At 41.1% G+C, this 112,917-nt stretch overlaps 5 protein-coding genes across 11 annotated transcripts; 3 read left to right on the forward strand and 2 right to left on the reverse strand.

Moving 5' to 3' along the window:
* Positions 1 to 4,847: 4,847 nt before the first annotated feature.
* On the forward strand, positions 4,848 to 22,558 carry SPTY2D1 (SPT2 chromatin protein domain containing 1). Its single transcript, XM_057369254.1, has 6 exons — positions 4,848 to 4,994; positions 13,592 to 13,706; positions 15,149 to 16,744; positions 17,376 to 17,532; positions 17,646 to 17,723; positions 18,955 to 22,558. The coding sequence occupies exons 1-6, from the start codon at positions 4,935 to 4,937 to the stop codon at positions 19,049 to 19,051; spliced, it is 2,103 nt and encodes a 700-aa protein (XP_057225237.1). The 5' UTR covers positions 4,848 to 4,934; the 3' UTR covers positions 19,052 to 22,558.
* Positions 22,559 to 27,104: 4,546 nt separating this feature from the next.
* Positions 27,105 to 39,005, forward strand: UEVLD (UEV and lactate/malate dehyrogenase domains). 3 transcript variants are annotated; one of them, XM_057369257.1, is made up of 12 exons: positions 27,106 to 27,188; positions 28,813 to 28,897; positions 29,535 to 29,597; positions 29,770 to 29,933; positions 30,810 to 30,945; positions 31,394 to 31,515; positions 32,127 to 32,232; positions 33,846 to 34,016; positions 34,765 to 34,938; positions 35,225 to 35,309; positions 35,928 to 36,051; positions 37,313 to 39,005. In XM_057369257.1, the coding sequence occupies exons 1-12, from the start codon at positions 27,147 to 27,149 to the stop codon at positions 37,475 to 37,477; spliced, it is 1,437 nt and encodes a 478-aa protein (XP_057225240.1). In that variant the 5' UTR covers positions 27,106 to 27,146; the 3' UTR covers positions 37,478 to 39,005. The 3 variants fall into 3 exon arrangements, with proteins under 3 accessions (XP_057225241.1, XP_057225242.1, XP_057225240.1); XM_057369258.1 differs by lacking the exons at positions 35,225 to 35,309; positions 35,928 to 36,051; positions 37,313 to 39,005 and adding exons at positions 34,152 to 34,236; positions 34,355 to 34,504 and having other exon boundaries at positions 27,105 to 27,188; positions 34,765 to 34,827; XM_057369259.1 differs by lacking the exons at positions 34,765 to 34,938; positions 35,225 to 35,309; positions 35,928 to 36,051; positions 37,313 to 39,005 and adding an exon at positions 34,355 to 34,468 and having other exon boundaries at positions 27,105 to 27,188.
* A 491-nt stretch (positions 39,006 to 39,496) lies between these two features.
* Positions 39,497 to 59,669, forward strand: TSG101 (tumor susceptibility 101). 2 transcript variants are annotated; one of them, XM_057369261.1, is made up of 10 exons: positions 39,497 to 39,627; positions 43,007 to 43,091; positions 44,926 to 44,991; positions 45,591 to 45,754; positions 47,182 to 47,308; positions 49,997 to 50,063; positions 51,685 to 51,779; positions 56,569 to 56,771; positions 57,731 to 57,970; positions 58,559 to 59,669. In XM_057369261.1, the coding sequence occupies exons 1-10, from the start codon at positions 39,586 to 39,588 to the stop codon at positions 58,646 to 58,648; spliced, it is 1,179 nt and encodes a 392-aa protein (XP_057225244.1). In that variant the 5' UTR covers positions 39,497 to 39,585; the 3' UTR covers positions 58,649 to 59,669. The 2 variants fall into 2 exon arrangements, with proteins under 2 accessions (XP_057225244.1, XP_057225245.1); XM_057369262.1 differs by having other exon boundaries at positions 39,498 to 39,627; positions 51,688 to 51,779.
* A 299-nt stretch (positions 59,670 to 59,968) lies between these two features.
* LOC130575396 (L-lactate dehydrogenase A chain) lies at positions 59,969 to 66,313 on the reverse strand. Of its 3 annotated transcripts, none has more exons than XM_057369263.1 (8): positions 66,230 to 66,313; positions 64,566 to 64,697; positions 63,670 to 63,787; positions 62,766 to 62,939; positions 61,789 to 61,962; positions 60,863 to 60,980; positions 60,310 to 60,433; positions 59,969 to 60,135 (listed from the first exon to the last, which is right to left on the reverse strand). In XM_057369263.1, exons 2-8 carry the CDS (start codon positions 64,686 to 64,688, stop codon positions 59,971 to 59,973), a joined length of 996 nt encoding a protein of 331 aa, XP_057225246.1. In that variant the 5' UTR covers positions 64,689 to 64,697; positions 66,230 to 66,313; the 3' UTR covers positions 59,969 to 59,970. The 3 variants fall into 3 exon arrangements, with proteins under 3 accessions (XP_057225246.1, XP_057225247.1, XP_057225248.1); XM_057369264.1 differs by having other exon boundaries at positions 64,566 to 64,694; positions 66,230 to 66,307; XM_057369265.1 differs by having other exon boundaries at positions 66,243 to 66,264.
* Positions 66,314 to 89,085: 22,772 nt separating this feature from the next.
* Positions 89,086 to 112,186, reverse strand: GTF2H1 (general transcription factor IIH subunit 1). 2 transcript variants are annotated; one of them, XM_057369266.1, is made up of 15 exons: positions 111,863 to 112,186; positions 108,926 to 109,094; positions 106,942 to 107,134; positions 104,387 to 104,549; positions 102,595 to 102,688; positions 101,788 to 101,937; positions 100,810 to 100,889; positions 99,342 to 99,472; positions 98,222 to 98,309; positions 96,826 to 96,914; positions 95,812 to 95,929; positions 94,912 to 95,002; positions 93,378 to 93,493; positions 92,375 to 92,467; positions 89,088 to 91,800 (listed from the first exon to the last, which is right to left on the reverse strand). In XM_057369266.1, the coding sequence occupies exons 2-15, from the start codon at positions 109,077 to 109,079 to the stop codon at positions 91,714 to 91,716; spliced, it is 1,647 nt and encodes a 548-aa protein (XP_057225249.1). In that variant the 5' UTR covers positions 109,080 to 109,094; positions 111,863 to 112,186; the 3' UTR covers positions 89,088 to 91,713. The 2 variants fall into 2 exon arrangements, with proteins under 2 accessions (XP_057225250.1, XP_057225249.1); XM_057369267.1 differs by lacking the exon at positions 111,863 to 112,186 and having other exon boundaries at positions 89,086 to 91,800.
* Positions 112,187 to 112,917: the final 731 nt, after the last annotated feature.

Here is a 112,917-nt window from a genome sequence, read left to right on the forward strand (position 1 = left end):
AGGAAGCTGTACCTGTTTTGTGACTTGCTGAGTCATTAAACAATGAGGTGCTGGAGCTAAACCTCTCCCTCCACTGACACACTTAAGTACCTACAAAAGAAATTAGTGTCACAGAGATTACTTTGCCTAGAATAAATTATGTCAAGCAGGCTCATTCCCAGCTCTTGGTTTTAGAAAAGCTCCTAACACTGTCTCACATGGCCATCCATCTCACAAGCAAGTCCAGAAAAGCACAAATGAATGAGTACAGAACCRGCTGTAAACTGGACTGGAATATTTAACAGGAATATGTTGTTAACTTGGTTGGACACAGCAAGCAGAATTCTTGTAGCAGGAGTATCACCAATCTGATATTTTCATTAAATAATGCAGATGGCAGAACAGACAACTTTCCTCCCRGCCAGTGAGGCTGGGAGGGACAGGAAATGTTAGAGGATAGGGCTAGAAYCTCAACACACCAGGCAAGTTTCATTATGGGGAAAGGAAGTAATTCAAAGGACTTGCTTTCACTCTGTGCAGAATTACCATCACCACAAATGCAGGTTGTAGAATTTCTGGTCTGATAGCATCACTGTATAAACTGCCTTGGTGGTTAGCATGGRTCCCAACCAAACAGGAATCAGCCATGCCACTTACTAAAAGGGCAAATAGCACTGAGAGCTACATAAAAAGGAATATTGTTTGCCAGACATATGAAGCYATTCTTCTGTCATGCTTGGGGCTAGAAAACCTTCAATTGGAGTATTGTATTCTGCTTGGGGTAGAAGAGAGAATTAGAGGTTTTATGAGGAAGCATTGGAGGAATTKGAGTGGTTTATCCCAGAGAAAGGGGAGACCTAGTAGGAGGGCCCTAAATATGTGCACTGTATGTCTAAGGGAGAGGACAATAAAGTCTCCTCACCGGCTGAAAAGGCTCAGTGGGCAACAGAGACCTGGGTTAGATGCTAGAAACAACTTTTTCAAGGTGCAAACGAAAAAAAAGTGAGAGAATAATATAGGGAATGAGAGCCTTGGTTTCTGAGTTTTGAAATGCAGATTGAACAAAGGTCTGTCAGAAGTTACCTAATGGAATTGATCCTGCTTTTTGGGTGGGAGGAAGAAGGTAATTTCCATCCCTGTTTTTCTGATATTCCTGTTTGGAGCCAAAGGCCGTAATTTAGGCATACAAGTTAGATGTCTAAATTATACATTGTCAATACCAACTAATTATCATCCCCAAGACCCTTCCTTTCCATTTCTGTTTCTTGSCATTTCTGTTTAATATATCATAAGGAAAAAAGTCTTTGTGGTTAATAATTCAAATTGGAAGTAGCTGTAAAGTAGGCTGGCACCACGCTATACAAACTTGATTTGTTCAAATTCATGTGTTCCTAAAGTCCTTCTTTAGAGCACATATGGCAGCTCTACTAATGTCTAAACAGCTGATGATATGGAGACCTGCCTGCTGGACATCAGGATGATTCAGCTTAGTTATAAAGGCCATATTGGAACACCCATTTAACTCTACTGCAGAAAGGATGATGGATGAAAAGGGGAAGGGGGAACTCACACAAATATTACTCATTCACTCATTCAGAAAATGCTAAAACTCAGGCTCTGARCAGCCTTTGATATTTGACCTCTGCAGATGGCCTGTAATTAAGACTCTAATCCTTTAAACACTTTAATACACTTCACTTCAAGTTAATAGGATTAGTCACATGCCYGAAGTGTGCATGGCTGGGGCTGAGCTATTGTTGAGCACAGCTGATTAAAAACGCGCAGACACTTTCTGGTGGAATACTGTCTCATGCTGTCTAAGTCTTTTCTAAACAATTCTAGTCCCAAGTAATATCCTAAAGTGAAGGTGTTTAACAAAAATGAAACTTAGCCAAGCTCTTACTTAAAAATGTACACACAAAAAGAATAAATCTGTCTGAACTTTTTTTKCAGCAGAATTATAGGTTTGAGAGGCAAGATGGGAGATTTGAGAGGTGTTGTATAGGTTTTCTGGAAGACGAAGGTTTAAATTCTCAGTTTTTTACACTTCTTTCAAGGCTAGGGTGATGTTAAATGTGCACAAAATCAGACAGGTCAGAGAGTTCCAGAACGAGGAAATAAGCATTTTCTATCCTGGTTTGTACTTTATAGAAACATCAGTTTGGCTTAAAAGCACAAAGTTGTTTCCTCTTTTGTTGCTGACAGAGTAGCTGGACTCGGCAGTCCTGGCAAGCCGAGTCTGGATCATCACATTGTAAACATATGCAGAGATTGTGAAGAGTGAACACACTTTGGGAAGCGATTTAAGACACAGGGAGGACAGAGGTTCAGGCACACACACACGGAGGTTCCCATTTGCTGTCGCATGTCTGCCAGGAGAAGGGGCTGGGCCATATGAAGGCACTGTGCTGACGTGTAACTGCTGTTAGATCTGGGTTTAAATGCCACGGGGGCAGCCTGGGAATCCCAGCACTGCTCAGCATCGCTTGCTGCTGCCCCATAAAATGCCCACATTTACACAGTGCTCTTATTTCTCCCACTAGAGAAACACAGATGTAAATCCCCTCTGGGGGACATGTGATGTCACCACATTGTCATTTACAGGAAAAGGTAACAACTGTGGTKAAGGGTTTCCAAAGGGTGACATGTGACAGCTGCAATGCCATTCCCTGGGCTGATTGTAACTCCTCTTTTAGATGCACGGAGAGATTTTCTCCACTCATCTTGAGGATTGCAGTCAGCAGAATGAAGGCTGCCTTTAGCCAAGTGTTCCTGCCAACTCCAACATAAACCAAATCGAGCAAGCACAAAAGTCAAGGAGCAGCAATCATCGCTCTGTCAGTGCTGTTGTCATACAGGAACCTGAGTCATACTAAAAGCCTCTCAAGGAAGGGAGCAGTGGAGATACCAGAAATTCAAGCCCAAGCAGGGAAATTCTGATGAAAGCATCACAGCAGTGATGAGGTAGCAGATAAGACTGCCAGAAAATGGCATCAGAACCTTACAGACAGTAGCGCAGAGGAAAACACAATGCCAAAAATGAGAAGAAAACTGATGAACCACTAACTGCCTGTGAAGAGAGACTGATTARGAAGTCTTAAAGTTAAGAAAGTCACAATGCAAAGAGGGCAGGAACCAGAAGTCTGAATCAGAAGTAACAAGTCAGTGAATGGAGATGAGAATAAAAAGTGGGAAAGAGAGAAGGATTAAGTTTAAGAAGGATAAATGGTCAAATCAGAAGTGTCCCAAGAAAATGCAGTGGGTGGTCAGAAGGACTGTCCACCCTGCACAGAGTGATGCCATGCAGAGATACCAGAGCAAACATTACAGGAACAACATGGATCTCCTGTAGTCCAAGAACTACAAAGGCCCTGCACATTAAGTGGCGCAGTGCCTGGCTCATATAATGTGTCCTGYTCCTTCCCTCAGCTAAGGCCTCACTGGGCGTCTTTACAGCAGGCTGCAATGTGGCTTACAGCTATGCCCAGAAGGGAATATCAGATATGACAAAAAAAATGAGGACACTGAAGAGGCAAACTGGAAAAGGCAAGAAGGAACTGGAGGAACTGAAAGTGAAGTACCAGCAATGTTAAAAGAATTTATGCTGAAGGAAGATGAAAAAAAAGGGAAAAAGCTTCCTTTCAGTGCTCAGGTTTCTATGAGAAGCAATGTGGAGCAGAGGAATTTTTGTCAGATGGATCTCAGATAACAAATCCAGGAAACGAGCTGATAACTAATGCAAGGGAAGAGTCTTCCATCAGCTGGTATTCTTGCACAATTTTCTGGGTTGTCAGATTTAGAAAAATACAGAGCATTTTGTTTGGCCTCTCTGATGGTCAGCATTGCTCCTAGGAGTCCTGTGTATCAGGCAGTATTCCTGCAGCTAGGAGCGCACTCCTGATATAACTGTGACACTCCTACAAGCCAAGCACCAACTCTGAAGCCTTGATAAGCCAAGACTGCTGAGGAAATTTAATCCATATTCCTCCTTTGTTACAGGATTTCTTCCTGGCCGATGTCCACTCCGGGCCGAGCTGGCAGCTGAGAATGCAGGAAGGATGGGGGCAGGTGTCAGGGTGCACTTGGAGCTACTGGCCATTGCCCCAAAAGGCTTTTTCCCTTCAAAACCGCACAATTCTCACTGTCCCTGAAAGATGAAGAGTTGCTATTGGAAAAAAGAAAAAAGTAGGTGTTTTTACTGTTTTATTGACACATCCCCATGCCAAAGTTGGGGGTGATAACCATAGAATTACAGAATCATATAATGGTTTGGGTTGGAAAGGACCTTAAAGATCAGCTAGTTCTGACCCTCCTGTTGTGGGCAGGGACACCTTCTACTAGACCAGCTTGTCCCAAGCCCCATCCAGCCCGCACCTGAACACTTCCAGGGAATGGGGATCCACAACTTCTCTGGGACCCTGTGCCAGCGCCTCACCACCCTCACAATACAATATTTCTTCCTGATACCTAATCTAAACCTGCTCTCGGTCAGCTCGAAGCCATCGCCCCTTGTCCCGTCACTCCATGCCGTCGCGAAGAGCCTCTGTCCAAGGTGTTTCAGGGGCTAAGCCGAGGTGGGCGGAGGGACAATCGCCGGCATGGGCGGCAGCTGTGAGCGGGGACAGCGGGCAGGGCCGGGCCGGGCAGGGCCGGGCAGGGCCGGGAGGGACGGGGGTGGGCCCGGTGGTCCCAAAAGGCCGCCCCCGGCGCAGCTCCCCGCCCCGCCATCCCGCAGGGCTCCTCAGAGCCACCTTCCCCCATTGCCCTCCCCTTCCCAGCCCCGTTTCCCGTGGCGAGGCTCCGCCACAGGGGAAGTGACGCGGGCGCCAGGCGAGGTTATATAAAGGGTAGGCGGCAGCGGGCGGAAGCGAGCGGGGCCGAGCGGGCGGCGGGCSGGGGGCGGCTGGCGGTGCGAGCGGGGCGGCTGCCGCAGCCCCCCGCGTTCCGGCCCGGCCATGGATTTCCGAAACATTCTCGTGATGGCCTCGGAGCAGCAGGGGCTGAACGCGGTGCCGGTGAGCTCGGGGGCGGCTGGGGCTGCCGGGGGCGCGGGGCCGGGGCGCGGCGGTGGTCGGGCCCGGGGACGGYCCCTCGGGACGGGAGCGCTGCCCGCCTCTGCCTCGGCCCCCGCCCGGGAAGCGTCCAAGCTCGGCYGGGCCTCTCGCCTCGCCGGCCGGGGCTGCTCGTTCCTGGGGGTTGGAGAAGGCTCTGTGTGCGGGGAGGGGGCGAGAGGGGCCTCTTCTGTCAACAGGTGCCGGCACCCCCGGGCGGGGAGCGGCAGCCGCGGCTTCCTCCGGGCGCTGGAAGTGCCGAGATCCCGGGAGCGGAGCGGTGGTGCGGGGGAAGGCAGTGACTAAAAGTCGGCGAAGTCCTTTTGTTTGCTCTGAAAACACAAGTCTGCCACGTCTCAAGTGCGGGTCGGAGACAAAGTGACARGTTTTGGGTGAATGGGCTGCCTTGTCTGAGGCCTCTGTGTGCACCGCGAAGGAATAACCTGTAACAGCGATGTGGAGAGGATTGACGGCAGGCATTTGGTATGGTGTTAATATTGTTCTGAGGGCAGTTCTTCAGCAGTTTGTGTTTTAGTTCAMGCTATCAGTAATATGGGGATTCAGTGTGAAATAATCCACTGACTTGGYTGGGTGAAGTCTGATAGTGAGAAGGGCACGTGGCCTTTTCATACATGAATATCTTGGGTTTCATTYCTCCGGGAGGACCCAAATTATAAGTCATGCGTGCTTATTTGGATAAGAAAATATTTTCTCTTGGGTAGMCACTAGCTAGGGAGACACTTTTTCTGTTTATTCTTCAACGAGTGCCAGAGTTCTGTTTCTATGATTAGCTAGCTGAAACCAAGTGTAAATGAGGGACAGTTGTTTTTAGCAAAAACTGGAAACAGCAGAAACAGAACGATACTCACTGGTTCTGACACCACCAAAATGAAGACACTGTGGAATAGAGAGTATCTCAGTGTCTCTGTATCATTAGTAAAACTTTGGTAATGTTCACTAATAGTGTGACCAGTTAATAGTACKTACCAACCATATGTTAGATGTGCAATYAATTACGTTTCATTGTGGGTTTAAAATCTTAAAATTGTCACTGGGTTATTGTGATTCCTATTTTAGATGTCTAAAGCTTTTCTTTACATTCATAATTTTCTCACASAGCTTTACTCTGTGTGAGACTTTTTTTGTCACGAATAGATTTAAGCCATGATGAAATATCTGCCGTGTTCTCCATTGCGGATGTGATGGTGGAGGGAGTGAATCCTACTTGTTGTGCAATGGATGAGGGTTTAGCTACTCTTTTTAGAAAAGGCAGCATTAGGATTTGCTAATTCCTGATTAACTCATGGAGTGAGAGTGCAGTTGAATCCATAGCTGAAACAGTTTGATTTAGCACATTAGTGGTGCAGCTTTTAACTCTAAAGTTGGCCCCAGTCTCTGAGCAAAAGCAGAGCTGCACTTGGCACTGCTTGAGGTTATTTGCAGCTGCTGGGCTTTAAAAGAGAGCCCATGGAGATTTTACAATCACTGGACATCTAAACAACTCCACTGTGTTAAAGCTAGTATGTTAAATGTGTTTATATAAGAAGAATATAATTAATTCTAAATACTTTTATTAAAAACACCATATAGACTAGTTACACGATTTACTGGTGTGTAAAATTACCAGGTTTCCAGAAATGTTATTTCCTGCATTAATGAGCATATCCCCTGAATTTTTCTCTGAGAAGTTAAAGCTTTATGGTGCGCTAAATTAAATATTCCGTGCCCTTTGTAATGAAAAACAGTGACATGAACAAGTAATGTATATACAAAGTGTATGTAAATACATATACACACTATACAGGTAGTGTATAGTTCAAAGTAGAAACTATATAAAGAGTAAGAAATAATGTGGCCTTGTATTGTAAAAGAGGGGCCTGGATAAAGCAGATATTACATCATGTCCCTGTAAAAACGAATCTGCTTGTTCATCTCCCTATGGAAATCCAGATTCAAAAGGAACATTGCTGAAATCAGCCTTTTGGTGCCCTGTTAGTTGCATCAGGTTTTGTTTCTAAATAAAACAGTACATATATGAACTACTGTCTAAGCTAACTGTTAATGATGTGTTGCTAATAATCTTCATAGCAGCTGCTGAGTAGAGCCCCAGGTTTTATCATCTGATATTCCATGGGAGTTTCACTGTTGTATCTTGTTACCCGTGTTCCTATTAGCAGTTCATTAGATTTTCAGTGTGGTCTTGCTTTGACTAGATATGATAATAGCTATGAGATTTAATGTTGATTTTAATAAGATTTAAATACTTTGTCATTCTTTCTGGGGAAATTGGTATACTCTGTTATGCCACGTGTTTCACATGACATGGTGAAGCACTTTCAGATATTTGTATTGTAGTTACACTTTAAATTAGGAAATTTTATTGCGACTTTAAAAAAAAAAGAAAACCCTGAGGACAGTCAGAACAAAACCATTTTTTTTAACCTTAATTTCTAATAAATTATTAATGACAATTGCTCCTAATTCCTTTTAACTGAGGATGATACTTTAGCGTGCAGAACTTACAGAAATGTAATGCAATTTAACCACAACGAGGTGACCCAAAACTGAAAGAGCTTGTMGTCCACGTCAGCACTTGCTGAGGTCTCACTTTAACTTAGACTGATATAAAGCAATCTTCAGTGAAGCTGAGTGTGAAGTGAAACACTAACAGAATCCCAGAGTTTGTTCGGAGGACCTTGGGTTACAGAGCCTGCCCATCGAATTCTAATCTACAAACTACTGAACATTTGCCCACAGGCAAGAGAAGCCCTGCATGAGAAATAATGGGAATGGCTGTGAAGTGCAGACTGTGCTGTAGGACCAGATTCCCATCGATTGATGTGTGTGCAKTTATAGTGTGCTTAAAACTTGCCTTAAAACAGGGCCTAAAATGCTTTGGATTACATCAGTGTCCACYGGAGGAACTTCAAGATACTAGATGTGAAATGTTGGCAGGGGTGAGGAGGGCTTTTACTCTGAACTTGATTGACCTGATAGTTAAGGTCCAGACTGTCAAGGTTTAAATGCTGACAAGTAATTTTTTTAGCTTTTTCTGTTCCTGGTCTCTCTGTTTTTGCAAAAGCAGATGAAAATGGGGACCAAAATACCACTACAGAAAGGAGAGCATAAAGAATCTGTTCAATTTTTTTTCCCTGTGTGAAGCAACTTTTAATAGAAAAAAATCTCTGTTTTTTTTTCTAGGTACTCGTTCTATGTGAGTGTTGTGGCAGCAGTTGCAAAATTGGAAGAAAATAATTTTTGCTTTTTTAGGAATAAAATGTATGAACCTGTTGAATTGGTTTGGGGATAGTAGACCAGTGTGAGCTGATAGACTGAGTATTTTGTCTTTATCTTGGTAGGGGCTGTTAGAATCTGAAGGGAATTAAACATGCTTCTTACCTACTATTTACTTTGTCACAACCAGAAATTGAAAGCAGCACTTGAGATATAATCGTGTGTATATTCTAAGACAGTCTAACTGCAGAGTCAGCTGCTGGGAGCCCAGTGGTGAGTCTGTRGCAGGAACTTTGGAAATACCAGTTCAGGGTGAACAGCAAAGGCCCCATGGCAGTGAACACAAATGGCCACTTACAATATGGAAAGCTGCCTTTTGAGGAACTGGCATTGCAAGAGGAGTGGCACAAACAGGATATGTGTGGTGRATGAACCACTCCTGGTATTCCCAGGAAGTTATGCCCTGAAGAATATTTTGGGGGAAGCAGGGACTTCCCATTGGATCAGGCTGAATGATAAGGACCAACAGAGAAAGTGTTGTAACATCACACAGGGGTCACAACTTGCTAGTGAAAAACAAGCAGATAACCGAATCCCCAGCTTGTGAGAGCCTCTACAAGTTGCTTGTAGTGGACAAAACAAATGGAATTGTCTGTACATTACATGTGCAGGCCCATAGCAATAACTGAGCTGCACAGGTGCTCTTTTTGAGAATCAGGCATGGCAGAATTGACCATTTGCATTATCTTGCATTGCCCCCTGTGTAAACGTTGACTGTGGTTAAGGGCAAGGCTACTGCTGTTACTTCTGTCCGRGACTTGTATTTGGTCAAGGCCTCTTGGGCTTACTTTGGGTGCCAAAAAGTTTACAGTTGTATTACAAATTATGTTTTACAGTCCAAGATTTAGTATTTGAATGCTGACATCAAAGCAGCAACTTTCAAGATCATGTGCCATGTTTTGAAGGAAGTCAGTGACTTCAGAGCAAATAGTCACTGTTTGCAACTCAAATAGTGCAGTGTTCTGGGAACAACTTGACCTGCTGTCTCTCCTAAAGGCTAAACATTTCTATTCCTCTGTTGATTTAACCAACTTAGCAACCTTATTAAAAGCCAGAATAGTGCAACTGCTGTTTGGATGACATAGTGACATGCCCTGTCTTATTTTGTCTGGTTTGCCTACAGTCTGGTGCATATTCATTTGTGCTGTATATAAAACACTTTATTTGTGTTTGTGGAACACGTGTATGGTTCAATGCTTTTAAAAGGACACTTCAGCAGGTTATTTTATGCTGTTAATGAAGGTGAACAGAACTCGTATCAGCAATAGTACAGAAAATGGGTATTCATTTRGGAATTGCTTTGCTATGTTTTCAGTTTTTAGTCAATATTAAGAAATACTACTGATAGGAAGACTTAAATTTAAAATTTTGCATGATTTGTCCTATTAGTGGCAGTCAGAAAAGAGCTTGTCTGTCAAGCTGCTTTACAAACCTGGTCCTGGATAGGACTGTTGGTCACAGTACAGCAAAACAAAGCCTGAAAACTGCTTCCCCATCACTTTAATTCTTTATAAGGTTTTCTGACAGAAGAGATCAATCTACATTTGTCCCTGCTGTTTAGCAGTTTTCATAGGTGCTCCTTAGGCACAAAATCATTTAGGCTGGAAAGATGCTTGAATCCTACACAGTTTTTAAAACAGAACTTTCAAAACTGAGAATACTGTTGAAATGGAATAATTAAATTAAGCTTTRCTAAATTAGGTTACCAATGGCAAAACACTACACATTTAACTTTCTAAGACAATTTATGTAGACATCTTTAYACTGTGACAAAGAACTTCAAATTGCTTCCAAGGTGCTAATTTGCTTCAATCTTGTTCTGATAGGATTTTGACTGATACTGTGTGGATTGCTTTGCCTCTTTCTGTTCCAGTTCAAATGGAGTAAGCCAGATTTCTTTGGGACACAGAGCCATGGGGCTGTATTTGAGCAAAAACTGAGAGGCAATGCTGCACCATAGTTCASGTTTCCTGAGTAGTCAAGTCTTGGAACTCTTCTGGTGCAAATGAGAAAATTGGTTCTCAGATTGTGGCAAACTTTCTTGCAGAGAGGTGAAGCTCGGTAAATGAGCTTGGCTGTAGTAGGTCTTTAATGTGATGAGGTGACATGGCAGATTTTAATATACAGTGTATGTAGACAGTGTACCTTTGTGATTCTGCTCTAGTCATTTCAGAAACTGCTCGAGGTGACTACAAGTGGCTGGTACTGTAGCTGCCCTTCTTGCAGACAGTTTTGGGGGCAGTTTGGAAATAAGCTTCCAAACCTTGCTTCTTAGTGCATGTATATTCAAGATAATTTATGGGTTTGTATGTTAGCAATTAAAGTAATCCAAGAATCTATTCATATGCTGCTGGTCAATGAATCAGAAATTAAAATACAGGCTTCCTTTGGGTGATATTGACGTTTATAGGGAGTTATGCTGCTAGCCTGCCTGGTTATTGCTTCTAAAATATTTGGATGTAGGTTTCTTTACCAGTTATTTTAATTGTTTCAGTTTCATAAGGCTTTGAGGATAGGAAGATATTTATAGAAATGCAGATTTGTGTGGCTCTTTAGTGATACCATTTTTATTTGGGTCTCTTTTTCACATCTCTTTCATTTGGCAAGAATCTTTATGTCTTGTGTGGGARATCTTCATTTTTATTTCAGAAGTAAGACAATAGATTAAAATCTAARCAAATAAAAACCCCACCCTTTCAAACCTCAGTTTTGGGTTTGGATTTCTTTTGTTCCTAAATGTATTCTGCCTTCCATCTGCTTTTGGGTTTWACTGCCTTCTACTGTATTTATCTTGGCAACTATCTCTCTCTTTCTCATTGCTTTGTTTTTTCTTCTGTATTCTGTTTTTGAGAAGACGCTCAAAAAAGTTTTTGTTTTTTTCCTATTTYAGGAACAATCTGGTACATTTGTGAAAGGCAGAGACTGAACAGGTGTAGCACCTTAGTGCAAGTGGTTGTTATAGAACCCAGTAAGAGGCGCTTGGGCACTTAACATTGGTTTAAGTAACATTTATTCGATATTAGAGGAGAAGCAAAAAGGGGGGTAGYATAGGTAACTTTACATCTGTTCACTTGCTGGAGCCCCAGGCTGAACAGCACTGAACAGACCTCTAGGCATGGCAAGCTGTGCAAATCCTGTCTATGTTGCAGATGATCAGTGCTGTAATCTTTMGAGCTTTTGTAGGATGTCCTATGAAGCTAATAGCTCCATTTATCACTTCCTCTGCCGAGGAAAAGGATGTTATATGAAAACACACAGCTTCACCTCAGGATATAATGAGATATAGAATCATAGAATAGGARCCATTAAAGTTGATCTAGTCCGACTCCCCTGCAATGAGCAGGGACATCTTTAAATAGATCAGGTCACCCAGAGTCCTGTCCAACCTGACCTTGAATATTTCCAGCGATGGGGAATTTGCAGCCTCTCTTGTCAGTCTGTGCCAGTGTTTCACCTCTCTTGTCAAACAATTTTTAGTCAGAATCTACCATCTTCTAGTTTAAAACCAATAACCCCATGTCCTATTGCTACTGGCTCTGCTAAAAAGTGTCTCCATCTTTCTTATAAGCTCTCTTTCAGTACTGAAARGCTGCAACAAGAAGCCTTCTCTTCTGGCAAATTACACCATGTGCCAGTGCTGTAATTGCCAGGTGCCAGGTGGGGGCTGTGTATTCTGTCACAGTGCTGAGGTCACACTGATCTCAGGTGATAGAGTGCAGGCCTACACCATTTCAGGTCAACTGGTATGCAGATCACTAATTCCTTGATGTACAACAGTATTGTGTTCAAGATCACTACCAGCAAGAGCTAAAATCAGTATTGTTGGKTTTACATCAACCCAGTAATTACGCTTGTGGAGTCCATTCCAACTTAGTTTTGGAGTAATTCAWTTTTTTGCATTGTTTTATTTATTTTCACAGAGTTAAGTAACCTGAAACTGAAATGACTGTCCACAAGCAAGCTGAAAATGGAGCTATAAACCTGCAGTCTGGAATTGAATTAACTCTGGCGTCTTGGGCTGTAGTTTGCCTTTGGTTCCTCTTGGTCAAAGACTAAGGCTGACCTGAAATACTTTTATTCCATTATTAATGTAGCCATTGCATTCTTTATTAGTCTAATGCTTTTCATTTTTTTTTCTCCCTGTCTTCTGGTATCCAGTTCATTCTTTCCAAAAGCTGAGTRAGCCCCTGTTGTGGATTAGTGGACTGTACCTCACCCAAAAGACAAGCACCAATGTATTTTATTGAGATAAAATAATGATTTAACAGTTTAGTGGAATTTAACATAGTTTAACGGTGGTTTGAGAAAGTTCAGTAAGTTTAATGCAAGGTTCAGTAAGTTAATTAATGAAAGAAACGTAAAAGAAGGTTGAGTTCAAATTCACAATCACCACCCTCACAATCACCACCCTCACAATACAAAATTTCTTCCTGATACTTAATCTTCTCAGAGACTGGCAATGCAAAGAGCACAGTCCTGTGCACTTGAGTCACAAGGTTCTGACTGGACTCATTGCTTTCTAAACTCCATTTGGAGCCTAGGAGTGGCTGGACCCATTCTTAGTCTCAGGCTTGGTTAATGGTTTCTGTCTAATGCAATTATCCATATAGTGTTTGTAATTATATGAAGTGGGTGGATTAGTACCGTTTCATGACACTAATGCAACATCCTCTGTCACCTGCTGAGGATCTGTTATTAGCAAGGGATCTTTCTACCCTGGGTAAGGAATGATCTCTTTGTTTCAGGTAAGGAATTTCTAACCCTGAGACGCGTCTCTTCTGAAGGGGGTCACCTGGCATGCAGTTAAGCTGCAGCTCAGGCAGAGCTCAAATCAGGCCCATCCTGATGGCAATATTTATAGGGTGATCTAGTTGGCTGCTGGCCAGTGGTATAGACAAGATAAATGTCCTTATCTTAGTGCTGATACCTTGTTCTGGACTTTGGTTATCTTACTCTTCTGATGGTTATGAAACCACCTTTCAAAATACTTTTCAAGACACHTCTACCTTTACCACCTTGGAGCTGGGACTTTCTAGCTTGCAAGTTAATCCCAAGGACTTGGGGCTGACTGCTCATTTGTCAGCCTGAAAGTACATCTGTGAGTCAAGTGTATCCAGCACARCCCTCAGCTTCAGTGGGAATTCATTGTTTGCTCTGTACCACCTCTCTGCTTAAGTCAAGTACAGCACTGTTATGCAACTCCTCAGTTTTAAAGGCTGATTTTTATATTTCTTAACCCTTCTGACATATTTCTTTGTTCTTTGCAGAAAAGATACAGTTTGGCCGTTGGTCCTCCAAAAAAAGTTCCCAAGGTCAAGGGTGTAGAGTCTGCAGCAGTGCAAGCATTTCTCAGACGGCAAGAAGAAGAAAAGAGAAAAAAAGGTAAAAGTACGAAATCTCTCCTATGRGAGATTTCCATTGATTCTTTGATATTTGTCACCTTATTCAAAGTTCTTGCAAATACAGCTGCACATCCATTTCTGGAATTTATGCACAGAACTGATGCTGAGGGAAAGCCAGAACTAAGTAAGGATTGAGGGTGTTTATTGCTTTCTAAAGAGTTAARCATTAATGAGCTACACTAGCATTTATGATTACAAATTAAGAARTGATTATGGTGAAGAGCAAAAAACTATCTGAACTTTCATTAGCTTAACTTTAAAAAGCTTCCTCTGTGTGAAAAATGGAAAGAGTTGCTGTTGTTGTGACTTAATTACCAGTGTTGTCACTTAATTACATCAATACAGTCTGAATTTTAAAGTCTCAGACACAGTTTTTTACTCTATTGTATTTCCTTTAAGTAATCTATAGAATAAACTAATAYTGCATTTGTTCTGGTGTTAATGTTTTGTTAAAGATGATCAAATCTGATGGACTKGATGGCCCAGGTTATTCCTCCTCTCCTGGGTCAGTCATGAGTGTGTTTCTTATCCCTGTTGCCAGCTCCAGCCAGGAGCAAGACTAAGAATGAATTCCATATGGGGCATGCTGRCACATTCTGTGCTGTCACAGTCCTTGATGAGGAATGGTACTTTTATAGGCACCCCAAGTATTAGTAGCCAAATCCATTTTCTAGGATTTTTTACTTTTTTCTGAATCTTTCTGGTATTTAGCACTCACTCCTTGGTCTGTCCAGTATTTGGCATTTAGATGTCTCATTCAGCAGCTGTTTCAGCCTGACTCTTGTCAGCAGGTCACAGACACAAGATAGAGAGCATACTTAYGCTGAAAACTGCTAACCCAGAGCAGTAAGAATACAAGGCAGACTGTGGAGATAGGGCACAGGGCTCTATCAGGGCATGTGTAATGACCAGCTGCTTGCTTATCTCTGTTTGGCTGCTTCTGTGTCTCCCGTAATATCCCTCTACACACACTATTTTCCAGTTTTTATCCCCCAATACKCTTATTCCCTCCCCTTCCTCAACTCCCCTTAAACATTTGATAATAGGTTCTGTATAGTGTCAAGATTCTCTTGCTCAGTCTTGGAATTCCCACCACTACCCAGAGATTCCATAACTTCTGTACCTTCTTATGCAGTGCTTCCTCATAGTTCTTRTAGCATCCTGGAAAGCTGCTTCCCTCAGAAAGCCTTAGTGGGCTTGGTTAAAGCAGTATTTGACTTAATTGCGTGTCTTTTTTGGAGTAGCTGGTACAGATGGGTTAGCCTGCCTTGTTGGCAGACTTGTGGTTGCTTTCTCWTCTCATTTTGGATAGCTGTTAGCCAGATATCATTTAAGTTACTGTCTTAAAGTGGTTTGTTAGTTTGGAAAATAGTGAAGTAAAAAGTAGTGCTCTTGCATAACTTTCTCCTGTTTTTCTTGCAGCACTGGAGGAAAGAAGGAAGAAAGAGCAGCTCTTGGCAAGGCGTATTGAACTGAAACATGACAGAAAGGCAAGAGCTATGGCCTCACGAACAAAGGATAATTTTTATGGCTATAATGGCATTCCTGTTGAAGAGAAGCCTAAAAAGAAAAGGACTTGTGAGAATGTTGCTCAGGCCCCAGAGGCTGAGGATGCAACAGAATATGAAACTGAGCAACTTGAATACAGTCAAACGGAATCTGAGCACGAGCAAGAAGAATATGAGGACAAGCCATCCAAAGCTGCAGKGAAACCAAAGGCACCTCCCAAAAGTGCACCAGCACCTCTGAACTTTGCAGAGCTGTTGAGGCTTGCTGAAAAGAAACAGTATGAACCTGTAGAAATAAAACCAGTGAAAAAGGTAGAAGAGAGGCCCAGAACAGCAGAAGAATTGAGAGAGAGGGAATTTTTGGGACGCAAAAACAAAAAAGTAGAAATACATAAGAAAAGTGAGAAGGAAATTAAGCCTACAGGGATATCTAGTTCTTCAAAAAATATATCTTCACAAAAAGCATCTGTAAATGCAAAAGTTAATAAAAGCTCAGTAGACAAACATTCCACATCTAAAAACAGTCTTTTGCTTTCTATGGGTGGTATTGATAAGAAATCCAAAGCACCAGCATTGACTGAAAAACACCCACGGTCTTCATCTTCTTCCAGACTTGATCAAATGGAAAAAAACTCACAAAATGGCTCCTTAAAAAGCTCCACTGGTAGCAGTCATAGTAAATTACCWGTCAATGGTATTAGAAAGTCTGGCTCAAGCTCTCAAGTGCCACCCTCAAAACCCACAGCCAATGGGGCTCAGAGGCTGCCATCTGCTAAAGAATCCAGCCTGAAAAAGTCTGCTCATGCAAAACCAGGAAAAGCTGCAGCCCTTCAGCATGGAATCAACTCCAATGCAAAACGATCAGGCAGCAGCTTAGGAAAAGGAGGACCTGGACACCCCGGGGGTGGTTCAAGTGCAGGACCGGGACGATCAAGCAGCAGTTCTGGTGTGGGACCTGGAAGGCCGGGAGCTGTTGTAAGCTCAGGACCTGGGCGCCTGGGCAGCAGCTCAGCCACAGGACCTGGGAGGCCCGGCAGCAGCTCAAGCACAGGACCTGGGCGACCAGGGGGTGGCTCAGGCGTGGGACCGGGAAGGCCAACGGGCAGCTCAAGCACAGAACCTGGGCGACCGGGCAGCAGCTCAGGCATGGGACTTAAGAGACCAGGTGGCAGCTTGGGCACCGGCCCAGGAAGGCCAGGCAGCAGCACAAACATAGGACCAGGGCAACCAGGCCGCAGCTTGGCAGCAGGACCAGGAAGGCCAGGAATCAGTCCAAGCACAGGAGCCAAGCGACCAGGCAGCAGCTTGGGCACTGGACCAGGAAGGCTGGGCATCAGCACAAGCGCAGGACCTGGGCGACCAGGCAGCGGCCCGGGCACAGCCATAAAACCCAAGTGTACTGTCGTGTCAGAAACCATTTCTTCTAAAAACCTTGTCACGAGACCTAGCAATGGACAGATGAATGGAATGAGACCTTTTCCAGGGCATAGACCTGCGCTTCGTCCGCAAGGTATATATTTATAGAACAAAGAATTTTTCATTGTTGTGGTTTAACTTCATTTTACGTATACTTGRAATTTTTTTAATACAGGTGGCATGAAGTATCAAATGAAAGAAAACTAAGCAGCCTGTGATGGATATTGGTATATGAATGCTGTTAGAAGGAAAAGAATTGAAGGATTCTCTTCCAGMATTGCTTAATAGTTGGTCTATAAAACTTTGTAGTGTCTTAAAAGTGTCCAGATGCTTGGAGTGCTACATGAAAAATCAGTCACAGGTTTTACATTTCTGTGTTTTGGCAAATATGTCTTATCAGTGACAAGCAGTTCTAASAATGTGTTTCTGATTGGGAGCAAGCAGTGTGGAGTATAGGGAATAAGTGCCTAAAAAACCCTGAACAAGGAACAGATGCGTTGGGTGGTTTCCTCAGGATGACACTGCTGATACTGATACGTAATCTCCTCTAGCACAACTTAAAGGAACTGTTTCCTCTTGCTGAATTTGAGAAATGCTGAGGCACAAGTTTTCCACCTTGAAGCCCAGAAAATGGCTATGCCCAAGGTATAGCAAGGAAAAGTACTGTTAAATTCATGTTATGTTCATGYTACTAGTTAATGAATTTATTCACTCTTGTTATTCAGGTCTTGGAAGACCACCTATTGGTTACAAGAGGCACATAGAAGATGATGATGATGATGAATATGACTCTGAAATGGATGACTTCATTGAAGATGAAGGGGAACCCCAAGAAGAAATATCAAAACATATTCGGGAAATATTTGGCTATGACCGGAAAAGGTAAGGAGAGTGACCCTTTTAAGATACCATAGAACAAGCAATTCTTCCTAAGAAGGGATTTGAATTCATTAGCTGTTGTTTTAATGTGCTAAAAATTGATATTTAATTTTCAGGTACAAAGATGAAAGTGATTATGCCTTACGTTACATGGAGAGCAGCTGGAGAGAGCAACAGAAAGAAGAAGCTAGGAGGTATGGATCTTAACTTGGGTARAAATTGGGAAGTTTGTTGCTGAAGTCATAGGGCTAAGCTAGCAAATATCCACTCTGCTTTTCATAGCAGAGGTAAATAAACCTAACAATTTTTTATGAGAAAGCTTAAGTAAAGATGAAACTCATACAGCCAGTGGTGGATGCACTAAATAAGTCAGGTATGTTCTTATCTGTCACAACTCTTGCTTGTTAAGAGCCAATAAAAAACAAAAMTAATTAATTTCCAAAAATCTTTTTMAAAATACATATTTCATTTGAAATTCCAGATCCTKTAATTTGTCCCAAACATTACAATATTCTGCTAGTTTGAGGTCTGGAAATTTTATTTGTTTTTATCTATACATGTGTGTGTCTGTATTTCTAAGTATAAAAAGTATGCTGGCAAGCTTTTGTAGTCACTGATTTAAAATATGAAGATGATCTTTYCATATTGGTTTTGGCCTTTGGGCCTGCACAATTCTTGTGTCATAAACTGATTTTCTTTTTGTTTTTTAATAAGTGGTGGGACAAGCTTTGTGAAAGCTCTAAGGGTTTTTTATAGAATGTGAAAATATTGGAATTCATGGAGTTAACAAATTCTTTTGGTCTCCTGAATTCTATCTGGTTATTCATGAGGTGCCTTGAACATTAGAAACTTGCATCTTTGAAGTTATAGTCAATGTCCTTACTCCTCCTTGCTTCTGAGGAATAGCTGCAGCCCATGGAAAGCTATGGTGTGTTAAGTGAAGTTAAGGGAAATAACTGGAATTTTAAAGAGATATTGCTGTTAACTGCACTCTCTGTTGACATCTTAGAGCAAGGTTTTGCAGAGTTGAATTTCTGACTCGCTTTTAACGTAGTCAACATAAAGGAAATGGAGATAAGAAACCTGAGTTAAATTCAATTTTACCTTCTCAATGGATATACTTCAGTAGCTGCTCTTTGGGAGAAAAAAAGACTTTATGTATTTATTACATTTTTTTTATACAATCTTTATTTTTTAATAGAAATTTTAAATATCTTTTTCCTTTGAAATATTTTATTCTAATCTTATGATTTAAAAAAATCTCAATTTTTTAAAAGCTGTATTCATCCTGTAATTAAAGATTATCTGATATGAAGTTATTCTACAAATCAGCTGTAGTACTCCTAGCATTGAGTTTCGGGGGAATAGAAGTAAAACCTCAAGTGTCCTGAATAGCAGTGTAAAGGATTTAATCTTGTTTGGCAGCTTGAGACTTGGTGTTCAGGAAGACTTGGAAGAGCTGAGACGGGAAGAAGAAGAACTGAAACGCAAGAGACAGTCAAAGAAGCTGAGGACACGTTAACTGACTTACGGTGTTGACTTTGTTCATGTTTCTGCTCCCCTCTGCCTCCATACATCTCTTTATTCTTCTTCAGTTTCCATTTGCTTGTTAGAGGGCAAAAGAATATTTAAAGGGATTAAAGTACTGAAAAGCAAGGCTTTAGTTTGACCTAAATAAGATATTTATTTTTAATACTTGCCAGGGTTGTTTTCTATGAAGAAATTAATGCACTAATGCATATTAAATGGAGTAAAATTAATAGGTGTTTCCATTGATTAAACCAGTTCAAGATGCCAGCAGAAATACTGACTAGCTATGCACTGACTTGGAACTGTGTGGGCCACGCACCAGTAAACCAATTTTGCATTCGCTTGAAAGAAAGGAATAGCATTCTTGTTCTCTGATATTTCTTGAGACCTAGAAAGATTGCTCTATATCCTGCCCTGTCTCCCAGCATGAGCCTCAAAGTGTTAAAGTGTGATCTTCTGTACAGCAGCAGCTTGGGTGTAAATTCAGCCACAGCCCACAGGTGTTTAAGGCAATAAAGTGCTGCATATCTTTTGATTTGAGGATGCATAAAAATAATTTGAACCTCTTTATTKCTAAACAGAAAAGTGCATGTCATTTGCAAACTCTGCAGTTATGGATATGGCCAAAAGATTATGTTGGCTTTTGCTGTGTCTGGAATTCCAGTGCCAGTCTAATTCAGTATGAGAAACACACACCCTGAAAACAGGAATTTCTAGTGCTTGTATGTAACATGTGCTTTTGGGCTCAAGCATATGCTTGGGAATTCTTTTTCTGCCCTGTAAATCCTCAGATTTAACAGCTTCTGCTGCTTTTACAAATTGTGTTTTTTCTTGCATTAAACATCTGATGCGTTAAATCATTTAAAATGTGAAGCAGTCTTTATCTAATTAGTTTTGGTGTTCAGAAAGAACATCAGAATTAAGTTTTATTAGAATACATTTACAACTTTTTAGTATTAACCTCATGTTAACTAGTTAATACTTGTGATTGATTTCAGCAAGTCAAAAACCAAAAAAAAATGTACAGCATGGGAGTTAGTTCAGTTACTTACCTTAATGCCCATATTTGCACATTATTTCTAACTATGCACTTAAAGACTGTTTGTTTTAGTAACTGAATTTGTTTACAATCAGCACAGGGTTCATGTGAGTCTACAGGAGTCACACAGAGTCTGAAGCTCAAATCTGGTGTTGGATCAACTTGGRTTTCCCCAAGTTGCCTTTCAAAGCTCACCAGTGTCACTGCTCAGCTTTGCCTCATGCTCCAGAACTCCATTGGCAGCATCTGCCTTCAGCTATTTCAGACCATTATGATTTAATGCTAGAAATACTTCTAAAAGTACAAAAAGGCTTTTGGGTGTTGGTYGGGGGCAAAGAAAGGAAAAATTGCCTTGTGGAAAAACAAAAGAGTTTCGTTCCTGTTSGGGCTATTCCTAACAGTGCTGCTTCTAGGAAGCAGTTCAGATAGCAACCTGTAAGGAGCAGTCTTGGAAGCTACTCAAGTTTAAACATCTGATTCTTAATGTAAGAAAAAMCAGATTTACCTTTTTTAAGACATTTTCTGTCAATAGCTTAACATTTCATTGCTTCAGCAAAACACTGATGTAAGTTACTGGTATAGATTCTATGAACAACTCAGTATCAGCTAGCATGGAGCCCAGATGAAGATACCATTGTTGATCCTCTGTAGTTTTAACTTTCTCTATTGACTAACAAAAACTGTTTTGTAGTGTATGCACTTGAGACCTTGCAAGATTGTGTAACCTCACTGTCTAGAGGTGTGYTGTATTCTCTGCTGCATTGGGACCACCTAAAATTTCCTATTGGAGATTTTCTGGTTTCTAGAATTAACCATTCAGGACAGTGAACTTTGGGACCATGATCAARTTCTGGATTTTTACTTTTTAATTCATTTTAGCTGGAGAAAGACTCGAGGTCCATCAATCCAGAGAGCTACATCATCTGTGAGCAACTTCCTACCTGGTTGGGGGGAAAAAAGTTTCTTATGAACTAAGAACAATATATTAGAGGATGATTCARTTGGGAAAGAAGCCTGCCGTTCAGACATATAGGTTATATAAAACCTGACTATTTCACCACTTTCTGATTATTTAACCATGCRAGATCAGTTAAACTTCTTAATCTGTGAAGCACTTTGTCATTTAGATGGTGACTGGAATGTAGTCTGCTAGCCTCCCTAAGACACTGTATAACTTCCTTCACACAGTGATCATTGCTTAAATTTTGTCTGTTTCATATGAAAAAAATATTCGAGGACACATTTGTAATTTTACAGTCAAAAAGTACTTTCTCATAATTGTCATGGGATGCTGATAGGTTTCCTATTTTGTACAAACGTTTGGCTTGTAATGTGTTTGCATATTTGTTGCATATTTGTATGTCAGCTAGGAAGGAACTAAACGTGTTTTTTAATTCCTGACCTTGTATCTAAAAAACTGTTTGCCAGATTAATAGTATTTGTCTAATGACAGTATTTCAGTACTTGTCCAAAGTGCATCTGAATTTGAGGTGATGAAAAACTGGAAGAATGCTTACATTGGTTTATCGGGATCAGATGTTCAGCTGATGATTTAATTGTATTTAAGGAAATTCTGGTTTGGTTTTTAGATTTTTAATTCACTGTTTGACAATGTGCCTTTTTTACTAAATTGTGTCAAAAATAATGAATGTAGGAGTATAAAAAGGTTGGTTTCTGCTATCTCAGATTCTATATCCTTAAACTTGAGAGTGTGAAATGACGTAATTTTCATAAAACCCTTCCAGGTCTGGCTTTGATTGCACAATTAAGGTAGCTACTTCTTTACGGCTAATGCTAAATCAAATGAAGGGCACTTTCTATTGATGACTACTTTTTGAAAATGTCTTGTATTTACACTTGAGCTGTATTTCACTTTACAGCATTGTCTTTTGGAGGCCAGGGTTTTGCATATCACAGGAAGCCTTAGTGTGCAACTCTGTGCTGTGCTTTAAAATAAAAATCTTTCAAGACGTATATGAGATCTCTATGGAAATCTGAATTTATTTTTGTGTAAAGCCCAAAATATTGTCCAGGAAAACTAATTTTCTATTTTTTTTCTTTTTGCATTTTGTAACATAATCTAGTAGCTGATGCATATTTCTAGATATAGCATATTTCTGGAGACCAAAACATGTCAGAAAGAAAATAAATATATGGAGAGACTGGTGTTTAAATTGTGATGAATGTACTTCTATTTATTTTGGTGAGTGGGTGTGATGCAATATTAAAGTGTTAGTGTGTAAACAAGGGTGCTTCTAGTTTTAGCCAATGATTCTTTTTCTTCGGGGATATCGTGTGCACAGTGTCTTTTTACACAATGTGACAAATCAGGTTAAAAAACTCCATAGCTTAACTGCTCTCTGGTGCTGTCAAGGAAGTGTACACTTTTGCACACAYCAAATGCATATAAGTTTTGCAGAGTATGTGTACAATAAATTACAGGCATTAAACATTTTACTGCTATTTCTCATTGGTTTACTTATGGAAAATTTATCAGAATTGCTTTCTGCTGTTTCCTCTGAGCTCTCACATACAGCAATTTCAGTCTGAGTGTTCTCCAAGAATGGTTCTCATGTGGCCAGCAAAAAGGTATGAAAAATTAATGGAGTCACTTAAGACTTCAGAAAAGATCTGAAAGTTCCCAGTGTCTCCTGCAGTTTAGGCTGTGACATTACATGTATATGTATGTATGTATACACACATGCATATGTATATATGATTATGTACCCAAGTGTGCCCATTGCCTTTAATCTTTTGCATTTGAAGTGTTCACAAGCAGCATTCTTCTTGGGTTCCCTTACTCCCATGCAAGGAGTCTAARCCACCGTGATGGCTGTCTCCTCTGAAAGGGTTTTGTGCTTTGATGGTGGAAGTAACTGCAGTGACTGTTCTGATCAGCTGCTGCTGTGACCTACTTCCAAATGGATGAATGGATACACATCACTGGGCCYGCCTGCTGTTATGTGGAACAGCAACACTTGCACACTTGTGCTTAAAAAGGGATTTTTAAATAATATTGCAAATCTGCATTTATTGTGTCTTCTGAGTACCTTGTTTTGAAGGCATGAAATCTTACTTTCTTTGGAAACATGTTTTATGGAATTCTCTTGAGATTTTTAATACATCTTAGTAATTGTAATCATCAATATCAGCCATTATTTCAAGGCAAAGATATTCTATTCAGGTGGAGGGTGGTTCTACATTGAGTCATTACCTTAATCCAGCCAGTAAAGCTACTTTTGGAAGTAACAAAATTATTTATTCAGATTGGGGAAAAAATTAATTACATGGTTTCCTTGTTAGAAGACAGCTTTTTTTCTCAACATTCCTTGCTTGAGAACAGTTAAGTTTGTACTGTGTGTCAGAGAGTTGATGGCAATCAACAATTGAAAAACTTCAGAGCTTCAGTCATTTTTTTTTTTTTTTTTGGTTGAAGGAATTGGCTTGACTCTGATTTGAAAAATGCTTGAGTGTAGAGTTCCAGGTTTTGTAGTGCATGGGAGTAACTGAACACATACCTGTGCACCCTAAGTCCAAAGGGCTGTTTGAGTGCCTTACATATGCTTCTCCATGTATTAAACCTCCTTTGTGSATTTCTTCAGGAGAGGTAAGTAGCTTCCTTGAATGCAGCAAGAACACATGATGTTTGTTGTGGGTCTGTCCTTAGCTCCCTGTCATTCTCCCTGTCACCTTCTTCCATTTCTTGTGTTTTACGAACGCCTGGTGATCCTTCAACRTGTCTGGTATGTCACGAGATCTGACCAAACAAAGAAATGTTATATATGTAGAGCAGAGCACCTGTGGTTTGACCTGCTACTCTCCAGCTGATGGAGAACACTGATTATTTTTGGACAGGAGGGGCATTATTGTGAGTCAGTCCACTTTATCTGGTTCTTTATTTCTACTGAATGTGCAGGGAGTGTTTGAGACYTCTGCAGTGGTGTCAAACATGACTGTAAATGATGTGTAGACAGGCACCTGGTCACACAAGGTGAATCTTCAGAGCTCAGTGCTGCTACTGCCGCCCTCTTCTGCTACTCCTGCTACTCCCCGGCCAAAAGGSTGAGCCAGCAAACCCTTAATTAGTCTGGTTTTTGTTTGCCAGTTGTGTAAAAAGGAAATGTGGCAATGGCATGTAGGGTGCATGATGTGGCCCAGGGCTGTGGGGTGCCCTGTTTACAAGCAGTGACACAGATGCTGAAACTGGCAGGAAAATGGGCCTATTTTGTGGAAGTCTCTTCACTGTCTGCAGTTGGCAGTGAGGTTTGATGCACCTCATAGCTGCTGGCTTAAATCCAGCCTTGGTTGGTGCTTTAAAAGTGATTGTTAAGACATATAAAATGGTCCCAGTATAGGTCATGCATATGGGTGACTTGATGGTTGCTCAGAACTGAGGGGAAACACTGAGATGGATAGATGGTTATAAGATGGATAGATGGATAATGCTTTCGGTCATTATATTTCCGGAGCTGAAGGCAGTTTGGGTTTTGTTAGGATGTTTGCTCCTGGCATGGGTGTTGCAGTTGGTCTGCATTTATTCCCAATCTTTGGTAGCTAGGATATCAGTAGAGTATATTTTAGAAATGCAAATTTTTCCCATAGCATTTAATATTTACAAGTTGAACTTGTCATTTCCATTCCATTACTCTTTCACTTAATTTAGATAAGTCAGTATTGCATGATTTTCTCCACTTAAGAATGCTTCCTGGATTGTASTTTCATGCTACTGGGAACCCTTTCCCTTGGCTTTACTCTAAGCTAGCATCCCTACAGATACAGGATGTTCACAGGCAAGCAGAATATTGAGACTGGTATTTAGAGTGCAAAAGTTTGAGGCAATAGAAATGATGCCTTCTCTTGTGTAGAGCTGAATAAAATTCCAAAGCTTTATGCTGTAAGACAAGATCTGTATCATCCCAAGACTACAATTTTGCTTTGCCTCTGCCTTAGCACCTGAGAAATTGCAGTCTATTTTCTGTTTCAATTATCAACTTTTCTCCCAACTCTCAAAGAAAACATCTTTGCAAAATGCTGGTTTTTATTATATAAGGTGAGCTCTTATACAGTGAGGAATTATAATAACATAAGAGCTGGATGTATTGCTTAATAAATCTTAGTTTTGGAAAATTTCTGTAGCTAGTTGGGTAAGAATACCTGCAAAATTCTRTGGCTTCATTTGGAAGTGTGTTCCCAGTGATGGGTCAGAGGAGCTACTAGAGGATATGAGGAGTAGCAAGACTGCTAGGAAGATACTTCTTTACCTAAGATAAGCTGGCAATACAATCTGTTAATGTAATACCGAGTTATTCATTGCAAATGATGTTTAGAGAGCATTTTGAGTCAAAGGGCACAGACCCAGCTCTCAATTTAAGTTAGYTTGAACAATGAGTACTATGAAATTTAGATCTGTAGTTTGGGTGCAGTTTAACTCAAAGGTGATCTCTAAGCCTTGAACAGAAACAGTATGACCTGACAGTGTGTCACTGCCACAGGAACATCGTCATTGTCCTGGTTCCTATGATTGTTTTGGTTATATATGAACACAGATTTTAAAAGCATTTCCAAACATCAAACTTACTAATGACTGTAAATATCTCAGACTTTCCCAGTTGCTTTTACCATGAAATAATAAAAAATTTAGATGCTTGAGATTAAAAATTTAAAAAGAATGTTTTATTCTCAAACATTAGTCTCTGCTRGGACCTTTGTGAAAACATTATTTTCAGATTATCTCTTAAAAGGTTTAGATAAATGTTCATGCTGCTTATTCTGTAACAGTACTATGCTTGCTTGGCAAATGATGTATAGCTCTTGCTGTAATCTGCATTGTCAATTCCTGAAAGACTGATCTTGTGCTACTTTCCAAACTGAACATTGAAGCTGTAACATCATTACATCACACACGACAATTTCAGCATAGAAGCAAAATCAGCATCGTTAAACAATATGTGTGATGGAGAAGACTGGTGCAGGTTGTTCTAATTGTTTTCTGCCATGGCTTTATCAACCTGTGCTCSTGGTTCTTGTCTGCTTCAGGCCTCATATTGGTGAGGGAGAAAAAATTGTATGAGCTTTCTCAAGATCTTACTCCTTGTGAAAGCATGCTACCATCACGCTTGGTCTATTCTGTTCTGATCTGTCAGTTTTCTGATCAGTAATGGAGATAGAACTGGCATTTGTCACCATTTATCTTGCTGAACCTACTGTGTTTTCCAGTGAATTGGCCATCAGACTTGCATGGCCCACTTTCCAAAAGGCAGTTTTCTGGTATCTCTGCTGTGTGGTAGGGAGGCTTAAAAAAATAAGAGATTAATGTAGAGAAAGAAATTCATGTCAGATTTGTATTTATATTCTTGCAAAGCTGCAAATCAGTATTGATACTGCCAACCCAGAGGGAAGAAATCCCCACCTCAATATAATAACTATGTGTGGTCACAAGGACGGTGAAGGCTCTGCAGGGAAGATGTAGAAGTGGATGAGATCACTTGCTTGTTCAGTCTGGAGGAGACTGAGACATTTCACTGTAGTTACAACTTCCTCTCGAGGGGAAGCAGAGGGGYAGACACTGATCTCTTTCTGTGGTGAACAGTGACTGGACTCGAGAAAATGGCCTGAARGTGTTTCAGGGGCGGTTTAGGTCGGGTATCACGACAAGGTTTTTCACCCAGAGGGTGGCTGTGCACTGGGACAGCTCCCCAGGGCAGTGGTCGCAGCACCAGCCTGACAAGAGTTTAAGAAATACTTGGACAGTGCCCTAAGGCGCATGAGGTGACTCGGCATGTCCCGTGCAGGGCYAGGAGCAGCACTCGATGGTCCTGGTGGGTCSCCTCCAACTCAGCTTATTCTGTGATTCTATGACCAACATCTTAATTTACTGCATCCTTCACGCCTGTTACTTCCCGGATTCCCTTGACTAGGGGCCATCGGTTGCTCCCTCTCCCTTAGACCGATCCTCCTTTCCCGCTGAGCCGGCCCGGGACCCGCCCCGTCCCCCTGAGGGGCGGTGCTGCTCCGCGCGGGGGCCGCCGGGAACGCGCCTCGCGCCGCCATGGCGCTCGCGGAGGAGACGCTGCGGAGGCAGCTGGGCAAGGTGTGAGGGGAGCGGAGCGGGGGACGGAGCGGGGTGTGAGGGGAGCGGAGCGAGCGGGGGACGGGGAGCGGAGCGGGGGACGGGGAGCGGAGCGGGGGACGGAGCGGGGCGGGGTTCGAGGCGCGGGTCCCGGACGGAGCGGGAAGAGCATCGGGGTCCCGATGGAGTTCCGGTGGTGTCCCGTCGGTGTCCCGTCGCATCCCGGCGTCTGCGCTCTCCTACTGCAGCCGAGTTTTAAGTTGTACCCCACATGAGTAGTTAATCCCCGTGGTTCACCCTGTGCCTCACGACTGAAAGCTTTCTCTTCACCCATGGGAAATGGATAACTTTTCTGGTTTTGGTGGCGTTCTCGGCCTCCACGCTTTAGGAGCACAGGCGTGTTGKTGTAGCATCCCTCTGAGCGTTTTAATTTCCATGGGAGAAACTGACGTGGGCGTATTTAGGTTTTGGGCATGCCGAATAATTTCGGGTGCGAAATGAGGAAGGTTTGTGTCTGAATTACTTCATAAATCTTGTGATCTTTAGAAGAGGACAAACTTTGATAGGAATGCCTCGATTTGCATTACGAACAGGAGGCCAGCTGGGGAAAGATGACTTTKGTTTCATAACCAGGTGTATTAACGCTTCCAAAAAATGTCGTAAGTCTAAGTTGTGTAGACTTTCTTAATTAGGAACATGGAATTCTTTTAATTTTTTTTCTTTTGCTGCATGACTTTGCAGAATCCTGTGATGGGGAGAAGCTGACTAAAAGGTGTTTCTTGTCAGCAGCTCTGTGATTTCCWATACAAAGTGGAAAATAACTGTGCCAAGCCCATAGCTGCAGCATTGCTGCYGGGCACTGCCAGACTGAGGAGAAGTTCGATTTTAGCTACTACTTTGTTATAATTATTCCAGGGCTGTGAGCCACTCTCTGCCGTGCCACGGTTTTGTTTGCTTAGGCTAGGGTGCCAAAAAAAAAATATCAGGTTTCCTAAGGAGAAGCAGAGGCTCTAATCTAGGAAGTGGGACATAGTTTTCATAACTTTGGGATGTGGGAGGATGCAAATCTCTTGGAAATKCATGTATCAGACTGGCTGAGGACAGTCTTAGTGAAGCTGCAGTGATTCATTTTTTCAGCTCTCAAAGACAGCTTAAAAATGGAAAATAAATTCCCAGAGGCTAATTACTTAYACATTTAATATGTTTGTGGAAAGTGAAATTTTAGGAAACTCTTCTAAAATCTGTGCAGGTGGATCTGAGTTTTTCTGTATCAGGAAGAAAATAAACTCCTTTTTTTAAGAGGTCCATATTTTTATATTTTTAATTACTGTGTACAGAGGAGACTAAATTTTACTAAACTTATGCTCACACAGCTATTAAGGGGAAGAAGTTATAAATAAGGAGTGATGTTCAGAACTTGACATCTTTWATGTAGCAACAGCAGACGTGCAATAGCTTTAAAACTTTTTTGTAATAAATTCTTCTTGATAATTTATTTCACATCAAAACTGTTTATAATACTACAGGCAATTATTACCTTCTCTTCTTGTGTTTCTGCCTTCTATAGTGTCTTGTTCCCTATTTCTTGTAATGAATGAAGCCCTTTAAGTGAAACTTTTGCTCATTTTTTTCTCCCTCTTCTCAGTATAAATTCAGAGACCTGACCATAGAAGAGCTGAAGAATGTTAGCAAGGCCTACCCAAACTTCACCTTCTCTATGAACACATACAGTAAGAAGTGATACAGTTACTCTGAACAAACTGTGGGGATTTTTACTTGCCATAAACATAGACTGTATATAATAGAATGTGAATATATTTCAGTTGTGTTCCTGTCTTTATTTTGCACCAAACTAAAGTCAAATTTCTCATTCACATAGGTTACTGTTCCTGAATGCTCTTCTAAGACTGCATACATATAAAAACCTTCGCAACTCATTTATTTCATCTTACTTCAACTTCTCAGTAATCATAGAAAATTGATGCTTTACATTCTTTATATGTCAAATCATTTTTCCCATATTTCAGTATTGTAATGAAAGTATTTTGATGCCTTCAGCTTGTAGAGTATGACTTTCAGAATCCATCAGCCTAACTGGAAATTCCTACATCAGCATTACCCAGGGCAAGAGGTTTTCAAATTAATGATATGCTTAGTTGTACCAATGCAATTTTTGTTAAAATTTCATTAARGAAATATTTAAAAGAGGAGGGGGGACCTTAGTAACATTTTACTCTTGGTCTTTCAGAAGCAGTGTATTTGATTTCTAAAGAAAAGTCACTKTTGTATATTGATAGTTGTGGGTGGGATTGCCATGCCAGGTTTGAAAGGATTTATTACTTTTTAAAACTAAGTTTTTAATTTCAGCCTTCAAGGATGGATCCCAGAAGGACCTCCTGAATTTTAGTGGTACTGTTCCAGTGAAATATGGTAAGATAAATCATATGTAATTTTCTTGGCAGTTATGAATCTAAACATAAAATGTGTTGATGCTGCCTCTTAACAATTCACTGTGCAGCGTCTTCAAAGGGAGCTAGAAAGGATTTTGCATAAATTGGTAGAAGCCATTTCTACTCAATGGCTTTTCTTTTGTGTTGAACAGGTAATTCCTATAACATCCCTATTCGTCTGTGGATCCTGGATTCTCATCCCTTTGCTCCCCCCATTTGCTTCCTGAAGCCRACTGCAAACATGGGCATTTCAGTGGGGAAACACGTTGATGCACGCGGCAGGATTTATTTGCCCTACCTGCAGAACTGGTGTCATGTAAGAGGTGGAGTGGCTGACAGGGGAGGGAAGTGTTTGGGAATAATGCATGGTATCATATGAAGCTTTCAGGCAGTCTGAGGCTTGTAAAGGAAGTTGGAAGTGATATTAAGGAAAATTATTTTAAGCTGAAGGAAAAAAGGACTGATTCTTTAGAAAGCAATGTAAGCCTCATTATACTTAGTTGCTGTGAATAGTAATAACACTGGAGCAGTTGAGTATCCCTCAGGAAAGCTCAGTGGAAGTTTTCTACCTTTTGGGTATGTCTCTTTTGGCAGAACACAAACAGCACAGAGATTCAAAAATCTCTGTTGTTGCTAAATGGTTTTATGCACTGTTTAAAGTTACTCATTTAAATATGATGGCCAGGTCAGTAAAAATTATTTAACGAATGCCAGCTTTTTAAAATGAATGGACTGTATTACATGATTGATACAGAAATTCCTGTGGGAACTTCTGCTGACTTCATAATGTGTTTTGCCTGGAGGAGGATTGAATTGCTGGAACTCTGGACAGTTGAGCTCATCTAAGACTGAACTATCTTTTCTTTAGCTAGGATTTGTCCCCATTATAGTACTGGGGATTGTGACTATATCAAAGCTTCCATACGTTCATGGATACCTTCAAAATTAGTAGCACTAGTAATTTGAATTTTAGAATTCCTTTTTTGTTAAATTCCTTTTAAGCCATACTCCTTTTTGGAAAGTAGCTTCTCAAATAATGATGCTTTTCTTTCCCTTAAATGTTTGTGTAAATGTTAAGAGTGCCAGTATTTATAATTTGATTAAACTTTGTATCGCTGTGGCAGTTCACAGCTGATATCACTATATGAAATAGCTATTCAGCTGTTTTGTCTTCTCTATTGTTGTATTTCAGCCTAAATCAACTCTAATTGGATTAATCAAGGAAATGATTGCAAAGTTTGAGGAAGAGCTCCCTTTGTACKCACTGTCATCTTCTGATGCAGCCAGGCAAGCAGAACTTCTCTCCTATATTGCAAAGATTACTGAAGGTAGGGATGACTTCATGGGCTTGTTTCTAATGTTCTTATAAAATATATTCACTTATTGTCATTACTTGATGTCACAAARAAGATTACACAGTTTATATTATACAAATTTTATGACCAGGGAATGTATTCACACCTGTACCAGCAGCAAAGGGAGTGGTGGTATTAGTGGTATTATTTGTGTGGTATTAGTGTCCAGCTTCTTGCTGTTTCCATGCTCATCTATTTCTACTTAGGGAAAAAAAAACCATTCCAATCTAGAAAGGAGTTATTTGTGTTTTACACCTTGCAAGTTTGTGATGAATTTTCTGTGGTCAGGCTTGRCTGCTGTTTTGAAGTTCATGTAACTTGATTTAACTCTGGCACAACCATGATCCTTTATGAAGCAGTAATGCTTGTACTGATACACTGTGGATCAGCACCTAATTTTGTGGTTTTCTTTTAATTGTAGGAGAGACGGATGTGAAGACAAAGAGTAAAATTGGAGGCAAAAATGGAGAATGTTTTAACAAAATTACTGTTGTTGGAGCTGGAGATCTTGGCATTGCATGTGTAYTAGCAGTTGCAGCAAAGGTACATAATTACTAAAAATAGCAACAGACCTGATTAAAAGAGAGGATTCCAATCTAGTTCTTAATATCTGCTACTAAAGAATACCTCATTAGTTTTACTAACTGTCTCTGCTGAGGTCGTTTGTCTCCTCAGTTAACTTATGGATATGCAGAAGTGTTAGTTTTCTGCCCTGGTTTATCAGTCAGCTTTTTTAATTCAAAGGGTTGGATACTGAATTCACTTACTTTGAAAATCCTCAAAGGATTCTGAGTGGTAGGCTCTTGTAGTTGGGATTTCCTAGTTCCCTGGACAAGGATAGTCTGTAGGTGGTTTGTGCTTTATTGCWGCCATATGTTAGACATAACAGTAATGTCAGCGTTTTTAACTTCCCAGAGATAGTTTCATGAGTTTTTTATTTGTTTTGTAATGCGTTCTCGTTTAATGAGACTTCCTAAAATGAGTTCTTCTGATTTGGTTGTAATTTTGATCAGTAATTTTGTTTGGTTTTTATACAGTACAGCATACAATGAAATGTGTTTCTTCATTTCAAAGAATTTTGGGTTTTATTCCTCACTTCCAGGAGAACAAGTTTTGTTTTGGTTTATTGATGATCTGTATTTTTATTCRTACAGGATGTTGCAGACAAGGTGGTTCTTTTGGATCTTTCTGAAGGTGCAGCTAAAGGAGGGACAATGGACTTGGAGATTTTTGCTGTGCCAAATGTGGAGATCAGCAAAGGTGTGAGATGTTTTTTCTGGAACAGGAATTAGTGCTGTACTGGATGTGCTTGTGCTCATTTTAATGAGAGCAGGGCACCTGGGGAGATACAGAGGCACRTAGGCTGTATTTTTTTATGTCTGTACTTGCAGGTAAGAGGCTAATAATGCTCAAATTGGACTGACACAGAAATACAGAGAAGCCAAGCTAGTACTTCAGTGTCATGGGGAAGGAGGGGAGAAAATATATGCGTAGGAGCTAGAGAAGGCTGTGAAAGCAGTGTTCAAAAGGCTGACAAAGGTGTGTTTCAAAGTGCCGTTCTCCTAAATTGGTGTTCTTTAAACATGCCCAGGGCCAGCAGTTAGTCCTTAGTCACTGTCACTGCATATTCAAGCAATGTGTTTGTCATCATTTTGTCCTCAKTCAGCTGTGAGCCTACAATTCACCAGAGTCAATGCCGTGTCTCTGTAATTAGTGATGATGGCTACAGTCTTTGGTCTTTGATGGTTGCAGAGGTTGAGGCCATGAAGCTCAGAAGTTTTTCCATAGGGGAAGCTGGAACTGAATTGAGCAACATTCTTCCTTGCTTATGTGTCATGTTTCTATGTTCCTTGCATTCTTTGCAAGATAAAATGAGGGGTTTTCTTGTGCTTCTCTTTTAATTTATCTTATTTTGTGTACAGAGACTTATTCTGGCATTTTTGTTGCTTTTTCTGCACCTGGCGTTGCCTGCTGTACATTMTCTGATCTTCATCTTGCAGGTTTTACTGCTACCACAGTTTTTTTTCCTGAACCCTGGTTGTGCAACTGTACCACAGATGTGTTTGTGCCTGAGTGGTTGCCCATTGTATGTTTACATTTAGCTGTGGTACAAGAAGCCTGGGTGTTGTTTCTGGCTGTGCTTTTGGTAGTGTTACAATACTGCAAAATGCTGTCCCCTGTTAATTTTAGTATGTTTATATCTAGGTTTGGGGCAAGCTGGTATTAATTATATCCTATTTMATATGCTTTCAATGTGTCAGTGCAACAACAAATCACCTTGTGTYTGTGTCCAGGCTGATCACCTGTTTGGCACTCAGATACTCAAAGATGCGTGCACAAATTCCTGCAAACAAGCGTGGTTGTGTGTTTCTTTGGGTTAATAAATAGACTTTGTATTTTATTTGAGTTCATAAGTTTGGCATGCTTTTGGTATGCTTTTCACAGATAAAGAAGTAAAAGTCTTTGCCCCTTCTTTAACAGTTAGAATTAAAGTTAAGGTGCCTTTTCATGGTTTTTTTTTCCTTTTTTTGCCAAGAAAACTTGGAAAAGTTTGTCTGTCAAAGCTGTCTGTCAAAGCTCTCTGGATGTTTTCTGGTCTCTGCTCTGTAAACTTGGACAAATTGCAGTCTGCCTTTTGTGTTTGGCACATATAAAACAGGAACATAGTTCTGTGGGAGAGCTGTGTTTTATAGGTGCTGTGGAAGTGCCCCAAATTCCACACTGAGGGATATAAGGGTGGGGAGCATGAGGCACAGAATCCCTAATTAAGTTGGATGTTACAGTTCAGTCTTTAGAACAGCTCTTGGTTTTGCATCCAAAACTCAATAGAATGACATAAATTTCAAAACCATGGTTTTTTTTAATATTTTCAGATTTTTCTGCATCAGCTGATTCCAAAGTTGTGGTGCTTACAGTTAATTCTCTGGGTAATGCTCAGACTTACCTTGAAGTCATACAAAACAATGTGGATTTGTTCAGAGGAATTATTCCAGCAATATCACACTACAGTCAGAATGCTGTTCTCCTTGTTGCTTCTCATCCTGGTATGTTAGTACTTTGATAATGTTCTGTCCCTCACCTGGCTTTTACTTTGGCCTGTTTCAAAAATATGTTAACTGCTGAATTACACCCAGTTAGTCAAAAATTCTTGCTGCTCTGAAAGATGTTTTCCTTTTCAGCTTTGAGCAGGACACTGTCTTTGAGGGTTTTTTCTTTACTGTTACCAAGACAAAAGAAAATAGTATACTTTGTTTTGTGTAACAGGTATGTATTTCTGTATGTTTCTGTATGTAGTTTCAGTCTCATTGTATCTATATGATTAGCATCCATTGGCTGTTGTCATGTCAGTTGTGAGTTTAATGTGCACATTTCTCCTGTGCAGGATCCATGTATGTTATGTGTCAYGATCACACTCACATGTGCAAAGTATAGTGCTGATAATAGATATTGCAGCTGGATTTTGGTGGATTTTAAATCTTCAGTGACACTGTGAACTAAGATAAAGCAAAATCACTACTTTAGAGGGAAAGAAGTAAGTGTAAGCCTCTATCCTGTAAAGCATAGAAGACAGCCCTTCTCATTCTCTTACCATTATTATTCTTATTTTTTCACTTCTTCCCTACCTGACTCAAAGTTTTAGGTTGAAATAAACCATCAATATGTACTTACATGCTTATGCCTTCTCTAAACTAAAGAAGTCCAGACTTTTTCACAATGATGATTCATAATTTGCAGTTTTGTTGAATTTTGAGTGGTCCTTCATTGGCAATATGTTTTTTCTTTCACATTTAGTTGAAGTAATGACATTTGTGTCATGGAAGCTGAGCTCATTTCCCAAAAGCAGAGTAATTGGAGTAGGTGCCAACCTCGATTCAGAGAGACTTCAGTACATCCTGACAAACCTTTTGAAAGCAGAGGTGCTGGCAAAAGATGCCTGGGTTATTGGTGAACAAGGGGAAGAGAAAGGTAAAGTGGTGCTTTATTACGATGATTAGCATATAATGTCCTGGTAGTGCTTAAGTAATTGAATAATGAAAGAGTAATTGAGAAAAGTAATGGAAGTAATGAGAAAAGTAGTAAGAAGAGTGGTAAATTTTCACAATAATAGTTTTAAGTAACATAGTTTTGGGCTACCAAAGTCTGTAGACCTGGAGCKGTAGCAAAAGTATTTGACATTTGTCAGAGGAAGCAAAAAAACAAAATAAACCACAAATGCTTGCTTTTATATTTTTTTTGGGTTGTTTCAATCCAGTACCATCATGGACCAGCTATAATGTCGTTGCAAATCAAACAGAAGCAATGGCTGCTCATAACTCAAGGGAAAAGGTGGCTAACAGGTAACACCATTACARTATTTTTCTTTTCCTTCATTTTTAGGCACTTGATGTTTACACATTCTTCAGCTCTTTATGAAGTGGGGGAAGCTTGCTCTAAAATGTTCATACGTTTGGTTTGTAGGAAATTGCAGGTCAAGTTGTCATTCACTTTTTATGAATGTGCATATGGCCATTGTTTWTCAGAAATTGTTACTAATGTTGTGCATGTGTGATGTAAGGAAAAGACACCACAATATACACTAGAATATCAGAGCTGTTTRATGGTATATTTAAAACAAACACTAGACAAGCCTTCTGGCATGGTTGTGTTGGAAGCATTTGCTTCAAAGCAAAGCACCAGTTTGGATGAATTTAACTGATTTAATTATCAGTTACAGCTCTTGACAGAAAAAAGAATTATTACTAGTGTAGATAAAAGGTATTGTAAGGAAGTTCATCTAAGCAATTCTTTATTYCATTCTGGTGTTTTCCAAAACAGAAAATCGTATTTTTATAGTACACTACCTGATATGGTACATTTAAACCTGTCTTTCGGATTTTACATATAAACCAAAATAAGAATAATTAAACTCTAACGTTTAAAATCACGTTTGTCTCCTTTTCTTGGTTTACATGTAGAGCCATGGAAGTTTTAAAGGGAAAAGGTCAGAGATCTTGGTCTGTGGGGCTCTCTGTTGCTGATTTGACTGACAGCATTCTGAAAGATAAAAGAAAGATTCATTCTGTATCCACTTTGGCAAAGGTAAATGTGTTATTAATACCTTTTGGTTGGCACTGTAATTATATTATTTATACTGGATATGACCATTAACTTAAGCAGCACAGACATCTCAGCAGCTTTCAATTCCAGTCCAAAAAGGAGCAAAAATCACTTACTGTTTTCATCTGAAAGCAATGAGTTATTCTCCCAAAAAATGCAAGTCCAGAGAGAAAGTGCATTCAAGGTGCCTGCCCAGCTCCCCTGCAATAGCTGGATGGGGCAACTGAAATATGAGTTGTAGTTCCTGAGTGCTCGGTATTGAATGTAGATTTTTTTTTTTTTAGGGGTCAAAAGAAGTCCAAATCTTTTCTGAAAGTATAAAATGCATTTTCTGCCAGTATTTTATTTGATCAGGTTTGAAACAGCTGCTTTTTCGCTCCTTAGTGCTTTACTTAAGAGAAGATTATGAAGCAATAGTAAACTTAAAATTGTAGACTGAACCTTGTTTAAAGCTTCTTAAGAGGCTTCACTAAAGCATTAGATCATTCCATATGATGAGAAAACCCACACAGAAACATTTATTTGTCACTTCCATTTAGAGCCTTCAGAAGTACAATTTGCATGTCCCTGTGCGGGGAAGTTGAACTGGCTGCTTATTTTACTGAGTACAAGCATAAACCTAATTAAATAATTATGTTCCAAGTGAAGTTTTTAATAATTCCTGAGCTAAATGTAGATACAGAGGAGTGACAACTCTCTTAAACTGGGGAGTAGCTACAGAATGGAAAATTTCCCAGACAAATCCCAAAAATAAACACAATCTACAATATAAACTCRAATTACAGGAATATAGGTTTGATGRATTCTTTCACAAAATCGATATGGGAACAATATTTGAAAAATGTTCCCCAGGCTGCATGAATTAATTTAGTTTGTTCAGTCCTAAAAGAACTCGTGATACTTTACTATCAAGTGTCCCTGCTTGCTCTAGTTAAGAAGTTGTGTTTAGTAGTATAAAGTTGGTCTGCATTATAGAGATCTGATACATCTMTCTTGAAAAACTTCCTGAAGTATGACATGGTTCACAAATTTTTATCTGCACAGTAGTATTTTAAAGTTTCTGTACAGTAACCCATTGCACAGTATCTAAAATAACTGATCAAGAATTTGATCTATCCAAACATGCCAGATGTTGGAATATCCTTGCCTAATTAAAATAATCAAGTTATTTTGTGTAGTTCCATGCTTCAGACAGCWTAAATGAGTAACTGTATGTGACAGTGTTCTTTGTGTGTTGTTCCAGGGATGTTGCAAAGTGAACAGTGAAGTATTCTTAAGTCTTCCATGTATTCTTGGAAGCAGTGGAGTGATTGAAATGGTCGGACTGGAGGAAGACCCACTGGTGCAAGAGAAACTGCAAAGCAGCGCAGGCTCAATTCATGACCTTCAGCAGCAGCTGAAACTGTGATGAAGCACAAGGGAAGCCTTGTGTCTGCTCTTGGAGATTTGCAAGGCAGAAGAGGTTGCTTCGTATATATGAATTTCTGTGGAAAACAGGAAGCTTTGTTACTTTCCAAAAGTGCTTTTTCCATTTAAGTTTAAATAATTTAATACTGCACAATACAGTATTTTTGTTTCTTTGGAAAGTGCACTTTTGGTAGCCAAACTGAGGAGGGTARCATGCAAGAATGTTTGACCTAGATTCTTGATTGTGGCTGCCAATTATAGGCTGATTCTTGGGTTATCCTTAGCTCTTTGCAACTCTTTAGGAGGCAGTCCTGAAGAGGGGCTTACCCAGCTCTGCAGAAACTCCAGCATGCAGAGCCCATTTGAACCCTTTTTTGTGGCTTTTAAATGCTGCATCTGGGGCCTATTTAGGGTACAGTCACACTCCAGCTCCTCAGGCACTGGGGATGCAGTTCCATAGCTCCATCTTTCATGGCTGTAGATGCTCTTAAGGAGTCCTGCCATTTACTGTGGGGAGCATGATGTTTGCACTGTCCTTCAAAGAAGAACTATTGGGTACGGATTTCTGTTCACACTTAGTGATGTCTGAAATATTCTGGTCATAACTTGCTTGCTTTTATTTTGTAAGGACATTCAGAGCACTAAAGCATCTGCAGTTCTCTGTGTACACATGCAGCACTKGAACAGGGACTCTTCCTGGAGGAGCAGGGCTGGGCTTCAAATGAAGGACAAAATCCAGCAGTTAAACAATGCAGGAGTGTCTGTACAGTCAGACCTCAGTCCAGAGCCAGCTGAGGGCAGGGAGCTTTCCATCAGCCTCAGGAGAAGGCAACAGAACTGTAACCCTCCTCCTCATAGGCCAAGGATGTGATGAAAAAGCAGGATGTGGATTTTTAGATAAAAAACAGATGTTTTTGAGATCAAGGAGTTTTTTGGGTTCTAACCTCTTGATTCACTGCATTGGTAAAAGACTGTATTTCTTCTGATTATATCTCAGCATCACAGGCACAGGAGACGTGGGCTCTACTCCTGCTGTGTGCAGTTTAGGAATGTCATTCCCTATTTACACTTTGAGGGGGGACTAGTTAAATATTAAAGCTTTCTAAGCAGAAGCAGAATGTGTGGCCAAAGATCTGTTCCATTGTGCCTTCCAGTTGCATCTCACAAAGAGTCAGACATGCAGGGAGTTCTGAGTGTATCCCGATCTCAGAACTGGGATAAAAATAGGAAAAAACCTTCAGTAATTCAGACCTTTTTTATGGAATACCCRAATTTCCTTCACTGTGGTGGTAAGTGATGGGGCAAAACTTAGTAAAGGCTGCAGGTAACCAACTTTGCAGTTATTTATTTAAAGCTGCACTTTGGGGTTTCGGGGTTTTTTTCCCACTTTGTAAAAAACCAATATGAATTTATGGTTTTACATTGTTTTTCATGGTGTTCTCATCTGTTGAGCGTTTCTTTTCATGCAGACAGCCATACTGTTRTTTATTCGGTTTGGTGGGTTTTAAAGTAATCTTAAAACGCTGGCAGCTCTCGCAGGTGTGTTTTGTCGATTAACGCTGCCGATCTCGCGTTTGTGTGGCATTCCTTGAACAGAAACCGAAGGGCTGCAGGTCCAGGGGCGCGGTGGGAAACGGCACTTTGCTGTATCACGGGCGATGAACTCCCAGAACGGCCTTTTTAACAATAAACTGCACTGCAAAGCCATTTTCGGGGCTCCCTGGCATTCCTGATCCCCGGGGCCGCTCGGTGTCGCTCGGGGCCGCTCGGTGCCGTTCGGTGTCGCTCGGGGCCGCCCGGTGCCGTTCGGTGTCGCTCGGGGCCGCCCGGTGCCGTTCGGGACCCGCCCGGTGTCGCTCGGTGTCGCTCGGGGCTGTTCGGTGTCGCTCGGGACCGCTCGGTACCGTTCGTTGTCGCTCGGTGTCGCTCGGGGCTGTTCGGTGTCGCTCGGGGCCGCCCGGTGCCGTTCGGGCCCGCCCCGTGACGCGCGGACGCGGCGCCGCCGCCGGAAGCGGGCGTGTGGGCACTTCCTGTGTTTATGTAGGGCCGGGCGGGCGGCACCGGCGGCGGCACCGGGAGCAGCGGCAGSGGCGGGGAGCGGCGGCCGCCATGGCCGTGTCCGAGAGCCAGCTCAAGAAGATGCTCACCAAGGTACGGGCTCGGCCGGCGGCCGGGCTGGCGGCAGCGGGGCCCAGCGCCGGGAGGCTCCGGGGTCTTGGGTTGGGAAGGGAAGAACGGCGCAGCGAGCCCAAAATGGTCGTGTCAAATCGCGGGGCCGGGCTGGGACGGTGCCAGGCCCCGGCGGGGCCGCAGCCCCGTGGGGGTCACAAGGCGCTTGTGTTCCCCGGTTACAGGAGGGGGAAGGTGAGCTCCGCAGCACTGACCGGGGTGGGGTGCGTTTTGTTATCGCCCCTGTGTAAGGAGACAGGAAAATCTCTTGGAAGACAAATCATTAACCACTGAATCCTGCAGAGCCACGCGTGCAGGTGAAAACTGGGCTTTGTCCAGCAGCGTGGAATGACAATCCCTAAGGCTGACACTTAGAGGGAGTTGTGGGTCGGTGTGGGGGGGATTCTGGAATTTCTTGCAACATTTGATCATGTTTGCAGCCTTTTGAAAAATACAGCAGTTGAGAATTTGATCAAAATCAAAGGCACATTCACCTCCATGGAGTCATAAGCATATTTTTTTTTATCAACTTGAAAATGAGTGTTGAATACTTAGTGTCAGCAAATGAGATCCTGTATTTATTTGTATACACCTGTCTCTGCCAAATTAATTATTGCTATGCCGTAGAGAAAACAGAATTTGAGGTAGTCCAATGTCTTTATTCCTCCACACGTGCTCATTTTACATTCCCATCTGACTTTTTGTAGGTTCAAAGTCCAAAAGCTACTTGATACCGGATGAAAAATGAAGACCCTGTCTCATTATATTTATTTTTCAGAAATAGTTACACTTTTTGTTCTAGAGAGGGAAGTTTAATGATATATTGCATATTGAGTAGTTCAGTGCATGAGAGAGCAAAAGCCTGACCCTAGTTTGCATGAAACCAAGCACTTAAWTTAACTTAAGGTATTTACTTGCTGTCAGATCTTGAAAAGCTTCATCTTTCTGTGATCTGTTTCCTGGTATGTAAAATGAGGGGGAAGCATTTTCCATCTGAAAATGGAGGAGGAAAAATAAAAGCCTAGAAACTAAGAGTTCAAATTAATCAGGTTTAGTAAACTTTGGAGAAATCACTAGGATCTTATCTTTTCCAAACAGATTTAGACATTTCTTGGAAATGGATCTTAGTACAGAAATTAACTGCWCAGGTCATATTAATTTTGCTTGTGGCAGTAGCTGGAATCTTGCAAGTGTCTCTCTACTAAGTAACCATCACTCAGTGTGAAAACAGTTTGCAAAAATATTATTTTTCTTTGTTTATTAATAGAGATATGAAAATAATTGCTTAATGTTCAGGTTTTGGACCTAATTTTTGAAAGCTGTGTACCAGACCCCCAGTGTGCCTGCTGAACAGGCAGGCATTGTTTTAGCAGTTCATTGGCATAATTGACTTGAGATTCTTGTGCCAAAAGTGGAATTAAATCCTAACTCTTCATATTTTCTTACGGTGAGGGTGGTGAGACACTGCAACAGGTTGCCCCATCCCTGGCAGTGTTCAAGGCCAGGCTGGAGGGGGCTCTGAGCAGCCTGRTCTAGTGGGAAATTTCCTGCCTCGGGGTTGGAACRAGATGATCTTTAAGGTCCYTTCCAACCCAAACCATTCTGTGATCCTTGTGCTTTTTAAGAGCTTCTCTTAGTGGAATGCAGTTTTCTTTTTAATAGTGATTATGCCAGTCTTGAGGCTAAATCCTGCATCATAAAGTTTGTTCCTATGAAAAGGCTTCCCCATTTAAAAGTAGCTGGTGACCATCTGTCATTTGTCCAGTAGTGAGATATGCAGTGGTGTGGGTATGTACTGMCAGTCTCTGGCTGGTGTACATGAAAATTATTCCATGTTCCAGCAATGCCTGTTCCTGTTTGTGGCAGGTGTTGGGGAGGGAGAGAGGAATGTACTCACTTAACAAAGTTAATAAAGTTGTTCAAGTTGTCTCWCTGTCAAGCCCCTCCTGCACTCTCCCAATTCTGCCTCCCTTTCCAAAGGAGGCTGCAGCCCTCCCACCAAAACAGCACCCAGGAGCTGACTGACCTCCATGCTGTTGCCTCTCTGCACACATAGGAATCCCTGCTGGAGGAGTTGCTTTCTGTGGCACAGAGCAGCATTTTGCAGGCAGACTATGTGGCTGTTTTGTCCTTGGCCATTTGAGGAAGATGGGTCACAGCATCACCTGAGGTGCTGGTGCTTTCTCTAGGCTGAGGTGGCATTGTGGCAAGTGGTGTGGTGGRTTCATCTCTGCTCTGTAAATCCGAGTTGTCACACCCGGGAGGCACATCCTTGTCAATCTCTGGAGGTGACAGGAAGAAGAGTTAATTTCTAAGCTTCACAACTCATGAGTGTTTATCAGAGCCAAGGTGACCTKTAGCTGTGGCACCAGAGTTTGCTCTCGGATAATGTCTGAATTAATTTGTTCAGATGTTGTTAACATTTGCATGCTTTGGATATCGGACATTTCATTGTGCTGGGCTCTTTGTCTTCCTACCATGATTCAACGAAATGTCTTTGTCTGTGTTCCTTCAAACATTTGAAGATTGCAATTTTTTTTTGTCGTATTAGAATGAAAACATTTTTAAGGGACCATATTGCTGGCTTTTCTTTTTAATGGTAATTATCAGGAGGAATGGCCACAAGGCTAAGGAGCTGCATTGTGTGGTGAACCAACTCTCTGTTGCCCAGGAGTCTCTGCCTCCTTTTGGGGTTGTAGGTCCAAGATTGGTGAATTCTGTAATAGCATATCTGTAGTTTACAGGTCACCTGTGGTATGAATTACTCCCTCCTCCTAATAAAAGAAATGGAGTAAAACCAATATTATTACTGATAATATTGTGCCTTGATGTGTCTGCTTTCTAATTGATAAAATACATTAAAATGCCGATCAGTGATCGATAAATATGCTGTCGCTCTGAGAAGTGCTATGAAATGTATCTGTGTGATTCAGATCCTAAATAGCTGTTTATCAGGAGTGTCCAAAACATCACTCTATTTGTTTGGAGATGCCTTTTTTTTTTTTTTTTTTTTTTAAGATTCACACTTATTTATCAGATACACTTGGTAGAACATGAAAGAAAATGCAGTAGCTTTTCACAAATCACTTGATGCACGGACACTTGTTAAGACTAAAAACATCCTAACACCTTGTTAAAATTTAGTAACTTATATAGGAAGTGATAAGTAATACGGACAAATAAATTCTTATTCCAAACTAAGAGTAGAAAAGAATATCCATATATAGATATATTAGTGCTGTCTATTGAGTKCTGTCTATTGAGTAAAATAAGTGCTGTCTATTGAGTAAAATAAAAAGTTGAATTAAATTGCACTAAAAATTTAGTCTTTGAAATAATTTCTTTCTCTTTTGTTTTCCAGTATAAGTATAGAGACCTAACTATACAGGAGACAACCAGTGTTATCACTCAGTACAAGGACCTCAAACCTGTCATGGATTCATATGGTTAGTCTGTGCATGAGAAATTTTTATTGGTGAATTGTTGATGTTGTAGATGTATTTGCTAGGTTTTGTGGGGGCAAAAGGAAGATTAAAACCAGAAAATATAACTTGAGTTTCTCTTTTTTGTCTCTGACATCAATACTTCTTTAGAAACACAGACTTAGTAATATAGTAAGGTTACTTTAGAAAATAGCTATCTAATGTGTGAAGAAGTGTCACATTTTTAACATCTTAACTTTTAGTTAATCACTCATTGATGTCATCAGTTGGTGTCCTGAGATTGCTGGTATCTTACAAATTCAACTTTGCTGCCATACAGAGATGTYTTTAAAATTCTATGTAGGAAGGACTGTAAATCAGTGAACAAATGCTCTATTTAAAATAATAAATGGCAGTGGCAGTCCTTAAGAGTAGGAAGAAAACAGTGAAGTATATAGAAAATTGGCATGAAGGTTTTRTAATGTGAATCATTGATGATAATCACTGTTTATTAGCTGTTGTAAAGTCTCTAAGTTCATTTACATTTAAGTGTGTTAAATGAAGATGATACSACAGCCTACAGTGAGCCAGCATAGCTGCTGAGGTCAGCCTTCTTAARATCACCTTTTTTTAGCTGTCACCTTTGGGATTCCTCTGTGAGGTAATTTATATTACTAATACATYATCAGAGATTTTAATGTCTTCTGCTTTTTATATTGTGAATCTGGATTGAGAAATACTAAGAAGGGACATGGACAGGTAAAAGATGAATTCGTTTTGAGTTAGCTGCAAGCCAGCAGCTGTCACAGAAATAAAAATTCACACAGTGACTGGAGAAATGAAGCAGAAGTGCAGGGGCTGTAGCTGGAATAGCTGTACAAGTTTGTGTAAGAATAGTGATCTGAATTCCAGATATCCTTAAGCTGTAGCCATTTGTGTTCCCTAATGCTCTTTAAGCTGCCTGGAAGAGGCTAAGCACAGAATCACTTTCAGATAATGGGTGTTATTTGTAGCAGTGACATCAGCAACAAGAAAATAATTACATTGCTGATGAGATAGTTTTCAAGTTTATAATGAAATAAATGTCCCCGTTGAAATCCCAGCATGTTCTACCTGCCTTTGCAGAATATCAGCACCACAATAATTGTACGCAATAACCTACATTTAAATTATGTCTCAGGTAAAACTAGGAAGATAAAAGCTTCCTCAACAAAAAATGATTTATTCAAGAATAATKTATTGGAGTAAAAGTGTGAGAAAACTAAATACAGGAACTCAGTAAATGTAGGTTAGAGTTCTTGTTCAGTTTGTGACTAAGACTAAGATTTGACAGATAATCAAACACTTTTTTTCCTCTTCAGTGTGTTATTGTTTGGTTAAATTACCTTTACTGATTCTKTAATAAATGCCTGTGGACTAGAATTTTCAGGATTCTTGCTAACCTGCTTTTTTGAAGAAAGCATAAAGGAATTCTTTATAAACTTCAGATGACAGTTGTTTTTTTTTAAATCAAGTTTGAGTTCAGATTATCTTTGCAGCAATTTACATTATTTGCAGTTTGCAAGGTTCCAACATGTTTTACTTGGGCACTGAATGAGGAAACAGTTTTATTTGTGGAGAAGGTAGTTCGACAATGATTAGTCATTCATTTCTCAGAAGCGTGTTATTCATAAGGAGTTGCCTGATTGTGGACAATCATTTGCTAATCCATAAATGTGCAAGAGCTGAAACTTTCAGGCTGAGTTTATATGTGTGTAACTTGTGAAAACTTAAGCCAATAAATAGATGGGGTGTAACCTGAACAGAGATTATTGTAACCAATATGTTTGTTTTAAAAATATTGTTTGTTCCTTTTCAGTTTTTAATGATGGTTCATCTAGGGAGTTGATGAGCCTCAGTGGAACCATTCCTGTGCCTTACAGAGGTATGCATTTATAACAATTTTCATCATCCCCATTATTTTCTTGAATTCCATTAAAAACTTACTTAGATTTGTCGTGATTCAACCTCACTGCTTTGCTAATCACTCTTTTCTTGAAATCCTTTACTTGTCCCAAGTGAAATATTTAAAAGAAATTGTTCTCTATTTTTGCTGCAGGATAAAATTTCAATGCTTAGCATTGCTTCTTCAGTCTTTCACAGCTTTGTAACACCTCTTTTCTTTCAGTATTGAAAGTCTTTTCAAGCTTGTCAGTTGAATGAGGGTTACAAACCATTTATTGCTTCAGCTAACAGTAATTCAGTTTAGAGTCTTGTAATGTTGTATTGTAGAACAAATGAGATGGTGTATTAATGGTAAATGACATTTATAAATCAAACTTTAATTGTTTGGAAAAATGTTGACTTTGTGGCCATAGTGTTACCTATTCATTGAATGTTATCAGTAAATTTTGGCTTCAGCTTTTAACTTTGTACGGTTGWGTTTATTTGGTTTAGGAGATTTTTTAATACAGGAATCTGCATACAGGAGGACAGTAGAATAATTGAAATAACTTCTAAAATCTTTAAAAATATCTTTTCTAGGTAACACATACAATATCCCAATTTGCTTGTGGCTGCTGGACACCTACCCTTTCAACCCCCCGATTTGTTTTGTTAAACCCACTAGCTCTATGACAATAAAAACTGGGAAGCATGTTGATGCAAATGGAAAGATATACCTTCCCTACCTGCATGAGTGGAAATATGTAAGTATGGGGAACTTGAAATTCTCAAATTGCTCAGTTCTGCGTTCCTTGGGATAGTTGTATCATTTTTAATAAAAACAGTAGTCTWTATTAGAAGTCTTAAACCATTTTTTAAGATAAAATTAAGTGGTTTATTTTTTGGAATGTCTTGAAGTTCAGGGTGTTGGATTCTGTGTTCTGGTTATTTAATGTAATTGCATCTTTAGTTACAACTCATCTGATTAAACAGTGCAGCATAAGGTGTCCTTCTTTGGCAGGACACTGATGTGAGGATTTGTGAAATAAGGATATTTACAGAAGGGAAATTATAAATTTATTTAAAACATCTGTGACTAAAACAGACTTGTTTATGTATATACTTGGACTTCTTTATGTAGGCATTCCTGGAGCCTCAGRAATTGGTATATTTGCTTTACCAATAAAAAGAGGCATTGAGCAGTGCAGGCCTCATACGAGTTTTGGCCAAAACATGGACTTGCAAAGAAGATAAACTGTTGACAAGAGCAGAAAAATTATACAAGATGCCTAGTTCTGTAAAAAGTGATTAACAGAAATACATTTATTAAGGATGGGTGATAGTTCAGTGCTTGCATGGTAATAGTGGGAAAAAAACTGCCCAGGTCAGGATACAGGTCTTGCACAAGCAAGAAGATTCTCTAAGGTACAGGTGGTACAGAATTCTTCCTGTTGGAGAGGTTGGTAAAAATAAGTAGGTGGATTATAGAGCTAAGATAGAGCTAAGTAAACTTGGAATTGGGATATTTAATGGTGCTGCATTCATGGTGCTTGTTCTTATTTTGGCAAAATGAAATTCCTATATTAAGTAGTTATAAACAGAAAACCTTGTTTAACTGTATTTATAGGAGATTTGTGCCTCTTCTTAATGGGTTAGAATATTTCTTTATTGAGAATTCTGAATTTTCTGAATCAGAGCAAAAGCTATGATGTATGAAATTGGAATGTCTAAAATATTAGTGATCTGTRCTTTTTTCACATTGAAGGATGGATTTTAATTTCTTAACATTAAAATCCATTATTGGACATTTGTACCCAGTCATTTACCATCCTGCAGTTGATATGGAGCCCAGTATTACCCTGTTTATTCTGGGTATGAATGTGGCTGGTGCTGTGTTTTGCTATATGGTTTTGAGTATGAGATGGCTGGGTTTGGTATCTATAAGAAAATCCAGAAAGGATGTTAAATATGCTCATATATTTTTCTATATACATGCACACATACACGTGTGTGTGTGTGTGTGTGTGTGTGTGTGTGTTTGTGTGTTTGTCTGTGTGTGTGTTTAAAAAAAATCTAAACCCACAAATAAAAGGAATGCTTTTGAGGGCTGATGGAATGGTATCCTATTGTTGCTACAGTCGGTTAAACTCTGTTAGCAAAATGAAAACTTGTGATTTGCTTTCCCTGCCAGCCCCAGTCAGACTTGTTGGAGCTGATCCAGGTCATGATTGTTGTGTTTGGAGAGGAACCTCCAGTCTTTTCTCGGCCCACTGCTTCCTCCAGCTACCCACCATAYCAGGCAACAGGCCCACCCACCAGTAAGTGCTCACTAGTGATTTCTGCAAATCTTCTTATTAATATTTCAAAGTGATTGTTGCCCTGCACAACTTGYCCATAAATAATACATTTTACTGTAGATTGACCTTTTATATTGCTGGCTAGTTAATTCACCTGGGCTGTTCTTTACCTTGTTGGGCTCAGTGATCTTAAAGGYCTTTTCCAACCTAARTGGTTCTGTGAGWCTAAGAATTTGTGGATTTTTTTGGCTTTTGGAGGGGAAGAATCAAGTTTGTGTAACAACAAAGCAAAACCCAAACAAAACCAGAACTCACTCAAATACCCACAAGCTCCTCAAAACAGGTGGTGTTCTGTCGACATTCCAAGACAGACTTAAAAAGGTATCATTCAGATAACTGTCTGTATCTTYTTTTCATTCTGATAATGCAAGTTCAGCTTTTAAGTATCCTCAACCATTGATTTCATAAGCAAAAGCRTGCTTAGTTCTTATGTTTCCTATGCCCATGCTCCTGTTCTGTGTGGTTTATTTTTATTTTGTAAGAGTTGCTGGCTGAATATGAAAAACCCACTGTCTTGTAATTTTTTTTTTATTCTTTATTCTCTGTTGATTTGGTGTTCTGATTTAGTATCCATTCTTATTTTCTTGGAAAAATTCTCAAGACTTTAAAAACAAYTCATTTATTTAAACTTCTGGAGGTATTTTATTTTAAAGACTGGGGATGGTTAGGTGGGGAACAAAGAGGAAGTAGGAAACAAAATAGAAATTCTTCCAGGAGGAAACTTTGTATTGGGTGGAGAAAGACCAAAAAAACAGTAGCATGGACCTACTAAAGCCAAAGACTATGATAGTGGTGAAAGGGGAAGCAGTTTGGCTGGAGATTGTTTATTTAATGGTGTTATAACAGTTCTATATTAATTTAATGGTAGGGTAGGTGTATTTGGTGTTATTTATTTTTGTCAGATTTTTAGGACTGTGTCAATTTTCTGTTGAAATATGGCTTTTACTTGATCACAGTGTTACCTTTGAAAAGTTGAAGTGCTATTCATTGCCATTTCCAGCAGAACCCGTTTTTAGCAAGGTCTTAGGCTTTTAACCTGTGGGAAAATGGGTAGCAAACATAAGTGGGACCATTAGGAATAATTGTCTAAAGGCAGGTGTTTGGGACTTCTTAGCTTGTCCCCTGCCTGTAAGAGCACCAGCTGATTGTATTGTCCTGATTTTCCAGGAACAGTGGGGGTCACTATAAGTGTAGGCTTAGCAGAGACTGTGACTTGTACCTTAAGGACAAACCTTCAATGAGCCACACTTGATTACTCTTGTAGTCATTCAAAGCTTAAATTGCKTTGAATTACTRTTTTGAATTGAATTGAACTGAAATACTATGAATTATGTCATTGCTGAAGTAATTTCAGTGAAAATATTTCAGGGTTTTGGAATTTTCAGTAGCTTAGTTTTACTAGAGTAGTCAGACTTTCCTTATTTTACAGTCATTTAGGTTTGAGTTTTTTCACATTCAAGATACATTGTTTAAGAGGAAATGAAGTCCTTTGACAAAAATTTTAATCATTTCAAAGCACTGAAGGGTGGAAATAGCTCAGCTCTTAAAAAAACAGCTATTTGATGGATTATTCCTAAAATTGCTAGAAATGGGGAATAAGTATGTCCAAAACATATTTTTGTCAGCTTTTCAAGAAAATTCTTAAAATTGCTGAGACTGTTAAAGCCTTAGACATTTATATGTGCTGATACCAAAATTTTTAAATAAAACTTCTAAATAGCAGCAATTACTGAATAAGAATATGGTTGGATCATTAAACAGCTAATCAGCTACTTTGAAGATACTTAAATTATGCCCTTGTTATTTATTGAGTGAAGATCATTGGCCAGCAAGGTTAAATTCTTTTTTCAGCTATTATATAAAAAATGGAGATAGCTCTTAAGGTAGGTCATCTTTAATACCACACCATTATTTTTGTGAATACCCTAGCTGCAGGTTTGTTTTCTTCCTTGACCCACCTACTTGTTCATTTTTAAATTGATACATATTTTTAGCCATGCAGTGATTGGTTTAAAGTGAAAATTAAGAAAGAAATCAATATAACAACRTGATTATATTTGTATTTGAGGAAGAACTTCTCTACATTGAAGGTGACAGAGCACTGAACAGGCTGGCCAGGGAGCTTGTGGGTTCTCCCTCTCTGTGGACATTCAAACCCCACTGGGATGTGTTCCTGTGTCACCTACTCTAGATGACTCTYCTGTTGCAGGGGTTRGACTTGATGATCTCCAGAGGTCYCTTCCAACCCTGACAATCCAGTGATTTGGGAAAATATCCAGTGAGAGATGTCCTAGTTAGTTGTTCCAAGGAATGTGTTAATTGACTTTGATTACATTTCTCATACTCTCCCTGCAGACAAAATAATATTGAAAATATTTTAACCAAGGTTGATAGGGAGAGGAAAATTCAGAAATGCAGATTTTGCCTCTGTTTTGTGAAAATGTGCTTGGTTGCAGAAAGGGAATTCCGGCATGGTGGGAAGGTCTGCTGCAGTTTTAGTCCTTTCCCTGTTCTGAGGGGTCAGTTGACACAGAGACAGCTCACATCAAACATTGCACATTTACCTCTTGCCAAACTGGAGATTAATATATCATGATACGTATTAAACTTCTGAAATGTAAAAATACACAACTTCATTGTTTTATTTAGCTTCCTATATGCCAGGAATTCCAGGTGGAATATCTCCCTATCCACCATCAAGCACTCCAAACCCAAGGTAAGAGCTCCTTTAARCCATCATCATTTACCTGATGGAGAGTTTCACTGAATGGTGTCTAATCATCATTGTATTTTCGTATGGTTTATTTGTTGTATAATTGTTCTTGTTAGCAGGTTTGTTAAAAGTGAGGGCTGARTTCTTTTCAGTAGCAAAAGAAAGTTGGAGGAAGGTTGATTTTTCTTCTGTGTTGCTTCAAATGAAATATACTTGGATGATCAATTTATTTTGAAAATGATTACCTGTCTCCTGGCTGTTACCTTGCTTCACTCATATGTTTTTRTGAGGTTGATATATTAACATGACATGGAAAGAAATGTACCCCTACAAGTCAAGATTTTATTAGCAACTCAAAAATTGAACAAAACATTGCTGAGTTAMTATAAGTCTTGACTCCAGCGTAAATATGGACTTAATTCAGAGCACTGTAATGGAATTTGAAAGACACAAAGTTACTTTCAAAGCTTTTTATTCATATTAACCAATACATTTTTTCTGTATAATAGTTTGGAATAAAGCATTTCCAGAAGACCTGCAAGTCTGTCTTAGTAAACAGTGAGATGTTGACTACTGCCTCCTAGTGTGTACTTACTTTTTTTTACATCATAATTGATTGGTTTTATTATTAATATCCTTATGTCCTGATTTTGTGTTAGGAGCATATGAGAGCAATATGGAGCATTCTGATTTAAAATGTAATTTATGTAATATGGAGCATTTTGATTTAAAAAAAAAAATTAAGATGTATACACCTATGAGGATTGGGAAGGCAAGGGAGTGTYATGTTTTAAGAGGTGAAAGGTTAGGATTTTTGTAAGTTCTTACAGCATGATTTTTCMTCCTAAATATGTTTATTTAAAGTGATTTTAATGTTTACATGTCAGCAAATAATAGAAGAACTGTTTTTAAAATATATAATTTATGAATGAACAGAAGGTTTTAAGAACTATTAAATTTGCAGTTTCCTGAAGAGAGAYAGAATATGCTTATTTTATATTTTGCATGAGTTTTTGGACCAGTTTGTGTAATTATAACTATAGTTAATACTTCGCTGCATGCAGGTATTTGTCAGTCTARTACTGACTGATTGAAGTACTTGTTTTAGTTGATAGCAAATGTATTTTAGAAAGGTGTTGTAGACTGTCATGTGTCATCTCAATTGTTTCAGTGAGCAAATGAAAACTTCTGCTTTCTTTATCCTTCAGAGCAGGACTGAGAATTTCTGGAGGAGTTTGTTTCACCTTGCAGCTATATTTTGGACATCATTTTTATGTTTACATAAAGCAGTTCWTCAGTCATCTTTTCTACTCTTCTGATATTTAAAAATTAGTAATATGAGATTGCTGTTTGGGAATTTTTAGATAGATTAATTTCTTTTGGATACTTTTGGGGTTYTGTATAGCAACAGTAAGAGATTTAGGAGAATTTGTTATCCAAATGTTGACCAGGCAATAACTAGATAGAATTTCAGATAAAATGGTATTTTAAATACTACCAGAAATACCAGTTGCAAAAAATGTTAATGTGAGCAGGAAAAAGGTCTGCAATTTTAACATTTTATTATGTAAATGAATGTTTTACTAATAGTTGCATAATATTAGCATATCTTTCTTTTTCAAAGCAGCTACCCAAACTATCCTTACCCAGGTGGTGTTCCATTTCCAGCAACCACTAGTGTTCAGTACTACCCTTCTCAGCCTCCTGTCACCACTGTTGGTGAGTACCTTGGAAAGCATTTCTCTGAAGTGAAGCTTTTCTTTATAATGATATGTAAGGAAATGAAATGGGAAAAGGAGCCTGTTGTTCTTACTCTGAACATCCAAAGTATTGATCTTTAATTAAAATTTATTCGAAGAAWGAAAAAAAATACATGTTATGTCCTTTATGTTATGTTTTATTCTATCAGGAATTCGATAAATTCCTGGGTTTATGAAATATATTGTGTGTGCTCTGTAACYATTTTGAAGAGCACTTATGTAACTATGTTTTTTTCCTCACCCTTTAACTCTAGGTGACTTTTGGTTGTCTGCATTGCTCTGTTCATGGTTTAGAAAAATACTTTTGTCATCATTTAAACATCTATTGGACTTTATTTGTACTTACTTTATTCCAAAAGTAGTAACTTTCTAAAATAGCAGTTTGGAATGMGCTTCATTTTTGCTGAGTTTCTTCTCCAGCCTCTTCCCTGTTGCCTCTTACTGATCTCTGCTTGTCACTTCCTTATTTYGTCCATTCAGCATCAGGATTTAGGGTATTGACATGAGTCTTTTCCCAGTCTGCTGCTCTGTGGCCTTTTGCTGACACAGGGCACAAGCTTGCTTTCCACCATGCCACTCACTTTTAGCGTATGTGTAGAAGACTGGGAACCAGTGATAAATATCATCTRGATGAGTAGGGAGCTGGTGCAGTAACTTTCCAGCTGGCTAATAGTCCTTTTGGCTTAGTTGTATGGTGAGGGTGTAGATTCTGTTGTGATGTTATTTACGTTACCAATTCATTGTAGTCTCTTGCACCATAATTTAAAAGTGCATCCATAGGTTCTTCATTTAAAGTGGGAACTCCTGGTTATTTATGGAATGGTCTGGGTTAGAGTCATAGAATGTCTTTTCTTTCCAGAACTGTGTGTATTTTGTGGTTTTCCTTCACATACAAGGGGACAAGGCAAGGGAAGACAGATGCTTCTACTTTACTCTTACTAAAGTATCTGAGGAGTTCTGTTACTACAGAATTTGAAAACAGCAGTAAGTTGTATGTTGTATTTTTCCTGTGCCTGATCCTGTCCTTTGTGTCCAAGTTCTTTCAGCCTTTTCACTCAATAAAGTATTTTCTGAAAGTTCTTGGCTGCTTCAGTGGTCMCCTCCACTCTGAGGTGATGTGAGTCTGTCATGCACAGTGCAAGGAAGCTGCTGTCCCACACAAGTACCTCAGACAGTGCTTGGAGTTGTGGAGCTGYACTTGGGTCTGGAGAATTAATGATCTCCGCCAGCTCTTGTAGGGAGCTGATAGCCTTTCCTGGGAAATGTTGGCTTTCTGCAGTGTCTTTCTCAAACAAATCSAATTTTGCTTTGTAGTAGAGAGATAATTTAAAATACAGGTATGTTCTATTTAATTTTTTTCCCTTGTTTTYATCCCCACTGAATATGAATAGAGGTACAGTATCTGCCAAAGATAGAAGCTCTTCTAGTCCTCAGTTAGATCATCTGGGGTATCAAGTTGTAATGCCTGGTTTCATAGTGACAGTTTAACATTACACTGACTTATTCAATGCAAATAGGTGGAAGTCCTACACCTATTTTACATGGCTTACCTCTTATGCCAGATGAAATGCAAACTCATGTCTTTAATCCTACACTATATTTACAATATTGTGAGGTGCTTTTGTTGTTGTGTTTGTTTTGTTGGGTGTTTTTTACAGTACAGTATTGTTTTTCCTTTCAACTGGAAATGTTTTTCTCCTGTACAGTTTGTTTGTTTGGCTGTGGTTTATTGTGATAGCTCATATAAGAGCGTATCAGTTGCTAGAACTTGAGAGTTTTGTGTGGGTGATGATGGTGTGTTTCCTATAGTGAGCGTAGTTTGAATTGAATGAAAATGTTCATACAAAGTAGCTCCAGTTTTTATCAATCACTGTTTTTTCAAGGATTTTTCTTTCTGTTCAGTCATCCACCATTATTTCCTTATGCAGTTACTGGTTTGATGATTCTATAAGGTCACTTCTGAAACCAGACTCTGCCTAGTAAAGGTTAAAGGTTTCAGAGTTCTGTGGATTTAATGACCATGTGCCATGAAATCTTCCCCAAGCTGGGCTAATTATGGAAGTGACAGAAAATGCTAGGAGTTCATGCTCTTTAAGAAGATACATTAATTGAGCTGTATTAAAATGATGCCTTTTACATTCAAAGACCTCTTTCCTATCTGGTGGCATTTCTGTGTGAACTTTCATTGTGCTAGGTGTATTGTGATTTCATTCTTTTTTTCTTCTCTCCTACTTTACTGTTAAAGTGAGCCTTGCATAAAAACTCCATGAGTGAAGGATGTCAGGGGAAARGAAAGTAAACATAAGTTCTACTGATACTGGTTCTGGCTGACTCTGACTTYGTGTTAGAGAATTACACATTATGTAAAGTAACAGTAACAAAAATCATGCTAATACTGTTTTTTTTKAAGGGAAATCAGGCCTTTTTGGTTGGGAACAATTGTCTGCCTTAAACAAGAAGTCCTAAACAGTGAATAAACTCTTTGTCCCAGATAGTTTGAGTTGATACAAGTTTTATTTCTCAATGTAGAAAGTGCTGTTCTTTTTCTCCTTTTCATAAGGAGAAAAGATGGATTCCTGAGTTTACGTGTATAGTGCTATTTGACGTCTTCTGTTGCTGGCCTTAATAGTTAACCCAGTTTTACCAGTTGTCTTGTTGACTGGCAACAGAGCAATTTTTTTAGGCCAGAACTGTAAATCAGATGAAGTGTTGGGATACTCATATTTTCCTAAGGCTGTGTTTGYACTAGCTTTTAATTAATTCAATCTCTTTATTTTTCAATGTTAATTTACTTGTTTTTTTAAAAAGGTACACATGTGTATTTTATATGTATATAAAGTGCTCACATTTGTATTGATCAAAATGTATGTTTTCTTAGTTTTAGAAGGCCTTGGTGGATTAGGTAAGCATTATATGCTTCCCATGGTTCCTGTCATTCATTTGCTTAACTGTATTTTTCCACCCATATAGCTTGGTTTAAGTTTTGTGGACAGGAACAGACCAAAAAGCATAGGGAAGACATACAAATTTATGTAGTTTTGTTAGCAGAAGTCAAAAATAAAAGTCTTCAACTATACAAGATGYACATGAGCTGTTATGAGTATTTTTGCACTGCTGTTTTTTGACATCTAAGGTACTGGGAAACGTGATGTACATAATGCTGTAACAGCTTCAGGGTTTTGATAGCTGTGTCTCTGGATAAAAAGATACTTGGTAAAAATTCTTGCATATTTTCTTTGCAGTTACAGAGCTTCAAATCTCTCTGGGTTTCATTCATAGGAATTGTAAAGTTTAGACACAAAAGCTGCTGTAATTCTTGCTTTGTCCATAGTTGTTGCAATCCAATTGAAATTTCACTGGACTAGAAGGTGTGAGGCACAAGTCTGGGGAAACAATTACCTTCCAGTTATTCCCACAGAATAATTGAAGCAGTTTGTGATAAACCTCACCAGCAGCCACTTCATATCTCTAGACTACTCTTTGAGTTTCCTGATCTGGGGACACATTGCACTTCCTGTGACAGACACAAAGTACTTACCTTTCTRTTTAAAAGTGTGTTAGTGACAGACTTGAAATCACCCTTGAAAGGCTGATTTGCAAAAGCATATTCAGGTCCCCTATCCCTTCTGCTCACTGGCCCATAGGAATGCATTGTTCTTGAGCTTGGAGGAAGTGATCCTTGAATATTCACCTGCTCTCTTGGACCCCTCTTYCCTCTATGGTAAATTCCCATGGAATTTTTCCATGAAGCTCTGTGAGGAGGCCAGAGTTAGCTCTCCTGAGTTCCGGGTTATGATCTTATTCCTTGCCCTGCTTTCTCCTTGTGGGATGCGGAACTCCACGATCTCATGGTCACTGTAGCCAAGGCTGCCCCAGACTTCACATCTCCAACCAGACATTCCTTGTTAGTTTTACAGCACATCTTTCCTCATTGTATGCATCTGTATCAGAAAGTTATTGTCAGTGCTTTCCAGCARTCTCCTGGACTCTGTTCCTGGCTGTGTTGTCCCTCCAGCAGGTGTCAGGGAGGTTGAAGTTCCCCATGCGAACCAGGGCATGGGACTGAGGCTGATTCCAGCTRTCTCTAAAAGGCCTCATCTRCTTCCTGTTTGTTTYGCACACTGACTGTGTTAGTTCAAGKACTCAAGCGTGTCCATTTCCTAGGAGGGATGAAAGGGAATACCTCRTAATTGCTTCCTGGATGTGTGCCCTTCCTAGAGGTATCCCCCCACTAAGCTGCGTGGATGGTCTCTGTAACTCTCCCTTTGTCTTTCCTTGTTCAAAACTTTCCTTATCAGACCAGGCAATTCCAAAAATACCAAAATAACCAAACTAATACCTGTAGCAGGCAAATTCACTGTCTCAAGTCAGCTATAACATTAATTGTGGTTGAATACAGCCATTTACTCTCACTCTTCTTTAAAAGGTCTCAGACTAAAAACATTTGTAGACTTCAGGGTGAATGGCCAGCCCATTTTTAAATTACAAAAAAAAAAAGGTGTGGATATTGGAACACTGAAGTGAATGAACGGGTGCATACTCTTAAATTTACTTGTGTCCATCCTAATGTATGTTACCTCACTGAGGTCTCTGCTGCTTCTGGGAATTATTGTGGAAAGCAGTTTATTTAGTATCTGACATTGCTGAAGTACATAGAACAAGTTGGTCACTTGCTGTTCCAGCTGGCTTTACACTGCAGCCAGTGCAGCCCAGCATTAATKTAATGCTCCTGGAACTTTCTTGTGCAGGACCCAGCAGAGATGGCACCATCAGCGAGGACACCATCCGAGCGTCCCTCATCTCRGCGGTCAGTGACAAACTGAGATGGCGGATGAAGGAGGAGATGGATCGTGCACAAGCTGAACTCAACGCCTTGAAACGCACAGAAGAGGACCTGAAGAAAGGGCACCAGAAACTGGAAGAGATGGTWACTCGCCTGGACCAGGAAGTGGTAAGCTGAGATGAACCACTGCTGCCTACCTGAGTGTTCCTAGTAGTGAACAGAAGCTTTTAATTTATTAATTAYTAAGCATGAGAGAAGTAACAAAGCTTCCAGCACATTGTTTTTTCTCTTTTGCAGTTGGGTGCATGTGCTCAGACTGAAGCAAGTCAGAAATAGTACTGACAATGAGATGCAGTGTCCTGCATGTGTCTTAACAAATGTCATTGCTCAGTAGTAGAGGCACAGTATCATTTTCCCCATCTTTCCTGTGATAGTTGTTAYGATGTGAGATTAGTTCATAATTGTGTCTCAGTTTCTTGATAATAGTGTGTAGCAGCAGCACTGAAGAAGATTTCAGTGTCTTAGTGCAGACAACAGATCTTRGTCACAGCCTCCTTGTGTAACCTGCCTTGTGTAACTTCTCCTTTCCCAGAWGTTCCTCCTGCTCACAGTGTGCTCAGAAATTCCTGCAGTTTTTCATTAAGGCATCTTCTGCTTAGCCCATCTGCTTATTGCATTGCTACTCAGGAGTAAGATTTTGGAACTGATGCACAGTTTCTGAAACCAACTCAGTGTTCAGATGTGGTTAAAAGAAACAGTTAGAAATTATTAATTGGACTAGAGACCTCAGGATACTGCATTCCAAATAAAATAATTACTTTTGTTTTGCTTTTGTTATCTGTAACCAGTTTAAATGGTTTTTTTTTCCTAATGTGGCAACTTGGAAATACTTGGAGTGTTAGCATGCCATCTCTACAGTTATGAGTAATGGATTGATATTATCTAAAGCAGATGTTACTTTTTTAAAAGATCTGTAGATTTGCAATGTACAAATTGATAGCTCTTTCTTTTGTAAAAATCCTAATAGAGATAAGCAAAGAAGTACAGGATGAGCATGTGTGTCTACAAATCTTTCATCTAGACAATTGTATCACAAGAAAGTAAATAAACATCTTAATTGTTTTTAGGCTGAAGTTGACAAGAACATTGAACTTCTCAAAAAGAAGGATGAGGAGCTCAGTTCTGCCTTAGAGAAAATGGAAAGTCAGTCAGAAAATAATGACATAGATGAAGTTATTATTCCTACAGCACCACTTTACAAACAGATCCTGAACTTATATGCAGAGGAAAATGCAATTGAAGACACCATCTTCTACCTTGGGGAAGCATTGAGACGTGGAGTGATAGATTTAGATGTCTTTTTAAAGGTAGGTTTCTTGGAATGTTTTTAGGATGAGCCTTTTAAATAYGTTCACTTCAAATTTTTTGTTCAGTCTACTAATGCTTATGATCACTGAAGAGGATCCTGCTGTAGGAACATCAATATTTCTATGCTCCTAAATTTTAGAAAATAATTTCAGAATTAACAGACCAATTTTAAAAGCGTTATAGGTACCAAGTCATATTGTTTCCTTCTTGTGTAGCTTGCTAATTCTGTTTATCTACTTTTAGAAAAACTGCTCTCTGCCCCAGGGGAAGTGCATTAGTCCAAATTCACCTTGGAGAACATGTTATTACTTTGATAAGAATATGTGTGGAGTTTAATTATTTATTATTTCARTTTAATGAACTAGTTAATAATTAAAATCACAAAAAATGAAACTCTAGTAATTGCATGCGGTAGCCATCTGCCAAAAATCTGCCATTTAGTAGAAAAATTAATTTAGTGTTTCCAAAAAACTGACATTCCGTTTGGGTCACAGAATGTCTCATGTTTTCAACATTTGTATTGCAGTACTATWAAGTTTTAAACAAAACTTTACCAATAGCCAGTTGTTCTTATTTTCTTTCTGCAGCATGTACGTCTTCTGTCTCGCAAGCAGTTCCAGCTGAGGGCATTAATGCAGAAAGCAAGGAAGACTGCTGGACTCAGTGATCTCTACTAAATTCCCAGACTTTACCTGGGAAGTTAGATCTCCTTATAAAGCAGCCATTCTCTTGATCTTTCTCTTAATCAGTAGGTGCCCAGAGTAAGTTATTACATCATTCAAGTGTAAGATATTTTGAATCAATAATATATTTTCTTTTTGGTAAAGACTAGCTTTTATTAATGCACTTTCTATCTCCTGTAATCTTTGTGCTGGTGGACTTAACGCTGAATAAAACTTGTTGCATATTTTCTTCCTCTACAAAACTGTGTATGATGTGCTTTCTTTTCAAACAGGGCCTGTCATGCAATGTCAGCTTAACCATACTTGCACTTGTGAGATCTGGAAGATGTTTTGCCAAACTGGAAAAGTTCACATYTATTATGATCAGTGAGACTGAAAACTCAAAAGGTTCTTGTTCTCAGCTCCATAACCAGCATGGCTTAAGACTGAGCCTTTGCCTTAAGGCTTTTCATGCCTTAAGTTCATTTTTAAAAACTGGGTGAGACTTACAGAACTACCTAACTGTCTGAAGCCTCCAGCATAGCTGCACACATGACATTATTACAGAGGTGATGTTTGATTTAGTGTGACTTGAAAAATAGAATTGATTGAGGGGGGTGGGAATGGAGGTGCAGGTGGGAGGCAAAGCCCTATAAAGAAAAACAAGGAGACAGAAATAACAGTTTGTGGTTTATTTGGTGTTGTAGTTGGTGCTACAGTTGGACAGTCACTGTCTTGTTGCACATAGAGATTTTAACATTTTTTTAAACATGCTCAGGAGACAGAACTTACGACTAGACTGATATAGTACACAAAAATAAGGTTCTCTAAGAAAATAATATCCACAAAAATTCCAAAGCAGTGTTAGGAAAATACACTTGGACCTATCAACAGTGAAATATTTAAGCTATTCAGCTGGCAGAGAAGGTTGGTCAATTGGCTTGACAATCCTTTAACTTCAAGAAAAGTCTTTGGTTTCACACTGTAGCAATTACTTCTTATTCCTTTGACCCAACATGATACAAGATGAGGAAAAGGCAAAGGGTTTTTTAGGCAGTGCTGCTTTGATTGCTGGATTTCTGTCATACCACTTTACTGAACAAGACTGACTAGATTATCTAGCTCTGGCTAAGAACATGGGTGTCTGTGAACAGGGAAAAAACCCTAGATTAGTTTCCTAATGCTATCTTCAGGAAACTCCATTGTTCAGATTTGAGCTTTTTGCGTGTTCTAGTTGAGATAATACATTGAAAGATTTGACTTACTTGGAAAGTGCAACGTAAGACAAACCACTAAACCCATTAAACTGCTAAGAGCCAAAAACTGTTTGGGCAGGTTTAAAACTGTAGTTCCTTCTGRATTGCCCACAGTGTGTCTGCACTCTTCCTTAATTTGTCTTCTTCCTCAGGTTTTAGGATCATCTTTACTACATCAGTGATGCCATTATTGCCCAGTATACAAGGAACACTTAGGAAGACATCTTCTTTTATTCCATGCAAGCCCTGAAAAGTAGGTAAGGATTGTTAGGCTGGAATTKATGTATGTCTGCATATTTCATAGAATATCCTATTAGGAAACTAAATTTAGTTGAAATTGAACCAGAAAGCAAATCACTTGTTTTCGTAATTCAAGACTTTTAGTTATCAGTAAGAAATTAGCAAAAAGGGGCTGCTCACCTTAACAATTGTGGAGATGGGGTGCACTCTTCTCAAATTCTTCATAATACTTTCAGCTAGGTCTCCCACAGAAAGGCCAATAGCCCAGGACGTGTACCCCTTCAGTTTGATCACTTCATAGGCACTGCAGACACACAGCACTCATTAAAAAACAAGTACCATAAACTGAAATGCTTCAAATTTTAAGAAAGGCTTTTGGAGGTATCCTGATCATTTTGGAGGCATCAGAAGCTTGACTCATTTGCTGGCATGATCAAAATCAGCTCAGGAGTGAGTAATTCTATTTGCATTTACACTAATCCCCACAGTTATACCAGAAACCTAGAAGTTAAAGCTGTTCCCCAATTTAAAGCYAACTAATCACAAAAACTTAGCTGCTAAATCTACATTACTCCTTAAAATATTATTTCAAGTGCTATTAGTATGTTTGATTCATGACATTTGGGGCTACTGAGGTATTCTAGATCTGGGTATACACTAGTTYAGAGATTCTTCAGCTCTTCATGATTTGTTCTTGTGTTGAAATTTATAAAAACGCCAAACCAATATTTACCTCTCCACGACCTGCTTATGGACCTCCTTCCAGTGCTCCTTGTCTCCATCAGTTCCCAAGTCTGGATGAAGAGCCTTCAGAGAGACGCCAGCAACATTGACTCCACTCCAGACAGGTACTGCAAGTTGCACATAGATTAATTATCTCACAATACTTAGTCCTTCTCAAATTAACATAAGATCTARCTGGATTAACCTGCAACACATCACTTATGATCTAGCTATGACTTTAAATATAGTATGACCTRTAAGGCAAATCTAAATTGCAGGCTGAGAACCTAGGTGCACATCAGCATTTATATACAGTGTCACGAAACTTGAATACACCTTTGTTAAAGAGAGACACCTGGGTAACATGAACTAAAATGACAGTCACTCTGTGTTTTGCCAAGTTTTGTCAAATAAGGATTGATCCCAAATGCATTCTGTCGGGTGTCAAGAAGCAGACAGTACTGCTCTGGTGCCACTTGGAAAAGTATAGGTTAAATAAGGAGAAAGTCGCTCTTTCTCCTGTCCTCTGGRCTTGCCTCTGCACTTCAGTTTCTATGTACAGTAATTAAGAGATGCCAGTAATGGCAGCCGAGTGACTGCCAGTAGGTCGGGTGCAGATCTTTTGGAGTCCTTTCCAGAGAACTTTATCCTCTTGCTGCTTCAGTTTGGGCTTTTTTGGGAGTTACGAGAACAACTTAGCCCAGAAATGTTTAGCCAACTCAGGTTACAGTAACGACCTTTTCCAAACATAATTACTCAGGTCAAATATAGATCATCTAGGGTTTCTTTGCRGCAAAAGACTTAAATCAGGACTTGCATTTTTAAGGCCCTGCAGTGCAAAGGTTTTGGAGCAATGTTTTGCTGTAGCTTTTTAAGATGTTTCTTGCAAATAAATGAGAAAGTTCTGTGTAACAGCCAGCCCRACTGCACCCTTACCACTGGAATCTCCGTGCTCGCCAACAATCCATCCGTGGCAGCTCAGAGGGTGGATGCCCAGCCTTTCTCCCATGAGGTGGCGGAAACGGGCAGAGTCCAGATTGCAGCCACTRCCAATAACACGGTGTTTAGGAAAGCCACTGATCTTCCAGGCCACATAGGTCAGAATGTCCACTGTAAGGAAAATGGGAATAACAAGTGCCTCTCATGAGCAATTTGATAATGAGGATGGTACTTTCCATTCATCTGTAAGYATTTTACCTGCATGCTAGTTGCGTGGAACAGCACAAAGCAGTGCCCATGGCAAGGCACTGCAGTGGGCTAACATATGGCTATTTTRTATAACATAATGACTGTTTTGAGCAGTTTCTCAGCTCTACCTTTATGCTATAAATGCCATTAGTCAGTGACCCCTTACTGTACTCAAGATCACTTGAACTGAAAACCCCAGTCTATTTCTCAGAAKACCAAACTGCTGAGCCTGGAGAGGGAAGATGATGCTTTTTGCTGTATGGATATCATAGAATAGTTTGGGTTGGAAGGGACCTTAAAGATCATTTCATTCCAACCCCCTGCCATTGGCAGGGACATCTTCCACTAGACCAGGTTGCTCAAAGCTCCACCCAACCTGGCTTTGACCACTTCCAGGAATGGGGCATTCAGAACTTCTCTGGGCCACCTGCTCCAGTGTCTCACCACCTTCATAATAAAGAATTTCTTATATCTAATCTAAATCTACCTCTTTCAGTTAAAGCAATTATCCCATGTCCTACCACTACATGCCCTTGTAAAAGGTTCACCCCTCTTTAGGCCCCTTTAGTTATGGGAATGTTCTCCAAGGTCTCCCTGGAGCCTTCTCTTCCCCAGCATAAGTATTTTSTAAAAGCCTGTGCTGATCATATTAGTTCACTAATGCCACCTTACTGAAGAAACACTATTCTCTAAGCCAAATCCTCTTATGGCAACACAAGACAAACCTGGGTTTGAGACAATAAGCAGCTTGCAGTCAGGACTGTATTTAACAACGTTGGGAATGATGAATTTGAAGATATTCACGTTGCGCTGGACCAAGTTAAGGCGGCTCTCTCCTTCTTGCTGCCGGGCACCAGCAGTGACAATGACCAGCTTGGAGTTTGCAGTCACACTGTAATCTGCAGACAAAAGGCTGTGTCAAGCATGCCCTCTAACTACATATGGTTCAGAACAGGAGTTCTCACTTCCTTTCTAGACTGAGATCTCAAATTCTTGAGGGTGCAGCAATTCCCTGGTAATTGTTACCCTAAACTTTGCTTCTGTAGAAAATTGAATGTTATTGTGAGACTGTTGCTCATTGCCACAAGTGGCAACATTGGGGCATGTTTGTGACATGTTTGCAACATTGTGTCATGCAGCTGCAGGCAGTGATATTCCATGTTACTCAGCCACACATGGCATTAGGGATAGCTGCTGGGATAGAATTCAGGCTAAGAGCTGTAAAGAAGAGGAAGAAGGCTCTGCCCTCATAACCTACTACCTGTGGGCACCGTAATTAAGGTATGAGCTGGTTAAACCTTTGCCCTACTCAAGGCTGTCACTAAAAGTTATCAGAAGTAAGTAGTAATGGGTTCAGAGGTTAACTGGTTGTGAAATAAAGTTCTCTATGGKGCACAAGTACTTAGATTTATCTTTCTGTATTGAGTGTAGTGAACTCGGGAAGAAAATTCGTAGCTGAACTGGCCATAAGAAGGTACGTTAAACAGTCTCAGCTGAGCACTATATCTATAAGCTTTCCTCCCAGCAATCAGGGTGACTGCCTAAGTGCTAGACTTGGCYGTCCAGTATGAGACCTGAGGTGGCTATGTCCATTTGGAAATAATGAGCACATTAGAGCCAACTACTTGCCTTTGCCAGAGACAATCTTTGGAGTTTTAAGGAAGAGGCTGCCATGCTGGAGATCCAGCATCTCTCCTCTGAGCTTGTCCTCCACAACATCAACAAGGGCGAGTTCATCAGCTAAGTCCTACAAAAGACCAAGATTAATGGTAAGTTTACTGCCGCTGAGCAAAGTTCCCAGTTTTTAAACAGTGAAGTTGCAATTATTTTAAAAGTTACATAAACAGTTTTGCTCATCTCTAACACTTCAATTCTTCCCAGAGTCCTTAAATTAGTTCCCTGGGATATCCACTTTCTTGAGTTCATTTTGTACTTTTCATAACCACTTTTTGCATGAAATAGCTGTTCAATTTAACAGGATAATAATGAAGAATAAGTTAACAGAAGTTCATAAGCAACCTATTTGACAGTTAAGAAAAGGAAGCCTGGTGTTAACCACAGCATTTCCAATGTGATAACTGAATGCAGAGGACAAGTCATTCAGAGTGTCAAGTACCAATTTTTCCAGGCTACACTGCAAAGAATAATTCTATTGTCCACTCTGCTCATGACAAAATAACTCCTCAGTTCTCAATTATTTTTGTATATTTAGAGTGTGAGAGAATTCCTACTTAAAAGGGAGTCTGCAAGTCCCAAAGGTAAATGCAGTTCCTAAAATGATACATAAAGGACATTCTGTCTGATCCTGAGGCAAACATGGTTTACAAGAACTGGCAGGTCTTTGTTCTCTGTCAATAGCCTGAAAACTGTTACTTCATTTSAGGGCCAAACAAAGGATTGTATACTAGGATTGTATATAATTCATTTTGTCTTTGTAGTCTAATAAGGTAGTTTATCTTTTTGCCCTTCTCTTAGGTCTCAGGTTCTTCTGCTGCTTCCTCCCTCGAGGTAAGCTTGACACTTACCTTCATGAGGATGCTGAGGGCACAGGCCATTCCAACTGCACCCACGCCAACCACACTAATCTTATTTTCGGCATGACACTCATCTTTGTGGAGAGTGTGGATGAGCTGATCCTTGACAGACATGGTGCACTGCTGAAAGGAAAGCAACAAATTATTTCTGCCAACTTTGGAGTTTTCACTGACACCAAAATACCTGTATCCAGCAAGACAGAYTTTATTCTAGGTTAATAAGAAAATGGATATGAAACATATGAATAAATACTGCCTGTATGCCACAAAATRATTGCAAAACTGAATTATTGATGACAATCCTTTGTTCAATCTCACCATAGCTTTGCCTCAAATACGGCCTGAGAGGCATTGATTATATTATATAGCTGGTGGCACTCCAGCAGCAGGAGTAGAATGTTCCACATGACCATCCATATTACATCTAGGTACAGGAAGCCATTTTAGTACTTCTAAGCACAGCACAGTCTGGCAAGCTCTGTTCTCTCACCCTGAAAAACTGGTATTCTGTGCCCTGAAGCATTTCCAGAGCTGAAGTCATGCAACACTTAGGCAAGATCTTTTTAAGTACAGCATGAGCTCCACGTCAACTTCATGAGTGTGTTTTGAAGTGAAACTACACAGTTTTAAATTAAGATGGCTGGAGTCYGATGTTACCATCTCTCCCACCCTCACATTTTAGCTGCCAGCTGCACARCATCCTGGTTAGATGGGTTCTGACAGCCACGGGTGCGCTGAAAGGGCACAGTGATGACAGGGGATTGTGCATTTATCCCCATCTTGGTGAGTCGAAGCCAACACCACACTTTCCCAGGAAATGGTGCTGCACTGGGAGCTCTGCTGGGAGCAGCCTGAAGAGCCCAGAGCAGGAGCAGCTGCACAGAYGGATGCAAGTACAGACACAACATGACTCTAGTGCTGAACAGGCGGCAACTCGTTCACAGCATCAGAAGCCAAGCAGAGCAGCGGGTAAGGACTGTAAGTTTTGGGGCTGAGGGTAGGGACAGGAAACCGGCAGTGCCCATATTTAGGAAGAATCAACGAAGCTAGGTCAGTCTTGATTTGCATAAGCCTCCTGAAGTATGGCCAGAGTAGTGTGCTCTCCATGTGCCAAGTCCTCCCTTTACACTATAAGCACTTTAATATGCAAGGCTGATGAGAGCCACCCTATCAAGCAAGTCTGTTAAACTTAAAAGCTCAAAAAAAAATTTGCTTTCAGAGTGCCATTCCCCTCCAGTAAACAAGTTTGGRGAGTAGTAGGTGGTCCACTAATGCTGTATTTCAAATAGTGCTCTGAGCCCATTCTCAAGTCCCTTTGCAGGATCACTCCCTGGAGCCACATGCACCGATTAAGGGAAGCAAGTTAATCCACAGAGGCTCAAGGGGATGGCGAGAGGGGATGATGGGGGGGTTGTGAGTGGAAATCACGCCGGCTGGATTAAAGCCCAGGGCTATGCCCGGTACCACACGGCCGGGGGGCCCCACGGAGCAGGCGGCGTCGAGCGCACTTTGTTGGTTTGGTGCCGCCTGTTCCGCCGAGCCCCTCCGGAGGTTTGTGGGACAGCACCGCCCGCTACCCCTCTTYTCGCATTCCCCCTCTACCTGCACCCCTCCTTCCCACACCCATCGCAGCCCGCCACGGCGATCGCACCTACCGAGCGTCCTCACCCAAGCACGGCTGTGACGGCGGAGCGGGGGAGGTGGCGGCCGCCGCCTTAAATAAGGGCCGGGCGGCTGACGTGAGGCGGGCGGGCTGCGATGCTGGGGACGTGCCCGCCGACACGTCGGGGTGGAGAGAGAGGGAGAGGGAGGAGGGGGAAGGAGCAGTACGAAGGAGCGGGAGCAGAGAAGCGGAGGGGAGGGTTAAGCGAGGCTAGCGGCCGGCGCCATGAGGCGGGGCTGAGGCGCTCAGCCGCGCACCCCCTCGGGGCTCGTCGGAGGGCTGTCGTCGGGAGAGATTGTACTCTCTCTGTTATTAGCCGGGATGAGTGAAAGCAAATTCTCTGGCTCTGGAGAGCTTGTGGGGAATTCAAGGCGTTCCTGCCCTCGTTTTCTGCCCGGGCAGTGCCAGCCATCCCTGTGCCCCTCAGGGGTTTGTGGCGGTGTTCCGGATGGGGCCTCTTGTCACGTGGCTGGAAACCACTTTCTAATTTCCATGTAAATCGATAGATGTTTGAAGGTTTTGTTTCCTTCCCCTTTCCGTGTATTTAAATATCCACTCGTTCCCACTCATTTGTTGTGCTTGGTTATATAAGCCAAACCTTTTCAACCCGGCATGATCACACAGGCGGYCCCCTGATCATTGGGATGTATGTTCTGTTGGACTATCTCAGTTTAAATGCTTTTAAAATGCTTTTTCTCATGGGAGGGGCTGCTGCATGGAGTATTTCAGACAGCGATGCCTCAAACACAACACAAACGTTTTCCTAAAGCTACTGGAAATACCATGACTGGACTCACACTGGTCTTTTTCAGTCACGCCATGCTGTCAGTTTCCTGTCACCCTGCGGTTGGTTAGTAGAGCCAAATCCTTCTCTTAGTCACTTATTTCTTGCAAGGACTCCAACAAAAAGCAAAAACAACTTTTTAAAATTTGTTTTCTGAATGTTTGAAGTTTCAATTTTATACCATACTATTTTGTGGGTCATCCCACAAAACTGGCTTTTAGTAAATTCATACTACAATTATCCCTTTATTATTCGTTGAATATTGTGTTTTCACTTAGCTTTTACTTTTTAAGTTTTCCTGAAGAACTGCATAGACCTCAAAAGCAGAGGCCCAAACTGCTTCCATCATGGCTTACTTCTTAGAATGTGCTGTTCTCTGGTTCTGTGGTAATGCCTTCAAGTACACAAATTWACTTGAAGTCTTTTGGAGTTGTGATTTGCTGCATGTCAGAGTTCTTGAATTGAGAATGCCTGGTTCCTCCAGCTGGAAGACAGCAGTCTCAGGGAGTTTTGCTCGCTATCTGGGAGTTGTGTTCATTTATAATCTTTTTACCCATTTCTGCCTGCTACCTTCTCTTGGGCGCCCTGTCTTTACCCCATGGATTAGCATGTTCATCCTTACTGAAAATCAGGTAAGTATTCATTTAACATTGCGTGAATAGCTGTGTTACCTTTATTGTCCCATTCTTCTTTTTACAGTGATTGTTTTTTCACCTTTTTTTATATTTCTTGTAGTACCTTTACAGTCTTTGTCTTAGTTTCCTTTTGGGGTTGTGACCCTGATTTTTGGCCATACTGTCCTCAGCTCCTAGGAGGTGCTTGCATTCTTTCTGAGGTGCTTATCTTGCTGTGGCATGCCTGGTCCATTGGACCATCCCAAGGACAATTCCCTTCTGCTGGGTTAATCTGACAGGAATATTGGCCCAAAACCTCTTCATTTATTTGACAGTCCATTAGCAAAACAGAAGAAACAAAAAATATAGGAGAGAAAACATCTAAAAATRCTTGAAAGGTAGAATTTTTGTGGGTTAGCATGAAACAAGACAGAAAAATACAAAGTTTTGCTTAATATAAAGACCAGSACTTCCAGCAAAGGAGGTTAAATGTAACAGGCTGTTGGCCTGTCAGGCAAAACTATCTGTGCTTTGTTCCTTCTGCTGCTGGAGGAAGGAGCCATGCTTGTGGGATGTGCCATGTCAGAGAAGGCTGGTCACTAAGGAGGAGAAGTGTGTTTAGATGGCGAGCTGACTAAAGCCACATGAATGCAGGATAAAAAGGAAACATAGTTCTGTCATTTTGCATTATTCTGGGTTCACTGAGCATCTTGTTCTGTCAGAAGCCTTAAGGATGGATTAGGAAGTTTATTTCTGCATCCCAGAAATCTGTATTTACAGTGGCTCTGTATGAATGGGACTGAACATCTCATCCAGGTTTGAATTACAGACATCTGGCAGGACAGAAAATGAACATTTGGCAGGAATGAAGACCAGTAAGAAATATTTTTGACTATAAAAACTTTTACTTCKAAAGAGTTGAAATGCAAGATAGGAAGCTTCCATAACAATACTGGCTGAATAGACTAAGAAGCATTTAAAAATATGTAACCAATGTGGAGCAAGTACTATTTTACTACTCACAATGAGACCAAGGCTCCTAAGAGAAGTATATTGATATTGTAAGATTCTTCTTAGCCTGTGGCTCAGACAAAATAAACTTGGACCTGGTTTCCAGGGTGCTAGTTCCAAAAACATCTTCACTTGCTTGTGTTTGTGTTGCGTGTTACTGAGAACAGGACCAAGAGCAAATCACTGTTATCTGTAATATAAGGCAGCAGGGTGTCCTTATCTCTCTGTTTTACCTATTCAGATACTAGAGGTCCTCCTTTTAGCAGAGCAGGCCAAAGCAAGGCAGCTGGGATGTTTCAAGACCATCTTGGTCCCACTGTGTCCTCAAAAATGATAATAAGCAGATCAGAACCCTTTTTTTTGTTAGAGTCAGATTTTAATAAGCCAGTGTTAAACCACCTGTAAATTTGCCTCAGTTACAGGACTGAGAAAGCAGCTGCAATGGTCACATTTTTYCTTTTATGTGGCCTTTGTGATCTTATTATCAGCAGTAGATGCTCAGGAGGAAAGCRGTCATCTGGCATGATTGACATTGATTTTCTGCCTCAGAGAGCTTCAATGAGAGAAGGCTCAGAACAACACAAACAGAACGGGGTGAACAAATTACARGCATTTTTCTTGCACTTGGAAGATGAAGGCCAGGATTGTTTTGATTTCCTGTAAGTGAGTGATTGTAGGGATGGRCWCACTTTTCTCACATAAGTTTCCTTCTTCCTGTTCTTCCACTGCTGCCTTTTAKCATCGTAGCAGGAGATGGTGTTGATAAAGTGATGGGAATGCCAGAAATGTTACAGTGTCTGTCCAGGGAAGCTTGGCCCTTCCTCAGCCTGCTTGCCCTTCTTTACATACTGGCTTTCACAGATTAAACATGAATAATAAAGCAAGAGAAGTTGCTGAATGTAGAAACATTTATAATTTTTATTCTAGTCGTTAGAAGCAGAGTATTTCCACTGGCCTCTGGTGGTATTTGATCAGGATCTGAGTGATAACAAATGAAAACAATGCCACATTTAACATGTTTGCCTTTAAACTATGAGATACCATTAGACCTTTATCACAAAAATAAAGTCTAGAGACAGTTATACAAGGGGAGTTCAATGTGTACTTCTTGCTATTTTCAGTAAAACTCAAAATGTTACTGTATTTGTCTCCGTTTTGCTAGTATACAAGAGGTTTTACATGCTGACATTTAATTTCTGCTCTCTCCATTTGCTCAGATCCTGGCTCATGACAGATTGAGTCAAATCTGATGGTGCTGCAGGGGTGATTAAGGACATCAAACCAGGACCTGCACATTTGCTGTGTGACCTACAATTCAGCTGGGCGGTTATCAGTAACCCAAAGCTACTGGGGATGCTGACCAGCCCTGGAAAGGTCAGTGGCATTTCTCCAGTCTACCTGAGACCTGAGGTTTAATCTGCCCTTAAAAAGTCCTAGGGGTTATTCCATGTACAATTGGTCCTGCTTTTGCTCTGACATCATCAGGCTTTGCTTTCACATGGTGTCAGTGTGTGAGGGGAAGACCTGGCACTACACATAGCTACATCATGTTCCAGTTCTGTCTTTCYCTTTAATTTCTTCTGAGACCTGAACAATTTCTTCCAGCTTTAATGGCTTCATTTCTCCTTTGTAAAATGTGAAGGTATCTTTATCTACTAGCCTGGTGGTGATACTGCAGAGATTTGTTAATTACAAAACTTTTGCGTTTGTAAAGCTGCGTGAAAATGATGGATGAATGATCTTTTCCTGAACCAGAGAGGCCTGGACTCCAAAGTGGAACTTGACACCAAAAATTCATAGAGCTGACCCAAAGAATTATTCTTGCATTATTCTTTTGAAATACTTACCGGGGTAAGATACAGRGAGTTGGTTCATACTCCATGAAAATCCATATTTTGTATTATACCAGTTTGGTTGGTGTAGCCATATCAAAATATTTGAACTGATCTTGTAAGAAAACTTAAAGCTGAAAGATGAGTTTCATCCTAGCTTGCACTAACAAGTATCTCTGCATATGACTGATTAGMCATGATCCWTACTCTGGGACCCTCTCCTTGTCTRCTTCCATGGATATGTAAGGATGCTGGTGTTACAGTGATCCAGAGCTTTTGCTGCTTCACACTCTCATTTTCTTTGCACTGTCATTGTGGGGAAGGGGAGGGGCTGGGTGATGCAATTCTCATTTCCTAGTGTTTACAAGTCTGTGTTTCTACAACTTGTTTTTAAATGTGCAGCAGGGAAATAAATGTGGAGACCTGAGTAAATAGCAGTCAATTTCTGAAACACCCAGACTTCCACAATGTTTTTTTGTCAGTTGTCTGGTTTTGATTGCAAACTGGTTTCTAGCTGACATCTTTCAATACCCAGAACTTCCCAGTTACACCAGTTWTTCATTTCTTCTTAAAAAGTTGGTTCTGTTTGCAAGTACAACTGCAGTGGATTCACTATAAAGCTAGATAAAACTGTATTTTTTTTGCAATAGCTTCCTAAATCACCASTCTAGGTAGCTGGACTAAGTAGAAMACGTGATTTTGTCTTGTTTCTCTGAGGAAATGAATTTATTCATGAAAGCATGAGTCATTGTGCAGGATTCCAAGCCAAACCCATTCCCCTGATGCAACTCTGGAATCTTACTCATTTACTTAGGAACTGCAGGAAATGGGATGCTCCGATAAATCACATGTTCAGGGAGAGATGGAATGGCACTCCCTTGGACAGGGGGCACTACCTCAGCCACAAAGCACCTGYCTCCTGTTGAGAGTCTGGAGGGGAGTAGTTATTAATGCATCCTTGCTGCTGCCTTCTAAATTTGCAGCAGGAGAACTATTACTGTTTCTGCATCCAGCCTGAGTGCCAGGCAGGTTGCAGGAAGAGGAGACTTTATATAAACTGCAGGAAGGAGCTACAAGGTATACAAGAGGAGGGCTGGAGACTGTGGCCACTGCTACTTGCCAAATTGGAAGGGGAGCCCGGGTCAGCAGCAAAGGGCCCCCACACTCCATCTGGACCAGAGACTYCCTTGCTCTTATTTTAATATTCATATTCATTCTGCAGCTGTCAGCTTTGATTCCCCAGGATTCCTTCTCAGCGCAATAACTACCAACAAACTGCTTAGCTGAGGCTAAAGGCTACAGAGTCCTGCAAAGGCAAGTTTTTACTGATTCCGGCACTTAATGACACATCACTGCCTCCCTTTTGGAGGGAGACACTCTTCTAGCATTTCAGAACTTACATATMTGGTTGATGCTCTGCATGATAGCAGATTATCCATTCTCTCCCATCCAAAAATCCCTGTGTCCARACTTTCATTTCTGTGAATCTAAATTCCAAGTTACATTGCTGGAAAGTCAGCATCCTCTGATTAAGAAGTTGCTGGGCCATGCGAACCACTGCAGAAAGCTGAGCATACTTCTCAACATTACAGACTTGGTGGAGGAACCTATAGATGACTATATCACAAATGATTATCCCTTCCTTGGAGAAGGAAGATGAAGTTTAACTTGCAATTCAGCAAATGCAGCAATAGAATGGAAATGGGCAACCAGGTGTTTTCACTTCAGTTCCCACACTTGGGCCACCCCTAGGGCTCCTTAAAGAGCTGCAGCTGGGCCAGCTCAGCCCTAATGTCACAGTCCTGAGGGGTAATTTGGCTTGTGTTGTAGACCTAAACTCTTCTCAGCGGGGAAAATAACTTCTCTGTTTCTGTACAAGGTATTAGTTTAAATACTTGGTTTTGTGGTGGTGGTGGTTGTTGGCAGCTCTGTAGGTGGACATGGAGCCCCTGGCAAAAAATATGACTGTGAAAGGCAGGTACTGTCCTGGCAAGTTACCATGCAGAGTTTTAAATGCCATTTATATCCTGTGTACTGCCAGCAGAGCRTAGTGCTGGAGTAGACAAGGAGCTTCCCCCTGCAGAAAACTCTTGCCTTATCTCTTGAAAAGTTCTGCAACCCAGTTTTTAGTTTTTTTCTGTTCAACTTTATTTTCTAAGCAGAAGGTAGCCAAGACAAAGGCRCATACTAATTTTTCAATTACAAGTTCTCCTTGCTTGAGGATTTACACCATTACCTGTATGTGCTGTAGCTGACCACTGTATGGTAGTTGGGTGTTCAGTGGCCTGTGCTTTTCCCTGGGTTGTGGATTGGTGCTGGACATCTTATCTTAMTCACAGCAAAGCTAAACATGAGCCCTGTCATCATATGTATGTTCAGAGTGTGGACTGTCAGGCAGAGAAGAGTGATTTGTTACCCTTTCCCAGAARGAATTGCTTTGTGGTCTTAATTTCCTTCCACACCTTTTTAATTTTAAGTGCCTGTGTTWCTTAATTGAAACATGATATGCTGTACCATGACTCAGTACCAAAGGTCTGAACTATGGTAGTGATTCCAAAGGAAAATAAAGGTGGGGAGAGAGAGGTGCAGCTCAATTGCTATCAGGCAATAGYCTTTTGACCCAGCTTCATTATGCAGCTGTAGTGAGATCATTAATACACTTCAGGCAGGTACCAAGCTGAACATGGCTGTCAGGAGCACAACCTTGCAGCACAGGCATCATGAAGGCACACAGCAGAAACAGCTCAGCATCTGAAGAGGCAAAATGAGCCAGGGAAGTGAAAGTGGAAGCAGAGTAAATCAGAATAATTGCCATATATGGYGCTTGGCTTGGCATGCTGTGTTTTCCAAGAACATTACACAAATACCAACCCTTATCTCCATCGATTAATTCAGGTTTTTTATTTATACTCAAATTTTAAATAGAAAATGAAAGGTTGCTGCTTGCCTACGGACTGCCAATGAATTGTTTTGATAATGCTATGTGAAGTGTGGTGTTTCTGACTGGTGTTCCCTCTGTTTCTGTATTTGGATGAAATTGCACAAATGTTTAGCAAACATTTGCACTGCACTGCCTTGTTGTTTTGCAAACTGTTGTGAATCTTGTTAAAGGAGGTGGATATTACCAAAGGGAGGAAGCAAATGACTTTTAGCTTCTGTGGGGGAAATCCTGCTATTTACATAGCCTGGTGGTTCTCTAACTTGGGCCATATATTAAGATAAGCAGCATGCCTATGTCCTGGGTACTAAATGCAAGRTACACCATTTCTCACCAGCCACCTCCAGTCCTGTGTTGTTTTTCTCATGGCTCTACGCAAATCAGTTGAATCTCTAAAACTTATGCAGTTCTGGCCTTAAGAGGCAATGCCTCAGTTCAAGAACCCTTTAAAAGATGCCAATGTGATGAAAATGTGAGATGCTGGGAGATAACATCATGTGTTTTGTGTGTGTGTGTGCACATGTGCCCAGAGCTGGATTTCTAGAGGCTGGGTCTCCTGAACAGTTCGCTCCCCACGCATTCTCTGCATCCTTTTTGCAGGTTGTACAGCATTTCTGCTTTATACATTTTATAGGCTGTGTGATTTTGTGGTATATATTGCTGTGATGTCAGAAGGGAAAAGATACCTGCATGCTTTCTCTTTTGCTCACTGTGTGAGGGTAAACAATGGAATGGCAACATGGCTGTGCAGTCCCCTGGGTCAACATTAACTCCCTGCCACATGAGGAGCCTTTGGGCTGCTGCTGGGGCTCATTAATCATTTCACTCTTGGCTTCAGGACTGAAATGTTTGCAGTCTGGGCAGTGCCAGTTTGGAAAAATCTCAGCATTAGAATTTGAGAGACACAGGACAAACCAGAGCCGGGGTTTCTGACTGTTGGGATGTGATGTGGTGGATTCACATGACCTGACAGATAGAGCTAGGACTGCTGCCTTCTTTATGGAGTATCATTCTCTGCATGTGTTTGGCTGCTCACCCAGTGTRCCTTAATTTTTTAAACTTATCAACTCTTTGGGGGTACATATTTTGAAAATAAATCTGTTTCACTCTGAAACTTTTGGAACTTCTTCTCCAAGTTTGGGCTTGAAAAGTCAGTTGAAGGCTAAGGATACTCAATAATTTTTTAAAAATTGTGGATTAAGGATATGTTTTTATTATTCTGTTTGTATGTTTAGGTGTAATGYTGAGCATACATTCCTTGGGTAGTAATCTCAGTCTTGCAGTCCCTTTTAGAATGTGCTTTCTTGCAAACAACGTATGGAGATTTGGAGTCAGTAGTGTGTTAGGTTATGGAGAGAATTAAAAAAAAAAAAAATCTGCTGCAAAATCCTCGAAGAGCTCAGAAACTGCCTGGAAAATAACAGGAAAACAATGATACACTGTTATGGTGGTCTTGGACCACCCCTTGGATTATTGAGGGGGCCAGTTAGTTCAGTGCATGACCCCTGTGAATGGCATATAAGATCAGCCAAAAATAGCTCCTTGGAAGGTCAGGGAAGGCATCTTTTCTGCATGTGGGTAGCTTTACATTTCTRTCCTGAAACATCTATATGCCTTAAGGTAAGCAAGAAAGAAGGGATGGAAAGAAAATAGAGCATCAGAATAGACTTGGAGGGCAGCCAGAGCCTGTGTAATATGCTCATGTGTTCATGAGGCACTGCCAGCCTTGGAGGTTGTTTCGTACATTAAATGGAGAAAGCCTGCATAACTTCTAAACCATGTTTCAGAGACAGAGTGGCCAAATAAAGGTTGGATTCARTCTCTTCAATACATGAACAACAGCAAGAGGGATCCTTATGTTTTAAAATGGAGCCATAGGCTCAAATCCAAGTGATTTTAAGCTTCTGACTGACCCTGGAGCCTGCAAGAAATTTCAGCTTGTCAGACCGAATGTTCTCTTTGGTCTGATGTCTGCATGCTGAGACCGAGTTTATGAGAAGCTTTTACAGCAAATCCCAAAGTCAGAGTCACCGCAGAACACTTTAATTATTGAATAGGCAACAGCTAATGTGAGAGGGAAAGATTCTGTGGTTCTCTGTATTAATCTCCTCCCCCGCCCTTTCCTGCTCAAATCCTCCTGGTTAATCAGGTTATGTTTGCCCTATTTCTCTCAGGGAGCACGCAGAATGCAATGTTGCTACAAATGGAGGAAGGGACGGGAAGGAGAAGGGCATGCAGAAAGCAGGAGTGGGTAGAGGATGCTTCAGAAATGAAAGCCTCACTCTGGCAAGGTTCCCGAGATCCCAGCAGGATGCCTTCAGCCTCTGACATGTCTCTGTGACCTTGTGACACTTGCTGACATGCMTGGTCTCACATCCCAGGCCGTGTGCCAAAGGACAGTGAACGGGAACCTTTCTGCCTGCATTCAGCCTGGAGGCATTGGTGGTCTCTGTGGCCAACAGCTCCCTTCCCAAGAACCCACTCACACCTCATTTCAGCTGAGAGCCCCTGGGAGGGAGTAGCTGATGTCCCTGGGGAGCTCGGGCTGCCTGCTATTAGCCTGAAGTGCAGTAGTTTATTTTGGGGAGGCAGTGTGTGCTGCATGCTTCTGTGCAGTCACACAGCCTTTTAATTCTTGTTGCACTCACCCCTGCGGCTGCAAACCAAAAGAAAACGGCACGGATGGACCCACCAAAGTAAAACACAGCTATGAAAAACAGGGAGCYAGCACAAACACAGAAGGCACCRCCAACCTCTGTGCTGGTGTATCTCRCCSGTTTCTTYTAAGTCTGGTAGTCCTGGAGTTTAGTTCTGAGTGTGCTAAGATTAGGATGGTTCTTTRTAAGGATGCACGCCTCAGAAATGCTCATATCTTCCATACCTGACAGGGAGACTGAAGTCCAAAGYTCTTCTGAGACCAGAGTCTAAACCCGGAGCTTGCAGCTGAAACTGTTCCAAAAACGTGCAAAATTGCTTTTTCTGAAGTCTGTGTCTGGTCAGCCTTAGGAGAAGTGGGTAAATCTTGATGTGAGAATTAAATGCAGTGACTTATGTGATTTTGGGAAGCAAWTAATTCTGAAGGATGCAGATCTACAGGTCTGTGTGTACATTCTGTGTCTTGAGAGTTTATCCAGAGGCTCAAAACTAAACCTTTCTAGACCAAATGAMAACGCTTCAGGGAATTTATATGTAACCCTCTGATCCTGGCTCAGGATCGATTGAATGTCAAACCATGCTTGCATTTCACTTGTGCCAGGAAGTGCCAAGCCACACAAACACTGCCTAATTCCGTTTTGATAAGAAAACCTGTGCTAATGTCTTCGCAAATAATTTGATGGGTGAGGGTATGGGTGTTAATGTCTTTGAAATGGCTGTTAATGTCCCTAATGTCCCTACCAACTTCAAGCCTTTGTAACAGAAACCAGGCAGTTTGACTCGCGAAATAGACAAATGGGTCTGCACAAGCSTGAGTTTCTGAACTTTGGGGGGAAAATGACAGGTTCAAGGGGGAAGGCTGTACCTTCCTAGTACCTCAGCCAACGAGGAAAGGAAGAGGGCAACATGTGGCGGAGACATTTAGGATGAAAGGAGGCCACGCCCTCCAAAACCTGGAGAGAGAAACCCCGGGAATATGAGTGGTATACAGGAATATGAACCAGTGGACACTCTCTCCCTATATTTGAATGAAGTTGCAGGATTCCCTCTATCTCCTTTATGGACACTGGCTTTTCATTGCRTGATTTTTCTGCAGAGATACAAGAAGTTTTTTTTTTCTTCTTTTTAATAAATTCGGTCAGTAATAGGCCCAAATTTTCACTTTTCTATTCCAAGAACTTGCCTAAAAATGACATGGAGCTGTGTAGGAACCAATGAAACTTTTTTAATTGCCCCCTTAATTGCTTCTGTTGTCAGTTTGTTAATATTGGTAATTTGTTTGTGTTTTCATCACTAGTGGTAAAATATTAGTCAAAGCATTTTATGTATTGTTAAGTTGTTGCATTTTTTGCCAAGCTTGATTTGTCTTTTTACTGAAAGGGAGAAAAAAATGGTGTGGCAAAAGGTTTTGTGGATGTAAAATTTGCCTCAACCAATTTTATCTTGGAAGTTGGTACAAGAATTTATCCATATTTGAAATCATGCAAATATGTATTAAACTTGCCAGTTCTACGTTGGAAGACTCTAAAATTACTATAATTTGTCTGAAGATGAGGTGGAATGGGTGGTGCACCACTTTATTGTCATCCCAGTGGGGCCCTAATCTGTTCTGTGAACTCCATGCCCAAGGGAAAGGCAGGGAAACTCGTAGGGAAAACGGGGGACCTTGGCATCAGCAGCAAGGTGTGGTGGGAAAGCTGGGGAGGGCAGATGGGGACATAACTCAGGGTGGCATGGGCTTTCTGGGGACAGAGCACCATGGGGAGAAGTTATAGAGGGRAGGGGGTTATGCAGAGGCTGGGTGTGGAAACCTTCCAGCTATTATGGCTACTTTGGTAATTCAGAGAGACTTCCATACCCCTTGACACCCTCAAAGTTCAGGTCGAGTAGAAAGGAAACATCTTTCAGAGTTGCTACTAGAACWTAAGGTGCCACGGATATGGCTATTGCCATTAGCTTTAGGCAGAGTAAGAACCAAGCCCTGAGGAGATTGAAATTATTCCCCTTTGAACTGATGTTTGTGATTCCTTACCCTGGTTATTCTCAATGTAGTGGGGAGGTTGGAGATGTCTTTTTATACCAGTGTGTGGCCAGAATATTGTGTCTCATTAAACCTCTTCAACAGGAAGCCTAGTTAGCACAGACCCTGCCTTTGGACATTGCTGTTCATCAAATCCAACCAGGACCACAGAAACAGCAGTCTGGACAGCTGAACACAGCCAGATCCGTCACACTCGGGTTAAGGTCTCTAAAACCCCAGAGATTTGGACTTCTAGCAAGAAGGAAAGGATGGGAGACCTTGGCCGACTCTGTAAAAGTGGAACAGATGAGTAGCCAGGGATCATCTAGAAGGACCTCTAGTGATTAGTGGGCTAATGTGAATTGTTATTGTCTACTTTTTGCTGGGTTGTTTCTCTGTATTTAAATCTCTGTATTTGCCACACCTGGTGCAAGGGCCAGATGTGGAGAAGTTGGGAGGGGGTGGCTCAAATGTTAATTTTTATACAATTCCAGATGGTATTAAAAATTAATGRTAACTAAGGTTTGTAAAGATAAATTGAGAAATAAGAAGAGGAGGGATTGATGTGTGCTAATATCTTCACAAATGATTTGATGGGTGAGGGTATGGGTGTTAATGTCTTTGAAATGGCTCTTCGTGTCCCCACCAACTTCAAGCGACAGGTTTGTWACAGAACCATCTAGCCTGATTCCTGAAATAGACAAATGGGTCTGCACAAGCCTGAGTTTCTGAACTTCGGGGAAAATTACAGGTTCAAGGGAGGATATGTGGTAGGTGGTTTGGGAAGGCTGTACCTTCCTTGTACCTCAGACAATGGGGAATGGAAGAGGGMAACATGTGGCCGGGGATTGAGGATAAAAGGAGGCTGAACTCTCCAAAACCTGGAGAGAGAAACCCCATATGTGAATATGGGTGGAATACAGGAATATGCCTCAGTGGACACTCTCCCTTTATTGGAATGAAGTTGCATAACTTCTCTGTCTCCTTTAYGGACACTGGCTTTTCACAGGGTGATTTTTCTGCAGTTTTTTGTGCTGGCTTTTTCTTGGATTGTGGTGCACTGTTCTTTTGAGACACATGGATTAGAAGAGGTTTTTAGCACCCCTCTGTTCACAGCATGTATCAGAAATATTTCTGTAGCTCAAAACCAAATGAGTGCTGTAAGGCATTCTTCCAAAAGCGTAAACAAATGCAGCTCATGCAAATGCAAGGCAAATGCAGACCTGAGCCAGTAAATCYTGGAACTGTGACATGTCCACATGATTTCACATGTTCCCCAGCACAGAGCAGCACTAACTGGGTGGYCACAGACTCTGGAAGAATGAAGACAGGTAGGAAATGAGCCTTCAGAAGCCATTCCTTGGCAGGAGAAAGCTGTGGTGAAARCAAGGCATAGCAGCCCTGAGCTGTGGCAGACAGACTTGCAGCTGCTTTCAAGCCATGTGGGGATCCCGGCTACCATGCAGTGCCACTGGAACTGTGTGCTGGGGTGCGTGTCCAGAACTTCYTGATACCCCAATGGCCAAGAGCTGGTTGGTCATTGCTGTGAGACTGGCCACCAGCTSTGGGCTTGGGCATCCTCTGTGGAGTCCTTTTTCACAGCTCTGGAGAAACTCAGCCATGCTGCTCCACAGCACTGCTGTTTGGTTTCACTGCAGCAGGCAGGAGGGATGGTCACAGYATCCCCAGCCCTCAGGAGTGACACAGAGTGAGTGGTGGGAGCGTGCTGAGCCGCCATGAGCGGCTTTGGATTCACAGCAGCACTGGGCTGGAGTCTGCCTCACCAGCCTGTGCGTGGGAGAGCTGCTGGAACAGATGGCTGGCATTCCCAGAGCTGCGGGGCTGGCCGACTCCTGGGGAGCTGCCAGTTTCCTGCATGGAGGAGGAGGATGGGCACAGTGTGGCAGCCTCACCGGATCAGGCAGCAGTCTGTGTCTGCCTTGAAGGCTGAACAGCAGCATGAGCCAAAGAGCACCTATCATGAATTGTTTTCAGGTTGATAGGAGGCTTTTTCTACTCCTCTTTGGTACTTGTCAGGTAAAAAACTGTCAGTTGCACACATACRTAGCTAAATCTGCTGTTCTCCCCTACCTCCCCACTCTGCTCCCAGAGTTACATGCCTTGCTTAAAAAAAAAAAAAACCCAGAATTTACCATCTGATGTGCTTCTAATTGCCTTTCTGTCTTCTTAAACCTGAATTTCTGTTTCCAAAATTCTTTTTGCTAAGTGAGGAATGGTTTGTTTGTTTGTTAGTTTGTTAGTTCAAAGTTCCAGGACTCCAGAAAGTGGAGCTGTAAGGAAAGCTGCAGCAGTGGCTCAGACCTGGCAGCACTAAAAGGAAGCAAAGAGGAAAAAACSTGTGCTGGGCCGGTGAGCCAGGAGGCAGGGTTGAAACAGTGGCTCCATTGTTTGTCTTCTGGAGCCCATGGATGTGGCTGCATGTCCCAGGGACCCGTGTGTTACACAGTTCATGGTGTGCACAGCAATCAAATCACAAGGTAATTGCTTAATAGAGGTGTGCAAGTAGTAGAGGTTGTTGAATAGGTTAAAAAAATMGACACTGAGGTTCAAAACTCTGCTCATATGATCTGGTTTAGGTCAGAAAGAAATAGGAAGTTTAGCAATAAAGAAATCATTATCTTGCTGATAATGGTTTTGATGGGGGCTGTAGCTATACTGACTTCTTCCAGTGGACACACACCCCAGCACACAGTTCCAGTGGCACTGGAAGTTTTTAACCACCTAAAACATTAGGTATCTAATGCATTGAAGGTCGATTTTGCAGAAAGTACTGGTGCAAAACATAAGGGCACTAAAGTTAAAGTCAGGGCTCTAAAAAAAATGCAAATCTTCAGGAACATGGATGCAACAGCCTAGGATGAATTTGGCCCACAGAGTTCTTCACAAGATCCATAGGGCTGGAGCTCCTTGGCTAATAAAAATAGAATTATATTATCTAAACTTTCTCATCCTTTCCAAGCTATTCTGCTGAACACATGACTTGGAATTTGGAGAGTGAGGAATAAAATATTACCATTTTAAAATGTAACATATATTAACATCTCAGTTCTTATGTGCACTTTCATATATTCTGCAGAGATCGGGTTCTTGGGAGTTGRATACTTCATGTCTGGACAGCCAGTACCTCCTCTATATAGAACCTTTTTAAGCTGTGGCACAGTTTCTCTGAAGTTTATTGTCTCCAGATTGACTTAATCTGTCTGGAAATCTTGATCAGCGTGATAAGCTGTTTATTTCATATGAAATCTTGAATGTGGGTGTGTGATAAAGTAATACTGGCCAATATATTAGTTTGTTGCATTTCTAGTATTTATTATGCAAGTAGCTTGCTTGTGATAAAGYAGATTTGAAAAGCTATTTATGTGTGAAGTGGAGATAAATTTCTTTTCCTGTGATTTCTGTTCTTTTGAGGGAGGATMTAGCATCTTTTAGTTTCTCTGAAACTAGCATAGTCACTGCTAATGCCTTTTGACAAAGAAACATGAAAAACAAAACCTGTTTTCCAGAAAGTATTGATGACCTGCCCAGTTACCTGAAAATGCCTGTAATCTCAACCTTGTAGCTGGACTAAAGATGTGATTAAAGGCCTTCTGTAATGATGGTTGCACAAGTCCTTTAATAGGAAAATTAATTTGAACTTTGTGCTGATCCCATTTCCTGACTTTGTGTAACTTGCTGTTATTACATGCCAGTAATGGGGAGGAAAAAAAACAACATACCCAAAAGTAAGGGCAACCATTGGACTCTGGACTGCTTGTTGTAGTGGCTCCAAAGATGTAAAAAATACTTCAGGGTTAAAGATTTGCCTTTGCAATTCTTCTGTGAACTGTATCCACCAAAAGAGCCTAAGGACTGGCCTGGGAGATGCCTAGAAATTGTTCATGTGGCACTTCCACCAGGGCTTCTTCCATAGTCAACCAGAAGTCATTGCATAGGTTCATCCTTGGGAAGAGCTGAAAATGGTCTCTCTTCTCCTTAGGTGGATTTCAACCTTTGTGGTTTGGAGACAGGCATCTGGATCTGTGCAAATAGAAGACAAGCTTGCTTGACAAGAATTTTTGCACATCTCTTGCAATTAACCTGTGAACCTTCAGCAGCCACAGACTTCTGATGAAACCATGGTTGTATCCTCCCTGCGAGTGAGAAGGAGCCTGGCTTTGATGAGCTGAAATCAGCTCTTGTCAGTATTCTTCCTACTTCTCATCTACTCGGTCTGCTTATATATATGGTGTTGGAAGTCAGGAACAATTCAAACAAAATAGCCAATTCCTCTGGGACATATTGCTGGAAAACAAATCTCTGTCTATCACCTGGATCCAGTGAAGTTTTGAATTATTTAGATCTCATCTTGCAGATGGTGCAAGAAACTTGAGTTTGGGAGATTGCTCTTTTAGGTTGAATTAGGTAATCATCTTTTCTTTAGAAAGTTCGATGCTGACTAGGGCCGGCTGAAGGGCTGTCTTTGACCACCGGTACTGCCTTTTTGATTACATAAATGTTSTTAACAATTGATGGTAAACTTGGGAAATGACACCTCCTAAATGTTGTCCCTGATAGTTTTTTTTCCTCATGCTGTTGTTTGGCAGGTGCAGATTCCAAAACAGCTGTACAGGTWGGGTGTGCAGCTGCCAAGGTTTGGGCCCTGTGCTACACACAAACTCTTGCCAAACAATGTCAGCAGGGATGGCCCCAGGGATGGATTTTTAAAGTTACAGTAAGAATTTTAATCCTTCTGCATCCAGTGGGAGTTAGGTGCACAAATATTTGCTTATGGATTGTACTAGGTAGGTGGGGAAACTGCAGACAGACCTTGGTGCTGTGTCTGACAGCCCCGCTGTCTAGAGACACCATTTGGCTCTTGCTGCACCAGGATCTCAAGGTGCATGCTGCAGCAGCAGGCATTTCACCCAGCCTTTAAAAGTGACAGAGCTATCAGCATGTTGGTCAGCTGAAAGTGAGTAACATGAACTGTTTATCCAGTTTRTTAGTGTGAGTTATTGCAGCTAGTCCAGTGCTTCCTGGTGCAGCACTAGGAAAAGGTTTGGGCAGGAAGTTGCCCCGCTGCTACTGAAATGTGACAGAGCTGTGGAGCCTTGGAGTTTGGAGCCTGGCTTTTAAAATTAACTTTAAATAGTCAAAGATATTTCTTGGTCTAGCAGTAGTGCCTGTTAGTGATATTTGCATGGAACTGCATGCAGCTGTGTCTGCATTAATAACCTGTGTGCCATAAAGGGGGTTGGATAGTGAGCAAACAGTTGATAGCAAGGACCTGACATCCACTTCGTATATGTGCCAGAGGTTTTACTTCTGGCTAACTCCAGTCTAGTCCTGTGGCCTGACACCCGCTGGTGACTGGAGTTTACCTCTGTTTTAGTTTCAGTCTTGGAAATCTGTTTGGGTGCTCTCAGACTGCCTTGTCATCTGAGCCACAGTTCAGTAACCACGACCACTCAGGAGATTTTGCTTTAAGAGTTTGTTTGTGATGTGAATAAAATACAAATGCAGCTTCACCCGGTACCCAGGAGCTCTGAGTTGTGTTGTGTAACACAGCTGTAGGGGTGTMTAATTATAGCATCAGATTCTCATTGTGGAGAGCTCGATATTTATCACTTAAAAGGGGCTGTGGGTGATGTTTGGCGGACAGTAATACTGAAATAATGTCATGAGCTGAGACAGCAGTGCAGGAGCATGAGGGGTGCCTCCCTCGCAGGCTGGCTGTAGCCTTGCACCCGCGTGTCCGCAGCTCCTGCTGGCACCGGGGATGGCCGGCTGCGCAGGGAGTGGAGCCGTGTTGCATTAAGGGAAGCGACGGCCGTGAGTCAGGACTGCAGGGGAAAGGCGTTCTTGCAGGGACGCGACACGAAATGTCAGCATTCGAATGCAGGGGTTCTGGGCAGGGCTGYACTGTGCCCTGTAGGATTAAATAGCAGTCTGACTAGGGCAGAAACAAAACTGCTTCTGCTCATTTTGTCAGCTTTTTCTCCCTCATGTCTGTGGGTTTTCCTGTGCTGTAAAAAGCATTGGGTGGTTCTACTTAGAGACATGAATCATGATATTCCTTCTTTCACAGGAGATGCAGTTTTTAACTATGGACTGAACCAAGCTTGCAGGAAATCAGCCTCTGGACTGTAAAATGCAGCTGCTCTGATACTTTATCCAGCAGAGGATTTCCCGGGCACAATTGGGTTTACTGCTGTTGACACTAACGCATTGAACGCTTCTGTGGACAAAAATCTCTTTGAGCAAAAAGACAAGGCAGAGCCCTCACACCTGCTGCAGGGACGTGGTTCTGGCTGCCTGATGCCAGCTGTGTCTGGAGGAAAGCACCAAGCCACCCTTTGTGGAGCCAAGTCCAAAGGGACAGGAAGCTGCAGGAGGTGCTGTTCTGTGCTGCCATGTCTCGCTGCCCATACTCCCCTAGGGTGGGGGCTGTGTACGTGAGTGTCCCTGAGAGCTCTGGCTGTACCCAGGCAAGGACTGCGTGCCCCAGGTCAGCATTGCACACTGTTCCCGCCTGTCTCCCTAGGAATCTGCTATTTCTGAATGTAGGACAGTGCTCCACAAGCCTGTGTTGATCTCTGCATGGGGACAGCAAAYAGCTGCAGGGCAGAGGGGCCTGTACCAGGCGGAGGTTTTGTGCTAGGATGGTGTGATGCCGTAAACTTCCCAAGGAGGAGCTCTCCACGCTGAGAGGATTTCTTCTGGCTGGTCTCCAAGTCTAGTGAAACAGTTACTGACCCCCATGGAGACTGGACTGTACCTTTAGGGCATCTCAGGTGGCAGRGAAACTCACACTTTCTTCTGTGTCTGCAGATGTGGAGTCTGGGGATTGGCAGTGCTTTGTCCCARTTCTCATCCAGGGTGCCCTTGGGGAGGGGTCCTGTGCACATCTCTGGCTTCAGAAACCAGGTTGCCCACACTAAACTGGGGTAGGGATTAGGGATCAAGGCCAGGCTCTGCCAGACATKCAGCAGTGTATACTTGTGCAGTGTCATGGTTCCTCCTGGGCTGGTGGCCCTGGGCCATGTTCTCATCCCAGCCCCACAAAAGGCAGTTCCTGCTGCAGGAGCAGGGTTTAGGAGCAGAGGGGATACAAAGCAGCTAATTTTCCTTTGCTGATAGAAGAGAGTGAGAACTAGATGTCCCTACCTAGGTGTTTGTCAYGATACATATCTGAGCAGGGGCTGGGAATGGCTAGCATCACTGGATTTGGGACTGGTAAGGAAATGGATGCTGCTTTTTGGGGGGTGGTTTGTTTTCTGCCCCCCATGTGCTTCGGTGTGAAGGTGTCTGGTACCAGGTCGGACTGGGTCAACAGTACAGCTGGRGAATGAGGTTCAAAGCTGCTCTCATCAGTCTCCCGTCAGGAGAGAGAGAGATCAGCACCGGTGGAACTGCTGGCAACCTCTGCTTTCCAGATGGGAATGTCTTAGCCTGGCTGAGATCTGGGATCATCCTCCTTTCTAGAACTAAAAGGATTGGCAGTCTTGTGAGGTGAGGTCTAGAAATYGTGGCGTAAGGGGCTTCCAGGAAGAGAGTATGATGAAGAGGAGGGATTTCCCGCCTTCCTGGGGAAAACTGGATCTTAAATCCCTGGTTAGAGATCCTGAATACTTTGGCTGAACAGAATCTCACTTAAGGATTGGACCACAGCTCTGACACTGGTCCTGGTTTACCACAGGGCAGTGTTGGTGTTTGATCAGCATTAAGTAGAGGTTATCGCCTGAGAATAATTATYACAAAATCGAGTTGTAACCCCTGTGTTTGTCTTTGGACTGTTGAATGTGTTTGCTTTTGTTAAGGCAAGGTGAGGAGCTGTGCCCAAGGGAGTGGCAGGTCATGGAGAAAGGCTTTTCCATTGCTGCAGCACCCAGGATCCCTGTCTAAGACTGAGGTCCCTAATGGAACATTCCGCTGCCTGCTGTAAAAACAGCATGAGACAGTTTGGGAGCTTTGCCTGAAGGGTGAGGAAGGCAGAAAGACTGTGAGAGTGCAGTTTCCTGAGCTCTGCAGGCCCACAGGGCAAAAGGAAATATTCTGGTTTTGGTGACATTACAGCGCTTGCCAAGGGCCCCCAAGTGCTTGTGCCATGCWGCTGTGAAGCATTTTGCATAGTGATATGCTTCACATGGCCTGATTTTGCAGAACAGGGTGGTTGGTGCTTACCAGCGGGGTATCTGCTKCCTGCTTCTGGCCAGGCAATCTTTGTGCTGCTGAGTCACACCTGGCAGGGCCAGCCAAGCTGATGCCGGTGTTGCTCTGAGTCCCTCGCTGCTGCTGCTGTTTCCTTCATGATCAGCTCGTGGCCGGAAGCAGAGGGGAGCCGTGCCCAGGCTCGGRATTGTCCCTTAGGAACCACGTGGCTTTACAACTTGGCATTTWTTTCCTTAACATACTTACTATCTGCAGAGTTGGGCAAAGGTACAAACGGGGGGTGCTTACAGGGARGTGGCCTCTGGGGCTGTTGCATTTKAATTGTCARTTCTGATCACAGGACATGTGATGTGTTCCTATCAATACTGTTTTACCTGGATCAGCCCATCAGCAGGTGGAGTGGCTGCAGGTGAGGTCAGGGAGGAGGCCAAAATGCTGCTGTGGTTCATGTCACAGGCTGCAAGTCCCACTCCCTGTGCAGTACTTGAAAAGAAGCAGCCCCTGCCCCAGAAAGTCTGGTCATCTCTGGCCAATTCGCGAAGTTTTTGAGTCTTGTCTTTTTTACAGAAGATTTAGCTTGAGTATGCTGTGATACTTCCCTCTTTTCTCTGGAACTTGCAGTTGGGGTCCTGTTGAGATGATGCAGACAGGGTTTAGGGGATGAAGCGCACAGCTGTGGGTGCACATAGATTTGTGTTGGCAGCCAAGTCCTGGGGCGGTTACACAGAAGGGATTGGGGATTCCCAAGCTATGAGGTGCTTGGCCATGGTGTCCAAGTGGGGTGGAGACAGGGTTGTGCTAGAGGTAATGGGCAGTCCTGTGGGTGAGCACAAAAGGCAGGACAGACATGGGGGATGTCAGCAGTGCTTGAGGCTGCTTCTGCTGGCTGCAGGAATTCTAATAAAGTGACGGTTTGTCAGGATGTGCCTGTGAATGAATTTAGAATGGAAGGGGATTGGAGTGGGGCTGTGTGGAAAGTGATTCAGATTTAACTTGTGATTTGTGATGGCTGTGAGTGAGATAATAAAGCAACAGGATCTTAACATGCAGACAGGACAGGGTCTAAGTCCAGGATTCTTTTTTTCATCAGGGATATTCTGACACCTGAACTACTGCAGTAGTTTGGCTTTTCCATGATGAAGGGTATGTGGACTTTAATTGGTAGAGGAAGACCAGAGAGCTGCCAGGGTTTGGAGGGGATGCAAAAGTTCGTTGTGGGGGAAACACAGCAGCTGAGAGCATGTGGGCTGGGAAAGTGCCAGCAAGGAGCTCCAGCCTCGGCTGCATTCCTAAAGGCACTTTTCCCATCACTGTGGTGGCACTCTGCCACCCGGCTGTGAGCCTAAGCTGCCAGCAGAGCAGCACAAAGGWGAACTGGCACTGTGTGGGATGTGGRAATGKGGGTGCARGCGTACAGACCTCCCTTTGAGTGCTCTGGGGGGCTTGCAGGGTGCTCACTGCCCAGGAGGTGGCTGGGCTCTGTCCRTGGCCTCTGGCTCCTTCTGCCAGGTCAGCTGTGCTGGCTGCTCTTTGCACCTCTGGGTCTGGTCACTTCCAGCCCAGAAGAGCCCTGATACAGCACCCTCCATGTTAATAAATTCCCTTGCTGCCAGGGTTACAGACAAGGGCTTGGCTCTTTTGGGGAGGTGATGTGTTCAGAGAGCTGAGAAGGAATGCAGTATCCTAAAAAACATGGGAGATCAGTTTAGGTAATTTAGTAGTTCTCCAGGCTTTTGAGCTCTCCTGCAGGAACACATCTGTYGCTGGCTTTACTGAGGATCAGTGTTAGATCACCAGTGATGTCTGATTGCTATTCAAAAAGTTGCTGTGTCCCTTTGCACTGAGCTCCAACTCTTGCGGCAGGGCAAGGGAGAGCATGGAAACAACTCCAGAATATAACGCTGTGAAACTCTTGCAATACAAAGGCTCCAAAGCCACAGGGCTGCTGAGGCAGACTCTTCCCTTAAGAAAGGGAAGCTGGATGGATAATTGGGTGTTGTCACCTCCCCTGCTGACACAAGTGACTTTGGATAAAGCAACAGAAATTTGGGCAAAGATAAGGAAAGCTTTCTAGCTAATACCACCACCTAGAAGTTGTATGGATGTAGTTGCAGTATAAATAAGGGAAAATACTTGTAGCTCTAAAAAAATGCATCTTAAGCAGAAAGTGGTGGGAAAACTAATCCATCTGGGAAAGCCCAACAGAGCCTTGGTGAGATCTTTGCCACATTAGGAAGCTGCAGATGGTAGTCTTGAGAGCTACCCTGTGGGCAAGTAAGAAATTACTTGTAGGGTGGCTGCAGTGGAAGGCTGTCACCTCCTGTYCCTAACTGGGGTAGAACTCTTGGGAGCGAATTAGCCCAGCCTTTTTTGTGGTGCATCYAAATATCTTCATCTGCTGAAATGTACAGGATGGTACCTTCATTATCCTTTCTCCATTACTAGTAACCCTTGGATTAGAGTGACTGACAAAGCTCCTGTGCAGCTCCTCCTGAACCAACAGCTGCTGCATCAATATATGGAACAACCAGAGTACTAATCCCTGGAGATTTAAAGTGGCTTTTGTATGATAGGGAACAGAGGGACAGTAGCACAAGTAATGGTGCAGAGTCCTTGTGCAACAGTAAAAGTTTCAAGTCCTAAAAATGAAACACTTTGACAGTAATTATATTGTAGCCCTTTTGCTGCTGACCTGAAGCATGAAGGGACAGCTAAGACAGTTAYACAGTTCTCTGAATTTAGACCTGAATAGGACCCACTTGGGATTTAATTTAACATCATAAAAGACAGCCTAAGCATTAGAGAAGACTTCACTTCAGAATTCAGTAGGGTTTATTCTACAAATCTTAGATCAATGCCAATGATACAAGTTTCATGAATTCTCATTAAAAATACAAGTCAGTATAAAGATTCCAATAGTAATATAATGCATGATGATTCAGTTTCAAAACTTAAGGAATGAATCTGTGTTTTGGACCATGCTACASAAAAGGGGAACACAATGTAGAAAGAATATTTCGTTTACCTCCCTTTACTTGAGGAGGGGCCTGTGCCTTATTGCCACGATACCTGAAAAAGCAAYATGAAGTGCATAGCAGCCTTGCCTGTACAATCGGTAGGCAAAACTGTTGAATTTAGTATCATAGTCCTCTTCCCCCCTAGTTCTGGTCATTAAGGTACATTTTGATAGCCTGATATCATTATAACTTAAAGCTATTGCAACACCATCCCCAAAATGGTTATAAATGTCAGTCCTTGGAACTGTAAAATGTTTTTGTGGTGCACTGACACTTTTTCACCATTAACCATTTTGCCCAGTCTTTCTAGGAACCCCATATACTGATTACAATTACAGGTAAATTAGTTCCATATTCAAAACTCCCTATGTTTTTTTTAAATTAAATCTCAGTGCAGTCTAATGCTTAAATGCGTTGTTCATAGCTTCAGGCACAGTTAGAATGTAAATCAGACATGTTTTCTTGACCCTAGCCCTGTGATATGATGAAAGGTGCGTTAGCTTTCAAGAAATAGSTGGAATTTGGCCAGAGAATTGCTAGATCAAATGCTCTGGATTGGGGGAGAACAAACTAGCCTTTCTTTCTGGGAGCTGCCTGCACTTACAAGGATATTTGGCTTAATAAAGCCACACCCTAAGCCTGAAATTTGGAGAAACAGTTCGGTTCTCACAAGAGGTAACTCTTGACAAGATGTGCACCTCATCCCCCAAATGCTGTAGTACAATCTGTTTGTTCCCAGTGACATTTTCATCCTGTCAAGAACACGGGTGTCTCTGGTMGAGCCCAGTCATTTCTCGTAGCAGAACCACACGGACAGCACAGAGCAGGGATCGTGCAAGGATCYGTGGCAGCAGACAGAGAACAAGGCTGAACAGTATGCACACATTTCTGAACAGGACTTTGGTGCAGATGGTGATGCTTAACTGAAACTCAGCTTTTACCAAAATATTGTAGCATAATACAAAAATCTGGAAAAAAAGGGTCAAAAGAAGCTGCTGACTTCCACGCACCAGTTAAAGAAAAAACTCCTCTTGCATAAACAGAGCAGACACACAGAACAAGCACCCACTTGGCTACACCAATACATCTTTTCTGCTGTAGGAATTTTCAAGAATTATCCACCCAACATCATACTATCATGTTTTAGCATCATACCAAAATGTACTATAAAGCCATCATGCAGGTTTGGGGAATTTCTTCTGCTGTACTGCACACTGCTGTGCTTGCTTTGTATACATATTGTCAGTCTGATTTGTCTTTGTAGTAGATGCATTTTTAACAGTCACATTTACTCTGAAGTAAAAAAGTTCAGTAGCCCATACTSGGCTTTTGTCCAGACAAAGTAACAAAAAAATACAAGGCTGTCGTTAAACTGCATATATTCTAGAAAAGGGGGTTACTTTGCATTTAAGTCACATTTAATACAAGACAAGTTGGTCTGAAACTGTGAATTGATTCTATTTGGAATGAAGTATGGCACAGATTCCCARTATCTATAGATGCTGTGTAAATAACACATTTTTCTCTTTGCAGTGATTATCAATTCGCCAAAAACAGTGTAATAGTCAAAGGGAAGAGTGAAGGAAATCAGATTTGGGRAAAGAAATAAAAAATGCCTAAGAATTGAAAATAAATTACTTMTTTTGTAAGAAACTTTATTTAACTTCRTTTTTAAAAATGCATTCTTTCCTCAGAACAAATGCCACCATAAAAAAAAAAAAGATTGCAGTAGCACACACTTGCACTCAAAAGGAGACATGCAAAACGATGGCTGAAAAAATTTTGCATAAAAATTGAAGACTTCAGGCAAAAGTTTGCCCCCGTGTACCTTTAGGGACCCCAGACCACGAACAGCTTTTGGTGCAATGTCTCTTGCTTCCAATTGGTGGGGAAACATATGGCAGGAGCTTGTCTTCTGACAGTTACATTCTCCCAGATGTTTGAAGCAAAAGCAGTTTCAGCTATGTTTTAAAATATCACTGTTAAACTGTTGCAGGAAGTACAAACAGAATTCAGTAAAATGTCAGAATCCAGTGGAAAAAAACTTTTGAGATCTACCCTGTGCCATACACTTCTTAAAAAAAAATTAGACAGAAAACCAAATTTTATTAATACACCCTCTTTAAATTTTTTATTTCTGAAAGCAGCTCTTTATGCAAATCAAAAGCAGTTCCTGAGTAGCTGCAGTAAACAGTGTCTTTTAAATATTTTTGCGCCTCAGCTCTTCCGTTTTGGTTCTTCCTTGTTTTTCTCCCCAGTTTTCAAGTTTAATCTCAGTTCTTTTTCAAAAATGTGCAAGTTCAGTTAGCATCGTTTCCAGAAGTCCACAGCTTGCAGGTCTTCCTGCAACAACTCTAAGATCTGCACATACCTAGGCTGTAGTCCTACCCTATTGCAGGCTTTGCTCTCAGACCTGTACAGGATGTGCCCTCACGTCTTCTTCAGCATGCGCCGGGACTGCCACGTGTGGAACTTATTGTAGGCTGTCTGCAGCATCTCTTCTATATGACTTATCAACTRGAACAGGAAGAGGGAGAGACATTGTCCCAGCTGCTGGAAAACAGATCCCCTCCCCTCCCTTCCAGGTGCATTCTTCCTTCTACTCACTACGAATAATCTCACTAAAATCAGAGGTATGCCAGAAAAAGGACCTTGAGGCTCCAGTGCAAAATATCCATAGAGGGAGCAGTGCAAAGAGCTGGCTGAACTGCAAGGTCACAGGAAGGGACACCTCATTGTGCTGTCTGTTCTGCTATTTAGTCTGTGACCACTTCGAATCTGACATGGCAGGGAAAGTTTTGAAGTCGAAGTTCTACTTGATGGTGGAARTGAAAAATGGAACATGACTTCCCCTTTCTGTTCTATTGCTTGGGTAATTTCAATTTGTAGTTCTTGTCAGTTGCTGATGTCACTCAGCAGGTTAGACAGAGATAACTGCTTAACTGTGTACCCGATTTCCCACTGCCCATGTCCTAGAAAACAAAAATTTGAAATGCCCTAGGGTAGGAAGTAACAAAGCTACCATCCTCTGATAGTTAAGACTGAAATTATTAATATGCAATCACATAGTTAAAAAGTACTTTCCCCTTACATTTGTGCTTAAATACTGTCTCCGAATTTTTTCTTGGAATGGACAGAGCTTTGTAACCTGAAATCTTTCCAAGTTGCTCCTCATTTTCACAACCTGAGAGAGACAGAAACCAGTATTACAATACTTTAGAATTATAGTAAGACCGAAGTTCCACTTCCTTGAAAAAACTGTTCCCCAACAAAACACCTTGTAATTCATTCTGAGGGCTACTTCAAGTATGTATAGTTTGAGGAAGGAAAGGTAATCAAGTATCAGTCTTCTCTCACACTTCTCAAGTGTGTTATTTTTGATGCAAGTGCAGTATGACTGAAAGTGCAGTGTGTCACTGATCATTGCTTCATTAACAAACACCATAAATAGATAAAAGACATTAACAAAATAGTTTTTTGTTTCAAGCAAAGATTGTGGATTTTCAGGCCACATTTTGCAGCAGACATACGAATGTATCTGAATGCAATTTTTATCTTTGTTATCCATGTGAGGCCAAAAGTAACAGAAAAATAGTTACAATCATAGACCTGCCTGTAGACAAACATCTCTCTTGGAAGGCAACTTAGTTCTGAAACGCAATGTTTGTTCCAAAGGTGTGACAATGATTTTTGCAATGGATAGAAGATTAAGGAAAACTTGCTRGTAAGTGTCACTGCAGAGGTTATTTCTTGGAGCTGAGGAAGGGAGGCTTTAAATTTTGTATTTTAAACTGGAATGAGAACCCTGCAGCTGTGATAGYATTGACCATTCTGTGTGAAACTGGCTTACAGCACCTGATCCTAAAGGGAACTAACAGGGAGGCAGGGACAAAGATGGTTTTAATTAATAGCACCAGGAGAACTGCTGACAAAATATGGTTTTATGTTATTTTGTGACCTTCGGTTCTAGGGATGAGTAAGTGCTGGACTGATTTAAGGAAYGTATATTACTTCTATACTTTGTTAATGACAGCTATTCTAAACCATCGTGTGGCTACATCATAACCAGGCCATAAGAGGAAGCTYTGCCTTACCTTTTCTTCTAGGAATGGCGTGTTAACAGGGAAGCAGGACCAGAAGTGTCGTAGCAGYTCCCCTACTGCCACATACAAGTGTTTTAGTTCAGACTGAATGTCATTTGGCACCATCTCTGCAACAGGAAAAAGGGTTTTTTCACATCATTCAAACCATCAAATGAAAAATGACAACTAAGCCTAACAAAGGAGGTCAGCAATGTATACTTGCACTACAGTCACAGAAAGGCTGGCTGGGAGGCAATTGCTGCTGAGGTGCCTCACACCTCAGCAGCAATTAGATCAAGACTATCAGCAGCTATTAGATCAGGTCMGCTGCTATTTATGGCTCCATACCTGGAAGCTTGTGTATTATAAAGGGAGATCCATKCCAGGCAAAGAATGGACACCAAACTTAATCCAGGATTAGAAGCAGTATATTTGTATTGTTCCAACAGTGTGGCAGTACTGGCTGGCACCAGCAGCGTGTTGTCCTCACAACACAGTGCTAAGAAATCTGCACGCTGCAATTTTTTCCCTCTATCTTACATTGGCAATGAGAATATGGTTATGAGCATGTGGAAGATGAAAAATCCAGACAAGAAAAATGAACTGTATCCCAGGTACTCTTAAAGAAGAAAGGGTGATGGGGTTCAAGAACAAGGAAAGAACTACAGTCATAAAAACCAAAACGAAAAATACAAGTAGTCACTGAGAATGAGCACAGTGAACTGAACAGTAAATAGCAAATTTTAGGATGAGGCTGTTAAAAAAAAAAAAGTGGCAGTTGGGCAAAAAAGAAGTGTAGTACCCAATATGTCAACCAGGATGGGTAAGATGCCTTACCACTGCTTGYTGACTCCTTTCAGTACACTAAAAAACTCATACTTGCTTTTTCAGCTGTCTGAATYAATTTCTGCTGCTCTTCAGACTTAGTAACACAAGATAAACTGGAAAACTGTTATAAATCCTGTGAACAGGGATTCAACTGTTCTGAGACTAAAGAGACAGGAACTCAAACTGGCAGGAAAACAGGGGAATGTGTGGTTGAAGGGTGGTGTGAGAAGGAGAGGCTGCCTGATTTGCCCTTGCAGTCTACAAGGAAGTTGCCTTTTGTCACAGCAACCTGTGGATCTTAAATGCAGGCTGCAAAAAACTTAGTATCAGATGATTATCTAAGCCTCGTTTCCTTACAGTTTTCAGAGTATACCTGTATTTTCTACAATCCAGAAAAAAAATCAGAAATGCTGAACAAGTAAAACCCGATATCCACAAGAGAATTTAGTATCTATGAGGTGTTTCCTTCATTACTTGCTGTGTAAAATGTTCTCTCGTTCACTTGCCTCAGCACCGGTGTAGCCATTACCACCCCCATGGTGTGGCTGGGTTGTTGCTTTTCTTTTGTTGTTGTAACCCAGTACTACTCCAGCTACACGTTTCCATAATTTCCTTTATCACTGTAACATACTCTAAGGGAGAGATGACACAGGAAGCCAGCTAGTGCTGTGCAATGCAACAGGATACGATTAAAGCATTAGACATCCTAAATCCTTACGGTTTATGGCTTGCTGTGTTCCACCCTGCATAAGTGCTCCTCCAGGTGACAGGACTGCAATAGTGCTGGCAGCATCACCACTTGAAAGAACCTGGAAAGACAGGGAACAGGTATTTCAGGTCACTTTTTCCCATAAATTCTTTCTCAAAAAAGATTAGTTGAACAGATACAATGGAAGTTCAGGTTCTGTCCTTCTCCAGAATTAGGCACAGTTTCTTTAAGTGCTGTAGCTCATTTGCAATGAAAACTCTCCAATTAATTATGGAAAAACAACCCTTTTCTTTACCTAGACCTTGAACTGGCTGTGCACTGACTTTGAAATAAGGAAGAGAATTACTATGCAGAACTATAGCAGAGTTGTGGCTGCTTTAATTAGGGCAAAATCTAGGTTTACTAACAGAGCAATTCAGACAGTGGCTGGGACGAYTGACCACAGGGCTCTGCTGCCCTCCAGGTGCCAGCACAGAGCTTCTGTGCAGCCCACAGCACTGACAGACCAAGTGCCTTTAGGAGCCAAAGACCAGTTCAGTTAATAACCTGCTCACTGCAACCTCCTAAGACCGTCACATCCTAAACTTCTAAGGGTGGGATCAGAACACTGGCCTGGGCATGACTGTCCTGCTTTACTACCTTACACCTTTACCATTTTCTCAGAAGAATGCAAGAACAGAAGAATATAACTGAGCATCAGCAATGACTCAGTTTCCTATTGTGTAAGTTCTAAATGTAGCAGCTCAAAAAGTATCACTTAAATATGTAAAATAAATCAGTTAACAGAAAACTACTGGAGATAATTTAACATGAAAAATTAAAACTCCAATAGGCATGAAACAAAACTATGCAGAAAGCAAGATGTTAAAGTAAGATCAAGAGGGGCATTTTTAAAATATTCTTCCATACCTGAGTTAGTTTGGGTACATAYGCTTCCATTTCTTGTCTAATACTATGAAAAGAATTAATTATATCCTGACTGGTTGCATATTGCTGTGATTGAATTGGAGTTGGACCATGATAATACCTGTGAGGTGAAAAAAGGGAAGTGTTAAAAAGCATTCGTAAAACAAGAGAGACAACTCCTGGACAGTTCTTCATATGTTTCTAATTTTAGATGCTTTGCAACTGTTAAGACTTTTATTAATAAAGTACAGTATACTGCCATATGGGAAGAGGTTGGATTAGGGATGGTATGGCAGCAAAATAAGAGTTTCTATTGCTGAATCTGTGATCATGATTTTGCCAATGAAAATTACAAACCATATTCTGGAAATATCATTAGAACGGAGCAATTCACATCACTCCAACTGAAACTAAGCTAAATGGAGTTAGATGCATATATGGAACTTTCCTGCAGTATCACTCCTTTTCTGAAGTTACATCTATGGTTCTCAAACTCCAAAGTCTAGAAAACAAGAGGACTACTATTAGAAAAATCCTAGACCAGTGAGCAGTCCTAACAACTGCGATTTCACTTTTTTGCCTGGGAGTGGATTTTTCTTGGAATTCTATGTATTTTCATATGTAACACATTTTTTCCATTGAAAGCTGAAATGAAGGGCTGAACTGTGAATAGAGGTCTGTTAGGCTTTCACAGAAATTACACATCAAAGCCAATCAGGTTGGCATAGAGAGATTCACTTTCTAAAATAGCAGGATGGAATTTAGCAGGGGCATTGGACTACAAGATCTCCAGATGTCCCTTCCTACCCCAACCACTCTGAGAAATAAAAATATAAATTTAAGAGGAAATTACTTGCAAACTGGTTTACGAGCAAGAGCTCATATCAGGTTTCTAAACTTAGTTGTAACATACCTGAGCGTGGCTCAGTGGGGACTAAATCAGCTGGTCCTGGTGGGCTGTAATGAAAGCCCTGATAAACTGGCTATGCTGAAATAGCTGTGCATATTTCAACTTACCTATCGGACTTCTTTAAGTTTAGTGCAATAGTTTTAACGCTATTATTCTTTGATAAATCTTCATATTCAATGGCCTCCTGCAGTTTTACCTAAAATGAGCCAAATAATGATACACATTATAATGAAGGCACAATTCCATACATCCAATGCTTTCTTCCAGTTCACTGAGTTTGAGCTGAAGGGTTACTAAAACCTTAAAGAAAACCCAGGAGTGGAATGACTCATGCCTACCCTCCAGAAGGAGTGATGCCCAGTGTTGTTCAGGATGTGCTATTTGGAAGTTTTGGCACCATTGCTTTTTCTCCAGATTCTTGCTAAAACTTGGCAGTCCCTGCCACTTCCAAAAAGTGTTCTGCTGTACACAGATAAGCATTTGTGTTCTCTATTTATGTCCATCTAACTCCAGATTAGCAGAAATAGTAATGATTTAATAGCTGGTGTACAGGGGTCTAAGACTAAAACCACAGTAATTACCCAAGCTACCTGGTGACAGCAGAGCTGCAGCATTAGCAGTGAGAGGTAACAGTACAATGATACCAGACTGTACAAGGAGAAAACTGTTTCTTAAGTCTCCTATTCTCCTGCTACTGTTACAGTCCCTTTTTCATCATGTTTGTTCTAGTCTTGCTCTATCATTTTCTGCTCAGTAAAACTTGCAGCTTCTAGAGGAAATAAAAGATTACCCCAATATTTAACAATACGTGTTTGTGTTCTACAAGGTTTTCTCACAACACAGCCAAGTTTTGCRTCCCTCTGGCATTTTCTGTTTAGGCTGTCAGTTCCAGAAAGAGCATTCAATTCAGTTTTATAGCAATTACAGTACTCGTTTCCACTTTGTGAGCTGCTCTRGTTAGTCTAGACCAGGCTGTTGCCCTGTATTTCATTGCACCAGGTGTCACTACACTTCCAGTTCACCCTCACTTCAGCTTCTGACTAAGATGAAGGCTGCCATGTGCCAGTTTCATCATCCCCTCTGCAAGCAACACACTTGACAGGTTAATACTGGTGCTTGAACACCAATATCCTTTTCTRATGGATGTTCTCTAGAAGTTTTCAGGCATTTGAAAGAAAAATAAAAGGGAGGGAGCCAAAAATAGAACTGCTGCAAAAGGAAGAATCAGATTTCTGGGTCCAATCAGAAGCATCTTAGAATTTTTTACTTTCATTGGGCACTACTGAAGAAACAGCACAGTAGTTCAAGGTGTGATTTATTTGTGTTTACTAACAGAGGCACAAGGCTTCTTACAGACTGTCAGATTGTTATTCTATATACTTCTAAACAAGGCTAAAAAAGTTTCACTTCAGATGTGTCACAAAACAAGGAACTTTCAGCAATTTTTTGAGAGACAGAGCTTCCAGTTCCATTCAATTAGAATCATATCAGCTAACTTTATACCTTTTTCAGTGGTGGCTGAAAGAAATCTGAATCCCTGGAGTTTCCATCCGTACTGCTGGTCTCACTGTAATGGTCATTTTGTGCTTCTCTTAAAACAGAGAAACAGCATTAAGAATTCACCTCACAGGAAACTTTAGATACAAGCTAGAGACAAAGTAAATACACCTGTTTCAAAACCTTTATATGCATGTTCACATTTTTCCCCTTAGGTCTTAATTTCTAGCAGYTCATGTAGACAGAAGGAACCAACTCTTCATATTCACCCTGTTTGTCATGGGGGAAATTCAACAGCAGGGAAAGGTGCTTGTCCCTCTCTTCAGAAACAGCAGCATGCCAACAGTGCACGTGGGGCACAGCAAAATGATGGCTAAATTAGAAACACTTTGTATACACAGTTATGCAACCAGGTATTAGCAGAGCTCTGGGAGCCCTGAAATACAACTGTTCCAGGAGAGCTTTCCTATTGTCCCTTCCTGAACTGAGAAACAAACATATTGCCCACAAGAGATTGCTTAAGGTACAGTGTTCCATTTGTGCAAAACCAAAGAACAATTTGAGGGAGCCCAGCTAAACAGAAGGAAGTATTAACTACGATCTCCCACAGTTAAGGTCAAGATCTCTCACAGTTAAGTCCTGTAGGGTTTGGGTTGCTCTTTGTCACAGAGCAGATGACCTGACAGAGGTTTTTGGTCAGGGSCAGGGTACTGCACCTGAGCAGTCTTTGATCTGATCCACCTATGCCACACTGTAGGTTGTCCCAGAAGACCTGCTCCTGGAAATCAGGCAATAGGAATTCCCTGTACCAGACCTCACCTCCACATAGCACACAGAAAACTACTGCAGCCTTCACCAAGGCTAGAGACCTAAGGCAGAAACATTCTTTCTTTTTTAATCTACTTATATGATAACTCAGCTGAAAATAGCAGTCAYCATTTCAAACAGCTCTGAAAAACTTCTATAAAGTAAAATGGAACCTAAAGGTATTTTCATTTCTAGAGCAAAATAACACATTCATAAAAATTAAAAGAAAAGGTTGGATGAATAACTGAAAATGTGCTTCTGGTTTGGAAATTCCTTAGAATTTACTACAAAAAAGCTTTCAAGCAACACTGAAACTTACTGTTTCCTGAGGCCAGCTGCAAGGACCATGGCACTATGATGATTAAAGCGTTTTATGATGGCAGCATTGCTACTTTCTCTAGCAGACTTTGAGGCATTTGATGTAGAGGCCACAGAAGCAACACCATAGCCCTACAAAGAAAAAAACATTAATTGCCTCCTGCCCCCAGAGCAGCAGGATAATTCTGTTTTCCCTTGAGAGTCAGGAAGCCTGTAGACCACCTCCTCTGCATTGTGATACAGAGAACCATTTTCGTACATTTTGCCCCACCATCACCTTATGTACTTTCAAAATCTCCAGTGACTGTTTTATTCTGCTAACACTTGGYAATTTAAAGGTGTCAGAGAGAAGGTAACAAGTCCTATACAGATAATTTTATAAGACCACAATATAAGCAAAACCAGAACTAGTTTAAAAAAAAGACTGAGGATCACCTGTGCAAAATACAGGCACTGATGGCAAGGAAGACATAGCAATTATTTYACTGACCTCTTTTTAACATCTAGTGGGACACTAGCAGCCCACAGGCTATATGACACCTGTCAGGAGGATGTGATACCACTAGAAAACTCAAAAACCCTCAAGCCCTAACGTTGGCAGACTTCCCCACTTGCCAGGTGACAGAAGACAACTCACTTTACCCCATGGGGCAGTCTCATGCTTGCAGTTAACCAGTCTCAAAAGCAAACCAGGGCAGTTTGCAAAGCACTTCTAACACACCTACCCAAAACTCATGGTCCAGTTTCAGACTGCTAGCTTTGGACAACTCCCACAAAGAAAATGAGAAAAGAAAACCCAAAATAACASCACCAAAAAACTTAGAAATGCAGCTTCATTATTAATTGCAATTCAACAGTTTTAGTTAAAACAACTGCAGACAAGCACATCTCTAAGTYACTTCACATTATTGTACACCATTGGTACAAATTGTTTTAACTTATACTTGGATGCAGTAATAGTTCAAGTTAAGTTAGTCAAAATTTTAGCAAAAAAAAGGTATTTCAGGCTAAACAAAGAAAGCTCTATCAAGTGTCCTTCAGTTAGGCCAAATCAAGTAGCAATGTTGAACGGAAGAACAAATCAAAAGACTTTTTCCTATTTTGTGCTACTCTTCTGTACATTGTCACAGATTCTAAAAGGCAGGAAAAAACTAAAGATTCCACTTTAGACAAACAGGCCAAATGAAACAGTAATATGTTAAAAGGGAAGCACTGCATTTGCACCCTGCACAGCAAGGCAGATGTGAGCCACAGAGGTCCATGGGCAGTCTCCATTTCCCTACACTCACTCAACAGTAGCAATGTTGAGTATCCAACCACTGCAACTGCCTAGTAAGGGATTTATTTTAGAGTTAGCATTTGTAGTGATTTTAAAAGAAGGATCTGCTTACTTCTTAAATGAAACTAATGGGTATGGTTTTCTTCTGGATTTTTTGTTTTCTGGTTTGTTTTTTTTCCCAAGTACTTACTTCATCTAATGTTTTATCTTCCAAAGCTGTTAAATCTATCAGAGGGTTTTTCACTCCTTGAGACACCATTGCTTTTAACCCTGTGTGAAACAAAGAAAAAAACATGAAAAACTCTATYGAAATAAATGGAATAATTGTAGGATCATTAGGTTATATTTAATCTTTAAAAGAAGTCAAAGCTTTTGCACAGGCACAAATAACACTGTGACTAAAACTTTAAATGCTTTTAAAAGTTCCATTTAAAACAAGCAATAAATTAGGGAAGTTACYCTAAAACATCTTCCTACTAATTAGCCCAGTTTTCACCAACTTCTACACATCACTGAAYACTGATTAAAAAATAAATTGAAATGCAGTTTTATTAGTGGGAATAGGGAAGCCTCAATTRTATTTCTTCAAATTTTGGCACAGTTTTGCTCCCCTACCTGGGTAGTATGACAGTTTCTATCTGGTGATAGATTTGTGAAGGGTTTCACATTCCTAATAGAATGCTTTCRTTAGCCAGAACACATATTATGGAATGGTGGTAAGTGATCCCAACTCCCCACATTCCTGTATCATCCCAAACCCATCTCAAAACTTCATTAAAAATGTAAGTCAGACAATATTTCTAAATTTCAGATTTAAGACTGACAGAAAACAGGGATGGCAACTCCTCTGACAACTCTGAACAAATAGTGATCTTGTTTACTAAAACCCCATCTATTACAAAAGCTGTACCTGTTGTAAATTGCTCACATACCACAAAACAAAACCTATTATGTACCCAAAATTATTCCATAGTAACTGATGGCACATAATCAATCYACCAGGATGGCATATTATGGAATTTGTAGTACAGCTAATTTCTAGTGGCGCCACTTTCCAAAGGCTAATTTATTCCAAGAAATGCTTTCACTATGAAACAYGCTCAGAATGGCAAAGCTGTAGCTAACTTTCCATCTGACCATCTGAAGCTTTCAGAAATAACCAGCTTACCTTTCTCATCCAGTTTGGCACATTCTGCAAARAGGTCTTTTGAGCCTGTATTGAGCCTGTCCCGATGAAAATAATGAGACTGAAAAAATCGTGTCCAGAATTCCCTCTCGGTCATGTTATGTGGAACATTCTCTGCATATTTCATTTTTACTGTGAACAAAACCCACAACGATTACAAACTGTTCCACAAATCTTAACATGGCATTTTATGTCAACATTTYCTTGCTGGCTTCCTTGCTTTCTGGCTGCCTTCATTCACTCTTGTTAAATGAAGGGACTGCAGTAGTTAAGCATGAGCAAACAGGCACTCATTTATGCCTRCAAAGCTTTGAAAAGAAATGCATGTAACAGTGGCCTGAACACTCTGGAATTGCCCCCACACYAGGGGCCACAATGAATCAGTGTCAATGTTCATTACAGCRCAGACGACTGATGGAAATCAGGTTMTTTTCTTCTGAAAGGTGATTTCATGAAAAGTAACAATTAATTGGAACACTGAATGGAAGAGTATAATGGGAATAAAACATCTACTCATAATTTAAAAAAACACAAAGTCAACACAAGTTAAAACGTTTTCATTTAATGAAATTAAGTTTTCATTTCAAAAGCATGTTTTTTATGTTTTTATGAAACATGAATATGTTTCTTCCCAATCCTCTAATAAAGTAGGGAAAATCATGCAGAAGATTGGAAGATATGGTCCATTATACTTCCAGGCTCAGGCTAACATTTTAGTCTTTCTACAGAAAGAGACTAAAAAGACTAATCTTAAATGGTTGTGTTTGGTACGTAAAGCACTGCTGTTACCTGCAGGGTATGTCCGAAATATGGATTCAATAATATCCGAAGTCAAGTTGTACCTCAGCCCGTTGCARCCATCTGTCTGAGGCCGTACATCAGCCTGAGGAAAAGCACACAGGGAGAAAAAACAGTCAGATCTRGATGCTTTCTCTAACTGGAGAAGGAAAAAAACTGGCATCTTGCAAGCAAGTTCTGCTGAAGGTAAAATAATCTTCCTTCTGTATTCCGTAGCATGTTTGATCATACATAGGTATTTTAGAATGAGAAATGAAAGAGCAAACATTAATTACTTTATTATACCTGCCACTTAAGGGACAATTCAGCAAGCAGACTGCAGGCTTTAGAAAKCAAAGAGCACTCCATCAGTCAAAAGAAGATGTGATTAATTTATTTATGCTTAATTAATTTATGCTTATCCTTGTTTCAAAGTAAAAATAGGTACATATACTGTATGTGCCTCATGTTTTATTGTTCACTCAACAATGCATCTAGTGAATAACTGGTGGCTATAATGAAGTGACAAAAAAGGATTTATGGCTCTTATACCTCATTTCGTTATACACTAAAAACATCTAACTGATAAATAACATTGAATTTAAAACTTGAGGGTTAGCCTCAGTCAGAACTTTGAACTTAGATCTCAGCGATCTCTTTAGGAAGCTGTGGAAGAGGCGAGTGCTCTGTCCAGYTCTCAGAAACAGGAAAAGTACATGATTACAGAGGCTGCTGCCTTTTCCTCCTTTTCCTGTGTGCCTCAAGTCTRGCTTTTCTACCATCTTCTTCCTAGGGAAACACTCACTCTAAGCAGAGCCAGAGAGTTACTCAATTTGAACCAGGATACACAAATATCTGAAGTTTTCCTCCTCACAAATGCACAAGGATACAAACATAACCAGYTAGTTTAAGAAAGCTTCAGTTTTGAAGGTTTGGTGGGCTTACTTTGAATTTAATTTTTTTTTAACATTAAAGTGTAAGAATAATGGGAGACAGGAAATCAGAGCAATCAAATTTATTTGGCAGCTGATTCAGGTATTTCCAAAGGGRGGTGGGGGGAGAACCACGTTGATACAGCAGCTAAATTAAAACTCCTACCTCCTCTTTCCCTCCCAAACMCACTGTGCATACAGTCATTACCAAGGTGGAAGGGGGATTCCATCTAAAGAGTCATATCTGTGTTTTTTTTGCAAATGGAGAAACATGTCTTCGTGTGATGGTGATGGAATCTGAAGTTTTACCTAGATTACTTTTACACTACACTGAAATTACTGAAGCATAGTTTCGACAAATGGATAAAATAACTGAAAGTTAAGAGAAAATAGAGAGAAAATGAGCTTTCAGATACATACATAACATACATAAGAAYAAAACAAGTTGTTCTTCAAGTAGCTTGAAAGCTGGTTAAAAAAAYTGAGGAAGGAATAAAACCCTTACAYGGAAAGATTCATTTATGCATGTCAATGCTGCCACAGATATGCTTTTTAATTTACTAARCTCATCTAGTGACCATATACCCACATCAGTCCCATTTTATGGAAGGCAGAGCTGCAGTACAAACATCATCTGCCTACTGGCAATTTAAAGTTCAAATTAATTTGTCATCTYAAACTGACAAATTTTTGAGGTTGCRGATTAGCASAAAACTTTTTTCTTTCCTCCTTCACACTTGGAGTAGCSGAGAGATGTTGAGGAACCAGGAAACAACAACATTCACATATCCAGGAATAAAGTGCATGAGCAGAACTCTCACTTTCCCCAATTTGTTTGCTCTAAAATCCTTTAAGTTAGAGGTTCAACATACCAGGAATGCTGCAGAGATGCCCACATCCTGCTTACTAGGTGCTGCAGAATTATCCCCTGCATTCAGGCTTAAACGGTTGGCCCAGAATTCTTCAGCACTGATTACTTGACTCACAACAAGGTCTTTATAGAGCTGAAACAAAACAGGATCTTCTTGCAGCATTCTGGTAAAAGAATGTATTGAATACAATTGAAACACTGCAGAATAAAACACTAGTATTTCCACAACTAACATGAGCTCACAAAAGGAACAGAAACCAACTGCTCTTTCAAAATGCTGTGCATTTCTTAACAAGTCYGTGTAAACAACCAATGTCAATAGCACTATTTGTCTCAAAAGACTTAAAAAAATGGATGTTAACACTGAATGTAAGAAAACAGTAATGCCTACGAAAAAGTTAACGTGGGATTCATGTCTTGTCCTAAAATACTCTGTGGTGCTTTCGTCTCTGCATATCCAGGAGTGGAGTCTCCTGAACTATAAAAGCACAATGAATTTTCTTTATCTTCCATAACGAAAATATTTCTGTATTGTTTTGATGGGGGGAAGGAGATTTCTGCACAGTCCAATTCTTCCTTTAAGATCTTAAAATTCAGTAGCTACAAATCTCTGTTCTAGTGCAAGAGTATATGTATGGGACAAGATCCCTTAAAACACATTRCCCTGAGGTGATTGTTCATTTATGTTTCTGTGGTGACAGCAGGATCTTCATCCCTTAATCACATACASCACAAGTGTGAGACACATTCAGTGGCACTACTTCCATCAGAAAGCAATGTTCACAGAAGTTATCATCCATACATCAAGTATCACCTTTACTACCCAAAATGCAAAGAATCTGAACCTTCAGTTCACTCACCTTTAAGCAGCTGTTCAYCTTATTTGAAAMCCACTGGGCTATTTTTAGGGAAACATGCATGTGTGTTCACAATCTGCCAATAACCTCACTAATATTTAGCATGTACCTCAGGATCTTGATCAATTGCAAACAACAAAAAAAAAATYAGAAGTCCTATACATACATATATARTATATGGTCTAGGGAAGAACGGATAAACTGCAGGCTGGACAAAATCAAAGTCTTTAGCTGCTCTAATGATGAAGTAGGGTGAGGTGGAAGTGAAAGCTTTGTGGCAGGATATCCCCCAATGTTTTAACCACTGAGATTTTTCCAGTTTTTCTTATTATCACCAGTATGGATTAGTGCAGTAGAAAGCAGTCTGTTATTCCATTTTTTTCATTAGACTTTGGAATTTTGGTATGCACCCAAGTCCCATAAATCAAAAAATGGAGGAAGTGATGTAGGGACTCTAGATGTTGTACCCTTTCCGAACAAGCTGAATCCTTTTTGCCTTATCTATTGCAAATAAACTAATGAAGCCCCATCACAAGACTTGGACTTCTAATCAAGAGAACACACTATGGCAGAGTGCATACAGAGATTCTGGCTTTTCAGTAACTAGAAAGGSTCCTGATATTGCACAGTGTGATGCTGTAAAACTCCATTTAAAGATGCAAAGATCCAGAGCTAAGACTGCCCGTGTTCTCAGCACCAATACTGTCAGAAATAAGGCACAGAGCATAAAGAAACGAGTATGGGAACAGTGCCAAAGCAGGCTGCACTGCTGCAGACCCTAGTGGTTGCTGCAGTACTGGAACCAGTTAATCTTGAATATGTCACAGCTCCAGTACAAGGGCTCTTGTCCTTCTGCTGGGAAATCTCCTTGTTAAGATCCAGTCTGTCCTGTGACAGGMAATGTTCTCATGTTTTGAAAAATCTAGCTTTAACTCTGCTAAATTGAAAGCTAGAATAGTCTTTGGAAATGGAAGACAGTAAACACAGGATTCACAGCAGACGCTAGAATGAAGTGAAACTTGTCTGGGGAGATGCAGAGCAGGGAGCTTTGTGACCACAGGGACTGGCTTAACACAAACATTTTAAAGGAACGGAAATGTATCTCAAGAGCCTATTTGGGAAAAGGACTTAGGTCCTCAACATTTTCTCAAAACATTTCTTAGAATAAACATCCTGTATGCCAAGTAACAAACTGCAACGTCTTAACTCAGATGCATGAAAATACTGAACAATTTAGCAGTCCATAAAACACCACTAAAGATTTGAGAGGGAAGAGGCTTCATGGGGAGGGGAAAAAAAAATCACTAGGCTCCAGAAAACTTCTAGAAAAGGAAAAAAAATCGCTCAAGCAGCTTTTCTAACTGATACATGTATATTGAAGAAGACTGAAGACACAGACTGCCAGTTGGGTGCTCTCCTCTCATAGCTATGGATAAGAAAGACCGGGTGGCAGCCAGACTGGTTCCTTTACACCTCAAGAACGTGTCACTAAGCACACAAGTGTAGTCTCAACATGTGACAGTTATGCAAGTCTCAAGGAACTGCCTTGAAATTGAAAGCAGGGAGATTTTTACTAGGGAAACAAATGCTGTATCATTCATAATGTTGAGATAACAACTGTTAACAGAAACACATGATAGCTAGCTAACAATTAGAAGGAGAAAAAAACCAACAAACTTTAATGATGCTTTCCCTTTACCTGTTCTTCTCCTCAAGTTCTTTATTAGCTTTCCTTTTGAACTTGGGCAACAGTTGTTGAAGAAGATCCTTGACCGCATCTCGCTCCTTCACTGCTGTGCTTTCATTGGAGAAGTGGAAGTTGGTTGTGTCCCCTGCATGCAAAACCAGCTGCAGCTGAATTTTAGCTTTACCTTCTGGGCTGATTTTCTGGCCTAGATCGCAGAGAGACAGACAGTAAGCTTATACAAGAAACTCTCCTCCCTAGAGTATTTGCTTATAAGCAGTTATCCTCATCATCCAATTAAATACCATTATCCTGCATGTGAATTGCAGCCATGAAAGTGAAAGTCAGTCTTCCCCTTGAATTAGTTTGAACATTGCACCTTTTTCACTCTAAAATGCAAGACACAGACAGTATAGTCTGTTGCTCAATATCCTTCAGCTCCTGCTCAGGAGTCCTGATTCATCTTTGCATTCCCCACAGCATCCATTAGAAAACTGCCTGCAAATGAGGCTGTCATCACCTGRACACTTTAACCTGGAACCAATCCAGGCTGCTGAAAGGTGACCTCATTCCCCCTTTCCACTTCTTCCTGCTGCAGTTCTTGTATGATTGCTAGTATTTGTACAGTTAGCTGAACCAAGAAACTGATCCACTGAAAAGTACCCCCTTTTGTTTTTCCAGCTGGCCCAGATGCCATGGAAGGACAGCGGTAAGAAAACAGAGGTAGGGTGGGTAACAACATTTCAGGATCACAGTTTCCAATGATGAGCTAAGTGCAGTTAGGCACTACTGCTCCCCAAGTCAATCATCAATGCCTTCAAGGTACTACTACACCCTCATGACTCATAAGAAAAATATAATACCTGTTTCCTCATAACCAGAGGGAGCAGTTGGGACAGCTATGCTTATGCAGTGTTGTGCTATAGAGACTTTAGTGTAGCACTGYAAATGGCACTAACCTAACTTTTAATATCAGCCCTTTCTCCAGTGCAAGTGGGAGACAGGAACCAGACGTCAACACTCAATCACCTTCTCTATTAAAAATTTACAAATACATCTCAGCCATTTTTAAATTTCCAATGACAAAAAGAGCATCTTTCATCTAAGTTAAAAATATTTCAATGCCTACACACATACATWTTTAAAGTACAAGCTGCTTAAGTGTAAGTTAATAGCTAAATAAAACCTTCTCAAAGTTGATTATTATAGGTGAACAGGGCTTTTAAACTTCTTATCACATTCATATTTAAGAAAAGAGAATCTTAGTTCTGATTCATCACACTTCTGGTCATGCTGCAGTGCTTGTATGTGACTTTAAAAAGAAATAATCACTAAACCATTACCAAATGATGCACACAACTTACTTTKTAGTCCTTCTTTGGCGTTACAGCACATGAAATATGAGCACTAATTGGAGCAGAAAGGCAGCATGCTATAGACATTTACTGTTTAGCTTTGACTTGCAAGTACTCTGCTGTTGCAACAGCAAATGCTTATTCAGAATGTTACCAGCTAGGCCAAACTACAGAAGCTGACACTTCTGAAGCTATGGTCTGTTGGATGAAAATAAAACAGAGTTCATTTTATATGAAAATCGAAACAGCTTTAGATACTGAGTTAAACAGATGACATGCCAGATAGTTTCTGTGTTAGACTGAAAATCCTATACGTTTCCCTGATCCTCCTCCCACTCTTCCCTCTACAAGCATATGGCATGGATTATTTTTCTGTTCAATTTATTGCAGAAGTTTATAAAAGTTAATAGTAAATGCAGTGTAAGTTAAACATCTGCAAACTGCAGAAGTTCTGTGGTAGCATCCTTAAGCTGGTGATACCTCACCACACTCCTGATCTCTGCTGCTACAGAGTAGCCTGGCCAAAGCTCCAAACCTTCCTAACCTTCYTCAGTCMCCTATCCCTAGCATTATACGGCACRTGAGYTTTGTGTTATATTTGAATATCCATGGAAATACTGCTCACTGCAGCAGTGTCCACTCACATTTGATGTCTGCATACATGTGGCTGATGGTGAAGCGGTCCTTGCCCTCAGGTGCCCACGCGATGCGTTCGGCCATCAGGTACAGAGCACCATCCTGCTTCTTCTGACGCACCTTCTTCACAATCAGCAACACTTCTTCAGATGATGTTGCCATTGTGACTACAACGAGCTATTAAAAACATACAGTTCAGCTGATTAGCAGTAAATATTTTTGCTGAAACTCTTTCTTTACTCCTATCCATACTGAAGTATTACAGCCCACATTTACTTGTTCATGCCTATATAATTTTGGGAGTATTTCAAATAACACACCCCCCTTTTTCACTACAATAAGCAAATTTATTGAAACAAAAATACTCCCATCTAGCTAAATAATTAATCTAATTATATTGCTGATATTGCTTTTGCTCCAGTAAAAGACCCACAAATCTTAGATTTAAACTGATAACAAAATTTTCCTGATTTACTGTTCCTTTACTGGTTTTTCAAGTTCAGAAGAATACTGAAGCTAAGCAATGGCATAAATTCCAAATCTCCTCTGGCACTGGCAGCAACTTCCTTCTTCAGTGGGAATGGCAGATGCTAAGTCATTTCAGAAAAGAGAAGGATACCAGGTATGTGAAAAATCATGGCTTGTCAGTTTGCTGTGCTAAAGATAAGGCAGCCCACTAAGACTTATTGTGGTGGGTTTTGCCCAAGGCTTGAACAATGTTTTGTACATTTGACTGCAGCTGACCATTCCCTCTCCTCCAAAGTCTGAGAAACTAATRTTACACGTACTACAGCACAATGATTATTCTGTCAGCAGTCTCAAACCAATGAGCCTTTGGATACTTTCTGCATTGTTCTCCCCAGCAGTCACTATCATTCCGCTCTCCAGGTTCACTCTACAGCCTTAAATTTTTCAAGAGATTTAAGGATATGGCAAGTGTTACTACACCCTGTCAAACGTACTTTTGTACATTTATCAAAAATGTACCTCTTTGSTAAGTTTGCTGAAAATGTTTAGTATGTCCAATTGCTATATTTTGTGTATCATAAACTTTACTACTGAGATACAAAATAGTATTTTCCATTGTTGATATGGATGTTTCATGTGCTTTAGAATATCTGTAGTAATTCTTGGGACCCACACCAAACTTCAGATTGCAACCTGCACCAGCTATCACACTACTAAGTAGATATCACAAATGGTAGTTCTAAACATTTAAATTCACATACCTTTTTCTAAAAAAAACCCAGAAAAAACAACAGAACACCAACCAGCAGCAAGATAGGATATTTTATTCTGACAATTTGGACAGCAGCACAGCATTCACTTTAGCAGAACTCTTACAAGCTCCTGTGCAAATGAGTTAAGTAAAATAGTAGATGGGAAGATTTAATGGCAAAAGAGCTCTGCAGTCCCACTTTGCTCCTTCACCATTCCAGCCATCCAAAGCTTTGCCAAAGGGTTCAGTCATGCTGAGCTGCATGTGGGATTTTACATCAGCACCACTGCAGCAGTCACTAGAACATGCTGTGCCACATTCAGAGCATCCTTGGTAATACTTCTTTCTCAAAGAAAACTGCATGGCATGATTTCAGGACTGTTCCTTAGCATAATCCATTACACTCTCCCAGAAGCATTATACTCTCTCAGTGCTATTCACACAAYCATTTTATGTAGTTTCCTGTTGCAGGTCTGCCGTCTTATCATTATCAGCACCTTATCCTTACTGGAAAAAGACAGCTGGACACAGATTCTGAGAGACTGGAAACCTCACCATGTGCAAGACTAGGGATTTTGATGTTTTTCTCCCTTTGTTACTTTATAGTCCTTTAAGGTCATTATTATCCAAAGCTACAGAATGCAAAGAAATTAAAGCTGTACAGAACAGTAAGAAAAAGTAAAGCATTTCCACAGTAAGGCTCATTCTGATGCCAGTTGCTTTGCTTTTCTACCATGCCATTTCACCTACCTACACCCAGTCTTTCAATTACAGACGCAAAGGTTCAGCAGCTACCAACTTCTCCTTTAGAGCCACTCTAGTACCCTGCAGTGTGCAATATGTGAGAGCACAATTATCCCACAAGTGGCTCATTCCACCTTCTGGGAGGGTGAGCATACTGGCTCATGCTGTTCTTCTTTCTGTCACTGCTGTGCTTCCTTTTTCCTTCAGTAATTTACGGTGGCAGAAGGATGATACAACTCACAAGCACAGTAAGCATTACCCAAAATGGAGAAAACCCCGAGTTGTCTTTTGAACAGTACATCAGAAAGAATACAAAAACCTATTAATAGTCAGGATTTAGGAAGGTTACTGGCTGCCACTAATGAAAACAAAATGGCTTCTTGTTACAAGTATGGGAAAAATTCTAAAATCTTCCTTGAGGATTCCCTTGCCTGCCTCCTGCAGGGAAGGCTACATCCTCACTATACACACACACACTACACAGCTCAGGTTCCCTGTTTTCTTTTGGACATGTAAGGCTTACTATGCAGCAGAGTGAGAGCCATCAATGATCTACTTGTGTCTGCCCAAATCTCCTAACCTCTACATTTAACAATTGAAGTTTCCAGGAATCAGTACTGTGGATGATGACACTGCTGCTTCAAGGGGCAAGAACGGCCACATGCACACAGAGAAATGCTGTTATTTTGCAGCTCTAAGTGATAATTTTAATCTGATGCGGTATTAGTGTTCTTCAGCTGCTGGTTCAAGTGTCTTCCAGAATAGGAAGGTCAGACAGTTTRTTTTAAATTCCCCAGCAGCAGACCTTGGCCACTAGCTCTAAAAGCATTTGAATCAACCAGAAGCCCTAACCATGAGGTACAATTGTCATCAAGCCTGTCTTGGGGATGTTAATTTCAGCTACAGTTTACAATAGGCAAGGTCTATAAGAAAGCTTCACTGCTGGCACAGACCAAAAGAAACGTTCTGTGTGCTTACTCACCTATAAGCCCTCCCCTCCCAGTTCTGTGGAATCAAATGCAGCTTCTGGAAATACGAGCAAATTCCAACAGCTATCCTTCATAGCAGTGAATCTTCCTAAACACTTTTAAGACCAGATACCTCTCATCTCTGTTCCTTACAACATCTGTTCTGAACACTCTCCATTACTAGGATTTCACTCCAGTCTCTTCCCATATGGTTTTGTCGAGTTCTGAGCAGAAATAAAGGAAACGTTTAAGCGTTTTAAGAATCCTGACTTGATCAGGGTGGGCACGGGCTGGCAGACAAGCTCTGACAGATCACTGCAGGCCTTGCTGCTGCTGGGCTTCTGCTCCCCGCAGGCAACAGCCGAATCCTGGAATATCTGTGCCAATGGTCCAGCCTGACCCGCAGCAGCACAGGGACGCTGCCAGGTCCGGCAGCGGGCAGAGCAGCACCCCGAGGGGTGGCAGGGGTCTGTCAGCGGGTCACAGCTCGGCTGGATGGCGAGATGGCAGCAGTGCAGCTTGTCCCGGGCACGGCAGGGGGGATCCACGGTCCTGAGCCCGCCTGAGGGGTCAGCCCGGCCTTCCCCCGATCCGCATCACCCACGCTCCGGGGAGGATGTCAGCCTGCGGGGAGACGGGCCCGAGGACACCGGTACGGTACCGGCGGGGTCCGCCCGGCCACCGGCAGCACGCGGGGAAGGCACTGCCAGGGCACCTCTTTGTCTGCCGCCCGCACTCGGGCCAAGCGCCAGGGAGAAGCCCGGTGCCCCCCGGCCGCGGTGCCGCCGGCGCAGCGCTGCCATCTCCCCGCCACCCCCCGCGGCCCCGGGGAGCGCAGATCGGCAGTGCCGCCGCCCCTTTCATCCCTTTCCTCACGGCAGCTCCGGCCTGGCCACCGTCACACGTCCGCCGGGCAGGGAGGAAGCGCGGGAGGCCAAAGGCCGCCGCGGTACCATCGCGACGCGGTCCCGCCGCCCCCGGGAACGGATCGCCGGAGCTGGAGCAGCGCGACCACGAGGCGAATCGCGCCCCGCGGCCTCTCCGGCGCCGCCGTTCCCCCGCGCCCCGC

Source organism: Malurus melanocephalus, unplaced genomic scaffold (assembly GCF_030028575.1).
Source record: "Malurus melanocephalus ecotype Western Australia unplaced genomic scaffold, MMel_1.1 scaffold_106, whole genome shotgun sequence".
Classification (NCBI taxonomy): domain Eukaryota; kingdom Metazoa; phylum Chordata; class Aves; order Passeriformes; family Maluridae; genus Malurus; species Malurus melanocephalus.